General features: G+C 39.8%; 1 protein-coding gene and 1 long non-coding RNA gene across 2 annotated transcripts; both read left to right on the top strand.

Annotated features, from left to right (window-relative positions):
- The first annotated feature begins 16,277 nt into the window (after positions 1-16,277).
- On the top strand, positions 16,278-19,065 carry LOC130682966 (uncharacterized). The gene is made up of 2 exons (XR_008996464.1): positions 16,278-16,479; positions 18,142-19,065. It is a non-coding gene; the product is annotated as an uncharacterized LOC130682966 (long non-coding RNA).
- A 15,335-nt stretch (positions 19,066-34,400) lies between these two features.
- Positions 34,401-138,233, top strand: ZNF782 (zinc finger protein 782). The gene is given in 8 exon segments (XM_057498475.1): positions 34,401-34,671; positions 43,923-44,103; positions 47,267-47,393; positions 89,254-89,349; positions 93,653-95,522; positions 132,193-132,273; positions 132,712-133,472; positions 133,475-138,233. Coding segments are annotated over 7 exon segments (3,183 nt in total). The 5' UTR covers positions 34,401-34,671; positions 43,923-43,950; the 3' UTR covers positions 133,570-138,233.
- The last annotated feature ends 5,946 nt before the right edge of the window (positions 138,234-144,179 follow it).

Below are 144,179 nucleotides of genomic sequence, written 5' to 3'. Positions count from 1 at the left end.
AAACATCAAAGTACAGATCGGGGAACCATGACTTAGGGTGTCCTTCTTGTTCTGTAAAGTTGATAATGTCTCCAGTCCCAGACTTGATGATGATCCACTCAAGTCTCCTTGGGAAGTGGGGACTTCCGGCCACTGCTGCCACCGTTTGTTCCAGGGTTAAAGCCTGGAGAACTAGAAGCGGCCACATGTCGGGTAATTTTTACTCTCAGAGGGTCAGTCGGATGGGCTCGAATTGTCCATGTAGACTCTTGATCTCTAGGAGCAGCCTTGACCTGAGTGTGATGGATCCACGCTGCTATCCTGTCAACTTTGATCGCCATGGGAGTTGCTAGAATGACTGTGTGAGGTCCTTTCCAACGTGGCTCTAAGGTTTCTTTTTGATGCCTTTTGATAAATACCAAGTTTCCAGATTGGAAATTGTGGGGCTCCGGGGGAGGCTTGTAGTACACCGCCTGTAAGTTCTGACGTAAGGCTTCTTGGACCTGAAACAAAGCTTGTAGGGAGGAAAGAAAGTTTTTATCATTTTGCTCAGCTAACAGATCAGCTCGCAAATTGGGAAGGATTGGGGGAGGCCTGCCAAACAGGATTTCAAACGGGGTCATACTCAATCTATAGGGAGTGTTCCTGACCCTGAACAGAACAAAGGGGAGGAGAGTCACCCAGTCACCACCAGTTTCTAGGGTTAATTTGGTTAAAGTCTCCTTAATGGTCTGATTCATCCTTTCTACTTGACCTGAGCTTTGGGGATGATATGCACAGTGCAGCTACCAATTTGTCCCCAGTATATGACTCAGCCCTTGTATTACCTGAGAAACGAAAGCTGGTCCATTGTCTGACCCAATAAAAGTGGGAAGGCCATACCTTGGAATAACGTCTTCCAGGAATTTCTTGGCAACTATTACAGCAGTTTCTCTTTTGGTTGGAAAGGCTTATACCCATCTGGAAAAGGTATCTACAAATACTAGCAAATACTTGTAACCATATTTTCCTGGTTTGACCTTGATAAAGTCTACTTCCCAGTAGGCATCAGGCCTTGTACCTCTTTCTCAGACTCCCATTTCAGTTGTTCCTCCCTTCACAATGACCAACTGGCAAACTTTACACCAAGAGACTACTTGATTGACTAATAATCGGAGGCCGTGGACTTGGAGATGGGAGCTCTGGAGCAGTTCTGTCATTTTACGCTCTCCCAGGTGTGTGGCCTGGTGAATGTGTGAGACTAGTTGGGCAGCTAGGAGGGAGGGTAGAATGTAGTCCTCTCTTGGGTCTCGATGCCATTGTCCGTCTTTATGGGCATATGTGGTCCCCGCTTCTGGATCTCAGACAAATCTTTCTGATTGTACTCTGGTACTTCCAGTAAGGCAGGAGTAATAGCAGTTGGGGGGGGGGGGTTGGCTGCTACCAGGGCCTTGGGTGCCTCTGCTAGGGTGGCTTCCTTGGCTGCCAAGTCTGCTTTATTTCCTTGGGCCACTTGCCCTTCACCTTTTTGGTGCCCAGGACAATGTATGATAGCAATCGCCTGGGGAAGCCAAATGGCCTGTAGCAAGTCTAGGATCTCTTGCTTGTTTTTGATCGTTTTTCCCTCAGCTGTTAATAGCCCTCTTTCTTTGTAAATGGCCCCATGTGTGTGGGCAGTGGCAAAGGCATACCTGCTATCAGTATATATGTTTAGCCGCTTACCTTTAGCCAATTGAAGAGCCTTGATGAGGGCTATCAGTTCTGCTTTCTGAGCTGATGCTCCTGAGGGTAGGGGGGAAGCCCATACCACTTCTGTCTCTGTAGTCACTGCTGCCCCTGCATATCTTACCCCATCTTTGATGAAGCTGCTTCCATCCATGAACCAGGTAGTATCGGGATCCAACAAGGGAACATCTCCCAGGTCGCAGCATGTTCCCTGTAGGTGACTGAGGATCTCCTCACACTCATGCAAGGGTGAATCTACATTTGGATCCGGTAACAGGGTGGCTGGATTCAATGCTTTGCTAGCAGTAAAGCGGATACGAGGCAGATTAAGAAGCAGAGCTTGATAGTGGGTGACACACGAATTTGACAGCCATTGGTCGGGAGGGCACTTTAGGACTCCCTCGATGGCGTGGGGTGTCATGACCACAAGAGTCTGGCCCAGCGTCAACTTGTCTGCATCTTTAACAAGAAGTGCAGTGGCAGCTATGATGCAGAGACATGGTGGCCATCCGCGGGTCACTGGGTCTAATTTCTTTGATAGATAAGCCATTGGTCTCACCCAGGGGCCCAGCTTCTGGGTGAGAACTCCTTTTGCCACTCCCCTCCATTCGTCTCCATACAGGTGGAAGGGCTTGGAGACATCTGGGAGGGCTGGGGCTGGGTTCTGCAGGAGAGCCTCTCTGATTTTGACAAAAGCTTCTTCCATCTCAGGCGTCCACGCAAAGGAGGGTTCCTGCCCCCAGGTGGCTTCATATAAGGGCTTCGCTACTTCAGCAAAGCCAGGAATCCAGAGGCAGCAGAACCCTGCTGTCCCCAAGAACTCCCTGACAGCCTGTCTGCAGTCTGGCCTTGGTAGCTGGAAAATAGTCTCTTTTCTGGCCTGGGATAGCCATCGGCGTCCCCCCTTGAGTTTATATCACAAGTAGGTGATATAACTCTTTTAAACAGAGTTGAGCTCTTTTAGCAGACGCTCAGTACCCTTGTTTTCCCAGTGTCATAAGTAAATCTTTAGTGGCTGCCTGACATTCTATTTCTGTCTGGGCAGCTATTAGTAAATCATCTACATATTGAAGCAGGCTCACCTCTGGGTGGAAACGCCAGTACTCACTCAGATCTTCATGGAGGGCCTTGTCGACGATGGTCAGTGAGTTTTCTTGAATCCCTGAGGCAACCTGGTCCATGTCAGTTGACCATTCAATCTGTCCTCTGGGTCTCTCCATTCAAAAGCAAACAGTGGTTGACTCAAGGCGGCTAGTGATAAGCTGAAGAAAGCATCCTTTAGGTCTAGTACGGTGTATATGACCCTGTCAGGTGGCAGAGAGCTCAAAAGGGTGTAAGGGTTGGGGACTGTGGGGTGGATGCCCTCCACCCATTTATTAATTTCTCACAAGTCCTGTACTGGACAGAAGTCATTTGTCCCTGGTTTCTTAACAGGCAGTAGAGGGGTGTTCCAAGGTGACTGGCATGGGACTAGAATTCCCGCCTGTCACAGGCATCAGATATGAAGGGCAATGCCCACCTTTGCTTCTTGGGGGATCGGGTACTGCCACACATGGACAGGAGTGGCAGTGGCCTCTAGTTGGACCACTATCAGTGCCCAATGCTTTGCCCATCCAATGCCTCCAGTCTCGGCCCATACTTCTGGGATCTCTTTTAGCCACTTATGGAGGAGCTCATAGTTGTCTTTTTCTCTTCTTGGGTTAGGGTAAAGTCTATGTTCATCATTAAGCAATAAGGTAAGAATGCTGACAGGGGCTCCGTTCTGGTCATTTACGGAAACCAAGTCACCCTCAAAGTGGATGTGGGCTCCCACCTTGGACAGAAACTCTCTCCCCAGAAGTGGGTAGGGGCACTCATGGATAACCATGAATGAGTGGGATAGCCATCCCAATTTTAGGTCTATGGATCTTTGGGTAGTCCATGAATATTGGTTAGATCCTCTGGCTCCTTGTACGCAGGACTGTTTGGGAGAAAGGGGCCCCATGGGGTTCTTAAGAATTGAATTTTCTGCTCCAGTGTCGACCATAAAAGTCACTGGCTTCCCCTCCACATTCAGGGTTACCCAAGGCTCAGGGAGGGGGACCAAACCTCATCCCCCTCAGTTGTCTAAGCCTCCCATCTGGAGGACCTTGGGTTGTTCCCTGGCTTCTCTCTTGGGGCATTATTTTTCCAGTGGCCTCTCTCTTTGCAGTAGGCACATGTCTTTTTGCAGTGGGTTCCAGACCTTGCAGGAGGTTTTGGAATCTCGAGGGCCCCATTGCTCAGTCAGCCTTTTTAATTCTTGGTTCCAGGCAGGAACTTCTAATGAATTAGCTAACAAAATATTAGCCAACCCGCGGGTCTGTTGCTCTTCCGGAGTGTCTCAGTTATTGAACACTTTCTCAGCTACTGCCAAAAGTTCAGCTAGCCTTTTTCCCTCAAAACCTTCTAATCTTTGTAACTTCCATCTGCTGTCTGGGGCTGATTGACTGACAAAGGCCAAACTTACCGCAGACTGGTTTTCAGCAGCTTCTGGGCCCAGGGGAGTATAGGTCCTGTAGGCTTCCAGCAGTCTCTCAAGGAAAGCTCCAGGAGATTCTGTGGGCTCCTGTTTCACCTGACTTACTTTAGACAAATTGGTGGGATGGTGTGCTGCCACCCGGAGACCCCCCATCAGAATCTGGCAGTAGACAGTGAGGCTCTCCTTACCTCCATCTGCATTGAAGTCCCAGTTGGGCTGACTCAAAGGGAATCTGATGTTTATAATATCTAAATCTGTGGTTGGTCTCCCATCAACCCCTAGGACTAGTTTCCGGGCTTCAGTCAGGGCTCTCTTTCTTCAGTAGTGCAGAGAACCTGTAAAAGCTGATGGCAGACATCCCAGGTGGGCTGGTGGGTAAAAAGGACTAAATCTAACAAGTCTATAAGTTTACTGGGTTTCTCAGAGAAAGCGGGGTTCTGCATTTTCCAATTATACAAGTCACTGGTAGAGAAAGGCCAATGAACTAAGAACTGTTGGCCATTGGGGCCCGGTGGGCCCGGCGCCCGCAAAGGTAGAGCCACTGTGCCTGGGGTGTTCTTGGGAGCTCGTCGGTCTCGAGAGTGAGTATGGGGAGGACTAATCAACATGGATGGGTCCTCTGGGTCAGGTTCCTCTTCCATAGGTGAAGGTTCAGGAGGATTGGGAAGAGGAGTGGATTCATATGACGGCGGATGGCGAAAGGATGGATCTTCTGAAGGGGGGGTCTGATGGGGGGAGGACAGGATAAAGACATGGGGCTGAAGGAACCGAGGGATTGGGATTCGACTTGCGGGGTGCCTTAGAGGAGCGTGGAGCTTTTGAGGAAGCAGTGGCCACGAGGGTCACCTTTAAAGGAGGAAGAAGGGGAGCCAGCCATTTAGGTTGACTTTCCACAAGAGTCTGCCAAGTGGTGATGTAAGGAACCTGGTCGGGGTGCCCAGGATGACTATATACAAGGTCCTTGACCCTGAAAATGGTGGGGAGGTCAAACGTGCCCTTCTCAGGCCACCCGACCCCGAACTTAGGCCATTCCGTCCTGCAAAAGATAGAAAGTTTACCCTTTTTGACAGCAAAACCAAGATTTTTAGCCTGGGTTCAAAAGTCACTGAAGTGAGATTTGAAGATAAACAGAGGAGTAGGGGGAGTAGAGTGTGACTGGCCCATGCTGAAGAGAAACAAGAAAACAAGACAGTCAAATATGAGTATACAAACAGAGAACACAATGTAAGGGCGCGTCTTTCCAAAAAGAAACGAGACGAAAGAGGAACGGCCTCTCCCGTAAAAGGACTATGTCACGCTCTCCAAAAAGAAACAAAAACCAGATGTGGGAGGACGGCCTCACCTGTAAAAGGGCTCCATCAGGGAGTTACTTCCCTTCTCCTGCCAGACTGAAAAATAAAGTCCGAAAAACAGAAGTGAGCAAGGGATGTCTCTGTGCTCACCAAGGTGCGGGGAAAAATAGTGTGTCCACCTAGTCCCCAGACTGCCAGATCAGGTTTCCACTGATAAACGGCACAAATACAAGGACACATGGTACATAAACAGGCAGTCAAACACTACAGTCACACTCACACTAACCCGCATGCCCTGCATGGTTGCCAGTTATAGGAGCATGATCCCAGACCAGCCCCTAAATGTTGGGTCCATGCAAACAACATCCAAATAACCGGGAGATGCATGGATGCAAAAGCAAGAGCATTTATTGGGTAACCAGCATGCTGGGGTCTCACACTTGCAGGTGAAGACCCCAAAGTACAAGTTCATTCTTCTTTTATACACAGGAATGAGGCCCTGCACAGAGCAGGCCGTATGCAAAGCGGGTCATGCGCAGAGCGGGCTGTGCACAAGACAGGCTGTGTGCAAAGCGGGCCATGCACAGAGTGAGCTGTGAGCAGAGTAGGCCATGCACAGAGCAGGCCGTGTGCAAAGTGGGCGTGATCTGTTTCCTACAAAATGAAGTTATTAAAAAATGGAGTAGCTTATGCCCAGACTCTTTAGTCAGGACTCTTCAGACCCTAGACCTCTCCCCAGAGCTTCATAGAAGAGGCAGAAGTGCCCAGACAGTGGCAGGGGTGCAGAGCTGGAAGAAGTTCTTGATCCCCAGCCAAGTATGAGCCCGACTTGGTGGTACCACCACCACTTTCAGAAGCATCCATACTGTGACTGGGGAGTTAGGGCCAGAGATGAGGTGGGGTGGCCCTGGGCAGCGTGCTCAGGAAAGGCCACTTTGGGGAAGAGCTGGGGAGGGTGAGGTCTGAGGATTGGTCAGCAGAGGGAAGTGAGGTGAGACCTTGGGTCTGAGGGGTGGTCTGCAGAGGGGAGTGAGGCAAAGACCTGGGGCCAAGGGGTGGTGTGGGTAAAACTGTAACATTTCCAGAATATCTCTGGTGCATCTGCATATCTGCAGGGTGGAGAGAAGTTCATCTGCATGTCAATGGGTAATTACCTGGGCAACCAAGGGTGTGTCTGAACCTGAGAGGTTAAGGGGAGGGGCCTGCTGGCTTGCTTCCTTCTTCCTGAGCAGGGGAGAGAGACACGCTGGACTGCAGTTTTAAGCAATAAACAGGTTTTAAACTTTATTTCTCCCTTTGACAGATTTCGGTTTTTAGAGGTATTCTGCCCTTCGATTTCATGTCCTCAGACTTACAGGTGGTCAGCCGAGGGAAGAAATCCCCTCCCAGCTCTGCAAATGCTGCCATCACACACGTCCATCACCTGTGGCACTTGTATGGTTATCCTGACCTCAAAGAATCCCACAGGGATGGGTCATGAAGAGTTTCTGTGGTCATCTACTTCTGACTCACTTAAAACTACAAGACTTGGGCCTGAGAATGTCAGTGAATTGACCAGGGCCACCTGTTCAGGACATATCTGAGTCAAAGACAGTGCCATTCATTTTGTCTCAGGTCTGCTTTTCAGTAGTCCTTCATTTATACAGGTTCCTCTGTGGAGACATAGACCTTCATTCTCCTGCGTGAGTGGGCTTGCTGGATCTCATTATATGCATGTTTGACCTCATAAGGAAACTCAGTGATTTTGAAAGTGGCTGTACCACTTTGCATTCCCATCAGCTCTGGTTCTAGTTGCTCTGCAGCTTCACCAGCATTTAATGTCAGTTTTTTAATTTAAGCCTTTATATTAGGTTTATAATGGTATTTCATTTTAGTTTGAATTTGAATTTTCCAAATGTCTAATAATGAGCATGTTTTTGTTTGTTATCTGATCCTTGTTGGCGAAGTGCCTGTTTCTTTTTCCCACTATAAAAAGTGGTTTCTTACTAACTTGGAGTTACATATATTCCATAAAAATCCTTCCTCAGATAAATAATTTGTATGCATTTTATCTCAGCTTATGTTTTTTCATATTCTTCACAGTATTTTTCAAAGAGCAGAGGATTTAAATTTGTCAATTTTTTCATAGTTTTTTTCAGTGTTTTCTTTTATAGGTGTATTAATCTGCTTGGGTTGCCATAACAAAATATCACAGACCAGGAGGCTGAAACAACAAAAATGTTGCATGTCATGGTGCTGGAGTTTGGAATTCCAAGATCAAGATGTCAGTGTGGGTTTCTGGTGAGACCTCTTTTCCTGACTTGCAGAGGGCCCCCTTCTCAATGTGTCCTCACATGGCCTTTGCTCTGTGTACACAGAGATCTACAGGGTCTCCCCCTCTTTTCATAAGGGCACCAGTCCTGTCAGGTGAGGGCCCCACACTATGGCATCATTTAACCTTGAATACCTCCTTAAAGGCCTTGTGTCCAAACACAGAAACACTGGGGGTTTGGGCTCCAACATAGGAATTTTGGGGGCCACATTCAGTCCCTAACAGTGAGTTGTGCTTTCTCTGTGTGTGTGTCTTAAGAAAGATTTGCCTAATATTTCACCTTTTTCCCCTTATATTTTGAAAAGTTATAGCACTTATATAGTTGAAAACTTTGTTGAGAGTTATATACTATCTCCATTAAATTACCTTGGTATCTCTGTTGGAAATCAATGAAATATAAACATGTCTGAAATATAAGACTTGTTCTGAGTATTATCTCCAGGGTTACATGGATCTCTTCACTGAGTTCCCATTACCCCAGCAGAGGACTCAGAGCAAGGGTGTGCACACTAAACATAAGATAATGCTCAGGATAAGCCACAGATGTATAAGGGATGATGATGGGAAGCCTGTTTATATTGACTTGATATTTATGAAGGCACTAAGCTTTATCATAGTATATTAAGTGACAGTATATGTACATATTTTAAAAATACGGACAAATGAATTAGAGCATGAGAATAATATTTGTATTAATTGTGTGATGCTCCCAAAGTCTAAGAGTTAGGTCTGTGATAATATTTTATAATTTTATTATTAATAATATGCTTTGAACTCTCAACAGTACACCTTGTAAGGGTTTTCAAAAGAATTTTCATGTCAGTTTCTAAACCCTTCAGTTTGATCAGAAATGCACTGTTACAGGGGCCAGTGTCATTGAAGGATGTGACTGTGGAGCTCACCCAGGAGGAGTGGCTGCCCCGGGCCCTGCGCAGAGGACCCTGTACAGAGATGTCATGCTGGAGGACTGCAGCCACCTCATCTCAGTGGGTGAGCCGACCTTACTGTGTGGCGCCCTCTAGACTGCAATTCTCTTTGTTCTCTTGCTCTTGAATGCTGCTTTATCACGTGTCACACCCTGTTGTGCTTCTACAGTTGGCTCTCTGGGGGCCCATGTGCCTTTTTTGCATAGTTTGTAATTTTTCATTGGGTGCTAGTTGTGAATTTTTCATTGTTGGTGATATATTTGGGGCACTTGAAAATATTTTGGGGCTTTCTCTGGAATAAAGTTATTTGGAATTAGTTGGGTTCTCTCCAAGTCTGCTTTTAAGCTTTGTTCTGTTGGATTCAAAGCACTTTTTAATTCTCGAACTAGTTTTGCTCTTGTGGTAAGGCCGACTCCTTCAGGCTATCCTGCTGAGTTGTCCAGGAATAAGAGATCTGACTGCTCTGGCTGGTGGGATAACAGACTTCCCATGCCTCCCAGTGGTTCTTCCCCAGCCTCGGCTAGTTTCCTTCCATGCGTGCACAAGTCTGTACTCAGCCCAAAACCCGACGAGACCTTTCTCCTGATCTCTGCAGCTCTCACGTACTGCAGCTCTTTCCTCCCAGTGTTTTCTCCTGCAAAGTCTAGTTGCCATGGCACTTCTAAGCTCCTAACTCTGTCCCCAGTTTACTGGGCCTGTCAGGCTCACTTTGTTTCCCCTTGTGTGCTGTGGCTGTGAGGTTTTCCAGACTGGCAGTAACAGGGCTCACCAACTTCCTTTCATGAAGAGTTCCTGCACTGCCTGTGTTCCAATTTTGTGTAGTTTTTGCTTGTTTGACAGAAGGAGGTAAACTGGAAGTCTCCATGCAGTACTTTTAAAAAAACCCAGCATACCTGGACCATTTTTAGAATTTAATATGTTTAGTCCTGAGCTTTAGAAATTTAAGGAGATTCTTTCCTTTTGTCCCCACCTCAAAAATGAGCACCTCAAACAGGCACCTTCAGTGTGCGGCTCCTGAAGCTATACCTTTCTTTACATTCAGAAGTGTTTAGGCCCTTGCAGAAAATCCAAATCCTGAACTTTTCTCCACTTTCAAAGTATTGCTTTAAGAAACTAGATGTGACCTTTAAGCTGGAGGAAGAAGATCTGTGGTTCTTGGAGGAAGACTTTCTAAACAGGAGCCCCCCAGGTAAGTTACTGAGTACTAGCAGAGGTATCCAATGGGAATTGAATCCAAACCGATCAGTTAGTGGTGGGAATTTTTAGAGGCCTTTATCTTTGGAAGCCTACAAAGAATAGATCAGTATAATGTGAAAGATGAAAGTGTACCATCATCAATGCAGTGTAAGCACGTTGATTTTCTGATCTTCAAAAGCTGGGAAACCAAGTATGTCATTTACAACTGACAAATCAACTTATAGATTTTTATTTAATGATCATAAACTAAGAAACATTGAAAAGGCACTAAAATTGGGGACTAAAGGATAGTTAGGGAGTGAGATAGAAACAGTAATTGCATCACTGGTTCTGTAATTCATAATGTCTAGATTCTGTCCAAGTAAATAGAAGATTAACAAAATACTTAAGTTTGTAGTTACAAAAGTATGTAGTAGAGCAAAACCATAACATTCCCAATCATTAGAAGGAAAATTAACAGAACAGTGAAAATAGAATTATTACTGATGAAGCTTTTCTACTTACAAATGCATAATCCAACATAAAGTAAAACAAATATATATGCAAATCACATAATGTAAAGGAGTTAAAGTTACTTATTGAAAGAAATGTCAGGTTGTACCAAAGAGGTATACCTACAAAGTACAGAATGTTTGAAATATAAAATAGTAAATTAGTAAGCCTATAATATACAACTAATTCAGGGTTCATTTACTTAGATGCTAAAGTTTGAAGTCAGGAAAAAAAAAAAATAAATCAGCAAAAGGGCACTTGAGTGATGTTTTAAAGGACCATTTTAAAAGGACAGTAAAAATTTTGAGTATCTGTGCATCAAATAATTGTCAGGATCTGTAAAACAATAATTAAAAGGGATATAAGGAAAATAAAAGTGAATAGCTGTAGCAGATCTTAATGTAACGCTCTGGGTTTATACCAGATATAGTAGATGAAACTGAAGTTCTAGAAGAAAGGTTGGCAAACTACAGCCCTTGAGCCAAATCCAACCTGACAGCTGTTTCTAAAATTTTTAGGTTTTTTGGAACATTCAATCCAGTTCTTTTCTATATTGTTAGCCACTGCCTTCATACTACAAGGTGTTGACTAATGACAGGAACTGTATGATCTGTAAAGCCTAAAATATTATCTAGTTTTTACAAAAAAGTGTTTGCCGGTCCATACTCTACAGCAAGGTTTTTCCACAGAGGGTGATTTTGCCCACTGTGGAATATTGAACAATGTCTGGGGATGTTTTTGATTGTCCCAGCTGAGGGGCAGATACTACTAGTAACTCATGTAGAAGCTACAGATGCTATGAAACATTTTCTAATGCATAGGACAACCCCCCAACACCACTCTCTGCCACACAACCAGAATTATCTGGCCTAAAACATCAATAGTAACAAATTTCAGAAAGGCTTTGCTCTAGAATATATACAGAGCATATTTTAAAAGTGAATCTAATAAATATCTAAATATATCTTTCATACTGTGTACTCTGGAAATAAAGAGTAAACCAATGGCAATGGTATTTAGGTAACTATATTCCTATTATGTTAATGTGTGTGCACAATTTAATTAGTAGTTTAAAACCTATCCATGCTGAAGTTACTCTACAAGAAGATATGTCAAAGAAATAATCAATCTTCCCAGGTTTTCTTCTTCCTGCTACTTCTATAGCTTTTCTTCTTCCTACCTAATCACAGCCTTTAAATAGAACTCGTGCCACATGTCGAATTTACCGAGTATCATAATTCTTCCAAGTGGTAAAGACACCTCAAGACAAATGCTGGGCATAGAAGCCACAGGGCATAAATATGCAAAGAAGTAAAAAGCTATCCTTTTCAAACAATAAGGCTTCTCTCTCACTTACCAACTTAACATTTCCCTGTATGGCCCCGGAAGATGACTGGTTAGCTAGAGACAGGTAAGATTCCTCAAGGGAGGAACAACCTAAGACAGGCACAGTCGCAGGGGGCCATCTGGTGAGAAAATGGGGAGCAGCAGAGGTGAGGCTTAGAACCTCCCCCCTCATGTTCTGAGAGAAATCTTCTGCATACGTGGATGTTTATTGCCCTCGTCTAGCTCGGATTAACACATAGTCTACAGGCACACACCTGATCATCTACATTTGCTCTCTTACAACACTAAACTCTGTTTTCTACCTTTATCTCGTATCTACCTACCACTTCAGCATTTTATTAAAAATAATAATAATAGAGAAATGTGGTATCCACATATAAATCAAGTTTAAAAATCAAATGAATATTCATATTTGAACTGTTTATAGTTCATAATGCATGAGCAAAACCGAAAGTTTCTGTGATGACTGCCCTTGCACTGTTCACCATGTAACTTATTCACTATGTAAGAATTTGTACTCCATGTAAGAATTTGTTCGTTATGCATCAGAAGATTGGAGACTGACGAAAATTAGGCTTGGGGTGGATTAATGATTGTGCATTGAGTATTGACCCCCCTATACAGAAATTTATTGTTGTTAACAACTATTTGATCAATAAATATGAGAGATGCCCTCACAAAAAAAAATATATATATATATATATATATAAACACACTTCCAATTGTAAAATAAATAAGTAACCGGGATGTAATGTATAGCATAAGGAATATAGTCAAAATATTGTAACAACTTGGTATGGTGATAGCTGGTACCTAGAATTATCATGTATATAAATGTTGAATCACTGTGTTGTACACCTGAAACTAATGTAATGTAATACTGTTGTCAACTACCCTTCAATAAAAAAATTTAAAAAAAAAAGATTCCAAAAAAAAAAAAAAAGTACATTAGAACCAAAAGAAAAAGACTTCAGTAAATTCCATAGAGTAGAAATATCACAGTTCAATAAAACTAAAAATGGTGAATAATATGAACAAAACTAAAATCCAATAATTAAAAACCTATGAAGATCTATTTAACCAGGTATTGGAACCAAGTTATGGAGTTGGAAGCTCCCAGCTCTTGTTTACCCACATAAATCCTGAAGGAAGAAACTATCAGAAACTGTCCAAACTAACTCTGTCATAAGCTGTGATAAACAGAAGTTTATAGCTATGAAGCAAACAGCAAGAAAAAACCTCTTCAAACTAATAGGAAGGTGGTGTGGTATTTTTACTTACTCCTTCTCCAACCCCTCTAAACATGGCGGATTTTGTGTTGAAGCAGCAGCTTGGTTACCAGTTCCCTCCCTTGAACCAGGGAGCAGAGCAAAGCTTATTTGCAAGTTATTGTGTACTTCTGTTGTAACCTGGGGTCTACAAGGCCCTTGTCTGTTTCATAGAACTCAGGCAGAAGAATGGCAGGCACTAGGAATAGCTACAAGACCCACAGATGCCTAGAGCAAGGGATTACAGGTGGAAACATAACAGGCCATTTAAGCAGGGGTGAGATTATTTGAGAAATTAAGACATTCAAAAGCAGCCATGTATACAAGGAATTTAGAAAGTCACGTGCATGCCTATGCTTAGACTTAAGAAGGCCTTCAGCTTTCACCTTGGGTTGATCCCTAGGCTTGTTGATGTACTGCTCTAGGCACACAGCCAATGCGCAAAGCCGAGGAGCGCTCTGGGCATTTTAGGAAATTTCTGTTAGACCATTAGCTGAACAGAGACTTCAGTGATCATACATAGCAAAGAACAGTTTTTGCAAAAATAGTTGGAAAAGTCTAAAAAATGGAGTACTACAGTCTTCAACAATCAAAACTAAACATCAAACCTTAAGAAATGGAGAGAATCTGAACTCCAGAGCTACCATGTTATATTAGTCAAATGAACAATATTAAACAACAAAATTACAGGCCATACAAAGAAATGGAAATAGGCCCCTTCAAAGGAACAAAATTAATTGACCAAAACTGTCCCTGAAGAAACCCAGACTGGACTTACTAGGTAAGGACTTTAAAATAACTGTCTTAAATATGCTCAAATAGCTAAAATAAAGCATGACAAATAACTAAAGGAAACTGGGAAAACTATGTAAAAATAAACAAGAATCACCAGAGAGAATTTATAAAAAGAAAACAAATTCTGGAGCTGTATTGTGTATAGTACACTCAGTACCATAACCGAAATGGAAAATACGTTAGAGGGATTCAGCAGCACATTTGACCAGAAAAGAAAGAATCCGTGAGTCTAAAGAATAGTATAATGAACCTTCATATACCCATAGCCAGTTTCAATAATAATAAAAAATTTCAGTCTTATTTCATTTATATTCTTAACTATATTCATTTTTATTATTATTTTCTTGGGTAGTATTTTAAAGTAAGTATCAATTGTTATGTTATTTCATCCATAAGCCCCAGTAAACCTATCTAACAAAGGATTTAAAAAATATAACTGTAAGAATAGAAATAGGTTAAATATAAGAATAGAAATAGGTTAGCATAAGAGTAGCCAACTTAAGAGCCTAAAAGCCATTTCCTGAGTGTGTGTGAACTGGAACTGGGTAAGGCCGAGAAAAACAGGATAATCAATCATGAACACTGGAATAAGGCAGCGGAGACCCTTGGTCAGCTAACCTTGGTCAGTAAATCCTACATACCAAGCTTATCATGCGGAACCGCCCTGACAATTGAGGAATGGTCTTATCCTGCTCTTGCCTAACCCCAGGATGTATGTCTTGCAAGAATAATGTATAGCTGTGGGAAATTACTATGAGTTAAGTGCTTTGAAAATGCTATATAAACCCTTGGTTCTGAGTGCTCGGGGTCCTTGTTGAAACCCGCTGTGTCGGGCAGACACTTGGACCCCAGCTAGCTGGAATAATAAACCTTTTGCTTGTTGCATCGATCTGCCGTGGCCTTCATCTCCTCATTGGGGGGGGACGCGCAGACCAGAATAAGGCCATTGGGTCTTACATTTGGGGGCTTGTCCGGGATCTCGTGCCACCCCCCCCCCCCGGAGGAACGACAAGCCAAGGATCAGAGGCTTGCCCTGGCCAGGTATTACTGTGTTTGTATCTGTGTGTCTCTTGTCAAACCTGTAAGAATGTTCTGTTTAATCAGAAAGTGCCTTGCCGACTGGTGAGCACATTCAGTGTTTTTGTTCGCGAACAAACCTGAAGCCTGTATAAGCCTGTAGGAGCTCCAATCTGTATCTGGGTCAGCATTGACTTAGGCGGACGCGCTGGCAGGTCACCGGCCAAGGGTCTTGAGAGACGTCCCTTGCCCCCGTCTGGAGGACGAGGTCCTCATCTGTGAGGAAAGTCGGCTGCCGCTGCAGTCTGACAGGCCCTCAACTCAGTTTCAGTTTTGCCTCTGCAGCCGCGGCAGATTCTTCTCTGTAGGCGCCTGTTTGTTGTTTGTCGTGTTTGTCTTAGTCTTGTTGACATAAGAAATGGGACAGACTCAGACGACCCCCTAAGTGTGTAAATGAATAGATCTTTCTACCTCCGGATGGTATTAATGAAATTGATTTAAAGACAAGCGCTTGTGAAAATTGGGCATTCTAAAACTTCCAGAAAATCTGATTAAAAAATGTTAAGCATTAATGCTCATTTAGGTTTGGCTGAGGCGTGCATGTCCTTATAGTTATCAGCTGCCAAAGTTTACTTAAAGTCATTTAAGTTGATGTTACCTGTTAAACATTTCAAGAAGATGCTTAAAGGAAAGCTTGACTTTATCTAATGTTTAGTAAAAGTTTTCTAAGTAATCTAGCATAGTTGTTATGAATGAGTGAACTAAATGAGTGTGGCAAGTGAACACCTTTTTAATTGTGTGTTACAGTGTGTATACCTACCTACAGCCTGAGAATATTTGTAGTAACCTAAAACCTTAAAGTTTTGTTAAGAAGATATACTCTATGTTTAGTGAGAGATTGTGCTGTAAAGCTCATGGTTACAGAAATTATAAAATGTGTTCATAAATTTGTCAATCTTAAGAATGTTAGTTTAACAGTTTACAATAGCCTACTTCTCAGTGTTCACTGGAAATTAAAGTTTCTAATGGTTTTAAGTTCTAATTAAAACTACTTAAAGTAATAAAGAAAACATTTCTTTATGCTAAAAGATGTATGTTTTAATAAGAGAAAGTATAAAGAATGAAAACTCGTCTGCATGCTAAAGAATGTGTTTTTAGATAAAAGAAAGTAACTTTGTTCTAAAGTACAGCTATTTATTTAAAGAGAGACAAAGAGAGAGAGCAGTGTGGTGCAGCAGCGTGGTGCCTTTTGTTGTGGCGGATCCCCTCAGCCTGTTGCTTTCGGGGAGGGTCAGGATGTTTAGAGATAAGGCGGGATAAACCCAGGCAAGCCCAGGCTTAATTCTCACCAGTTTATGTGCTTGAGACCATGGGGCAAATGAAGAATAAATTACTATATTCTTACAGATATAGTCGTGCTATGTGAAATTAAAGCAAGTGAATCTTGATATGAAGTACACAGCAAAATTAGAATCTTGTTTCCAGTTAAAAAAAGGTTTTCTTTAACTGTCAGTCTGCTCTTAATGTTGAAAGATTGCAAAAAGTTCTCTAATTGTTTTATCAAAGCAGTTTCTCATGCTTAAAGTCTCAGTGAGTTGCCAGAATATTTTTAAAAAATGAAATCTTAATATTAAAAAGACTAAAAGCTAAAGTTTGTTAACAACTGTGTAAACTTTATTTGCCTTTGAAATATTTGTTATTGAAAACGATTGCATGGCATGAGAAATTGAATTATTTATTCCTTATATTTTTATAAGTAGAAAAATCTCTCTAACCAACAAATGATTAAAGTTGTTACAGATTATTTGTTTTCTTAATTTACCCTCCTAAGCAGAATGGTAACAAAGCTTTTCTTTTTAGCTGATTAAATGCACTTAGTTAACAAACCAAAATTTATTCTTAAAAATTAAACTCTGTAGAATCTGGACAAGATTATGTTTCTCCCAGAAAAACAGGTTTCACTGTAAAGGTTTAGATGGACAAACATGTGACCACTTTTGAGAAAGGTTGTAATAGATTTTTTTGAGAACCACCAGATCTTCTTGTTTAATTTATATGCTGTGGATATGTTTGTATGTTTTAAAAAAAACATGGAAGACTCTCCATATTTTTTACATTCTTGAAGCTTTTAGGGAAGAACTGTAGACTTAAGCACTTTCTCTGCTTTTTTGTATCTGGTCTTGGACACTTATGCTGAGTTATGTTCTTATTATTTTCACTGTTTGTAAGCTATTGATTGTATATAATCTTTAAACCATCCAAATATCCAGCATACATTTCCATGTCACCACAACCCACTATTGATGCCATGAATGAAATGGCTGGTTAGAAAGCCAAAGGTCATCATTTCTCAATCCCTAAATGAAGAGGTAAAATGCCTGATCTCTTTCATCTCAAAGCATATTTCTGGTCAGATCTGAATATCTGTGTGAAGGAAAGAGACATTTAAATTTGAGATTCTGCTTAAACTTTTAAGAATTTGACTATAGTCATATTCATTCTTTGTATGTATCTCTAACAGGTCTTTTGTATGCCTGGTGATATTATACTCTGCCTTGAGTTTGGGCAGTTCTTTCAGCTAAATGTGAATTCTTATTGTAGCTTTTTTTCCCTTCCTGAAGATGAAAGCAGAGGAATCTACCATGTGCTACCATTCTCTCAAGAATGCTTGGTAACCTAGAATTATTTTGACTTTCTATATATTGTCTTTAAAAACTGACAGCAGCAGTCTCCCCTGCTGCCCCACCTTTTTAAGATATCTCATTTACTGTGCTGGGTATATAGACAATAAATGTGTAATGATAGACAGTTCTAAAAAAATTAAATGCAAAAAGGTGCTTTTACCTCTAGTTAACTCTGATATTTTCCAGAGGGCCCCTGGAACATGTCAGAAGAATTTTTTCTCATTAGAGAAAGTATTTGACTAATTTGGCTTATTTATCTGATATATATATATATATATATATATATATATATATATATATATATATATATATATACCTAGAAAGCACTGTCAAAGAGAATGATGCTAAACTTTGTTACTGAATGTTTTGTATTACAGAAATATCAGAATTTCCTTATGTCAACTGTCTTACAGTAAGCTCTCATCAGATCTTTAACCATTGTCATTTGTAAGTCTTTTGTCATTTATAGTCACTGTTTTATTATTCCTAAACTAGTAAAGAACTGGATTTCAGCAGAACAGGTATTAGTTACATAAGATTACATAAACTAAAGAAAATGATTTTGTGTCTTTTTGTTTCAAAGGTTGCTAATAAAGTGTTTTAAGCTTGTTCTCTTAAGCTGACAACAGTTTGGTAAATGACTATCTTTATAAGCAGAATTGAAACATCCTTCTCTCTACCTGATCCCTACAGAGTTTAAAAACTTTCAGTGACTATTTTTGTATTCCATGGCAGTATGTTTATTTGCATGAGTTCAATAAGAATCTGCTTTCCTTGTGAAAAGACTAATTAAGAACACTGGTTATACTGCCAGGGCTTTGACTGGAATGTCATACCTGAAAGACATGTGCATGGACTCAGATGTGAACAACTTTAAGGAACTAAGATTGACTTTATAAAGCCAACAAAGCCCCTTGGAAGAACTGGCCTGGTACCTTGCTTACAGAGTTCCCAGCAGCCTTACCAGGTGAGTAAGGAAGGTCACTTCCTGGCAGGTGCAGAGACCTCGAGAAGAGAGGAATTCATCCAAATCTACAGGTACTGCAGGCAAAGCCTGATGGCAAGTCTGGCTTGGCTGTCTGGCCTCAAGAGGCCTTTAAAAGTTCAATCTGAAATTCCTTACAAAAAGTTCCAGCAAAGCATATTTAAAAGAGCCTGTGTAATCAATTGCTCTTCTTGCTGCACTTGTGCAAATAATCAAGCCAGCTGTTAATTATTTTCTTAACCTGGTTACTTCTAATAAAAATGAGGGTGATTTTAGAGAAAAGTATTGTTTCAATAACGCAGCCTCCTTCCAGAATAGAAAATCCAACTCCAGATGTTGCTACATAACCTAATAACACAATTTGTTTTATCTTGCCTAGAAGCCACAAAACTGCAAATAGTAATAGAAATGAAACCCAGAATAGAAGCGCCAGCCTTCTGAAGCCCTCTCAACTGACCAGTGATGGTGACCTAGCTGCACCCTTTACTGCGCCCCCTTCTCAGCACGAAGCAGCCAGAGCGGTCATTGCCCCTTTTCCCTAGCAGCAGCTAGGGTCTCTATCTATAGAGGGGAGAATGAAACAGGGACCATAGGCTTAGACAGAATAAAGTGAGAGCCTCTGAAGAAAGCAAGGCAGGATATTTGCAATCAGAGCAACGTAACTACATGCTGGAAACCCCCCTCCTACTAAAACTATGTTGAACATTAAGCTCTAGAATCATTCTTCAGTGAGATCAGTTAATGTTCCCCAGATAAAGGAGAGAAGCACATGCTTTATTATGCTAATCATTTGTAATCGTGTATAAGATTCACTTTAGCATACTAAAAAGCCCAGGCCTATGTGCTGTCTTTCCTCCTGATCTAAATAATTTTGCAAGCTGAGAAACTGACTTAGCATGCATACCCAGCTGTAGATGGCATAGTAAAAGGCAGGATTCTTTAGCAAATATACAATACCTCAGCCCACCTTAGAGGCTGGGCATGCAGTCTTTTAATGTGTGCCTGGGCCAAAGCACCAGTGTCCCAGAGAGAAATCAATGCAGGAGATTATCTTTAATCAAGGACCCCTTGCCATCCGTCCCGAGCTAACTCGCTCCTACTGGTTATGCTATGATGTTGCTCCCCCTTACTACAAAGGTATAGCATTTGTTAATGCTCTCAACCGGTCTTCTGACCCCTCCCAGTGTAGGTGGCAGCAGAAAAGACCAAGACTCACTTTATCCTCTGTAAGTGGGCAAGGAACCTGCATTGGGAAAGTTCCTAAAACTTACACCTCCCTCTGCAACAGGACAGAAGTAATAAACACCACCCCAACTTATTATATTCCCCCATCTAACAGGTGGTGGGCCTGCCAAACCAGAGTCACTCCATGTGTTCATTCCCGGAAGTTAAGTAGTCCTACAAAATAGAAGAAGTTTAGACATGTTATTCCTCCAACAAGGTGGACTGTGTGCTGCCCTTAAAGAAGAATGTTGCTTCTATGTAGATCATTCAGGAGTAGTAAAAGACTCCATGGCCAAAGTTAGAGAAGGGTTAGCTAAAAGAAAAAAGAAAGAGAACAAAACCAAGAGTAGTTTGAGTCCTGGTTCAACTCCTCACCATGGTTCACTACCCTCATCTCTACTCTAGTAGGGCCTCTAATAATCTTAATATTAATTTTAACCTTTGACCCCTGCATCCTAAACCGCCTAGTATCAAAGAACGCATTAGCACCGTGCAAATCATAGTGTTGAGACAACTATCAGAGTGTTGACCAAACAGATAACCCCTAGTTTCATGATTGAAATAGATACAAGAAGAAGAGGGGAATGTAAGAATAGAAATAGGTTAAATGTAAGAATAGAAATAGGTTAACGTAAGAGTAGCCATCTTAAGGGCCTAAAAGCCATTACCTGAGTGTGTGTGAACTGGAACTGGGTAAGGCCGAGAAAAACAAGATAATCAATCATGAACACCGGAATAAGGCAGCGGAGACCCTTGGTCAGCTAACCTTGGTCAGTAAATCCTACATACCAAGCTTATCATGCGGAACCGCCCTGACAATTGAGGAATGGTCTTATCCTGCTCTTGCCTAACCCCAGGATGTATGTCTTGCAAGAATAATGTATAGCTGTGGGAAATTGCTATGAGTTAAGTGCTTTGAAATGCTATATAAACCCTTGGTTCTGAGTGCTCGAGGTCCTTGTTGAAACCCGCTGTGTCGGGCAGACACTTGGACCCCAGCTAGCTGGAATAATAAACCTCTTGCTTGTTGCATCGATCTGCCGTGGCCTTCCTCTCCTCACTGGGGGGGAAGCGCAGACCAGAATAAGGCTGTTGGGTCTTACAATAACTATGTCATTTTAATACCTAATGAAGTTCAGGGTAATTTTTTAATGTCATCTATACCTAATTCATATTCACATTTCTCTGATTGTGTAAAGATCTCTTGATATAGGTGATTTGCTTGATTTGGACAACCCTGGGTCCAGATATTCATCTGTAGAGAGTGGAGCCACAGAAGATTCAAGGGCAAAGACCAGTCAAAGCTATGGTTTAAGAATGGGTAGCAAAACTGTTCATAAAAGTTCACTTATACTTTTATAAAAACAATAAGACATTGTATAAAAAAAGAATGGGTAACAAGTGTGATGAACTGAAGCTATTGACCATTACATCACTCTTCATATATTCAAATTTTTGTCTGTTCTTTCTTACCTTTTATCTAAAGAGCCTCCATTATTATTTCTTATAGGGCAGTTGTGTTAGCAATTGGGAGGAAAGCGGGGTCTCTCAGTTTCTTTTCATTTAATCTTTATTTATTTATTTATTTATTTACTGATTTAAAAAATCAATTTGAAATACAAATAATCCTTGAAATACAGTTAGTCCTTGAACTACACAGATTTGAACTATGTTAGTCCACATATACTGAAAAAAAATGAATTTTTTTTCAGTAAAAATATTGGAAATATTTTTGAGATTTGCAAAAATTTGAAAAGACATTTTCTTTTCTGTAGCTTTATTATAAGAATACAGTATATAACACATATAACATACAAAATACGTGTTAGTTAACTGTTTATGTTGTAAGGCTTTGGGTCAACAGTAGGCTATTAGTAGTTAAGTTTTTTGGGAGTCAAAAGTTATATACAGGCTTTTTCTTTTTCCCAACTTTTTTCCCCCAGTTTTTGCATGATTCCAGTATGCATCAGTTTGAGTTACCAAGATTTAATTTAAAAACACTAGTTCTCCAACATGGTTCCAACTTTACTTACCCCAGTATTTTAACTGGGAATAATTGCTTGGAGTACCAACTTAGGCTGCTTGCTCATCAGTCCACAAATCACTATGTAAGTAACAGATAAACATATTGATCAGTTATCTTCTGTGACTTCTTTGAAAGTCTGACTGATTTGTCACAATGCATCTGTCACTCACAGACAATGAAGTGTGTAGTTGTGACCTACTTTTCCAGGATAAACCCACATAACAGTTTATGAAAAAAGTAAAATGACCAAAAAATATGAAAATGCAGCAAAGAAATGAAAAGTGAGCATGCTGGAAGTGAGTTTTGAATCCATTGTAAATGGATTTATAGAGGAATTAGCTGACAATGGGGATATGACCACTGCCATCATTCTAGATGCTAGATGTGGAACTTAGTGAACTTATTGACATAAATGAGAAAAGTAATTACAACAAAACACATGACAGTGTCCTGGAGGAAGTAATGTCTGCAAAAAACACACTAAAGAAACTCTTGGAGATATTTCACAACACTGCAAGTGCAAAGGACAGTATGTTGAAAGTTGATCCAAACTTAGAAAATATGGCAATTTGCCAAGGTAGAAAAGATGCTGCCTCTGTGTTCTAAGGTACATGACAAGGAGAAAAGAGCACTCAAACTATTCATGAGATTCTTAAAGATTTTTAAGTAAACAATATTTCATTTTTCTATGTTGTAAACTACAACGTATTATGTATTTGTTTTACTATATTTTCATTTCCCCATGTGTTTGAAACTGATAGGAATAGTTTTAGTGTTTTGAAAAGAAATTTAAAAAATCACAGAACAACTTAATTCTCCCCATTAAGATAGTTTTGGAGTTTCAGTTTGCTAAGTAATTTTTACAATCCTGCACTTCTTGCAAAGCAAGAACTGCCTGTGATTATAGACTCACAAGAATTTTCAAAAATGGTACAGAAGGCCCTGTGAACCCATCTCACAGCTTCCTTCAGTGATAACACCTTACATAACATTATATTATCAGACCTTGAAATAGACATTGGTCAATAAAATTAATTATAGTCCTCACTAGTTTTTTAATGTACTCATTTTTTAAAATGTTTTTGTGTATAGGTTTATGCTGTTTTCATCACAAGTGTAGATTGTATGACCACCACCATAATCAGGATGCAGAGCTGTTACCCTCACTAAAGAACTCTCGCTCACCACCCCATTTATAGTAGCACCCTTTGTTGCCTGCCCAACGTCCTGGCAAGCATTGATCTCTTCACCTCCCTGATTTTGTCTTTTGGAGAATAGCTTCCTAGTAAGTTTAGAAGTTGGAAAGTTATCAAATTTTGTTCTCCTACAAAGGTGTTCTCTCTAAGCTGTTTGCATTTCAATATATATATTTAAATCAGCTTGTCAATTTCTATAAAAATTTCCTGGTGTTTTGATAGGAATTGTTTTGCATTTGTAGATCAATAAAGCTGGAAAAAACCTTTCAATCTCTGTAAATACAGAGAATATAAAATTTGAAAATTAATTTATAAAGTATAAAATGCTCACAGCTTTTCTGTAAGTTTAAAATTATATTGAAATAAAACAACCCCCAAACATAATTAATTAATTAATTAATATATTAATAAAATGAATCCAGCAACCTATGAAAATGATTATATACTATAGCCAACTGAGAATTAGCCTCAAAAGGCAATTTTAATTTATTATTAGGAAATAAATTTGCCTAATACTTAAATTTATAGAAGAAAGCACAAATACCATAAAATCATCTGAATAGGTGCAGGGAAAAGCATTTGATAAAATGTACTACCCATACATGATTAAAAACTCTTAACAACTTCCAGGTGGAAAAGATGGCAGAGTAGGAATGCAAGGGCAGAAACCTCCCACATACATCCAAGGAAGCAACTGTTAACACATACCACTAACCCTGAAAAAGGCCTAGAGACTGAAGAACAGGTCATCTACGCCTGATGAAAAGAAGCCCGCACTGAGTAGGATAAAGAGGCAGAGCTGCAGTCAATTGGAACCCAAGCCCCTCCCCCTTCCCAGCCCACAAGTGGGAGGTACAAGAAGGGAGCAGGGAGTATGTGGCTTTCAACAGTTTGACTATGATCTGTCTAGGTATAAATCTTTGTATTTATCTTATTTATAGTTCATTAAATGTTTAAATTAATATTTTTGGTTAAATTTGAGAAGTCTGGGCCATTATTTCTTCAAAAAACTAATAACTAGTGGACCCACATTTAGATGAATTGGGGACATTTATTGGGAAAGTCTAGAAACCTGAAAATTGGAATGAGTACATCTTTGGACTCAGGTATAACCTGAATGCACTGGACACAATGAATACCCCTTGATCTCATAAGCAGTGGTTTCTCCTGTGTGAGGCTGTTCCTCCATTGCTGTACTCAAATACAGAATGAATCTCAAAATCATTATTCCAAGTGGTGAAAAAAGCCATACACAAAAGTACAAACAAAAGTGTATGATTCCTTTAACATGAAAATCTATATAGAAAACTGATCTATAGTGACAGATATCAAGAGGGACAGTTTCCAGATGGAGGTGTCTGAACATTTAAAAAGTGATCCAATATATTTTGGTTCTCAGTAGATGGAGATTACTTCGTTACTCATTCAGGTAAGTTTAGAATATAAGAATATCTTCAGGAGGAATGTTATACTCCTGAATCTTTTATAAAATAATCACTACCCATATGAGAATGGATGCCAGGTAAGTACACTTTCTCCCCCAATCCCTGCTAGGATGAACTCAGTGTGAGTTTAAGACCAAGATGAATAAATTGCACTCTTTCACTTAGGTGGATTTACCAAGAATCCAGTAAGCTCAAAGTTATCAGACTAGAAGGATACAGTCAAACTCTTTGGGGCACGTTGTTTATTTTTCTTGGTTCTTGTCCCTGCCACAACAAAGAATTGAAGGGCAGAGACACAGTAGTGAAGCAGAGTAAAAGTTTTATTTAAAGTTACACACTTAGAGAGAAACTGTGGGTGACCTCAGGGAGATGTTGGGGGAGAAGTTGGTTTGGAGATGCAGGGAAGTCAGAGTACAAGGTGAGGAAGGAATCACTAAAGTGAGTGCCAGGGAATGACAGATCAGAATAATAAAGGAAGTTCATTGAACTGCTACTCAGCATGGGGCACATCCCCTGCTAACTATTTAAGCTAGTGTCACCTGGCATCCAGTGTCCACTTGGATTTGCACTGTGTGGGAACAGAGTCCCTACCACCCCAGGATTTGGGGGAGCTGCGGAGCACTGGATGGAGTGAGATTATGTATTGCGAACTTCCTAGAGACAAAGAAAGGACACTTTCAGGTGGGCTCCTAAAGAGCATGACCACAAGCTGCAATTCCATCTGGGTCACGCAGGCAACGGTAATTTGCAAGCTCAGATCTGAACTCTCAGCAGCCCCTCCTTACTTATCTGAAATAGGACAGAGGAACTGAAGGTTTGGGCTAAAATCAGGAGAATTAGAATGACAAAGCAAAGTAATAAAGACACTTACCACCAGAAAAGCGCAGACAAAATGTTGTAGGTTGAGCAGTGAGAAGTCTATTTAAGGCAAAAGGTGTACACTTGGAGAAAGAGTGTGGGCTATCTCAAAGAGGTGTGCTAAAAGATTGGGAAACAGTTATGAAAGGAAAGGAGCGACACACAGTAGCAATTCACCAGAGAATTCTGCTTTATTAGGGAAAGCTGCTGGGTTATATAGGAAGGGGCATGGGGTGATTGTGGTGTTACTTCTACAGGGCTGATGGCTATTGGCTAGGTGCTGGGATTGGGAGTGGGGAGAGAGGTGATTGGGCTTCAGGTGGCGCCAGCGGGAACCGAGGACTCGGAAGAGAAGCAGGAGGTTTGCCATCTTATGGGTGGGGGCCCTTCATTCCCCCCTTTCTTCTCCATGGGGTTGTGGATGTTGCTTTCTCTCTGACTGCTTCCTGCTGAATGGGGGTGGAGAAGGGAGTGAGGGCTTGAGGACTGGGAGGAAAGGGTTGATAGGACTCCCCACAGTAAGGACGAGTAGATGTGGACTTCTTCAGGTTGGAAATCAATGAAGGTTCCCTGTAACCATAGATTGATGACTTGTTGATTCTAATGGTGCCAAGAGGATATGGGTGCCAGAAGCCAGGCGTCTGTGGCCATTGTTTCCAGGAACAGTTTCCAGCAGAGAGAGGGGTCCATCTCAGCGTGTGGTGAGGAGGTTACGTGAGGGTGAGGGATCTTCTGTGGCTAAAAGCTGGTAGTTCCTGAGTAAAAGCTGGTTGAAAGTTTGATTAGAGATTTTACCAACTTGGGATTTGATAAACTTTACTATACAAGGTAAGAAAAGACAGGCAAGAAGAATGATTATTATAGGGCCTGCAATGGGCCACAGCCAGGTGAGGAAGGGGTTTGTTAGTATTGAAGAGAATGGGTTGGAGGAGTAATACTGTGGGTACCGGGAGTTACCCATGTAGTGAATGGCGCAGGACCAGTAGGGACATCTCCGTAGGTGTCTGGCCATCACCTGCAACAGGCTTGTTTTTGGTCATAGAGGAAGCAGAGGTAGGGAGAATAAAGGTAACACTTCGGTGGAGGGAGGAAAGTGGAGGTATAAAGGCTCGGAGCAGCCTTTCAGAGGGCAGTCTGATGTGGCAATGAGGGCAGTAATTTTTGTTTGATGCTGTGTGTAAGTCTGTCTGACTTTGAATCGCCATACAAAGGAGGCTGGGGTGGCGGGGAAGACAATAGGAATGAGGGGAAAAAGTGAGAGAGAGCGAAGGAGCAGTAAAGGAGGAAAAAGTCATGATTCGGGTATGGATGGCAAAGGGGGTGAATGGGATTTTGGAGGAAAGAGGACAGTAAGGTCAGGAGTCTGGAGGGAGGGAGAGTCTGTAAACTTTTGTAGGTTAAGAGATCCTTTAGGTGATGTGGGGACAGAATGGTAAGGGGCATCCCGAATGTCAGTTTATGAGCTTCCTTCTGCAAGAGCTGTCCAGCGGCTAATGCCCGTAGGCAGGGGGCCCATCCCCGAACTGTGGGGTCTAATTGCTTGGGAAGATAAGCTACTGGGGCAAAGGATGGGCCATAATATTGGCCTAGGACTCCTAGAGCTTGACTGGACCTCTCATGAATGTATAATGAGAAGGGCTTCAACAAATCAGGAAGATGGAGAGCTGGGGCTTCCATAAGGGCTTGACGGAGCTTAATGAAGGAGTGTCAGGGTGAGGAGGATAATGGTTCTTCAGGGGAGTCCTTGCTGAGGTCGTATAGGGGTCTTGCCAACAGGGAGAAGTTAGGGATCCACGCTCTAAAATACCTAGCCAGGCCTAGAAAGGAAAGGATTTCTGTCTTGGTTTTGGGAACGGGCAGGTCAGAGAGGAGCCGTTTTCTGTCTAAGGTAATGGACTTTCTTTGTTGAGATAGAAGAAATCCGAGGTAAGTGACAGAAGGGGAAGAGATTTGAGTTTTGACAGGGGATACTCGGTAACCTCTGGAAGCTAGAAGGTTAAGTAGGGAGGCAGTGTCAAGTTGAGACTGTTCCCACGAGGGACTGCAGAGTAGAAGATCGTCCACGTATTGTAATAAGGTGGACTCGGAAACTTTGTGGCAAAACTGTCTAAGTGAGTTCAGAATGTCTTGTGTATGGGTCTGTCCAGGTGAAGGCGAAAAAATCTTGGGAGGAGGGGTCTCGGGAGGCCAAGGCAGGGCAGCGATAAAAGGGTGTATGGATTTGGGACTAGGGGATGGATAGGGACGATGGCCATGTTGATGAGGCGAAGGTCTTGGACGAGGCGGAAAGATCTGTTGGTTATTTTAACAGCTAATATGGGGGTATTAAACAGGGAGTGAGTGGGTCTGAGGTAATTTTTGTTTAAAAGATCTTGAATGATGGGTTGGAGGCCTATGAGGGCTGAAGTGGTTAGGGGGTATTGGGCCTGACAGATATATTGAGAGGGGTCACGTAATTTGATAGAGGCAGGAGGACATAGAGCCACGGAGGGGCTTGTAATGTCCCAAACTCTGGGATTTACAGGGTGTATGAGGGCGGAACTGGAGCTTTCATTGGGTAGAGGGGGGTCGTCGGCTATGAGGGCCATTAGAAAGGGAGTACTGGGGGCTGTGGGAGTGGATATAGTTATGGAAACATGGAGGAGAGAAAGGATGTCCCGTCCTAGTAAGGGGATGGGACACTGGGGCATAACCAGGAAGGAGTGGGAGAAAGGTATGGGATTGTCTTGGATTGTGCATAAGAGGGGGGGTGGTTTAATGGGAAAATCTGTTTACCTCCTACCCCGACTATAGGAGTAATGGCAGGCATGGTAGGGCCCCGGTATTCCCGCAAGACTGAGAAGGTGGCTCCTGTATCTAGGAGGAAGGAGATGGGGCAACCGTCTACTATTAAAGTAACCCTGGGCTCCTGTTTGGTGATGGAAATGGTCGGGCGAGAAGCCCCCGGGCCCATCAATCTTCTTCTGCCAGCCCCACTACGGCGGGCTTAGGATGGGGGTTGTTCGTCCAGCCTCCTCTTAGGGTGGTTGGGCAATCAGACCTCCAGTGGCCCTTTTTGTGGCATCTGGGGCATGGGGTGGTAGCCCTTGACTAATGTCCTTCTTGTCCTCACTTGAAACAATCTCCTGTGGCGGGCTTGTTTGTAGAGGAGTGCCCAGGTTGTGGTTTTATCAGCTGGGCCAACATTTGGAAATTGGCCTGATCAGCCTTTTGTTTACAGCGTTCTTTCTCCTCCTCCCGGTTATGGAAGACTTTAAAGGCCACTGTTAGGATCTCAGTCTGTGGGGTAGCGGGGCCCTGTTCTAACTTTTTGAGTTTAGCTTTAATGTCGGGGTAGCTTTGAGCTAGGAAGTATGTCATAAGGACATGTCTCCCGTCAGGCGTTTCTGGGTCCAGGCTGGTATACTGTAATAGGGCTTGAGTGAGTCTGTCTAAGAACTTGGAGGGAGCTTTTGAAAACTGACTACTTTACGAGCTGCCTTTTTCAGACCTGCTATTAAGCAGGAGGCAAAAATATCTCGAGAGCAGAGACCCACGGCAGTGTTATAATCCCAGTGTGGGTCTTGTTCGGGGACAGCGGTGGGGCCAAGGGGATAGGTGGGGTCAGTCCTGTGGGTTTTGGTGGCATGCCTTTGGGCGAAGTCCCAAACTCATCTACACTCTTCAGGAAGGAGGGTATTGGTCAGGAGCATGAAAATGTCATGATGTGTGAGGCTGTATGACTGGAGGGTCCATTGAAACTCCTTGATATATGTCGTGGGATCAGTGGTAAAGGAACCTAGGCGTTTCTCCAGTTGGGCTAAATCTCCTAAGGAGAAAGGGATGTGAACGCGCACGATGCCTTCGGATCCTGCTACTTCTCGAAGGGGGGCAATAATTTTGGGAGGCCCTTGGGACTGAGTCTGAGGAGGACTGAAGGGTTCAGGCTCAGTCTGTGGGGGAGAAACAGGTGATGGGGGCAAAGACAGAGGAGGCTCCTGGAAATTAGTTGGAGGGGGGCTGAAAGTCTCAGGCTTGAACTGCAATGGGGGTGAGGTGGGGGAGGAGATGGTGGTGGAGGAAGGGGGAAGGGCTGTTGTAGGAGAGGAGGGGGAGGCGGCGGCCGCGGCTGAAGAGGGCGGAGGGGTTGTAGGAGGGGGAAGGGAGTGAAAGGGAGGCTTTTGCGGGGGAGATGGCCTGCAGGCTAGGAGAACTTGGGGGGAGGCAGGGGGAGGAGGAGGAAAGCTTCGGTATAGGGAATCTCCTTCCAGTTTTTCAGGCGCTGGCAGTAGTTAAAGAGATCGCGAGTGATGTTAGGATCAAGAGTTCCCCCTGCGGGCCATTGGTTGTTATTGTCTAGGGGGTATGTCAGCCAATCTTGGGAGCAGTATTTATGGAGAAGTTTTGGTTTTATATCAGGTGTCAGGGAGAGGGTAGTTAGATGCTTGAGCAGGCATTCAAGAGGTGAACTTTCAGGGAGGGATGAGGAGGCTCCCATGGCTAAAGGACAGAGAAGGAGACAAACAGGGGAAGACGAACAGAGATCTTTGGACTTGGAGCAGACCGCAAGGAGACAAAGGGCGTCCCCGATGATCCTTGGTGGTCTACGGAAACTCGTATACGAGTCGGTTTCTTAGGAAGTGTGGGTCGTCACCTGGACTTCTCTAAGAAGGCAGAGTGCTGGAGTCATGAGGCACCTAGTACTAGGAATTTTCGGCATAAGGAACGGAAAGAGGAGGTGGGGGGAAGGGAGCGTTCTCATCCGCAAAGGAGTCACCTCGTTTATGGCTGTTGGAGGAGGGGCCTGAGGGTCTGCCGCAGCCGTGAAGGCCTAAGGCAGGGAGAGTTCCCTCCTTGTCCCCGAGTGTCAGGGCCTTGCCGGACGATCATGGTCAATGGCGCTGTGATAGCTCAGGGACGAGTGGCCCGCTCCAGGGGAAAACTTACCCAAATGCCAAAGAGGAGTGGTGAGTGTGAGGAGCCAGCGCCAGAAAAAGAGGATGAGGGCAAGCTGCTGCTGGTGTCGGGGGAAAGACGGGGCCCAGTTGGGGTGTCCCGTCTCCGGGGTTTCGGCACCAATGAAAGGAAAGGAGCGACACACAGCAGCAATTCACCGGAGAATTCCGCTTTATTAGGGAAAGGTGCTGGGTTATATAGGAAGGGGCATGGGGTGATTGTGGTGTTACTTCTACAGGGCTGGTGGCTATTGGCTAGGTGCTGGGATTGGGAGGGGGGAGAGAGGTGATTGGGCTTCAGGTGGCGCCAGCGGGAACCGAGGACTCGGAAGAGAAGCAGGAGGTTTGCCATCTTATGGGTGGGAGCCCTTCAAGTTACACACTTAGAAACTGCTGGTGACCTCGGACAGAGGTGCATGCCTAAGGGTTTAGGGTCTGGGGTTTTTAGGTGGTTAAGGATTTTCAGGAATGTGACAAAGGACTCGGGATGTAGACTTGTTTAGTGCTCCTGGAATGTTCATATTTGATAAGACATTAAGTTTCTTCTTTTAACACAAGAAATTTATTGGTTGATTCCTTCCCAGGATAGCAATTTCTGTCTGGGAGCATATCAGTTAAGACCCTCTGCCCTGCCTCCAAGGTGGGCTGAGTTATTGCCTGTTTGATTAAAATGCAATCTTATCTTCAAGATGGAATTCTTCCTGAATAAGCTGGGCCTTTTATCAGGCTAAAGTAAATCTTAAAATGCTATGAGCTTATTGACACAATAAAACCAGGCTATGCCGAGATACCTTTCTCTATCTGGGGAGTATTCAAATATTCCAGGCCAAGTTGCTCCTGGCCTTCTGAGCTTTAATTTGGGGGTTGGAGGGTATTGTTAATACACAATTACATGAGCAACATTGTGGTTACTAGATTTCCCCCATTATCAAGTCCACCACCTAGCTTTAATTGATAAGCTCATTAACTCTGAGTATTTCCTGGCTTTCTAGTTTTAACTGGTTAACTCTTTGAGTCCCTTCTAGTGACTTTACTGGCCTTATTCTCTTTCTGCCCTACTCATATCTATTTTCCAGCCTAACAAAACTACTGCTGGTTGGTTAGAACAGATATTCTCTGTTTTGTACACCTTGCCTGGCAAGTTAGGCCTCTGAGGCTTATGAAGCAGTTCAGGTTTATTATACTGTGCACTGCAATTTTGAGGCCTTTAAATTTTACTAAGAATATCACTACTTGTGAGGAGCTGAAGATAAAGTGAAGATTAATGACTTCTGACAGTGGCTCTCTCACTTCTCTCTCTCTCTCCAAATCCTAAGGGGTGATCCTAATATAACTTGCCCCTGAAAGAGGATGCATGCTTTCCTCAGGGCCTGCCTGTACATCCTCCCTTACTGACTCTAGGCCCATAACGGGAATAAAAACGCATCTATGCTCACAAGGCAAATTACAAGGTCTAATCCAGAAATAGAAAAGCAAAACATAATGAAAACACAAAAACTTCTCAATAGTACAAGCAGAAACTAGGTCGCATATAGGAAGGGGGATGCTTAGGATATTAGACCAGGAAGGATGGATTATATTTAGCTAGAGCCACACTTATCTTTACAAGTATACTCACTGTAGGCTCAGGAGCAGCCCATGTTGCATTTCATATCAATGAAATACGGGCACACCTTGACTTATTGCACTTTGCTTTGTTGCACTTCATGGATATCGCATTCTTTACAAATTGAAGGTTTGAGCCAACTCTCCATCAAGCAAGTCTGTTGGTACCATATTCCCAACAGCATTTGCTTACTTGGTGGCTATCACGTCTTGGTAATTCTTGCAATATTTCAAAGTTTTTCATTATTATTTTTGTTATGGTGTTTGGGATCAGTGATTACAACTTGCTGAAAGCTCAGATGGTTAGCATCTTTTAGCAATAAAGTCTTTTTTAATTAAGGGACATATATATTTTTTTATACATAATGCTATACACACTTAGTAGACTACAGTGTAGTGTAAACATAACTTTTATACATCCTGGGAAACCAAAAAATTCATTTGACTCACTTTACTGTGGTATTCATTTTATTGTGGTGAGCTGAAACCAAACCCACAATATCTCTGAGCTATCCCTGCATTTCTCTAATGGGATGCTGACAAATATTTTTAAAAACTGAGTATTTTGATGTACAACCATCTTTTATGGTGACCTGAAGGGATCTGTGGTGGTGGCTCTTTGATCATGAAGTCCATGGAAATGAAATAGATGAGTACCCTACTAAGATATTTCTTGAGAAATATATCTATATATGCAATTCTGGGTCTCATGAGTGGCAAGCTAACACAAGTCATCCTAACAGGGATTCATATCTACTTTTTCAGTCCTTGATTTATTTCTACTTCATAGACAGGAGGGTTCAACTGAAAAGGTTGGGTCCCTTTGACAAAACTCCTCAAAGCTCAGTCACAAGTACACACAATAATTACCCTGAAGTACCCCAGGGAGACCTGTGGCCATATACCAGTAGAATCTCCTTTGAATCAGGTATACAATGTTTGTGGCATCATGGGAAGTTACAGCTGCTACAATTACAGTGTCACTTTGAGGTGGTTCTGCAATGTGTATTGCAAAGAAATCTTCCCAATGGGCAGAGTTTAATGAGGTATATTTAGTTGTTCACTTATGAGGAAGAGACGTGTCCTGAGTTTAGAGTTATAGTGATTCATGTCCTGTAGCCCAACAAGTTGACCAGTAGTAGGGGGCTAGACAAGAGTAAGATTGGAAACTTGGTGACAAGAGGTATGGAGGAGATATGTATGGATTGTCTTCTAGGAACAGGTGTTGAATGGGGTTTACAAATGCTTAGCAGAGAATTGGATATTAGAAGGAAGAGAACACATGCAGTTTGGGTATTTATTCCTTTGGCTCTCTGTGCTGAGCCATGTAATGGCCATTACAGTGTTTCTCTTCCTAAGGCCACAGCTCTCCCAAGGGGTGGGGATGGGGGGCACTTCTGCCAGTTTCTGGTAATATTAGTTACCCTCACTATAGGCCTGGTGGCAATGATGGCTCCCTACCATTACTAGTTACAGGGTGTTTTGCCAACTCTACCCATGTTTTTAGAACCCATTTGTTAGACTATACTCAAGTGTCTCTCTCATTGTTTCTTGTCAATTGACACACATTTCTTGAAGGGACCCTAACTAATAAGTCCCCACAACCCTGATCATAAAGTCCATGGGGGAAGGGAATTGAATCTTTTATTTGATGTTATCCCAGCATCTAAAATGTCTATTGCACAGCAGGTTTTCATTAAATGTTAAATGAACATATGTAATGACCTTTATGTCCATCAGTGATCTTTAAAGTCTATTATGATTTAATATAGTTTGATCAGCATTTTTGTGCCTTTATTTGTAATTCATTAAAGAATGACTAAGCATTATAAATGTCAGCAAAAAGCAAGCAAACTTGTGTGCATGAAAATCCAAGGTAATAAACAAAAACTTGTTGAAACAGTAAGAGAATTAGGCAAGAAACAATGTTAATGTATAAACCCAACAGCTTTCCTATATCTACACCTGCAGCTCCCTGTAGAACCTCCTGTAGAACCTCCACGCTGGGATGGAGGGGCGTCAGGACAGGCTCAGGGGTTGTGGATCTGGTGGCCGTAAAGGAACAGGGTGGAGGTCCCAGGTAAAACTGTAACTTTACTGCTATATAATTTCAATCCTAAATACTTGAGTAGTCATGCCTTTTCTTTTACAAAATCGATTTCCTATATAACTCCAGAATTTTTTCACCCTTCACCCAAGTAACGTAATTTTAATATTTTCAATATCCAATCCATATTCAAGTTTCCCTAATTGTCTCAAATTACTTACAAAAAAAATTCTGTTTGAATCGGAAGCCAGTAGAAGGCCCCGCTTTGAGGTTGGCTGTAGAGTTCAAGTTTAACCCTTAACCTCTTCACTGGGACGGAACCTGGGCGGGAGACTTTTTTCTAAAACGGAAACGCAACGTGACGTCGAACGTGACACGGAGGTCCACGGGAAATGTAGTCTAGAATCGCTCGGTTGGCCGCTCGGCACTCTGGGAAGGAACCGCTCGGCGTCTTTTGCGCGTGTGCAGCCGTAGCCCCGCTTCCTCATTGGTCCTTTCTGGTGCCTATCAAGGGGTCTGGGAGCTCCGGATCGGCTGAGAGAGTGAAGGGTGCGCGCCTGGGGTGAGTGAGGGGGTTCAAGCGGGAGGGGTGCGCTGGTGCCTCAGACGGGAGCGGGAGTCTCTAGGACCCTTGCCCCAGCGCTGGTCTGTGCTCCTGGACGGGTTCTCGGCCTGGGGAAGGCGGCTGGAGGTCCCCGGCCCTCGGCCTCCCGGGCGCAGGTGGGGCTGAGTCCCCGTCCGGAGCAGGCGCTCGCCGCGGGCCGGGCTATACGGGGACCGTGTGCCCGGCGCCGCCTTCAGCCTGGCCGGGAAAAGCCCGTGTGGGCGGCGGGGTGAAGGTACGTTTGTACCGCGGGCAGTGAGCGTGGGTCTGCGGTGGAGCCCGAGCTCAGAGGGAGCCAGAAATACCGGGTAAATTGCAGCTCTGTCACCTGTAAGGGGCTATAGAAGGAACCTGGTAAGAGGTTTCTCATCTGAAAATGGTATTAATAATGACTGTTCCAGGCCGTTGTTTTGAAAACTTAGATTTAAATCATCACTTGTATTTAGCAAGCGCCAGGTACTAAGGACTAAGTGACGATTGCATTTATAACTAGAAGACACTGTTCTTTTCATCGGATGGTTTTTTTTGTGACCTCACAACCACTTTAATAAAACCGAGGTGTAGGTTGGTGGAACGATGTGCTCAATTAATGAGGGGTTTGGATGCAAGGGCAGGCGTACTTTACTTCCAGCCTCAGGCTTTGTCTAAATGTCACACCATTGCAGGGCACTTACTAAAGTGTCCTGTCCCCAAATTCCCAGGAATATAAGAGAAGGTGAATGTAGATGGGATCCTACCTGTCAAACGTATTCTGGTATTTCTAGTGTCTCTCTCGGTCCTTTGGGTCAGACAGGTTCCTGGCCCCTTGGGCATTGACAGGCTTTCTGTCTTTGAAGTCTAATAAATTGAATTTCAACAGTCAGGATTTTAACCGTAAAATGATTTGGTTGCTCAGGCCCACGTCCCAGTTGCCTTTAAACGAAGCAGCCCTTGTGCGGCAAGAAGCATGTACCTCTGTGAACAGGAATCATCCCGGGAAGAGAGCAACCCTCTGATCCTAGACCTCTTCCCAGAGATTCAGACATGAGACAAAAGCCCAGATAGCAGTTCTTGATCCCTCTGCCCAGAATGGGCCAGACTTAGTGATGATGTCACCTTTAGGAGCTCTTAAACTGTGTGACAGCTCGTGAGGGTGAGGTCTGGGGGTAAGAGGTAACTAGGCAGAGGGAGGAAATTCCATCTCCCCTTAAGTGGCTTCCACTCCCCAGATCCTGCACTGCTGTCACATGTGCCCATCATGCCACTGGGTCCCAGAATGATGATGTATTTTTCCAAGGGCATTTACTTCTCATTCTTTTGAAAGCTTTCATTGGGCCTGAAAGGGTCAGTGACTTGTCCAGGGAAATCCAGTTTGTGACAGAGTCAGGAGGAAACAATGTAGTTCACTTACAGTAAGTGACTAAAAGCGTCTCATGATAAGGGCCTTCCTAGAAATACATCAGGGCAGAAATAAGCAATGACAACTTCCTGCTTTAAAGCATCCATCTCTCCTACTAGGCTTTCAGGGGATTGTCTGTACTGGCAGTAAATAAACTAATGAGAAAAATAGATAAGTGATGTATACTGAGTATTTTTTTATTAAGGAATCATTGATATACACTCTTATGAAGGTTTCACAAGAAAAACTGTGGTTATTACATACACCTTTATTATCGAGTCCCCCCAGCATACCCCACTGCAGTCACTGTCCACCAGTGTAGTAAGAAGCCACAGGGTCCCTATTTGTCTTCTCTGAGCTGCACTGTCTTCCCCATGACCCCACACACACCATGTGCACTAATCATGATATCCCACAATCCCCTTCTCCCTCCCTCCCCACCCACCCTCCCCCAACCCTCCCCATTGGTAACCACTAGTCCCTTCTTGGAGTCTGTGAGTCTGCTGCTATTTTGTTCCTTCAGTTTTCCTTTTTGTTATACTCCACAAATGAGGGAAATCATTTGGTATTTGTCTTTCTCTGCCTGACTTATTTCACTGAGCATAATACCCTCTAGCTCCATCCATGTTGTTGCAAATGGTACGATTTATTTGTTTCTCACGGCTGAATAGTATTCCATTGTGTATATGTACCACATCTTTGTCCATTCATCTGCTGATGGACACTTAGGTTGCTTCTGTATCTTGTCTATTATAAAGAGTGCTGCGATAAACATAGGGGTGCATATGTCTTTTTGAATCTGAGTTGCTTTCTTTGGGTAAGTTCCTAGGAGTGGAGTTTCTGGGACAAATGGTATTTCTATTTTTAGTTTCTTAAGGAACCTCCATATTGCTTTCCACAATGGTTGATCTAGTTTACATTCCCACCAGCAGTGTAAGAGGGTTCCCCTTTCTACACATCTTCACCAGCATTTGTTGTTCCTATTCTTTTCTATGTTGGCCATCCTAACTGATGTGAGGTGATATCTCATTGTGGTTTTCATTTGCATTTCCCTGATATTTAGCAATGTGGAGCATCTTTTCATGTGCCTGTTGGCCACCTGAATTTCTTGGAGAAATGTCTGTTCCTATCCTCCACGCATTTTTAATTTTTTTAGTTTTTTAAAATATTTTAATTTTGGTATCATTAATGTACAATTACATGAGCGACATTATAGTTACTAGACTCCCCCCATTATCAAGTCCTGACCACATACCCCATTACAGTCACAGTCCATCAGCATAGTAAGATGATATAAAATCACTACTTCTCTTCTCTGTGTTGTACAGCCCTCCCGGTGCCCACTCCCCCTACACCATGTGTGCTAATCATAAAGCCCCTTTATCTCCCTTATCCCTCCCTTCCCACCCATCCTCCCCAGTCTCTCTCCCTTTGGTAACTTTTAGTCCATTCTTGGGTTCTGTGAGTCAGCTGCTGTTTTGTTCCTTCAGTTTATTCTTTGTTCTTATATTCCACAAATGAGTGAAATCATTTGATGCTCGTCTTTCTCCACCTGGCTTATTTCACTGAACATAATACCCTCTAGCTCCATCCATGTTGTTGCAAATGGTAGGATTTTTTTCTTCTTATGGCTGAATAATATTCCATTGTGTATATGTACCACCTCTTCTTTATCCATTCATCTGCTGATGGACACTTAGGTTGCTTCCATTTCTTGGCTATTGTAAATAGTGCTGCAATAAACATAGGGGTGCATATGTCTTTTTGAAATTGGGCTGCTGCATTCATAGGGTAAATTCCTAGAAGTGGAATTCCCGGGTCAAATGGTATTTCTATTTTTAGTTTTTTGAGAAACAGCCATACTGCTTTCCACAGTGGTTGAACTAATTTACATTCCCACTAGCAGTGTAGGAGGGTACCCCTTTCTCCACATCCTTGCCAACATTTGTTGTTGTTTGTCTTTTGGATGTTGGCCATCCTAACTGGTGTGAGGTGATATCTTATTGTGGTTTTAATTTGCATTTCTCTGATGACTAGCGATGTGGAGCATCTTTTCATGTGCCTGTTGGCCATTTGAATTTCTTGTTTGGAGAAGTGTCTGTTCTGATCCTCTGCCCATTTTTAAATTGGATTAAGTTGAGGTGTATGAGCTCTTTATATATTTTGGATGTCAACCCTTTATCGGATATGTCATTTATGAATATATTCTCCCATACTGTAGGATGCTTTTTTGTTCTATTGATGGTGTCCTTTGCTGTACAGATGTTTTTGGTTTGATATAGTCCCACTTGTTCATTTTTCCTTTTGTTTCCTTGCCCCGGGGAGATATGTTCATGAAGAAGTCACTCATGTTTATGTCCAAGAGATTTTTGCCTATATTTTTTTCTAAGAGTTTTATGGTTTCATAACTTATATTCAGGACTTTGATCCATTTTGAGTTTACTTTTGTGTGTGGGGTTAGACAATGATCCAGTTTCATTCTCTTACATGTAGCTGTCCAGTTTTGCCAGCACCATCTGTTGAAGAGGCTGTCATTTCCCCATTGTATGTCCATGGCTCCTTTATTGTATATTAATTGACCATATATGTTTGGCTTAATATCTGGACTCTTCTGTTCCACTGTTTATGGGTCTGTTCTTGTGTCAGTACCAAACTGTCTTGATTACTGTGGCTTTGTAGTAGAGCTTGAAGTTTGGATGTGAGATCCCCCCTGCTTTATTCTTCTCAGGATTTCTTTGACTATTTGGGGTGTTTTCTGATTCCATATGAATTTTAGAACTGTATGTTTGTGTTCATTGAAGAATGCTGTTGGTATTTTCATACGGATTGCATTGAATCTGTAGATTAATTTAGGTAGGATGGCCATTTTGACAATGCCAATTTTTCCTAGCCAAGAGCATCGGATGAATTTCCATTTGTTAGTGTCCTCTTTAATTTCTCTTAAGAGTGTTTTGTAGTTTTCAGGGTATAGACCTTTCACGTCCTTGGTTACATTTATTCCTAGGTATTTTGTTCTTTTTGATGCAATTGTGAATGGCATTGTTTTCCTGATTTCTCTTTCTGCTAGTTCATCATTAGTGTATTGGAATGCAACAGATTTGTGTGTATTAATTTTGTATCCTGCAACTTTGCTGAATTCATATATTAGATCTAGTAATTTTGAAGTGGATTCTTTAGGTTTTTTTATGTACAATATATGTCATCTGCTAATAATGACTGTTTGAATTCTTCCTTACCAATCTGTATGCCTTTTATTTCTTTGTTTTGTCTGATTGCCATGGCTAGGACCTCCAGCACTATGTTGAATAAGAGTGGGAGAGTGGACATCCCTATCTTGTTCCCGATCTTAGGTGAAAAGCTTTCAGCTTCTCGCTGTTAAGTATGATATTGGCTGTGGGTTTGTTATATATGGCTTTTATTATGTTGAGGTACTTGCCCTCTATGCCCATTTTGTTGAGAGTTTTTATCATGAATGGATGTTGAATTTTGTCAAATGCTTTTTCAGCATCTCTGGAGATGATCATGTGGTTTTTGTGCTTCTTTTTGTTGATGTGGTTGATGTTGATAGATTTTCGAATGTTGTACCATCCTTGCATCCCTGAGATGAATCCCACTTGATCATGGTGTATGATCCTCTTGATGTATTTTTGAATTCGGTTTGCTAATATTTTGTTCAGTGTTTTTGCATCTATGTTCATCAGGGATATTGGTCTGTAATTTTCTTTTTTGTGGTGTCTTTTCCTGGTTTTGGTATTAGAGTGAGGCTGGCTTCGTACAATGAGTTTGGAAGTATTCCCTCTTCTTCGATTTTTTGGAAAACTTTAAGGAGAATGGGTGTTATGTCTTCACTAAATGTCTGATAAAATTCAGTGCTGAATCCATCTGGACCAGGCATTTTGTTCTTGGATAATTTTTTGATTACCGATTCAATTTTGTTGCTGGTAATTGGTCTGTTTAGATTTTCTGTTTCTTTCTTGGTCAGTCCTGGAAGGTTGTATTTTTCTAGAAAGTTGTCCATTTCTTCTAGGTTATCCAGCTTGTTAGCATATAGATTTTCATAGTATTCTCTAATAATTCTTTGTATTTCTGTGGTGTCCGTCATGATTTTTCCTTTCTCATTACTCATTCTGTTTATGTGTATAGATTCTCATTTTCTCTTAATAAGTCTGGCTAGAGGTTTATCTATTTTGTTTATTTTCTCAGAGAACCAGCTCTTCGTTTCATTGATTTTTGCTATTGTTTTATTCTTCTCAATTTTATTTATTTCTTCTCTGATCTTTATTATGTCCCTCCTTCTGCTGACCTTAGGCCTCATTTGTTCTTCTTTTTCCAATTTTGATAATTGTGACATTAGACCATTCATTTGGGATTGTTCTTCCTTTTTTAAATATGCCTGGATTGCTATATACTTTCCTCTTAAGACTGCTTTTGCTGCGTCCCACAGAAGTTGGGGCTTTGTGCTGTTGTTGAAATTTGTCTCCATATATTGCTTGATCTCTGTTTTAATTTGGTTATTGATCCATTGATTATTTAGGAGCATGTTGTTAAGTCTCCATGTGTTTGTGAGCCTTCTTGTTTTCTTTGTACAATTTACTTCTAGTCTTATTCCTTTGTGATCTGAGAAATTTGTTGGTAGAATTTCAATCTTTTTGAATTTACTGAGGCTCTTTTTGTGGCCTAGTATGTGGTCTATTCTGGAGAATGTTCCATGTGCACTTGAGAAGAATGTGTATCCTGTTGCTTTTGGGTGTAGAGTTCTATAGATGTGTATTAAGTCCATCTGTTCCATTGTGTTATTCAATGCCTCTGTGTCCTTTCTTATTTTCTGTCTGGTGGATCTGTCCTTTGGATTGAGTGGTGTGTTGAAGTCTCCTAAAATGAATGCATTGCATTCTATTTCCTCCTTTAATTCTGTTAGTATTTGTTTCACATATGTCTGTGCTCCTGTATTGGGTGCATATATATTTATAATGGTTACATCCTCTTCTTGGACTGAGCCCTTTATCATTATGTAATGTCCTTCTTTATCTCTTGTTACTTTCTTTGTTTTGAAGTCTATTTTGTCTGATACTAGTACTGCAACACCTGCTTTTTTCTCCCTATTGTTTGCATGAAATATCTTTTTCCATCCCTTCACTTTTCGTCTGTGTATGTCTTTGGGTTTGAGGTGGGTCTCTTGTAAATAACATATAGATGGATCTTGCTCTTTTATCCTTTCTGTTACTCTGTGTCTTTTGATTGGTGCATTCAGTCCATTTACATTTATGGTTATTATCAATAGATATGTAGTTATTGCCATTGCAGGCTTTGTATTCATGGTTACCAAAGGTTCAAGGGTAGCTTCTATACTATCTAACCATCTAACTTTAACTCACTTATTATGCTATTATAAACACAGTCTGATGATTTTTTATTTCTCTCCCTTATTCTTCCTCCTCCACTCTTTATAAGTTAGGTGTTTTATTCTGTTCCCTAATGTGTTTCACTGAACTGTTTTTGTGGATAGCTGATTTTATTTTTTGCCTTTAGTTAGTATTTGGTTGACCTGCTTTCTTTGCTGTAATTTTATTTTCTCTGGTGACATCTATTTAGCCTTAGGAGTACTTCCATCTAGAGCAGTTCCTTTAACATACCCTGCAAAGGTGGTTTGTGGGTGGCAAATTCCCTCAACTTTTGCTTGTCTGGAAATTGTTTAATCCATCCCTCAAATTTAAATGATAATTGTGCTGGATACAGTGTTCTTGATTCAAGGCCCTTCTGTTTCATTGCATTAAATATATCATGCCATTCTCTTCTGGCCTGTAAGGTTTCTGTTGAGAAGTCTGATGATAGCCTGGTGGGTTTGCCTTTGTAGGTGATCTGTTTCTCTCTCTGGCTGTCCTTGTCTTTGATCTTTGCCATTTTACTTATTATATGTCTTGGCATTGTCCTCCTTGGGTCTCTTGTGTTGGAAGATCTGTGGGCTTCCATGGTCTGAAAGACTATTTACTTCCCCAGCTAGGAAAAGTTTTCAGCAATTATGTCACACAGTTCTCTTAATATTCTTTCATTCCTAAAGATCCTTTTATCTCCTTCTGCCTCAGCTTCTCTGTATTCCTGTTCTCTGATTTCTATTCCATTAACAGTCTCTTGCACCTCATCCAGGCTGCTCTTCAGTCCTTCTATTGATTGTTTCATTTCTATTATCTCCCTCCAGACTTCATCCCTTAGCTCTTGCATACTTCTCTGCAGCTCCATCAGCATGGTTATAACTTTTATTTTGAATTCTTTTTCAGGAAGATTGTTTATATCTATCTTGCCAGGCCCTCTCTCTGGCATTGTTTGACTGATTTTGGATTGGTCCAGTTTCTTCTGCCGTTTCATGGCGATAGAAGTGATTGCTGGCAAGTGGTGCATGTGTCAGCTTGAAGAACAAAGTCCCTTCCTGCTTGCTGGTAGCCTTGCTGTTCTCCACTGCTTGTGCCAGTTACCCGCACACTGGGAGCAGTCTTGGTTAATTCCCTGAGCTGCCGTGGATGGGGTTGCCCTCAGGGTGGCCTAAGGCACTGCCAGGGGTCACAGACACACCAGGTGTGTTCTCCTGCAAGAACAGTGCCCCTTTTTGCCTTATGGACTTTGCCCCAGTTTCCTGTGCCTATGCTGGGTAGCTGCGCACTGGTGGTAGGCTCTGGGTCTGGCCTGGTTAGCAGCGTGCTGGGGGAAGACTGTGTGGTTGCTGTGGGCGGGGGTTGCTCCCCAGCTGATCCTCATTAATGGCGAGTCAGCTGATTTGCTTGCAGTGTCGGCAGCGGGGAATGAATGGTAGGCTGCTCATAGCGGTGAGGAGAGCTTTGGAGCTGGGTTACCTCCCAGGGGGTTGGGGCACCTGAAGTTCCTTAGGATTCCCAACCTGCTGAGCTGAGTATGCCAGGACAGTTTTGTCCACCTGTTAAACCCTTGTCCCTTTAAGACTTTTAAAAAGCGCCCGCTTTTCTTTAGTCCCAAGGGAGCCGGCTGTGGGGACCGCTCGCAGTCTCAGTCTCGAATTTTACTTTTCTGTTTCTCTAATATCCAGTACACCATGCAGTGTGTGTCTGCAGAGTACTAGGGCTGGTTATTTAGCAGTCCTGTGCTTCCACTCCCTCCCCAGTCTGATTCTTTTCTTCCCGCTGGTGGGCTGGGGTCAGGGGAGTGCCCAGGTCCCACCAGGTTACGGCTTTGTATCTTACCCTTTGCGTGAGATGCTGAGTTCTTGCAGATGTACATGTAGCCTGGCTCTTATACTGTATCTTCTGGTCTCTCTTTTAGGAATAGTTGTATTTGCTGTATTTTCAAAATATATATGGTTTTGGGAGTAGATTTCCACTGCCCTACTCACACCGCCATCTTGAGCCCTCCTCCCTCTGCCCATTTTTTAATTGGGTTATTTGCTTTTTGGGTGTTAAGGCATGTGTGTTCTTTATATATTTTGGATGTTAACCCCTTGTTGAATATGTCATTTACAAATATATTCCCCCCATACCATAGGATGCCTTTTTGTTCTCCTGATAGTGTCCTTGCTGTACAGAAGCTTTTTAGCATGATGTAGTCCCATTTGTTCATTTTTTATTTTGTTTCCCTTGCCTGAGGAGATGTGTTCAGGAAAAAGTTTCTCATGTTTATATTCAAGAGATTTTTGCCTATGTTGTCTTCTAAGAGTTTTATGGTTTCATGCCTTACATTAAAGTGTTTGTTGCATCTTGAGTTTACTTTTGTGTATGGGGTTAGAGAATAATTCAGTTTCATTCTTTTGCACGTAGCTGTCCAGTTTTGCCAACACCAGTTGTTGAAGAGGCTGTCATTTCCCCATTGTATTTCCATGGCTCCTTTATATACTGAGTATTTTTAGTATTAAGTTAATTTTATTGAAAGAATAGTGACTCAGCCTTTGGTGTACTTTAATTCAGTTTATCTTCTATCGTTTTTATTCCTTTGTTTTAGTCTGAAGGACACATGCATAACTGTTAAATCAACCAAGAAAAGTTTATGCTCACTCAGTAAAAAACTGTAGATTGAAACCCATGATCACTTCAGAGTCCCCCAAAGACAAGTGGTACTGCCTGTACCTGATCCTTGTCATCCTTCTCAAGGCCCAGAGGCTCCGTGCCTACAGGGAGGATGATCCCCAACTGGAGTGCTGAGCTTTTCGGAGGTGAATCAAGGAGCTGCAAGGCAGCCGGGTCTCGTGAGCCCTGTTCCCTTTCTGTCCCCTCAGCTGAGTCACAGCTTTCTACACTCTTCCCAGAGCTGCAGAAAATGAACATACCTCAGGTGAGCTCTTTATGCATCCTCCCTCTATATTGTCATGGATTTATAGGATTAGAAGGATTCAGGCATTAAATGGAAAAGGAGAAAAATAGGCCAAGTCCGTCTTTAGGGAATATGTATACTGTCTTACTATTAACTGATATTTGCTGTCAGCTTTTGGTAAAGCTTTTGTCAACCTTTGTCAGTGTGAGTATGTTTCTTCCAAGCACAAGTTTTCATGAATATGCATTGAATTATGTTCATTGGTTACCTTTTGTATATCCATTGGAGTAAAGCTTTAGCTTATTTCCTTTAATCTACAAATATCCTAAGCAGTGTCATGAATTTTCTTACATTAACTTGAATCTTGTATAGACCCAACTTGTTAACAAGTGTGGTCAGTCACTTCTTACATATTTTCCTATGGCTTTTCACTAATAGTGTATTTAGGATTTTTATTTCTGTATCCACAGTTGGATTACACTATACTTTCTTGTCTCTGTCCAATTACAGTATTATGGTCATAGTCTCATAAAAGGAAATGGGGAACTTCTCTGCTTTTCTTTACTAATAATTTAGAATTTAGAATTTAGAATAATTGAGAATTTTGTAATTGTTAAATCACTGTGTTATACACTGAAACTAATTAATATTCTGTATCAAGTATACTTCAATAAAAATAATAATTTAAATAAAATTGTGTTACATGTAGATCTTATGAAACTTACCTATGCATTTGGGCTTTATGAAGACTTTTTGCATAAAGAGTTTGATTATTAAATTAATTTATTAGTCATAAGCCTATACTTGATTTGTATTTTTTTCTTAGTATAACTTTTGTCATATTTTCATAGTAAATTGTTCATTTTTAATTTACATTTTTACATGCTTTTCATTAGCTTGTTGACAGTATTCTCTTAGGATTTCAAAGTCTGTCTTTTATATGAATAATTTCCTTTTTTTGATTACCTTTAAATTTTATTTTAGCCTAGAGTCTGCTAACCAGAAAAGGACAAAATATGTTCCAATTGGCCCCATCTGAAACCTAGAATTTCAGGGCCTCAGGGTCTTAATATACTGTGCTGGCAGCAGACTCTCAATATTGGGAATGGAGGAACATACACTTGCAGATCTGTGCTCTCTCCCTTTGCATGCCCACCTGACAGCACCGTTTGTTGACAAGAATATACTTATACTTTCTCCATTGAATTGCGTTGGCACCCCTGTGGGAAACCAGTTAGCAGTGTATGTGTGGGTCTGTTTCTGGACTCTTCACTTCTGAGGTCTGTGTCAATCCTTTTGCTAATCTGACACTGTCTTGAGTGTCTCTTTACAGTAACTCTTGAAATCAGATAATGTGGGTCTTCCAACTTTGTTTTTCTTAAAAATTGTTTTGGATATTCTAGATCCTTTGCTTCTTTATAGAAAGTTTTAAAAATCAGCTTGTTTATCTCCAAAAAGCCTGCTGAGATTTTGATTTTGATTGCGCGGAAATTGGTGTGAGTTACAGATCTCTGTTTTCCCAGATGGCCATCGAGTTATTCTGAGGAGGTTTTCACATCCAGCCTTTCCTCACTCATTTGAATGAAGTCACCTGTATTTGATAGGAAGTTTACTCTTCATCTTTCTTCCCACCACTCACTTTGTTCTAGGTCTCCTTCAGTTTAAGCTTCAGTGTTTTTCTAGGCACTCATCAGTTCATTGACCCTTCCACCCACTTCTGTGTTTGTATTAGATAAGGCAACATTGTCCTATTTTTCTTATCTATACTGTCTTACTCTCTATCATCCAGAATTTGTTCACATTTCCAGGCCTTCTGCTGGGATATTTCTCTTTTCAAGCTCCTATAGTATATTTTATATTTTACCTCAGTGTGATTTTGGGGGCTGGGATGTAAATGTGTGTGCTCCGTCTGCCTCCTTGAACTAGAGGAATCATTTACGCTTATAATTCTCTCATCTCTTAATTTCCTGTAGTCTAATCTTTATAATTTCTTGTTCCGTGATTTAGAAATCCTTTCTCAGCCTTCAATGCCTATTCTTTTGCTGCCTGCCTCTTAAATGTTGCTCTTCCTTTGAACTCCATACTTGGTCCTTTTCTCTCCTTGGTTTCTGTGCCCTTTTTGAGCCAGACCATTTTCTCTGATGACTTCGGTGACCATCTCAATGACTAATGTCTCCTAAATCCTTATTTTCATCTTAGAGCTCCCTCTCTGTTCCAAAAACATGAAATAGATGATCCCATGTGTATGTCCACAGGTATTTGAGTGCAGATGGAGAACATCTGCCTCACTGTGACCCAGCCTCTGGCTCATTGATCTCCCCGTCTCCGTGTTTGGCATCAGCATCACCCAGTTGCTTGTGCAGCATCTCTGTAATAGCTGCACAAGAAAATAGTGACCGGATTTTGTTTTCTATAGGGATTAGTTTCCCATTCTTAATCTTTCTTGCTTTGCCTTAACATAGGTCATCTGTTAAATCAGGTTTTTTGTTTTGCTGCTTAAGACATTGTCCACTATTCATGCAGAGCAATGGTTCTTAAGCAGGGTCAGTTTTGCTCCACAGGAGACTTTTGGCAATATTTGGAGATACTTTTGATTGTCACAACTGGGGGTACTGCTGGCATCTAATGAGACCAAGGCAGAGAAACTGACTGATAAATATCATAAAATACACAGGACAGCATTATCTCATCCACAGTGTTGGTAGGGCCAGCTGAAGAAACCCTGTTCTAGAGCATTGCTCCTGAAATACAAATGTGGTGTGTAGTACCTCCCTGGGCTTACATGTATCTCTTCATTGGTTCTGCATTTACCCAGCCCAGATCTCCAGTGAGGGGTGTGAATACTCTACATAGAGTGCTCCCCATAATCCAGATGTTTACAGGAATCCTGTTTATAATAACTGTACCTAAAAAAAATAAGGCACTAAGCTTTTTCATTAAGTGACAACATATTTGTATAAATTAAAAATAAATATAAATAAATCAGAGCATGAGAATAATTTTTTTTTTTTACTAATTGTGTGCATATCCCCAAAGTGTAAGACAGAGTTATGGCCATGACAGTCATCCTTCACAGCATTTTGTTTTAAACTCTGAACAATAAATGTAGTAAGATTTAATTTCCAAAAATATTTTCCATGTTTTTGATCTGCACCCTCAGATTGATAGAAATGTGCTGTTACAGGGGTCAGTGTCATTCAAGGACGTGACTGTGGAGTTCACCCAGGAGGAGTGGTGGGCCCTGGGCCCTGCGCAGAGGACCCTGTACAGAGATGTCATGCTGGAGAACTACAGCCACCTCGTCTCAGTGGGTGAGCAGACTTAACTGTGACTCTCTCTAGACTGCAATTCTGTTTGTTCTTTTTTAAATGTTAATCACTTTTGTTGAGGTGTATTTAACAGAAAAAAAAACTCTTTTTTACACTTTTTTAATGCTCTCTTTATGTGGCATATAGAGTCAAAGAAATTGGCACAAAAAGGAAAAGTCATAGAGTTTTAAAAAATCATACAGTAGATTTCCATCATCAGAATCATGATTTGGACTATTTTCATCACCCCAAAAGATCCTTGTACCCCTTTGCAGTGAATCCCCTCCCTCCAGCCCTGCCTTTCAGACTCCTTGCCATCACTGATGTGCTTTCTATTGCCATCGTTTTGCCTTTTCTCGAAATTTATATAATGGAATCACAAAGTACGGTACCCTCTTCTGCCAGGCTTCTTTCACTTAGCATAATGCTTTTGAGACTTGTGCATGTGTGTGTATCACTAGTTTATTCTTTTTATCCTGACTAGTATTCCTTTATGTGACTGTACCACAGCTTGTTAATCCTTTTGTTGTTAGATGCTTGGGCTCTTACGAATAAAGCTGCTGTGAAGATTCACAAACAAGTCTTTGTGCCACCATGTTTTCATTTCTCCTGTGTAAATACCTGAGAGTGGGCTTGCTGAGTCTTCTGCTAAGTTTATATGTAACTTTATGAGAAACTGTCCAATGTTTCCAATCTGGCTCTAAGCAATGCCTGAGTTCTCATTGCTCTGTGGTTACCAGCTTTGGTTTGGTAAGTTGTACTTACTGTTTCTAACCGTCTAGTTGGAGTCTAGTTGTATCATACTGGTTTTAATTTGCATTTCCCAGTGACTAACAGTGTTTAACTTCTTTTCCTGTGCTTTTTAACCATTCATAATCTCCTTTAATGAAGTGTTTGATCACACCTTTAGCCCCTTTTTTGTTTAGTTTTTTGGCTTTTTGGTCTTATTCATTGAGGAAGTTCAGACCTTTATCAATACTTGTATGTTTTGTAACCTTTTTTCTCATCTTTGGCTTTTTAAAAACAAAATGTTCAGATTATTCTTGGTTTCTACAAATACTTTTTAAAAACTCTTTTTATGTGGCATATAGAGTCAAAGGAATTGGCACAATTGTATCTTCATACATTTCTCCCAGTGGCTGTGTCTTACATACCTGTAATACGGTCTCAGCACCAGGGAACAGACATTGGTACAGTGTGTGCCATTTTGTCACATGCGGAGCTTCATGTACCCACCACCGTAATCACAATACGGAAGTGCTTTGTCACCGCAAGGATTTCCTTCTTGCTCCCCTCTTTGTAAGCATACCCACGCCCTCTTCCACTACATCTCTGACCTCCCAGCTACTAATCTCTTCATCTCTGTAGTTTTGCCATTTCAAGAATGTTACAGAAATAGAAACATACAGTATTTGATAATGTCGACATTAAGTTGTAGTGTATATTATTAGGTTTTTTCTCTGATTGGCACATAGTATCCCACTCTATGTCATAGTTTGTTTAGCCAGTCTCCTATTGGAGGACATTCTGAGTTTCTGATTTTTGGCTATTTTAAATAAAGCTGCTGTGAGCACAGACATTCAGATTTTTGTGTGAACATAAATTACTTTTTCTGTGGGATAAATGCCCAGGAGTGTGATTGAGGTTTAATGGTAGGTATATGTTGTGTTCTTTAAGAAACTGCCAGACTGCTTTCCAGACTAGCTGTACCGTTTGGCACTTCCGCCAGCAGTGCCAGAGAAACGCAGTTACTTCCTGACCTCCCTGGTACTTGGTACTGTCACTCTTGTTTGGATTAGTGGTTGTAACGGGTGTAGTGATACCTCTTCATGGTCTTAATTTGCATCTCCTTAATGGCTAGTGATGTTAACTGTCTTTTAATGTGTTTATATTCCATTTACATATCTTAGATAGTAAAATGTCTGTTTATGGCTGTGCATTTACCCATCTTTAATAATGTATCAAGTAAAATTTGTATATATTTAAGGCTAACATGTTTTGGTATACATACACAGTGTGAGTTAACTGCCACAATAAAGCAATTAACATATCCATCACCTGACTCAGTTACCTTTGTTTTCTTTGTGGTGAGAACACTTAAGATCTAATGCATTGGCAAATTTCAAGTATACAACACAGTAGTGTTAACTGTAGTCACATTGTACACTAGGTCTGCAGAGCTTATTTATCTTGAATAGCTGACCTTGACCAAACCCCATTCCCCATTTCCTCAGCCCCTGGAAACCACCATTCTGCTCTCTGTTTCTATGAGTTTGAGTGTTTTAGAGTCCACGGAGATCAGGCAATATTTATCTTTCTGTGTCTGGTTTATTTCACTTAGTGGAATGCCCTCAAGTTTTATCCATGTTAGGGCAAATGTCAGGATTTCCTTCCCTTTTTTGGTTTAATGTTGCATTGTATGTATATATACATATGCACACACCACCTTTAATCATGCATTCATCAGTGGACATTTTAGGTTGTTTCCAATCTTGTCTTTTGAGAATGATGGTTCAGTGAACATGGACATAGGAATGCAGTTCTCTTTGAGATCCTGCTATCATTTCCTTTAGATACATACCCAGAAATGGGATTCTGAATCAAGGTATTTCTATTTTTTGATTTTGATGAACCTCCATGCTGTTTTCCATAATAACTACACCCATTTACATTCCCACCAACAGTGTACAAAGGTTTCTCCACATCCTCACCAGCACTTGTTAACTTTGTCTTTTTCATAACAGCCATTCTAACAGGTGTGAGGTGGTTTTGATTTGCATTTCCCTGATGATTAATGATGTTGAGCATATTTTCATATACTTGTTGACTATTTGTATGGCTTTTGAGAAATGTCGAGGTCCTTTGTCCATTTTTAGAATCTGTTATTTGCTTTTCTGCTGTTGAGTTGTATGACTTCCATATTGTAAGTCCAGGGAGAGGAAATCCCAGGACAAAATACCTCTAAAAACCGAAATTAGTCAAAGAGAGAAGTAAAGTTTAAAATCCGTTTATTGCTAACAAACTGCAGTTTGGGGCTGTTTCTCTCTTTCCTGCTCCAGCAATTGTTTACTCATTCTTAACAACCATGCTAGATTGCTCACAAAACCTTTACCCAACATTAGACAAAGTCAGGCCTCTCTTTAAGTACTTTTTTCTTGACCACAGCAACACAATCATGATAATTCTCAAGCCAGAGGATTCAGCTAGGTTCAAAGTCCCATGCAGATTAAGTCCAAAACTCATCTATTCCAGCCATCACGCGGCAGCTGCAGCCAGGGGGGGATTGTAGAAGCAAATAACCGTGATTGTGGGAGTCCACTTTGCTGTTATTCCAGGAATACACAGGAGGCCAGCTTCCAGGCCTTTTCCCCAAGGTGCCAGAAGAGCCAGCCATTGCTGGTCCATGTGTCAAAATGTCCAGGGCCACGTCCATTTTACTCCTAATTGCTGCACCCATCCTTGCAATGCATGTCCAATAAAGTGGGTGCCTTGATCGCTCTCAATCACCAGCCATAAGCTGCAAAGAGACACTGTAGGCTCCTCTTGGTGGTTTGCTGATCTGCAGAACATGCAGGCACTCCTTCTGGGCTCAGCTGACTTCTTCAAAGGTCAATGGCAAGCCCCACTGACGGGCTACAGCCCACACTGTCTTTTGCCCCATGTGCAACAAATGCTGATGTAGCCTTTGGGCCACATCAGAAGCAGGCTTTCCTTCTAGCCAGTGCACCTGGGTGAATGCGTCTGCTTCACCATTCCCTGGGGATGCCAAAGGCAAGTGGCCAGTCACATGATATACGGTAGGTGTCTGTGCCACACTGCTCTGTGGACTTCGGGTAGTCTTGCACCCACCCCGTGATGGGATAGGAGGTTATTGGTCAGAGCTTTTCCGGTGATGGGCTCCGTAGCCAACAAGGCGTGGTACACAGCAGCCAGTTGCTTGTCTATCAAGATGTGCTGGACCTCTGCTCCTTTCCATAGTTGTGACCAGGCTCCAGCCGGCAGCAGGAGCAGCAGCAGTGGCAGAAGCAGTAGCCTTAGGCTCCAGTCATGGGCTGCGGTCAGCATGGCCAGCAGCGGTAGTGGAACCTCCATGACCACATGAGTGTAGACACATGTCCCTTGGCACGAGCGCCACTTCTTCCCCATCATTTCTAGGGGCATCCCTCCCAAAGGCTGTACCCATTATGACAGATTTTGGGTTCAGAGGAATTCTGCCACCTGCGCCAGACTTAAGTCCAGGGAGAGGAAATCCCGGGACAAAATACCTCTAAAAAACAAAATCAGTCAAAGGGAGAAATAAAGTTTAAAATCCATTTATTGCTTACAAACTGCAGTCTGGGGCTGTTTCTCTCTTTCCTGCTCCAGCAAAAGCAAAATCGGCCCTCCTCTCCTCTCTGGTACAGATAAACCCTCCTTGCCCGGGTAATTACCCATGGATATGGAGATGAACTTCTCTCCACCCCTGAGGAATGATGCAAATGCACTGAAGTCATACTTCTTTCCACCTCTAAATGCCTGTTGATATGCAGATGTACTAAAGCCAGGCTAGATATTCTGGAAATATTATAATTTTACCCACACATGTTTTAGATACTTATCCCTTATAATTATCACTACAATTTGCAAGTGTTTTCTTCTATTCCATGGGTTGCATTTTCACTCTGTTGATTGTTTCTTTTGCTGTCCAGAAACTTTTACTTTGATTCAATCTCACTTGTCTATTTTTGCTTTTTTGTTGACTGTTCGTTTGGTGTCATACCCAGAAAACCATTGTCAAGACTGATGTCAAGGACCTTTCTCCCAATGTTTTCTTCCAGTTTTATGATTTCAAGTCTTAAATTGAAGTTTTAATGCATTTTGAGATCATTTTTCTATGCAGTTTGGGTTGATGAGTCCAGTTTCATTCTTCTGCTTATGGATGTCCAGCTTCCCCAGCATTATTTGTTGAAGAGATGATCCTTTCCCCACTGTGTGCCCAGTAGTTTAGTTAAAGAGCAGTTAACTGGATATATTTCTGGGCTCTGTATTCTGTTCCCCACTCGTCTTATATGCCTTTCTTCTTGTTGGGGAAGGTTGAAAGGGTATCTCGCCACGACCCTCCTTACCCCAGAATGACTCAGGAGACACAGGCCCACGCAAGATATTTTATTATCTGAAAGAGAAAATGGCTGCCCCCAGGGAGAGGGAGCAGCAGCTCGAGGGTGAGAAAGCACGTTTTTAAGGAGTAGGGGTAGGGTGTGTTCTGAGTTGGTGATTGGATCTTAAGGGGTGGGTGACCATCTGGTCAGTGGTGATTGGATCTTAAGGGGTGGGGGGGGGTCTTAGCGCACCAGAATTTGCCTTCATAGGTCAGTTTGGAGACCCAGGGAAGTCAGAGTACAAGGTGATGAGAATGAAAAAGCAAAGTAATAAAGACACTTACACTGAAAAAGCGCAGAGACAAAACTTTGTTAGTTGAGCAGTGAGAGGTTTATTTAAAGCAGAAAAGTGCTCACTCAGAGAAGGGGGAGTGTGGACTACCTCAGAGAAGAGGTGCTCCTAAGGTTTTAGGGTCTGGGGTTTTATAGGTGGTTGAGGACTTTCAAAGGGCTAGGAGTGTGGATTTGCTAAGTGGTCCCAGAGTGTTTATCCTGGGTCATTACATCTTTCTTTTTGTTAGTTCTTCAGGTAATTCTGCAAAATTAACATAAGAAATTTACTGCTGATTTCTCCCCAGAATAGCAGCCTTTTGGTCTGGGGGCATATCAATTAAGAGCACCTGCCCAGCCCAGGGTGGGCCAAGTTACTGTTTGTTTGCTAAACAGTATGTTAAGAATCTTACTTCTTAACTTTCTGGATTTTTAAAAATACAATTTTGGATTTAAGGTGGGATCTTACTGTGTTTATTATGCTGCTTATAGCTGGGCCTTTTAGCTGGCTAAAGTAAATTTTACAATGGCATGATCTAATTGACTCAATGAAGACATGGGTTATGCTGAGCTACTTTTCTTTATCTGGGAAATATTCAAACATTCAAGGCCAAGTTGCTCCTGACCTTTTGAGCTTTAACTGATTAACTCTGAGTCTTTTCTGGTTTTCTAGTTTTACCTTGTTAACTGAGTCCTTTCTAGTGGGCTTTACTGACCTTATTCTCTTTCCATCCCTCTCATATCTATTTTCCCGCCTAACATTTATACCAGTACATACTGTTTTCATTACTATAATATTTCGAAGTCTGGAAGTGTGGTGCTTCCAGCATTACTCTTTTTTCTCAAGATTGCTGTGGCTGTTCAGGGTCTTTTGTGGTTCCATATGAATTTTAGGACCCCGTTTTCTATGTCTGTAAAGAATGCCATTGGGATTTTGATAGGGATTGCACTGAATCTGTGGATCACTGGGTAGTATGGACATTTTATTTTAACAGTACTAGTTCTTCAATTCATCAACACATGATGTCTTTCTGTTCATCTGTATCTTCTTTAATTTCTTATATCAGTGTTTTATAATACGAGTGTACAAGTCTTTCACCTCTGGTGAAAGTTTATTCCTAAGTATTTTTAAGTTTTCTTTTCCCTTAATTTGTTGTTAGTATATAGAAACACAACTGATTTTTCTATATTGATTTTGTGTCCTCCACTTGACTAAAATTGCTTATTCATTCTAATGTTGTTTTTTTGTTTTGAGTTTTTAGGGTTTTCTACATATAGGATCTTGTCATCTGCAAACAGAACTTTAACTTCTTCCTTTTGGATTTAAATGCCTTTTATTTCTTTTCTTGTCTAATTCTCTAGATAGGACTCCTTTACTATGTTGAATAGAAGTGAGGAGAGTGGGTATCCTTCTTCTACTGGATCTTAAAGGACAAGCTTTCAGTATTCCCCCATTGATTGTGATGTCAGCCGTGGGCTTTTCATATATTGAGGAAATGTCCTTCTATCCCTGTTTTGTTGACATTTTTAATCATGAGTGGATGTTGGAACTTTGTCAAATGTTTTTTCTCTGTCTTTTGAGTTTGTGGGGGGTTTTTTCTTTCATTTCTTTATGTGGTGTATCATACAGATTGATTTGCATATAGTTAAATATCCTTGTGTCCCACTTTGTCATGATATGTGCTGTTAAATTCAGTTTGCTAGTCTTCTGTTGAGGATTTTTGAATCTGTGTTCATCAGGGATGTTGGCTTACAGTTTTCCTTGTAGTGTCTTTCCCTGGTTTTAGAATCAGTGATGTTGACCTCATAAAATGAATTTGGAAGTGTTCCCTGTTCCATTTTTTTTTAAAGAGTTCAAGAAGTATTAGTATTAGTTGTTTGAATATTTGGTAGAATTCTACAGCAAAGCTGTCTGTCCCAGGATTTTTCTTTGTCAGGATATTTTTGATTGCTGATTCGATATTCTTATGATAGAACTATTAAAGCTTTCTATTTCTTCTTGATTCAATTTTGATAGGTTGTATATTTTTAGTGTTTATCCATTTCTTCTAGGTTATCCAATTTGTTTGCCTTCTAGATTATCTGGTTTGTTCATAATAATCTCATGTGATCCTTTTTATTTCTGAGACATTTGTAATATCTTCACTTTTTAGTCTTTTATTTGCATCTTACCTCTTTTTTCTTAGTCTAAGGATTTGTTAATTCTCTTTATCTTTTCAGAAAACCAGCTCTTAGTTTTGTTGATTTTTCTGTCCTCCATTTGATTTATTTTTGTGCTAATGTTTATTAATAAATATTATAACACAATATATGTAAAGTGGAATACATAAATATAATTTATCCCTTCCTTTCATATCTAACTTTGGGCTCATTTTGTTGTTCTTTTTCTGCTAGTTCCTTGAGATGTAAAGTTAGTTATTTATTTGATATTTATTTGATATTCATTTTTTATATTCATTTTTGATGTAGGCATTATTACGATAAACTTCCCTCTTAGTACTGCCTTTGCTGAATCTCATAAGTTTTAGTATGTTGTATTTTTGTTTTCACTTGGATCAAGATACTTTTTAAATTCCCTTTTGGTTTCCTTTTGACATGTTTGTTCAAATGTATTCAGTTTCCATGTATTTGTTCATTTTCCTATTTTCTTGCTGCTGATTTCTCATTCAGAAAAGATACTTGAAATGATTTCTGTCTTAAATTTGTTAAGATTTTGGTGACATAATGTGATCTATCCTGTGTGTACTTGAGAAGAATATGTTTTCTTCTGTTGGGTGGAAAGTTCTGTATAGGTCTGTTAGATCTCTTTGGTCTATAGTGTTCTTCAGGTAAGCTGTTTCTTTATTGGTTTTGTTAGGGGAGAGGCATTGTGTATTTCCCTCCATTCTTGTCCCCACTGCAAGAAAGAATTGAAGGGCAGAGACACAGTAGTGAAGGAGAGTAAAAGTTTTATTTAAAGTTACTTAGAGAGAAAGTGCAGGCGACCTCAGAGAGGAGCACCCTGAAAGGTTGGGGGTTCCCCCTTTTAAGGATTTTTCAGGAATGTGACAAAGGGCTAGGGGTGTGGACTGTAAGACTGGAGGTACTGGAGGGAGGAAAGCGAGGACAGTGCAAATGGAACAAAGACAGCACCAAATAGCTCTGTGCCATATAAGGAAGGAATGGACAACTCTTCTGGGGTTCCAGTCCCGTGATGTGCCAACAAACCCCAGTTGCAGACACCCTCCATCCAGAAGGAGGAGACCTCTGGCTGTCCATCACCCGACCCTGAGCCAATAAAAAATTCCCCACATACCCCTGGTGCAGCCCTCTTCCCCCTCCCCTCCCTGTGCTAATAAAAAACCCCGCCTATCTGGTTAGGGGCGACTTCTCCAGCCTCTATTTACATAGACTGGTGAGCCTCGCCCAGGAATTGCACTCAAATAAACTGCCTGGCCCTTTGTTGCCTCTCGTTGCCTGCTTATTTCGGCTAGAATTTATCTTACATTTGGTGCCGTAAAAACCCAGGAAGGAGCATGAGTGCGGGACAGACTGGCCATCGGCGGCCCTGCCCCCTCCTTCCCCAACCCGGGACCTCAGCCTGCTCTCCACTGTGTGGACTATTTTCCGGTGAGTCCCTCAGTTTTCCCCGGTCTGTTTCCCTTCCTAACTCCATTTCACCTGGTCCATCCAAAATCGTAGCCACGTCCAGGTTGGGGCATCCTGCCCCTGGGCACCCAGCCCATCCGCTGTGGGCATCCGGAATACGTGCCCCTGGCCCTGCGGTGTGGGAGACGTCCCTCACCCAGGCTCCAGGACGTCTCCCCTGACTTGGCACGCTTGGGATGCAGGGCGCTCCTCTCAGCAGGATTAGTTGGGGAGTGGCGCAGACATGGGGAACCAGCCCTTGAAAGCAGACGCTCAGACCCCACTGCAGTGTCTCATTTCTAATTTGGGCCACTCTATATTTGTCCCGGGAAGTTCGCAAACGGAAGCTAGTCTTTCTTTGCTCCGAAGCCGGGCCTCAGTATCCCTTGGGCAATCAATCTCGCTGGCCCCCTGAGGGAACTTTCGATTTTGGCCTCCTCACTGACTTGACTAATTATTGCCACCGGAGTGGAAAGTAGGGTGAAATCCCATATGTGCAGGCTTTTTGGACTTTGTTCTCCCGCCCAGACCTTTATGTTAAGTGTTCAACCACTCAGGTTCTCCTGGCCCGATATCCAGTTAAAGATTGTCAGCCTCTTATTCTGCCCAGTCCTTCTTCCTTTTCAGATTCGCCAGAGAACCTTGGCCTCCCACCTCTCAGCTTGCTACCCCCACTCCTCTCCACCACTATCTTTAAGTTCTTGGTCCTCCCCCATGTTGCTGCCATCTTAAAGTCCTGCATTCTCAACCATGCCATCTTCCTGCTCCTCTCCTCTTCCGGTGGCTGCACCACCCCCTCCCCCTCTCCTTCCGCCTCCACCTCCCTCTTCCCCCACTGGAACATGCTCCTCTGGCCCTCCGGTTCCGGAAGCCATGGACAAGACTCCTCCCAGCACAGACCTGCCTCCTTTCTCTCCCGACCCTACACCCCTCCCCACACCCGCTGTTTTGTGAGTGGTCTGGTGTGGTTGTTGGGAGTGGGTGAACTGGGCATAGCAAGTGAATATCCTAGTGATTGTGTATTGCAGTGTGTGTGCCTGCCTGCAGCCTGAAAATTTTTGTGGTAACCTAGAATCTTAAAGTTTTGTTAGTTAAGTAGACATATTTTGTGCTTAGAGATTATGCTGTAAAGCACATGGTGTCAGGAATTATAAAGTGTGTTCATGAATTTGTTAATCTAAAGAATGCTAGTGCAATGGTTTACAATAGCCCACTTCTCAGTGTTCACTGAAAATTTAAGCTCCTAATAGTTTTGAGGTCTAATTAGAGCTATTTAAGAAGAAAATATCTCTACTTGCTAAAAAGATGTGTGTTTTAATAAGAGAAAGTATAAAGAATAGAAATTCGTTTTGGTGAAAGTAAAAGAAGGTAATTGTTCTAAAGTACAGCTATTTATTTAAAGAGGAAGAACACTGAATGTAAAAAGAAAGTTGTAGAAAGCTTGTGGAAGAATTTAATATGGTCATGCTACATAAAATTAAAGCAAATGAGTCTCAGTATCAAGTACACAGCAAAATTAAAATTTTCTTTTCAGTTAAAAAGACAAAGTTTTCTTAACTGTTAGTCTGCTCTCAATGTTGAAAGATTGTAAAGAGTTCTCTAATTGTTTTATCAAAACAGTTTCTCATGCTTAAAGTCTCAGTGAGTTGTCTGAATATTTAAGATAATAAGATCTTAATATGAAAAAACTAAAAGCTAAGCTTTGCTAATAACTGTGTAACCTTCTGTATTTGCCTTTAAAATCTTTTATTTTCATTCTAGTTAAATAAATATTGTTTCATAGTAACTTATGATTCTATTTAAACAAATGCCTTAAAAAAACTTTAACAGCTTCCCAAAATCAAATTCAAAAAGGTGCTTTTACCTCTAGTTAACTCTGATATTTCCCAGAGGGCCCCTGGAACATGTCAGAAGAATTTTTTCTCATTAGAGAAAGTATTTGTCCAATTTGGCTTTTTTTTCTCATTAGAGAAAGTATTTAGCCAATTTAGCTTATTTATCTGATATAAACTTACCTGCCAAATTGCCTAGAAGGCACTGTCAAGGGGAATGATGCTAAATTTTGGTACTGAATGTTTTGTGTTAGAAAAATACCCTAATTTCCTTATGTCAACTGTCTTACAGTAAGCTCTCATCAGATCTTTAACCATTGTCATTTGTAAGTCTTTTGTCATTTATAGTCACTGTTTTGTTACTCCTAAACTAGTAAAAAACTAGATTTCACCAGAACAAGTATTAGTTACATAAGAAGTAAGTAAAAAAGGCAGAAGAGGCACCCCAAACTCCACTCCATGACCTGGTAACCATGGCCTTTAAAGTCTTTAAAGCCATGATGAAGAACATGAGAGGACGACAGTGTCCCAAACCCAAGCCTTCATGGCAGCCCTGCGGCCAGCAGGACAGGGGTCTCATCACACCAAAGACCAGTCCGGAGCTCGTGAGCCTCCAGGACCCTGCTTCCGGTGTGGCCAAGAAGACCACTGGGCAAAGAGGTGCCCCAACCTGACCAACAAACCGACTAAACCCTGCCCAGTTTGCAGTAAAAGAAGTCATTGGAAAGTAGAGTGCCCAGTTGGGGAAGGTCATCCGCCCATGACAGAGTCTCGTGAGAGGCAGGCTCCCCTGAGGGACTCCTCTCTGGACCTACTGAACCTACTCGAAGACTGAAGATGCCTAAACTTGAACACCCCTGTCACCCTTGCCGAGCCCAGGGCCACACTGTGAGTAGCGGGTAAGTCCATCTCCTTTTTGGTGGACACGGAGGCTGCCTAATCTGTTTTACCTTCCTTTCACGGGCATTTACATCCTTCCCAGGTCTCGGTCGTGAGTGTCATAGGAACCCCCTCTAAGCCTCTAGAGACAGATCTGGTAGCCTACACGTTTGAGAGCCATCTTCTTACCCACTCATTTCTAGTCATCCTGTCCTGTCCCTTCCCTTTGTTAGGGAGAGATCTCCTCTCCAAGCTTAGTGCCTCCATCTCCCTGCCTCTTATTCATCCCCAACTGAGCTCACTCATCGTCTTAGCCAATATAAGTTGTAGCCCTGAGCCCTCCACAGACCCTCCTGTACCGTCGACCAGCATAAACCCGATAGTCTGAGACACCTCTACTCCTGTAGTATCGAGCCATCATGCTCCAGTCCTCATCTGCCTCAAAGACCCATCCTCCTCTCCTTCTAGACCCCAATTTCCTATTTCCCAAGCCCATCACAAAGGCATCCAACCTGTCATTAACCATCTTTCCCAAAAGCTTCTAATTCTCCCTGTAACACTCCAATCCTTCCAGTCAATAAGCCATCGGGGGCCTACCAACTTCTTCAAGACCAGCAGATAATCAACGAAGCTGTAGTCCCTCTTCACTGGTCATCCCTAACCCTTATACTCTCTTATCTCAAGTTCCCTCGAACACCTCTCCTACCTACCTTACTTCCACTCCTAAGAAAAATACCCCCTTGTCTCGCCCAATGCTCGTCTTTCCATTCTTTCATCCAGTCTGCCTGCTACAAACAAGCCTCAGTCTGTCTCTCATAATCCGGACTACAGTACTAGACAGGGCAAAGCCTGAGTGATCATGCTAGATATATCTTTCCTGACAGACAAAGACAACATACCTGCTAGAACCTCCAGCCGTCAACCAGCCTTAAACCACCCCCCCACGGCGCCCCTTGTCAGCCAGAAGTAGCCAGATCGGGTTGTCACCCATTATGACCGAAAGGCTGGAATGTAAGGCTGGAGGCACTGCAGGGAGGAAAGTGAGGACAGTGCAAACAGAACAAAGACAGCACCAAATAGCTCTGTGCCATATAAGGAAGGAACGGACAGCTCTTCCGGGATTCCAGTCCCATGACATGCCGACAAACCCCGGATGCAGACCCCCTCCATCCAGAAGGAGGAGACCTCTGGCTGTCCATCACCGAACCCTGAGCCAATAAAAAATTTCCCACATACCCCTGCCCTCCCTGTGCTTATAAAAACTCTCCGCCTATCTGGTTAGGGGCGACTTCTCCAGCCTCTATTTATGTAGACTGGTGAACTTCAACCACGAATTGCGCTCAAATAAACTGCCTGGCCGTTTGTTGCCTCTCGTTACCTGCTTATTTCAGCTAGAATTTATCTTACATGGACTTGTTAAGTGGTCTCAAGTATCTTTGATGAGACATTAAGTTTATCAGTCCTCTAGGTAATTCTGTAAAATTAGCTTAACACAAGAAATTTACTGCTTTGGTCCCCTCCCAGGATAGCAGCTTCCTGGTTTGGGAGCATATCAATAAAGACTGTCTGCCTTTCCTCCAAGGTGGGCAGAGTTATTAGTTTGCCTGGGTTTTTTTTTCAAAATACAACTTTGACTTTAAGGTGGGATCTCCCTGTCTTTATTATTGCTGTTTATAGGTGAGCCTTTTGGTAAGCTAGAGTAAATCTTACGATGATCTAATTGACACAATTAAGACATGGGATGTGCTCAGATACTTTTCCTTCTCTGGGAAATATTCAAACATTCAAGGCCAAGTTGCTCTTGACCTTTTGAGCTTTAACTAATTAACTCATTAACTCTGAGTCTTTTTTTTTTCATTTTATTATCATTAATCTACAATTACATGAAGAACATTATGGTTACTGGACTCCCCCCTTCACCAAGTCCCCCCCTACAAACCCCATTACAGTCACTGTCCATCAGTGTAGTAAGATGCTGTAGACTCATTACTTGTCTTCTCTGTGTTGCACAGCCTTCCCTATGCCCCCCCACATTATACATGCTAATCGTAAGGCCCCCTTTCTTTTTCCCTGCCCTTATCCCTCCCTTGCCACCCCCCCTGCCCAGTTCCTTTCCCTTTGATAACTGTTAGCCCATTCTTGGGTTCTGTGATTCTTCTGCTGTTTTGTTTCTTCAGTTTTTATTTGTTCTTATACTCCACATATGAGTGAAATCATTTGGTACTTGTCTTTCTCTGCCTGGCTTATTTCACTGAACATAATACCCTCTAGCTCCATCCATGTTGTTGCAAATGGTAGGATCTGTTTTTTTTCTTATGGCTGAGTAATATTCCATTGTGTATATGTAACACATCTTCTTTATCCATTCATCTACTGATGGGCATTTAGGTTGCTTCCATTTCTTGGCTATTGTAAATAGTGCTGCGATAAACATAGGGGTGCACCTGTCTTTTTCAAACTGGAGTGCTGCATTCTTAGGGTAAATTCCTAGAAGTGGAATTCCTGGGTCAAATGGTATTTCTATTTTGAGCTTTCTGAGGAACCTGCATACTGCTTTCCACAGTGGTTGAACTAATTTGCATTCCCACCAGCAGTGTAGGAGGGTTCCCCTTTCTCCACAACCTCACCAACATTTGTTGTTGTTTGTCTTTTGGATGGTGGTGATCCTTACTGGTGTGAGGTGATATCTTATTGTGGTTTTAATTTGCATTTCCCTGATGAAAAGCGATGTGGAGCATCTTTTCATGTGTCTGTTGGCCATCTGAAATTCTTCATTGGAGAACTGTCTGTTCAGCTCCTCTGCCCATTTTTTAATTGGATTATTTGCTTTTTGTTTGTTGAGGTGCATGAGCTCTTTATATATTTTGGATGTCAACCCTTTATTGGATATGTCATTTATGAATATATTCTCCCATACTGTAGGGTACCTTTTTGTTCTATTGATGGTGTCCTTTCTGTACAGAAGCTTTTCAGCTTGATATAGTCCCACTTGTTCATTTTTGCTTTTGTTTCCCTTGCCCAGGAAGATACGTTCATGAAGAAGTCGCTCATATTTATGTCCAAGAGATTTTTGCCTATGTTTTTTTCTAAGAGTTTTATGATTTCATAACTTACATTCAGGTCTTTGATCCATTTCGAATTTACTTTTGTGTATGGGGTTAGACAGTGATCCAGTTTCATTCTGTTACATGTAGCTGTCCAGTTTTGCCAACACCGCCTGTCGAAGAGGCTGTCATTTCCCCATTGTATTTCCGTAGCTCCTTTATCATATATTAATTGACCTTAAATGTTTGGGTTAATAGCTGGGGTCTCTGTTCTGTTCCACTGGTCTGTGGCTCTGTTCTTGTGCCACTACCAAACTATCTTGATTACTGTGGCTCTGTAGTAGAGCTTGAAGTTGGGGAGCAAGATCCCCCCAACTTTCTTTTTCCTTCTCAGAATTGCTTTGGCTATTCGGGGTCTTTGGTGTTTCCATATGAATTTTTGAACTATTTTTTCTAGTTCACTGAAGAATGTTGTTGGTAATTTGATAGGGATTGCATCAAATCTGTATATTGCTTTGGGCAAGATGGCCATTTTGACGATCTTAATTCTTCCTAGCCAAGAGCATGGGATGAGTTTCCATTTGTTAGTGTCCTCTTTAATTTCTCTTAAGAGTGTCTTATACTTTTCAGGGTATAGGTGTTTCACTTCCTTGGTAAGGTTTATTCCTAAGTATTTTATTCTTTTTGATGCAGTTGTGAATGGAATTGTTTTCCTGATTTCTCTTTCTATTAGTTCATTGTTAGTGGATAGGAAAGCCACAGATTTCTGTGTGTTAATTTTGCATCCTGCAACTTTGCTGTATTCCGGTATCAGTTCTAGTAGTTTTGGAGTGGAGTCTTTAGGGTTTTTTATGTACAATATCATGTCATCTACAAATAGTGACAGTTTGACTTCTTCTTTACCAATCTGGATTCCTTGTATTTCTTTGTTTTGTCTAATTGCTGTGGCTAGGACCTCCAGTACTATGTTAAATAACAGTGGAGAGAGTGGGCATCCCTGTCTTGTTCCTGATCTCAGAGGAAAAGATTTCAGCTTTTCACTGTTCAGTATGATGTTGGCTGTGGGTTTATCATATATGGCCTTTATTATGTTGAGGTACTTGCCCTCTATACCCATTTTGTTGAGAGTTTTTATCATGAATGGATGTTGAATTTTGTCAAATGCTTTTTCAGCATCTATGGAGATGATCATGTGGTTTTTGTCCTTCTTTTTGTTGATGTGGTGGATGATGTTGATGGATTTTCAGATGTTGTACCTTCCTTGCATTCCTGGGATGAATCCCACTTGGTCATGATGGATGATCCTTTTGATGTATTTTTGAATTCGGTTTGCTAATATTTTGTTGAGTATTTTTGCATCTACGTTCATCTGGGATATTGGTCTGTAATTTTCTTTTTTGGTGGGGTCTTTACCTGGTTTTGGTATTAGGGTGATGTTGGCTTCATAGAATGAGTTTGGGAGTATTCCCTCCTCTTCTATTTTTTGGAAAATTTTAAGGAGAATGGGAATTATATCTTCTCTGTATGTCTGTTAATATTTGTTTCAGGTATGTTGGTGCTCCTGTATTGGGTGCATATATATTTATAATGGTTATATCCTCTTGATGGACTGAGCCCTTTATCATTATGTAATGTCCTTCTTTGTCTTTTGTTACTTTCTTTATTTTGAAGTCTGTTTTGTCTGATACCAGAATTGCAACACCTGCTTTCTTCTCTCTGTTGTTTGCTTGAAATATCTTTTTCCATCCCTTGACTTTAAGTCTGTGCGCGTCTTTGGGTTTGAGGTGAGTCTCTTGTAAGCAGCATATGGATGGATCTTGCTTTTTTATCCATTCTATTACTCTGTGTCTTTTGATTGGTGCATTCAGTCCATTTACATTTAGGGTGATTATTGAAAGGTATGAATTTATTGCCATTGCAGGCTTTAAGTTTGTGGTTACCAAAGGTTTAGGGTTAGCTTCTTTACTGTCTTACTGTCTAACTTAACTCGCTTGTTGAGCTATTATAAACACAATCTGATGATTCTTTATTTCTCTCCCTTCTTATTCCTCCTCCTCCCTTCTTCATATGTTGGGTGTTTTGTTGTGTGCTCTTTTTAGGAGTGCTCCCATCTAGAGCAGTCCCTGTAGGATGCCCTGTAGAGGTGGTTTGTGGGAGGCAAATTCCCTCAACTTTTGCTTGTCTGGGAATTGTTTAATCCCTCCTTCATATTTAAATGATATTCGTGCTGGATACAGTAGTCTTGGTTCGAGGCCCTTCTGTTTCATTGCATTAAGTATATCATGCCATTCTCTTCTGGCCTGTAGGGTTTCTGTTGAGAAGTCTGATGATAGCCTGATGGGTTTTCCTTTGTAGGTAACCTTTTTTTTCTCTCTGGCTGCTTGTAATACTTTGTCCTTGTCTTTGATCTTTGCCATTTTAATTATTATGTGTCTTGGTGTTGCCCTCCTTGGATCCCTTGTCATGGGAGTTCTGTGTACCTCTGTGGTCTGAGAGGCCATTTCTTCCCCTAGTTTGGGGAAATTTTCAGCAATTATTTCTTCAAAGACATTTTCTATCGCCTTTTCTCTCTCTACTTCTTCTGGAATGCCTATGATTCTTATATTATTCCTTTTATATTGATCACTCAGCTCTCTTAAAATTCTTTCATTCCTGGAGATCCTTTTATCTCTCTCTGCATCAGCTTCTCTGCGTTCCTGTTCTCTGTTTTCTAGTCCATTAATGGTCTCTTGCATCTCGTCCATTCTGTTTTGAAGTCCTTCCAGAGCTTGTTTTATTTCTGAATTCTCCTTCCTTAGTTCTTGCATATTTCTCTGCAAGTCCATCAGCATGGTTATGACTTTTGTTTTGAATTCTTTTTCAGGTAGACTGGCTAAATCTATCTCCCCAGATTCCTTCTCAGGGGAAGATGTAGCAGATGCTGAAGCTGTCTGGGTTAGTCTTGTCTGGATCATATTTTTTTGCCTTTTCATGTTGACAGGTGCTATTGACTGTCAGCTGGGAGGGCCAAAATTTTCACTTACTACTGGCCTTTCTTTACTGGGGCAACTGCGACCCCTAGTGGCTTGTGTTGGGTAATTGCGTGTAGAGTGGGTCTTTGTGTCTTGCCTGGCCGGGAGGGAGAAATTTCCCTTTCTGTGGGCGGAATTTGTCTCAGGCTGCTTCTCTGCTTTCGCAGCGCCCGGTGGGGTGATGGATGGGGGGGCTGCTTGACTGTTTGCCTCCGTGAGGGGTCTCAGAGCTGTTGCCCAGGGGGTTAGTGCACCCGGTTTTCCCTGTAATTTCCAGCTGCTGTACTGTGACCTGGGTTGTTTCCGTCAAGCTGTTAAGTCCCTGTCCCTTTAAGACTTTCAAAAAGCCCCCGCTTTTCTTTGTCACAGGGGCATCAGCTTCGGCACCCGCTCAGAGGTCTTACTCCCTGTTCCCCCAGTATCCAGGGCCCCCTGGGCATGTACTGTGTCTGCGCTCTGGCCCGGATGGCTGGGGCTGGGTGTTCGGCAGTCCTGGGCTCCGTCTCCCTCCCGCTCTGCCTATTGTTCTCCCGCCGGGAGCTGGGGGGAGGGGCGCTCGGGTCCCGCCGGGCCGGGGCTTGTATCTTACCCCTTTCACCAGTCGCTGGGTTCTCGCTGGTGTAGCTGCAGTCTGGCCACTGTCCTGCGTCTTCTGGTCTCTCTTTTAGGGCTAGTTGTGTTTGTTGTATTTTCAAAAGTATATATGTTTTTGGGAGGAGATTCCCACTGTCCTACTCACGCCGCCATGTTGGCTCCGCCTCTGCATCTCTCTGTATGTCTGATAAAATTCCAAGGTAAATCCATCTGGCCCTGGGGGTTTTGTTCTTGGGTAGTTTTTTGATTACCACTTCAATTTCTTTGCTGGTAATTGGTTTGTTCAGATTTTGTGTTTCTTCCTTGATAAGTCTTGGAAGGTTGTTTTTTTCTAGGAAGTTGTCCATTTCTCCTAGGTTTTCCATCTTCTTATCATGTAGGTTTTCATAGTAATCTCTAATAATTCTTTATATTTCTGTTGGTTCCATCGTGATGTTTCCTTTCTCGTTTCTGATTCTGTTGATGTGTGTTGATTCTCTTTTTCTCTTAATAAGTCTGGCTAGAGGCTTATCTATTTTGTTTATTTTCTCAAGGAACCAGCTCTTGGTTTCATTGATTTTTTTCTATTGTTTTATTCTTCTCAGTTTTGTTTATTTCTTCTCTGATCTTTATTATGTCCCTCCTTCTGCTGACTTTAGGCCTCACTTGTTCTTCTTTTTCCAGTTTTGATAATTGTGATGTTAGACTATTCATTTGGGTTTGTTCTTCTTTCTTTCAATATGCCTGCCTTGCTATTTATACTTTCCTCTTAAGACTGCTTTCGCTGCATCCCACAGAAGTTGGGGCTTTGTGTTGTTACTGTCATTTATTTCCATATATTGCTGTATCTCCATTTTAATTTGGTCATTGATCCATTGACTATTTAGGAGAGTGTTGTTAAGCCTCCATGTGTTTGTAAGCCTATTTGTTTTCTTTGTACAATTTATTTCTAGTTTTATACCTTTGTGATCTGAGAAGTTGGTTGGTAGAATTTCAATGTTTTTGAATTTACTGAGGCTCTTTTTGTGGCCTAGTATATGGTCTGTTCTGGAGAATGTTTCACGTGCACTTAAGAAGAATCTGTATCCTATTGCTTTTGGGTGTAGAGTTCTATAGATGTGTTTTAAGTCCATCTGTTCCATAGTGTTATTCAGTCCCTCTGTGTCCTTACTTACTTTCTGTCTGGTGGAACTGTCCTTTGGAGTGAATGGTGCTTTGAAGTCTCCTAAAATAAATGCATTGCATTCTATTTCCTCCTTTAGTTCTGTTAGTATTTGTTTCACATATGCTGGTGCTCCTTTGTTGGGTACATATATATTTATCACGGTCATATCCGCTTCTTGGACTGAGCCCTTTGTCATTATGTAATGTCCTTCTTTATCTTTTGTTACTTTCTTTGTTTTGAAGTCTATTTTGTCTGGTACTAGTACTGCAACACCTGCTTTTTTCTCCCTGTTGTTTGCATGAAATATCTTTTTCCATCCCTGTGCTTTTAGTCTGTGCATGTCTTTGGGTTTAAAGTGAGTCTCTTGTAAGCAGCATATAGATGGGGCTTGTGTTTTTATCCACTCAGTGACTCTATGTCTTTTGATTGGTGCATTCAGTCCATTTACATTTAGGGTGATTATAGATAGGTATGTACTTATTGCCATTTCAGGCTTTAGATTCGTGGTTACCAAAGGTTCCAGGTTATTTTTCTTACTATCTAAGAGTCTAACTTAACTCACTTTTTATGCTGTTACAAACACAATCTAAAGGTAATAGAAAAGAACCTTTAGATTGGATGGACTGCAGTCCCTCCAAAATAGACTGTAGAGATGGTTTGTGGGAGGTAAATTCTCTCATCTTTTGCTTATCTGGAAATTGTTTAATCCCTCCTTCATATTTAAATGATAATCTTGCCAGATAAAGTAATCTTGGTTCCAGGCCCTTCTGCTTCATGGCATTAAATACATCATGCCTCTCCCTTCTGGCCTGTAAGGTTTCTGCTGAGAAGTCTGATGTTAGCCTGATGGGCTTTCCTTTGTATGTGATCTTATTTCTCTCTCTGGCTGCTTTTAGCAGTCTGTCCTTATCCTTGATCTTTCCCATTTTAATTCCTATGTGTCTTGGTGTTGTCTTCCTTGGGTCCCTTGTGTTGGGAGATCTGTGGATCTCCATGGCCTGAGAGACTGTATCCTTCCCCAGATTGGGGAAGTTTTCAGCAACTACCTCCTCAAAGACACTTTCTATCCCTTTCTCTCTCTTTTCTTCAAATGTGAATATTGTTCTGCTTGGATTGGTCACACAGTTCTCTCAATATCCTTTCATTTTTCGAGATCCTTTTTTCTCTCTGTGCCTCTGCTTCTTTGTATTCCTCTTCTCTAGTTTCTATTTCATTTATTGTCTCCTCCACCATATCCAACCTGCTTTTAATACCCTCCATCATACTGTTCAATGATTGGATCTCCAACCTGAATTCATTCCTGAGTTCTTGGATGTCTTTCCGTACCTCCATTAGAATGTTGACGATTTTTATTTTGAACTCCCTTTCAGGAAGAGTCACGAGGTCCATATCATTTAAATCTTTCTCAGGAGTTGTATTAATAATTTTACTCTGGACAAGGTTCCTTTGGCATTTCATGTTTGTATATTGCGCCCTCTAGTGTCCAGAAGCTGTAGTCTTTGGAGCTGCTCAGCCCCTGACGCAATGTTGGGTGTCGCAGGGGAGCGGTATTGGTGCCTCAGGGGAGGAAAGAGCTTTTCCCTGCTTCCCGGCTGCTGTGCCTGTCTCCACTGCCTGAACCAGTGGGTGGAGCACACAGGTGTAAGTTTTTGTCCCAGAGCAGCCGGATATGGATCCCTGCTTTCCACAAGCGGCTGGAATCCCAGTCTCCCCAGGAACTCTGCCTGTATTAACTTTCCAACCCAATAGTCATGCGTGTCTCGTGAAAGCACCATGAAATGTAGGTTTGTGCTCGCAGAGCAGATCTGCGGAGCTAGGTATTCAGCAGTCCCAAGCCTTCCACTCTCTCCCTGCTCCGTTTCTCTTCCTCCCGCCGGTGAGCTGGGGTGGGGGAAGGGCTCGGGTCTCGCGGAGCCACAGCTCCGGTACGTTACCCCATTCAGTGAGGTCTGCTCTTTTCTCCAGGTGTGTGCAGTCTGACACCGTCCTCTTTCCTGTTGCTCTCTCAGGATTAGTTGCGCCAACTATATTTTCTAATAGTATCCAGTTTTAGGAGGAAGCCTCTGTCTCTCCTCTCACGCTGCCATCTTTAATCCCAACTCTGAGTCTTTTCTGGATTTCTAGTTTTAAGTGGTTAATTGAATACTTTCTAGAGGGCTTTACTGACCTTGTTCTCTTTCCACCCTGCTCATATGTATTCTCTTGCCTAACAGTTTTATTTCTGGGTTTTGTGTCCATTATTGTAAGTGGAATATTGAAGTCACCTACTCTTTATTGCTATCAGCTTTTCTCTTAAAATCTGTGTATACCCCATAGATAATGCAGGTTCAATTCCAGACCTGTGCAATAAAGTGAGTTAAATGAATTTTTTGTTGTCCCAATGTATATAAAAGTTCTGTTTACACTATACTGTAGTTTCTTATGCATACAATATCATTGTCTCAAAAAACAATGTACATACCTTAATTTTAAAATATTGCTAAAAAATGCTAACCTTCATTGAGTTTTCAGCAAATTATGATCACCAATCACAGATCACCATAATAAATATAATAGTAATGAAAAAGTTTGATATATTGTACAAATTACCAAAATGTGATGCAGGGACACAAAGTGAGCAAACACTATTGGCAACATAGTTCCAATAGGACTTGCTTGAGTAGTAACTATACTTGTCATGATGAGCATTCTATAATTAATAAAAATGTTGAATCACTGTGTTGTACATTGGAAGCTAATAAAACATTATGTTAGCTATATTTCAATTAAAAAGTTAAGTAAAATTTTAAAAATCAACTTATTCCACAGAGGTTGCCACAAACCTTCTAATTTGTAAAACACAATGTCTGCAATGTTCTTGAAAGTGATGTACAGTAAAGTGAGGTATGCCTGTATATATGTGTGTGTATATATGTGTGTGTGTATATATATGTACATGTGTATGTATACACACACACTGGTGTTGGGTGTCTATATATTTTTAATTGTTATATTTTCCTGTGGAATTGAGGTTTTTATAATATAATGACTTTTGCCTCTAAAGACAGTTTTTGACTTGATGTCTATTTTGTTTTAACATCTATATAAATATAGCCACCCTTGCTTCCTTTAGGTTATATGTCTGTGAAATATCTTTTTCCATCCCTTCTCTTTCAGCCTGTGTGTGTCCTTAAGTCTAAAAGAGTCTCTTGTAGACAGCAATTCTTGGGTTCTGTTTTTTTATCCAGTCAGGTAATCTGTGCCTTTTGATTTGTAGTTTAATCAATTTACATTTAAAGTAATTGTTGATAGGTGGGCTTACTATTGCCATGTTGTTTTCTGGTTTTCAGTTATTTTGTCCCTCTCTTCCTGTCTTGTCTTCTAATTATTTATTGATTTTTTTGTAGTGATTTGCTTTGAATCTTTTAATCTTTTGTCTATCTTTTGTAGGCTTTTTGTTTGTAGTGAGCTTTTTGCATAAAATGTCATGTATTTATAGCCATCTGTTTTAAGTTGATAACAATTTAACCTCAGTTGCACACAAAAAGTCTACACTTTTATTCTTCTCCCCACACTTTATGTTCTTATAGTCCAAGTTTATTACTTTTTATGTATCTATTAAAAATTGTTAATCTTCTAAATTTTAAATTAGGGTTAAAAGTAACTTACATATCACCATTACAGTGTTAGATTATTCTGTATTTGTCTATTTACCTTTATTAGTGCTATTTATACTTTCGTACACTTCCATCTTTTCATTTTGATTTGAAGAACACCCCTTTCTTGTAAAAGACAGGTCTAGTGGAAACATACTCCCTTGGTTTTTGTGTGTCTGGGAAAGACTTTATCTCTTCTTCATTTGAGAAGGATAATTTTGCCAGATATAGTATTCTTTAGTGGCAAGTTTTTTCTTTTAGTATTTTGAGTATATCATACCATTCTGTCCTAGCCTGAAAGGTTTCTGCTGAGAAATCTAATAATCTTACTGGGATTTTCTTCTCTGTGATGAGTCACTTTTCTCTTGCTGCTTTCAAAATTCTCTTTGTTCTTGACTTTAGAAAATTTGATAGTGTGTCTCAGTTTACTCTTATTTAACTTTATCTTATTTAGGGTCCTTTGAGCTTCATGAATTTGGATGTCCATTTCCCTCCCAAGTTTTGAGAACTTTTTAGCCACAATTTCTATAAATAAATGTTCTGCCCTTCGCTCTCTCTCTCTCTCCTGAGACTCCTAGAAAGTACATACTGGTTTTTTTGTTGCAGTCCCATCAAATCTCAAGGGGATTCCTCAACTCTTTTTCATTCTTTTTTCTCTAACTATAGAATTTCAAATGACCTGTCTTCAAATTTACACATTGTTTCTCCTTTATTGAGTTTACTATTGATACTCTTTATTACATTCATTGTATTCTTAAGCTCCAAAATTTGAGTCTTATTTATGATTTCTGTCTCTTTGTTGAACTTCTCGTTTTGTTCATGAAATATTTTCCTGTTTTCTGAGTTTTCTGTTCTCTTGTAACTCACTGATCCTCCTTAAAACAATTACTTGTAATTCTGTGTTAAGCAGCTCTTAGATCTCTGATCTCTGGGTTCGTTACTAGAAATTTATTGCTTTCCTTTGGGAGTGTTATATTTGCTTGGTTTTTCATGTTCCTTATAGCTTTGTGTTGATGTCTCTGCATTTGAAAGAGCACTCACCTCTCCCAGAATTTACAGACTGAATTCAGTAGGGAAAGAGCTTCACCTAAGGGTGGCCATACGGAGGCTGGTGGATTGGGTGTGGTGTCTCCAGCTCTGTTGTGGCAGAGGGGAACCAACATTGTGGACTCCAGCCAGCTCCATCAGCTGAAACCAGCATTGATGAAGACTGGGGGCGTCCATGGTGGAAAAAGCTACTGGTACCTACAGGAGAGGCAAGAGCTACTAGGACCATTGATAGCAAAGGCTCTCAACTCCTGCTCTTCTTTTCCCCCACAAGTGGATATCATGGTGAAGAGGTCCCCTTTGGTGGCAGGATGCAGGCACATAAAGTTGCAGCACCAGAGTCCAGATCTTAAGCATATACAAGGTGGGATGGGAGAGGGTGCAGTGGCTCTAGCCTCAAAGGGAGCGCAGTAGTGTCTCCTGATCCACAAGACTCCAGGCACCTCCATCAGCTGGGATAACTGTAGGCAAACAGTGGGTGTCCTCAGTGGGAAAAGCTGCACATGTCTGTTGTGACAGCAAACGCTGCAGGGGTACTTCTCTTTTCTCTCAGAGGGAGCTCACAGCTGAGGAAATCCCTCTTGGCACTGAACTGTGCCGGGCTAGGGTAGGGTGACATGTAAAATGCTTTTTATAAAGCTTTTCTGTGCCACTGTCCTCAGTTTTGGTACTCCACTAGGTTGCAGCAATGCCTTAACTGTATCTAGTACTGCCCCAGATCTGTTTTCATCAGTGGATAGTTGTTATTATTGGAGAACAATGGCTGGGAATACCTATTCTGCCATCTTATGCTAGACTATTCTACACTTTTTTTTTACATCCCCATGCCTTGCTTATTTTCTAGCTGGAAGATTGTACCTTTTGACCCCCTTCACTCAATTTTGCCACATATCCCCCACTTTAACCCCCACCTCCAGCAGCCACCAATTTGTTCTCTGTGTCTATGAGCTTGTTTTTTTTAAACTACGCATAAGTGAAATCAATACGGTATTAGTCTTTCTCTGTCTGACTTACTTCACTTAGCATAATACCCTCAAAGTTCATCCATGTACTTCTATTTTTAATGTTTTGAGGACCCTCCATACTGTTTTCCCTACTGGTGGTAACAATTTGCATTCTACCAACAGTGCACAAGGTTTCCCTTTTCTACACATTCCCCCAATACCTGCAATTTCTTGTCTTTTTGGTAATAAGCATGCTAACAGGTATGAGGTGATATCTTGTGGTTTTGATTTGCATTTCCCTGATAATTAATGATATTGAACATCTTTCCATGTACCTGTTGGTCATCTGTCTTTGGAAAAATGTCCATTCAGACTGTCTGCCCATATTTTAAACAGTTGGATTTTTTTTTTAACAGTTGAATTGTATGAGTTCTTTATATACTTTTGATATTAATGCCTTATCAGATACATGGTTTGCAAATACCTTCTTCCATTTCATAGGTTACCTTTTCACTCTGTTGATGGTTCCAAGTACAAAAAGTTTTTAGCTTGATGTCATCTCACTTGTTGAGTTTTTGCTTTTGTTACCTTTGCTTTTGGCATCAAATCCAAAAAATCATTTCCAAGACCAGTGTCAGGGAGATTACTGCCTCTGTTTTCTTCTGGGACTTTTTTGGTTTCAAGTCTTATGTTCAAGTCTTTAACACATTATGAGTTGATTTTGCATCTGGTGTAGGATAGTAATCCAGTTTTATTCTTTTATCTGTGGCTGTCTAGTTTTCCAAACACCAGTTATTGAACAGACTGATCATTTCCCATCATATATTCATTGATCCTTTATCCTAAGTTAATTAACTGTGTATGTATGGATTTATTTTGGGGCTGTTACATTTCGTTGTCTCTTTTTTTATGCCAATACCATACTGTTTTGGTTACTATAGCTTTGTTTGAAATCATGGGATGTGATGCCTCCAGCTTCATTCTTTCTCAGGATTGTGTAGGCTATTCAGGGTCTTTTGTGATTCCACACAAATTTTAGAATTGTTTTTTGTAGTTCTGTGAAAAATGCCATTGGAATTTTCATAAGGGTTGTATTGAATCTGCAGATTGCTGTGGGTAATATGGACATTGTAACACTATTTTTCCATCTAAGAGTATGGAATTTCTTTCCATTTATTGTGACTTCTTCAGTTTCTTTCATCAATGTCTGACAGTTTTCAGTATGCAGGTTTTTTACCTCCTTGGTTAAATTTATTCCTAGATATTTTATTCTTTGTGATTGTAACAACTGTCTTAATTCTCTTTCTGGTAGTATATATAATCTTTTGAAGATTTCACATGAGCAACATTGTGGTTACTACAACAACCTATTATCAAGACCCCACCACATACCCCATTATAGTCACTGTCCATCGACATAGTAAGATGCTATAGACTCACTACTTGTCTTCTCTATTCTGTACTCCTATGTTATGTGTGCTAATCATAATGTCCCTTAATCCCCTTATCTTTCCCTTCCCACCCACCCTCCCCAGTTCCTTTCCCTTTGATAACTATTAGTCCATTCTTGGGTTCTGTGAGTCTGCTCCTGTCATGTTCCTTCAATTTTTGCTTTGTTGTTATACTCCACAGATGAAGGAAATTATTTGATACTTGTCTTTCTCCGCTTGGCTTATTTCACTGAGCATAATACCCTCTAGCTCCATGCATGTTTGTTGCAAATGGTAGGATTTGTTTTATTCTTACAGCTGAATAGTATTTCATTGTGTATATGTACCACATCTTCTTTATCCATTCATCTATTGATGGACACTTAGGTTGCTTCCATATCTTGGCTATTGTAAATAGTGCTGTGATAAATATAGGGGTGCATATATCTTTTTGAATCTGTGATCCTGTTTTCTTTTGGTAAATTCCTAGGAGTGGAATTCCTGGATCAAATGGTATTTCTATTTTAGTTTTTTTGGGGAACCTCCATACTGCTTTCACACAATGGTTGAACTAATTTACATTCTCACCAACAGTGTAGGAGCATTCCCCTTTCTCTACATCCTCACCAGCAATTGTTGTTCTTTGTCTTTTGGATGTTGGCCATCCTAACTGGTGTGAGGTGATATCTCACTGTGGTTTTAATTTGCATTTCTCTAATGATTAGCAGTCTGGAGCATCTTTTCATGTGCCTGTTGGCCATCTCAATTTCTTCTTTGGAGAAGTGTCTATTCAGATCATCTGCCCATTTTTTAATTGGGTTATTTGCTTTGTGGTTGTTGAGGTGCGTGAGCTCTTTATATATTTTAGATGTCAACCCCTTATCATATATGTCATTTATGAATATATTCTCACACACTGTGGGGTGCCTTTTTATTCTAATGATGGTGTCTTTGCTGTACAGAAGCTTTTTGGTTTGATATAGTCCCATGTGTTCATTTTTACTTTTGTTTCCCTTGCCCGAGGATGTATGTTCATGAAAAAGTTGCTCATGTCTATATTGGAGAGAGTTTTGCCTATGTTTTCTTCTAAGAGTTTTATGGTTTCATGATTTACATTCAGGCATTTGATCCATTTCAAGTTTACTTTCATGTATGGAGTTAGACAGTAATCCATTGTCATTCCGTTTATGTAGCTATCCAGTTTTGCCAGCACTAGCTATGTATGTCCATGGGTATCCTGCTGCTTTTTGGTGGAATGTTCTGTTGATGTCTGTTAGGTTCATCTGTTCTAATGTGTTGTTCAGTGCCTCTGTCTCCTTATTTTCTGTCTGATTGATCTGTCCTTTGGAATGAGTGGTGTGTTGAAGTTTCCTAAAATGAATGCACTGCATTCTATTTCCCCCTTTAATTCCGTTAGTATTTGTTTCACATATTTGGGTGCTCCTCTATGTTGGGTGCATAGATATGTATAATGGTTAAATCCTCTTATTGGACTGACCCTTTTATCATTATAAAATGTCCTTCTTTGTCTCTTGTTACTTTCTTTGTTTTGAGGTCTATTTTATGTGATACAGGTACTGCATCTCCTGCTTTTTTCTCCCTGTGGTTTGCATGAACTAACTTTTTCCATCCCTTCACATTAGTCTGTGTATGTCTTAGGGTTTGAAGTGAGTCTCTTGTAGGCAGTCTATAGATGGGTCTTGCTTTTTTATTCATTCTGTAAATCTGTGTGTTTTGATTGGTGTAGTCAGTCCATTTACATTTAGGGTGATAATTAATAGATATGTACTTATTGCCACTGCAGGCTTTGGATTTGTGTTTACCAAAGGTTCAAGGGCAGCTTCTTTACTATCTAACAGTCTAACTTAACTCACTTATCTATTACAAATACAATCTGAAGATTCTTTTTTTCCTCCCTTCTTTTTCTTCCTCCTCCAGTCTTTTTATGTTAGGTGTCATATTCTTTACTCTTTGTATATCTCTTGACTGACTTTGTGGGTAGCTAATTTAATTTTTTATTTGCTTAGTTATTAATTGGTGTGCTTCCTTTACCGTGGTTTTATTTTCTCTGGTGACAGCTATTTAGCCTTCAGAGCACTTCTATCTAGAGCAGTCCCTTTAAAATACACTGTACATAGTCTGTGGGAGCTAAATTCGCTCAACTTTTGCTTTCTGGAAATTGTTTAATCTGTCCTTCAAATTTAAATGAAAATCTTTCTGGGCAGAGTATTCTTGGTTCGAGGCCCTACTGTTTCATTGCATTAAAAATATCATGCCACTCCGTTCTGGTATGTAAGGTTTATGTTGAGAAGTCTGATGGTAGCCTGATGGGTTTTCCTTTGTAGGTGGTCTTTTTACCTTGTCTTGTTGCTTTTAATACTCTATCCTTGTCCTTGATCTTTGCCATTTTAATTATTGTAAGTCTTGGTGTTGTCTTCCTTGGGTCCCTTGTGTTGGGAGGCCTGTGCACTTCCATAACCTGAGAGACTATTTCCTTCTGCAGTTGGGAAAGTTCTCAGCAATTATTTCTTCAGACACTTTTTATCCCTTTTTTCTCTCTTCTTCTGATTCACCTATAATACAAATATTGTTCCATTTAGCGTGGTCACAAAGTTCTCTTTTAAATTCTTTAATTCCTAGAGGTCTTTTTCTGTCTGTGCCTCAGCTTCTTTGTATTCCTGTTCTCAATTTTCTATACCATTTACTGTCTCCTCTACCTCATCTTATCTGCTTTTAAATCCCTCCATTGTATGTTTCATTTCAGCTACTGTATTTTTCAATTCATCTATCTGTCTTGAGTTCATTTCTTAGATATTGAATATTTTTCTTTAAGTCCGTTAGCATGCTTATGACTTTTAGTTGGAATTCTTTTTCAGGAAGATTGGTGATTTCAGTTTCACTGAGCCCTTTCTGGTGTTTGAGGGATTTTTGAATTGAACAAGATTCTTCTGCCTTTTAATAATTCTTGAGCAATGGTGGGTGTCGCAGGCAAGTGGTGCCAGTGCCTGCTAGTAGGACAGACCACTTTTCTGCTTCTCAGTTGCAGTGCCTGCCTTCGCTGTCAGGGCCAGTCAGCCACATGTGCAGGGAGCAGCCTCTGCGTTAAGCCAGTTTAGTTGCCATAGGTGGGGCTGCTGTCCAGTTGGCCTGCAGCAATGGTGGAGGCAGGATGTTTTTGCACAGGTGCTGGAGGGGAGGAAGGAGCAGCAGTCTACTTATTGTGGTGGGGGCCCATGGGGCTGTGTTACCAGCCAGTCAGAGGCTGTGCCTGAAGCTTCTGAAAGTTCCCAACCTGATGGGCTGAGTGTGCCAGACAAATTTGTCCATCTGTTCCTTCTCCTCAGCAGCAAGCTCTGTGTAATCCTTACCCCTTTAGAGTTCCTCTCACTGTTGGGAAATCTCTCCAAGCGCCCACCTTTCCTTTGTCCCAGAGCAGCCGATTGTGGGGATCCATTCTCCACAACTGGCTGGAATCTCAGTCTCTCCCTGTCTTCGGCCTAACTTTGCTTTCCAACCCCTATAATCTCCCAAGCACCATGCAGTGTGGGTTTGTGTTCCCTGAGTAGATCTCCAGGGCTGGGTATTTATCAGTGCTGTGCTACTACTCCCTTCCCACCTTGTTTCTCTTCCTCCCACAGGTGAGCTGGGGTGGGGAGAGTGCTCCTGTCCCACCAGGTTGTGGCTTTGTTACTTTACCCTTTTCCGTGAGATGTTCTCTTCCCAGATCTATGTTGGCTGATGCAATCCTATTTCTAGTCACTCATTTAGGATTAGTTGTGTTTGCTGTATTTTTGTATTATATGTGGTTTTGGGAGGAGATTTCTGAGAAATCTTTTTTTTCCAGAGTTCCTTCACATTTTTTAATTGCAGTTTTTTTAAACCATTGTTTTGTTAGATACGAGTTCTCTGTACAATAATGTTGTTTGCACATTTTTATACCTGTGCAGTTCTCAAGATATTTAATAGCACAGCCTTTACTTTTCCTAGGGTGGTTTGAACACTCAGTCCAAGTACTGGAAAAGTAGTTATGAACAAAATACAAAACCCAAGAAAGGACACTCAGTTTCTTGGTTTTATTTTTGCTTAACATATCTGAGCCTGGCTGCTGGATAAAACCAACAACCCAAACATCCCACCCTGTGCCAGTGTGCTCAAACAATTCTTGGTAAGATCTCTTTTCTAGACAAATACAAGTAAAGAGGTAGCCTGGGAAGATAGGAAATCTTAGACGGCTACCCTACTTCACCTAAACACCATGGAAAAAAAATCAAAGCCTACCTCCATTAGTAAAGACTGACTTCTACCATTGTTGTGCAGTATCAAGGTACCTGTCCTTGTGATCTCAGAGGACACCTATATGAGAGCTAAGATTTTCACTGTTGACTAACATTAAAAAAATGGCCCCAATCCCTCCTATGTGGTGTTAGTAGAGGTCAAATGGAGAACTTGCATGTCGGACCTCACCCAACACTAAGAAACAATATCTTCCTTTCCAGCTGCCATGGTGTCAGAGGAAGCCTACCAAAATAGAATAGAATATAAAGAAGACCCAGAATCTCGTAACATAATGCCTGCAATGTCCAGAATGTGATTGATAATAACAACAACAGTGTATGAGGTGATTATAGTATATGGATAAGTTAGTGATTGTAGTACAAAAGGATGACAAGGGCCACAGGAATAATACTCTGTTATAAGGTGCCTGGATTATATGTGAAGTGGCAAAAAGGAATTGGTGGGGAAAATAAAGAACAAATGCAATGAATAGAGAAGATACAAAACTTTAATCCAGTTAGATCAGTACATCACTATAAATGTGAATGGTCTAAGGACATCAAGTAAAAAAGATTGCCAGATGGAATAAGAAAGACAGGACTCTATGCTGTCCTCGATAAACACTATAAATAAAAAGTCTCAGGTTAAAAGTAAAGAGAGATAGAAAAATATACCATGTTAGCACTAATGAAAAGAAAATTGAAGTAATTATATTAATTTCAGACAAATTATACTTCAAACATGCAAGATTACCAAACATTATACACATTACTAGAATATTATGTACTGATAAAGGGTTTCTCAGAAGACATAAAAATCCTAAATATTTATGTAACTAAAACAAGAACTTCAAAATGCATGATGCAAAAAAAAAAAAAAATAGAACTGAAAAAAGAAGTAGACAAATCCACTATTAGGGTTAGAGCCTTAAAGTGTGCTCACAGTTTTGATGTGTCAAGAAATTCAGTAGAGATATAGAAGGCCTGAAGAGCACTGTCCAACTTGGGTGTACTGCCTTATACCGCCTGTTCCAAAAACAGAACAATACACATTCTTCTGAAGGATACATGAAACATTCACCAAAGTAAAACACATTCTAGGCTAGAAAGTACACTTTAATATTAAAAGTGTTGAAATTAATGTTTTCAGTACACCCAGAAGTAGGGAAGTACAGAAACATAGCTGTAGTATTTCCAAATATTCAGAAATTAACCAGCAAACTTCTAAATAATGCATGAGTTAAAAGGTCACGAGAAATTTTTGAAAAAGAATTTTAAATGAAAATAAATTTGTGAGACAAGCTAAGCACTGAGAGGTTAGTTTTAATAGCATTAAGTGCACATAATAGAAAAGATGACCTAAAATCAGTAACCTATGTTTTCACATTAGAGTACTAGAAAACGGAGAGAAATTACGTGTAAAGCAAATAGGAAAATTAAATAATAGAAACTGGAAATCAGTAAATTGATGATAGCAAAACAATAGAGAAAAATTAACAAAATGAGTTGAGAAGGTCAGTATATTAACTCTAGCCAGGCTAACAAAGAGAAAAGAAGCATACAAACTTCTAAGTGTACTCTTAATGAAATACATAGCACAAGTAATCTTCACCTATAAAAGAAACTAAGTTTAACATTTAAATTTTTCTTAAAAAAGAAACTGTCAGACACAGATGATTTCACCAGTGAATTCCACCAACCTTTTAAGAAATAATACCAACTTATATACAAAACTCCCAAAAAGTAAAGAGGGAATAACTCCAAAAAATTTCATGAGCTCAGTATTATTCTAATAGTAAATGAGAAATGTATTCATGGCTGATATGACTCAAATTGTTGAGATGTCATTTTTTTCAAATGATCTACAGATTCAAGACAATAATGATCTCAGGAATTTTTTATCAACATTCTAAAATTTATATGGAAAATCAAGGGCCTGCAGTAGCCAAATAAATCTGAAAAAGAAAAAGAAGACTAGTATTTCCCAATTTCGAGGCTTAGTATAGACTTGTTATAATTAAGACAATGTGGTACTGGTAAAAGAATACTTCCGTTATTCAGTGGAACAGAATGGAGAGTGCAGATAGATCCACACAAATATAATCAAAATGAATTTTGACAGAACTGCAAAGACAATTCAATGGAGAAAGGATAGCCTTTAACAGAAATCACTGAAACAATTGGATGTCAATGTTTTTTAAAAATCAACTTAAAAATAGTCTTCATGTCATACAAAAATTAGCTCAAAATAGATCACAGGCCTAACTGTAAAGTGCAAAACAAAAACCTCTAGAAGCTGAAAACAGGAGAAAATCCATGAGATTGGATTCTTGATGAGTTTTTACATACAATACAGCAGACGACCCGTGAAAGAAAAAAGGGATATGTTGGACTTGGTTAAAATTAAAACCTTTTTTTCTAACAAGTGGGAAAACATCAAATTAAAAGGCTTCTGCACAGTGAAGGAAACCATCAACAAAACAGAACAGTAACTTACTGAATGGGCGATTATATTAGCAATTGATTCCTCTGACAAGTGGTTAATATCCAAAATCTAAGAAGAACCTCAGCTCAACACCAAAAAAAAAAAAATTTTAAAGGGGCACAGAACCTGAATAGACATTTTTTCAAAGAAGACATAAAGGTGGCCACTAGACACATGTAAGGAGTTTCAATGTCACTAATTATCAGGAAAATGCACAATGAGACACCACCTCACACCAGTCAGAATGGCTATACAGAAATACAAGAAATAACAAATGTTGGCAAGGATGTGAAGAAAAGGGACCCTTATGCAATGTTGGGAAAAAAAACTCTGCAGTGGTTCCACAAAAAATTAGAAATGAAAATACTGTACCATCCAGTAATTCCACTACTGGGTATTTACCTGAAGAAAACAGCACTAATTCAAAAAGACATATGAACTCCTAGGTTCAGTAGAACATTATTCACAGTGGCTAAGATATGAAAGCAACCTAAGTGCTCATTGGTAGGTGAATGGGTAAAGAAGATGTAATATAGACACACACACACATTGGAATATTACTCAGCCATTAGAAATGCCTGTTGTGAGAACATGGATGGACCTAGAAGGTATGATCAGTGAGATAACACATAGAGTAATACCATATGATTCGTCTATATGTGGAATCTTAAAAATGAACAAAAAAGACAGAAGTAGATTCATAAATACAGAGAAAAAATTGGTGGTTACCATAAGGGAGGGTATGGGGGGTGGGTGAAATAAGTGAAAGGGATAAAGAGGTACAAGCTTTTAATTATAAAATAAGTCATAGGGATGGAAAATACAGCATAGGGAATATAGTCAATAATATTGTGATAACTGTATGGTGCCTGATATTAACTACATATATGGTGAGCTTTTCATAATGTATTGTCAGCTTACTATGTTGCACACCGGAAACTAATGTAAAATCATATATCAAATATACTTCAATAAAATTTTTAAAATTTAAGGATTTGTTGTAAAACAATGTTATTAAAAGTATGAAAATACAGGCCATAGACTGGGCAAAAATAATTTGCTAATCAAATACCTTATAAAGTACTGGTACTCAGAATATACAAAGAACTCTTAAGACTCAACAATAATAGAGAGTGATGTCAGCCAAATGGTAGGGTAGGAACTCCAAGCTCTCATTCCCCTATAGAAACTACATCAAAACAACAAAAAACTGGTTGAACCAGCTTTTCCAGAAGTTCAGACATTGGAAAATGAAGTTTTACGGCAGCCAAGCGAACACAATTGAGAAAAAGCTATCTTCAAGATGTAGGAAAGTTTTGTAGTGTGTATTCACCCCTTCCTACCCTTCCCAGCACAGTGGTGATCTTGTTCTTGAGCAGGCAGCAGCCCCATTCCCAGGTCCTTGAACCAGAAGCAGCAGAACATACCTTACTTGCAAATTGTGGTGTTTGCCTGTTCTCACCCGTTGGAAATACCTTGTGAACTGACTCAAAGTGCTTCTCTGTTTAACAAAGTAAGGCAGGCAGGAAAAGTGTCTGGGGTAACAGATTGTAACTGGGGGTATACAGTAGAGTATCTAAACCCCAGAGTAGAAGCTGGGGTAAGAATCTTGAAAGTTAGGATATTCAAAGGCAGCTGAGCAGGTGGGGAACTTTAGAAAGCACACATATGCCTAGGCAAAACATATGCTCAAAAAACCCGAGAAGACTTTAAGCTTTCTCCTTGGGCTAATTCCTTGGCTCAGAGCAAACCCAGATAAGGGTGTGTGCCCAAGAATAGAGTCAATTTGCAAAGTCTAAAGATGTAGTTCTTTTTCTTGTTTTTTTTTTTTTTCGGTTGGGGGTGTTTGTTTTACCTCCTAACATTCAAGGTAATCTGTGTCAAAACATTAGCTGGCTATGATCTAAAGGACCAGAGACTTCAGTGATTACACACTACAAACAGTTGACTTTGTAAAAATAGTTTGGAAAAGCCTCAAAACAGACTTCTGTAACCACAAACAATTTTTTTAAAAGAAAGCTAGAAATGATCATTTGATTTCCAGAATTGTTACATTATATTGCCCTATTTTCAACAAAAAGGCCTACAGAGAAATAGGAAAAAATGGCTCATTGAAAGGAACAGAATACATTAATAGAAGCTGTCCCTAAGGAAGCCTAGACATCAGACTTATTGAACCTTTTTAAATATCTGACCATAGAACTAAGAGAAAACATGCAAAAAGAACTAAAGGACATCAGGAAAACAATATGGATAAACTTAGAATACCAGCAGAGAGAGAAATAATTTTAAAAAGCCAATTCTGCAGCTGTACAGTAGCTAAAATAAATATTCACAGAGAGGGCTTTCACAGCAGATGTCACCAGGCAGGAAAAAAGAAAATCAGTCACCCTGAACATAGAACTTGAAATTACCAAGTCTGAGGAGAAGAAAAAGAATGAAGAAAGGTGAAGAGAGAATAAGGACTTGTGGGATACCATCAGAAGGAACAACAAACACATACTGGGATTCCCAAAAGGAGAAAAGACAGGAGCAGAAAATTATTTGAGGAAATATTGCCTGAAAACTCCCAAGTTTTATGACAGACATGAATCTACAAATCCAGCAAGCTCAACAGACTCCAAATAGGCTAAGCCTAAAGAGACCCAATCATGGCACATCATTTGTCAAAAGGCAAAATCTTTAAAGTAATGAAATGACTCTCACATAAAAGCAATCCTCAATACAATTATTATCCAATTTCTCCCCAGAAACTGGAGACCAGAGGCATTTGGATAATATATGTTAAGTGCAAAAATAAACCATCAAGTGGGAATTCTACAGCCATAAAACTGTCCCTCCATTTGAGGGAGAAATTAACATTCCCAAATAAAATCTGAGGGTATTCATTACTACTGGAGCTGCCCTATGAGAAATGTTAAAGGTAGTCTTTCAAGTTGAAATGAAAAGCTGCTCACTAGTAACTTAAAGGCATATGAAGATAAAAAGATCTCCAGTGGAGAAAATACATGGACAAATAGATAAGCTAGTATTTTAATTTTGGTTTATAGCTCCATTTTTTACTTCCTTCAAAATTCAATAGACTGAAGCATTAAAATAATCCATGTTATTGAACTCACAGTGTACACAGATATGACCAGTAACATAAAGGTAGAGGATGGAGCTTTAGAGTTTTTAATGTTGAGATTGAGGTTAAGTTATATTTTTATAATGTTATGATGTTATATGCAACCTTTATGATAACCACAAGGAAAATACAGGATATACACAAGCAGAAATGAGAAGGAAATCAAAATGTACTAGAACAAAAATAGCTGATAATGGCAGTAATGGATGAAATGAAAGCAAAGAAACCATATATTTATGGAAAACCAATAGCAAAATGGCAGAATTAAATCATTCCTTGTCAGTTATTACTGTAAATGCAAATGGATTAAATTCTGTAAAAAGGCAAAGACTGACAGTGATTTTTTTTTTTCTTGGTTGTAAGAAGATGAACTTTATTCCACTCCTGACAAATAATTACATATTCTGAATTAGTGTTGCTCAAATGACAACATATATTAATGGGTTTAATCTTTAGCTATTAGAAAAAACTAAATCCATGTTATCTAAGAATACATTTATATTCATTAACAAATACAATTTTGGTCTAAGACATTAAATCTGAACACCTGAATGATTTTTAAACTTAAGAATGAATTTTGAAAAGATGACACAACACTACTGTCTACAAGACACAGTTTAGATCTAAAGACACAAATAGGTTGAAAATGAAAGATGGGAAAATTCTGTGCAAATGAGTAGGCATGGCTATATTAATATCAGACTAAATAGTCTTTAAGTCAGACAGTGTTAAGGAGACAAAAAATGACATCATATATTGATTGATAAAAGGATCATTCACCAAGAAGATAAAACTATTGTAAACATATATTCTCAAAAACAAGAGTCCCAAATTATATGAGGGAACCATTAACAATTGAAAGAAATAAACAGTTCTATAATATTTCAGTATCCCACTTCAGTAACATATTGAACAACCAAAATAAAGGATTTGAATGACACCATAAACAAGTTGAATGTTACAGACACATAGAAGATGACACCAAACTACAGCAGAATACACATTTCTCTCATGTGCAAATGGATCATTCTCCAGGATGACCAAGAACAAGTCTTAGTACATTGTAAAAGATTGAAATAATATGTATTATCTGTTCTGATCATGATTAATCAAAGTAAGAATTAACAACAGAAGGAAAAATGAAATATCACAAATATATGGAAAATAAACCTTGTTTCTAACCAATGAGTCAAAGAAGAAATCATGAGGGAAATTAGAAAATGCCTTAAGAGGGTGAAAATGAAAACATAACATACCAAGATTCATGGGATGTGATGAAAGTAACACTAAAATGGAAATTTATACATTAAACCAGAAAAAATATCTCAAATCGGTAACCTAATTTTACACCTTAAGGAACGGGAGAAAGCAAATTAAACCTAAAGCTAACAGAAGGAAGGAGATAATAGAGACTAGAAGAGAGAAAGAAATGTTGTAGAGAAAATCAGTGAAAGCAGAAGTTGGTTTTTTGAAAAAATCAGCAAAATTCACAAACTTCAGCTAGATACTATAAGAAAAAAAGGACTCAAGTTACTAAAATTAGAAATGAAAGTAGAGACAAAATAGCTTCTACAGAAATAAAAATAATTAGAATACCTTGAGCAATTGTATGCCAACAAATTGGACACGGATAAATTCCTAGAAATACATAATCTTCCAAAACTAAATGATAAAGAAACAGGAAATCTAAGTAGATGTATAAGCCATTTCTAGTACTAGTCTCCAGTAAAAGGAAACAAAGTTCCTTGGAGAAATGGCTGATTCTAGGGCTGGGACGTGGAACATACAAGGTGAGTGTGGGGGATTGTGAAGAGATGCTCAAAACAGAACGGTGGTATGTCATAGGAGAGAGGAGCCAGGCCGAGAGAGCTCTCGGCAGCCAAATCTGAAATGATTTGAGCAATAAAGTAAGGTAGTGTTGGTTTATAACCCAAAGTATAAAATATCCATATGTCCATATTGATATAAGTGGTTGATTAAATAAATGGAGAGAATAGACAAATCTAATGCAGAATTCCTAATAATGCATGTTTATTCCACATGGAGTTGGATCATAGTTCCCCACCCCTGTAGAGGGCTGCGCCTAGTAGCTCCCTCCTAAAGAGTACAGTACGCACAGTGGAGTGGGGAGAAAGTGACTTTACAGTGGAGAATCCTGGCGAGCACTACCTTAACGAGGTGATCCAGTTTATCATCAGTGATGCATCGTGTTGGTAGTGTGAGTGTGTACCCTTGATGAGATGGGAGAAAAACAGGAGTCCCTTTACCTCTGTGGTCTTCCTCCCAAAAATACAAACCCTATTTTTAACTATGAGAAAAACATTGGACAAGCCTACACTGAAGGTCCTTTTACATTGTCCTCTAAACTGTCGAGGTTCAAAAACCAGTCATATCACCTACAGTCTAGAAAAGCCTAGGGCAAGATTGCAACTAAATGTAATGTGGTATCCTGGATGGAACTGTGGAACAGAAAAGAGATCAAGGAAGAAAAAAAATCTGAATAAAGTAAGGATTTTACTTAATAATTGTCAATAGTCATGACAAATTTGCTAGTAATATAAGATGTTAACAGTAGGGCAAATTAGGTGCAGGTACAGAGTAATTTTCCTTTTCTATCTTTGCAATTTTTCTGTGACTTTAAAGCTACCTTAAAATTAAAAGTTCACTTAAATATCCTTAATGCATGCACATAGCAGCAGAATGGAGAAGAAAGATGAAAAAAAAGTCACTGAGCTTTATGATAGAACAACAGAAATGGCTCAATCATTACAGACAAGAGACTGAATAAAATGAACAGGTCCTTGGGGGGACTATGGATCTACAAGAAAATCGCTTAACATTTGTATCCTTAGAGTCCCAAAAGGAATGATGAAAAAAAATTCTAAGAAATAATGGGTGAACATTTACCAAATTTGGCAAAAGACATTATACCTACACATTGAAGCTAGGCGAGCACCATACTGTATGAAACCATGTGAAAGGAATCCATGCCAAGAACTCCATGACATTCAAGCTTCTGAAAACTATAGGCAATAAAGTCTTAAAGGCAGCTGGAGAAAAATAATACCTTATAAGGGAAAAACAATTTGAATGTATTTGTGAGTTTATTGTAAACAGCATACAGTTGGGTCTTTTTTTTTTAATATGGATGTGTTCTATAGATGAGGGTAGGTCTTGTTAGTTAATATTGTTCAAGTCTTCTATGTTCTTACTTATTCTGCATCTACTTGTTCTATCAATTATTGAAAAAGTACTGTCACAGTGCAGCCATAATTGTGGATTTGGTTATTTTAGTTTTATCACTATTTGCTTCATTTATTTTGAAGTAGTATATAAGATGGAACAACATTTAGGATTATTTTGTCCTCTTGAGGAATTACTCCCTTTATCATTGTGCAGTATTTCTCTTTATCCCAGATAATTTTTCCTTTCTTTTGAGTTTTACCTTGATACTAATATAGGCATTCAGAGTTTCTTTTTCTTATATTTGCATGGTTATTTTTTTGTTCCTTTTACTTATAACTTATCTGTGTTTTTATATTTAAGGTGGATTTCTTGTAGACATATATTTAGGTCTGCCTTTTAGCATTTGATAAACTGATAGCATTTTTCTTCTGCATGAAGAATTTCTTTTAACTTTTCCTATGATACATATCAGTTGGTAATAAATTATTTCAGCCTTTATTTGTCTGAAACATCTCATTTTTGCTAAGTATAGACTTTTGGGTTGACCTTCAAGTACTTTAAAATTATTACTTCACTGTCTTCTGCCTTGTATAATTTGTGATAAGAAGTAGGCAGTCATTCTTATCTTTGTTTTTATGTACATGTTACGTCTTTCTCTGTCTAAGATTTTCTCTCTTTATCAGAGATTTTCAACTTTTTTATTATAATGTACCTTAGTTCAGTTTCTTCATGTTTCTTGAAATTCATTGAGTTCTTGGATCTGAGGGTTTATATGTTTGAACATTTGCCCATTATATCTTCAAATGTTTTCTTAGTTCTTCTGAAATGGTAATTACTCATGTTTTAGACTACTTGATATTATTGCATAGATCACAGATAACTCTGCTGATTTTTTACCAGTCTTCATTCACTGTGAGCTTCTTTCATATTTTTCATTACATGCCTTAAGGTCATCAATTGTCTTGTCATTTATCGTCCCTTTAGTTTTGTCTGTACTCTTATTATTAAGCCTACTCCATGTTTTCTTATTTGTTTGGTTTTCTCATTTCATTTATTTTTTCATATTTGGAATTTCAGTTTAGAACTTTTAAATAAATTCCCTTTTCTTATCATGTTCGTGTTTTTCATTGACTTGAACATATGGTGTATATTTGCTGTTATAATGGCCTTGATTATTATTTGTTTTATCATATGTTATTTCTGTTACCACAGATTGTTTTTTTTTCCTTGAAAAGAGTTATATATCCTTACTAGTTTATAACTAGTAGATTTTTGGATGTTACAAATTTTGTTAACTGCTAGTTTTGCTGAATTATTTTTAATCTCTTGGAGCCTTTTCTAAGATGTAGTTAAGTTACTTGGAATTAATTTTAATCCTTTTAAGGATTGCTTTAAGCTTTGTTGTGCTGTATTCTGAGCTCAGTTTAGGATTAATTTGGCTCCTCTGCCAAACAATAAATACTCTTCTGGTTATTCTACCCAATTTTTCTACCCTCACTGGTGGAAACAGAACTTCTTACCTCTGTGTTTGCTTTGGTAATTTTTCAGCATACTTTTTTTCACTGGTCATTCCCCCACCTTGACTGTTTTTCTCACATGCTTGCACAAGTTAAAATCTCCAGTTTTACCAGTATAGTTCTTTCATCTCTGTTATTTTATCCTACAAATTCTAGTTGCAGTGGTTTCCTTAAAATCCAGTACTGTCACATAAACCTCAACTGAGTCAGCTGCACTTTGTTTTGCTGCTCTGTTTTTGTGCTATGGGTTGAAAACTCAGTAAAAAGTTCACGTCATTTGTTTTCATATTCTCACATATCCCTGTCTGCACTGCCTATTGTCTAAAGTTTGTAAAGACCATTTTATATAGTTTGTATACTTTTATAGATATTTGATATGGAGGGTAAATCAGTTTCTTTATTCCATTATAACCAGATTTGGAAGTCTACATGAAACCTCTTCTTTGAAACACAGATATTGACTATTTTAGGATTTAATGTTATTTAGGCTTGTGATTCAAGGGTCTTAAGTAGACTGATCCTTTATGAGTGCAAGAAAATGTTTTTTGTCATCACTTCCCCACAGAAAAGTTCCAGTGAGCACCTTCAATGAGGTGCTTCTAAAACTGTACCTTCCCTCTCATTTAGAAACAGTGAGACCTATGCAGTTAACTCAAGTGCTATTATTTCCGGTTCATAGGGTGCTGCTTTACAAAACCAGAACTGATCTTCACATTGGAACACGGAGAAGATCCATGGTTATTAAAAAAAGAATTTCCAGGCAGAAGTTCTCCAGGTGAGTTACTGAATACTGGCAGAGGTATCCAAGAAAGTAAAATCCAAAGTGATCAGCTAGAAATGAGCAGTTTGAAATGTTTTTCAGCACTCTCCTTTCAGAGGCCTTTATTTTGAAACTGTAGAAATAATAGATCTAATAAAATGTGGAATGGGGACAACTAACAAAAGGAATGGATTGTACGCATGATGATATTCTCATCTTTAAAAGACATGCACTAAGTATACATTTGAAACTGAGAAATTAAGAATTGGATTTGTACCTAACAGTAAAAAGATGAAACACTAAGAAAGGTTAGTAAAGCAACTAAAAGTGGGAGTGAACAGATCAGAAGAGAGAAAGGAACCACTAATTTTATCACTGTATAATAATGAATTACTAGGTATCATCTAAATAAATAGGTGATTAAGGAATGATAAAATGTAATTAGAAAGGATAGCCTCTGGAGCAAAGTGCAATCTTCCTAATTGTTAAAAGTGAGTTTGATAGAGCAAAGAAAACAGACCTGTTACTGGAAAAGTTTCCTATAAAGCTGTATCAAGAGTCCCCAGGACCACCACCAGGTTCATGAATTCTCTAGTACTCTGCATGTAGTCATGCTCATATGTAAGTTTTATACAGTGAAATGAGGAATACAAAGCAAAATCAGCAAAGAGAAAAGGGGCAAAGTCCGGAGGAAACCAGGTGCAAGCTTCCAGAGATGCATAGCAGTGAGTGCGACAACACATGTGAAATGTTCTCTACCTGGAAAGCTCATTAGAGACTAGATTCTTTGAAACTGTTTTGACATCTAAGTTCCCAGACGCCAACCAAGAGCTAATCTTGCAAGCAAGCCTTTCTAAGGGTAGCACTCTCAGGACTGCTGTGTTAACTCTTTTCTGGACAAAAAGAATTTCTGTGCAAACACACTACATAACAGAGTAAGAGAAATATATCTGCCATATCAACTAATGTAAATGGATTAAATTCACCTAGTATGAGAAAATGCTGTCAGATTGTATCAAAGAGATATGCCCAAAAAATAATTTAGAAAGTTTGAAATACAGTCATGTATTGTTAAGCCAAAAGCATAGATATAACTCAATATTTATTTCTCTAATACTTAACGTTCAGTTTAGAACAAAAACAGGTGAGTGACATTTTGATTAAGCTAAAGACAGTTTTTAAAGGCTATATAATAAAGTTTTGGGTATTAGTGCACCAAATAAATTGTCAAGATACACAAAACAAAAAACCCTCAAGAATTGCAAGGAGAAATAGGAATATATCAGATATAGTAGACCTTAATATGCCTCTCTAATCTCATACGAGAGCCAGTAGACTCTAGAATAGTGCTCAGCAAACTGTGGTCCATAGGTCAAATCCTGCCTGCTGTCCCTTTTGTAAAAACACCATTTAGGGGAAAACAGCCATATCCATTCACACTACAAAGCAGAATTGAGTAAATTGCAACAGAGATTATGTGACCATCAAAGCCTAAAACATTTATTCTCTTGCCTTTTATAGAAAAATGTTACCAACCTTTGGTCTAGAAATTATAAAAACCTTATTTCATATACTGAATCTATTAAATGTCTTTCAAAACTCTATCCTGAAAAAAATATTCCTTTTTAAATGACCTTAGAACATTGATGAAATAAAAAATTATTTTAGGCAGACATCGAAAAATGCCACGAAGTAGAAATGTTATTGTTCAGTAACACTATAAATTACAAATAATCTGAGAAAAATTGAAATCCCTCTAAAAATCAGTAATGGACACTTTTTTTAATTAATTATTTTTTTAATTAAAGTATCATTGACTACAATCTTATGGTGGTTTCACCTAAACAACACAGTGGTTTCAACATTCACCCATATTGTCTTCACCCCCTCTATTGCAGTCACTATCAGCGTAGTAAGATGTTATAGAGTCATTGTCTTCTCCATGTTATACTGCCCTTCTCTATGACCTCCCTCTATTGGAATACATACATTTTAAAAGCCTGGTTTATCAAAAAAGTAAGTCAGAATTACACAATATACAGAAAAAATTTTAAATGAAATGTTTTTTTAGAAACTTCTTGGTTACAGATAAAGCAGTACTTAGAGGAAAATTTTTAGTCTCATACTTATTTTAGAAAGCAAGAAAGTTGTAAAAAAAGTGGAATACATAATAAAGATAAAACTATAATAGTATAAAATATAAAGCAAAAGGTGATTCTTGTAATAAAAATAAATAAAATAGCTAACCTCCACTAGGAAATGGAAAGAAAGCACTATTACTCATTTTATGTTTTGAATTAGATTCCCACTTCTATAATGTAATCTTGGAATACTTAAGGCAATACTCTATCTCTTCGTTTTGTAAACTCATAACCCACTTGATGGATGTGTCAAAGAAAATGAGACTGTGCCAGATAACATTTAGTTATGACTGAGCTCCCTTCGTCACCTGGATTATAATCTCCCAAAAGAATGGTCTCCTTACTCTTCTGTACTCTGGTATGTATCATATATGAGTATTTTTAAAAAATGATTGGTTAATTCACTCAGAAAGGACTTTTTGAATCATCAGGTTGGCATTGATCACAGTTTTTTTATAGACTGCAGACTTAATTTATATTACAGAGGGTGCAAACAATTTCACAATGAGGGTTTTATTTGGAAAGGTGAGCAAAGCTGCATTAAATATATTTTATACCATACAAGGTGCTGTTGATTGAAAAGTGAACCATTATTTTGGGTACAAAAAAGAAAAGATGCTGCCCTCTTAAGTATGGACTTAATTTAAGTATGGACATCAATTTTAAGATGCCTCCTGAATTTTAAGTTTACCTTAAAAATCATTAGTCACAAATGAGTGGTCTCTGTCCTTGTTAAAATGAATGATACAAGCAGAAACTTCTTTCACATTTTAAAATAAATGTTGCTTTCTGTTGTTGCTGTTATTGTTAAATCTGGGGAAAATAGCTTTACCCTGCCTGAAGGGCATCTAGATTCTAATAGTTCTAAGACTAGAATGGAGGGTAACTTAGGGAAAGAATGTGAGTGTAAAGTTATGTATAAATAAATCATTTAATGGGGACTGGTATCCTGTCAAGTTTAGAGAAGACAATATTGTGGACTAGTGGGATGGTAGCTAGAACATGTAACAAGCATGCAATTAGTGTAAACCTTTCTTTCCTCGAATCACATCACATAAACCATCTATTTGTATTGAAGGCAGTGTATTCAAGGCCTTTGAACATGTAACAAGCATGCAATTAGTGTAAACCTTTCTTTCCTCGAATCACATCACATAAACCATCTATTTGTATTGAAGGCAGTGTATTCAAGGCCTTTGAACACTTTTAGCATAGGCCTGACATTTTGGTAGAAGTGTGGGTAGGAACAGGGCAATAATGGTTAAATATGCACAAGAAATTTATGGTGAGTAAATATAAAGGGTACTTGTAAAGTATCTAGGGAACAGTGGAAACATGATCCTTAAGGCTCTTAGAGTCAATAAATGCTAGATATTTTGAAAAACAAATGGTAAATAGCATTAAGGATTGGTCAGGGCCAAAACTTGTTTTGGGGAAATGAGTGAGTAAATTGGAAAGACTTGGTGACTAACAGATAGTTACCACTGAAAAGTCACCAGAACCAGGTTAGAGTGATGACTCCAGTATGAGTGGAAAAATTATTTTAATTCCCATGTTTTCTCACTTCCACTGGAAATGAGAGAATTAAATTATAGTACATAAGATGACTTCTTTCAACATGAGGAAGTTGGTGCCGTTATAAGTTAATTTTAGTGTTGATAAGTGGAATGGAACAAATGGAACTCCAACTAGAATCACATAGACTAATGGTTATTCTATATTGTAATCTATAGTTCTCTAAGACCCTAGACTCCAGCCTAGCCTAGATGTTCTTCCCTAATACAAACTCAGATAAGCCCACTAAAAGCCATTCTCTATTGGTTTTTGTTAATCTCTTTAGTGCCATAATCTTTGTTGCATTCTCTATTTTTCTGTCCCCAAGATACAACACTCAAATATATCCTTCATTCTCAGTTGTTCCTTTACTTTACATTTTCTTTAACAGTTTTGAAAATTATGCTTGAAAATGCTGAATAGACTTATATTTCTAGTTTCCTCTTTTTCTACTACAAAAAGTTTCTTTTTTTAACAATAATACCCTTGAAATTACTTTATTGTTTGAAAACTGAGTAAGAAACCAAGAAGTCAAATACATAATAGGGCATGTTTATATGATTCCCATTCCATAGGAAATATGTTAACTATCATAAAGTATTTTTAATTTTCTCCTGTTTTAGAAGAATCCCAACCTGATCAATTCTCAGAGAAGAACCTAGAAAACCAAGGAAAACATTTGTGGCAAGTTTTATTCACCAACAAAGCATTGACTACAGAGCAAGAAATTTTGGGAAAACCATGTAACCTGGCCATAAACATTTTTCCTGCAAGATCAGTGCCATCTAAATTTAACACTACAAGACCTTACTTGTGTCTCAGCTCACTGACCTCACACTGTCAGTGTTCAAGAGAGAAGGCTCGTGAACTTAATGTATGTGAAAAATGGCTCCTCAGTATTAAGGAAAGCAGAAGTAAAACTGGAGAGAAACCCTTTATTTATAGAAAAAATGTGAAAGCCTTTATTCATAAAGCGGAAGATGTTCCACATCAGACAATTCAGACTTTGCAGCAAGCATTTGAATATAATGAATGTGGAAAAGCTTTCCTTAAAGAGACCTCCCTCAGTTCATCTAAGAGTACCCACCGAAAAGTGAAATTACATAAATTCAGTAAGTCTGGGGAAAAACAATGTGATAAATTAACACTGATAGTCTCTCATGGCAGTAATCCAGAGAAGAGTTACTGTGAGTTTAATGAATATGAGTATACTGAAAACAAAAATAATTTGAGTAGGATCACTCAAAGAACTGACCCAAAAGGGAAATCTTTAAGCCAAACATCACACATTAGAGAACATCAGAAAATTCATACAGAGGTGAAACCTTTTGAACATGGAAATAGTTTCCACCATAATTCAGCCCTCCCAGTGCATCAGAGAACTCACATGAGAAACAAATTCTCTGATTATGACACATGTACCAAGACATTGGGTTACCAGTCAACTTTAAATGTACATCACAGAACCCACATAGCAGTAAAAAGCTATGAGTGTAATGAATGTGGAAAATCCTGCTCTATGAATTCACACTTAATTCAGCCTCAGGAAAGCCACACAGGGGAGAAACCCTATGAATGTCATGAATGTGGGAAAGCTTTCAGTGAGAAGTCACGTCTAAGAAAACATCAGAGAACTCACATAGGAGAAAAGCCCTATAAATGTGATGAATGTGAGAAAGCTTTCAGTGCAAAGTCAGGCCTTAGAATACATCACAGAACTCATACAGGGGAGAAACCCTTTGAATGTAATGAATGTGGGAAATCTTTCAACTACAAGTCAATCCTCATAGTACATCAGAGAACTCACACAGGGGAGAAACCTTTTGAATGTCATGAATGTGGGAAATCTTTCAGCCACATGTCAGGCCTAAGGAATCATCAGAGAACTCACACCGGAGAAAGACCATATAAATGTGATGTATGTGGGAAGGCTTTTAAACTGAAGTCAGGTCTAAGAAAACATCATAGAACTCACACAGGGGAGAAGCCCTATAAATGTAATCAATGTGGGAAAGCTTTTGGTCAGAAATCACAACTCAGAGGACATGATAGAATTCACACAGGGGAGAAACCCTACAAATGTAATCATTGTGGGGAAGCTTTTAGCCAGAAATCAAACCTAAGAGTACATCACAGAACTCACACTGGGGAGAAACCCTATAAATGTGATGAGTGTGGGAAAACTTTCAGGCAGAAATCAAACCTCAGAGGACATCAAAGAACTCACACTGGGGAGAAACCCTATAAATGTAATGAGTGTGGAAAAGCTTTCAGTGAGAAGTCAGTTCTAAGAAAACATCAGAGAACTCACACAGGAGAGAAACCCTATAATTGTAATCACTGTGGAGAAGCTTTCAGCCAGAAATCAAACCTCAGGGTACATCAGAGAACTCACACAGGGGAGAAACCCTATAAATGTGATAAATGTGGGAAAACTTTCAGTCAGAAATCAAGCCTTAGAGAACATCAGAAAGCCCATAGGGAATTAAACGTATAAAGAATATGGAAAAACTCTGAGCTGGAAATCAAATCTCACAATACAAAAGAGAACACATAGGAAGAAACCCCTATGAATATAATAAACACTTGAAGTTTCCTCTGCAAGATGCCAAACTTCAAGCATCAGAGAACTTATACAGGAGAGAATTCTTGGAATGTATTTTTCAGGGGCAATCTTTTATCCAGAATGCAGTCTTTGGGGATCAGAAAACTCACTCAGCAAAGAAACTCTGTAAAGATAGTGGATATGAGCTCTACTCCATGCACTCAGTCCTCAGAAAACTCACACTGCAGAAAAGCTCTGGGAGTGTAATGAAAATGTGAAAAATTTGTACCAGCAATCAACACTTATGCATCAAAGAAACCACAAGTGAGAAAACTGAGTATTATAAGGTGTGTGGTAATGTTTCATGAAAAACATACAACAGAAAATACTTAGAGGCTAGAGACCTCGTAGTATGTCAACACAAACAAAAAATGAGGTAATGGATGTGAGGAATCCTTTTACTACAAATCTTCAATTTGACTTACACAGGGATAATCCAGTATGTCATATGACTATTAATTTTTCACCAATAACCATTTCCTCTTCTCCCTCATGGCACACTAGTCTAAACTTATTAGCCACTCTGTATCCAAATGAGTCATACTAGTAACCTTTGGCTAGTGGAATTGGGGGCCAATGACAAGTCTCACTGAATATGTCCTTCAAATTCTCTGTGTTCTCTCCTGTCCTTTATCAGAATGGAGTGTAGATTACCCTAGCAAAACCATGGGGCTCATGCACAGACAATGGGAAAGTACATTATGTAATGAAACAGGGTCATAGCATGACTGGAATGGAGTTGTTTCCTCTGTATAGACAATTAGAGTTTTTGCAGCAAAGAAATAAACTTGTTCTCTGCTGAGCTTTTATAGCTTTGGGTATAGTTAATGCTGATATATACTTAACGAACCCTCAGTTAACAAAGTCTATTAATATGATTTCTGTAGACATCTGACTTCAACCTTTGTCAGAACCATACAGGAGAACATCCTGAATTACAATAGTTCTTATCCACAACTCTTCCTCATCAGTTAGGTAAATATTAGAGGAAGAAATCCAGAATTTCATTGTAGGAAATCCTTTAGCAAAACATGATATCTTGTTAAATATCTGACAATTGAGTTGTAAATGTATGAAAGTTTTCAACATGTCATCAAACTTTAATCCCAGAATATGTCATAAGGGGAAAATCTCAATTTGAAAAAGGTAAGTAATAGCTTTTACTCAAATTGCCATATTAAAATTATTTCATATATTATTAAAATATTTAAGGAAATATACAATATTAATAGACATCCACTAGAATAAGCTTTAAAAGAACCAGAAAGAAATTGCATAAACTGAATAGCATTGAATGTATATGAATACCTTCTGAGTTCTCGATATGACTTTGTATATGTGCATGCCATTTAACAGGTACTTGTTTTATATGTGTATTGGAACTCAACTTCATTATAATAGTATTATGTTCCCCTTGCTTAGAACTATTCTGACAGTACATTTTTCGCCATGTATAACAACAAATAACCTTTTATAGGAATCATCTACAAATTTAGAATCCCACACTACATTCCCTTTCTTCTGCTGCTTTCTGACATGTGATTATAGGGAAGGACATTGTCACTAAATTGTCTCTTTTCAAAGAAGGCAAACAATGGTTTCTCTATGTTTTCATCATCTTAGGGTCACCAGTACATTAAAAGTGTATACATTAAAGCATATACACACAGATAGACACACACACAAAGATAGATAATAGATAATCTGCAGTTTCACTTATTATTTCCTCAGAGGTATCGAGCATACTGATGAGCCCTTTGAAGGCATTTCTCATGTTACTGTTTTTATTTCTAGCATTTAAAGTTTATTATAATTTATATATCTCTGCTGAAATAACCTGTCTAATCTTCCATATTGTCTAGCTTTTCCATTTAGGTCATTCTATATGGTGTTTGGCATTCTCTTTCTCAATTAAGCAACTTCTTGGGCTCTTGTTTCTCCCTGGAGCCACCTAGATGTCCAGACTTTGTGCCCTGCATTCTCAGATGAATTCAAGAAGGGTTCATTTAAAGGCTGCCCAACTGTTTTCTTCTTTTACAGATAAGAGCAAAGCTCTTTCCTGCTCTCTGCTTATCTGACCTATAACTGAAGGTTGTCAGTTGGTTTTGGCCAAATGTTCCAGGGTAATATGATGGGAAAAGGATGACTTTTTTCAGAAAAGGTGATAAAATAAATGCACATTGATTTTTTTCAGTGCACCTTGATGTTTACACCATAATTAAATATTTATTCAAAATAAATTATAGACTTAAACAGGAGAGCTAATAGTACAAATTTTGATAGAAACCAGAAAAAACTATAGTGGTACATTGAGACAGATTTTTAAATGCATGAAACATTAAAGCAATAGAGAGGTTGAATTTATTAAAATTTAAAGTGTCGGCTTTTCAGGATTTCAGTATGAAAAGGAAAATCATAGATTGAAGAAAAATGTATCTGACAAAGGACTTATATCCATAATATGTAAAGAATGTTCATAATGCAATAATCCAACCCAGTTAAGAAGAAAGGAAGACTGTGGAATAGGAGGTCACTGGGATAACTTCTAACAGAATGCATACTGAGGATGCAATTACATCTAGTGCAACTCTGACAATAACCTGAGGATTGGAAAAACAAACCTTCTACACCTGGTGAAAAAGACTGCATTGAGAAGGGTAAAGGAAGAGATCCATGATCAATTGGGATGCAAGCCCTTCCTCTGTCCTGGCATGGGGGGAAGGCAGGAATGGAGCACAAAGGAGATAAACACCCAGGAACTGGCACATCTTGCCCTGGGGATCTGCTCCAGGAAGATGAGTCCCCATAGCACTAGGTTTAGAAAATTAACAGAGCTGGATGCCTGGGAGAGCTGGAGGGCTGTGGAGTGCCAGTCTTTCACTTGTGGAGGACCAGCATGCTGTTGATTACTGAGACACAACACAAAAGCAGCAGTTTGGAAAGAGACTTACTAACTTAGGGAAGTATGCTAGAGGCAGGGATCTGAGGGAGCTCTCTCCAGAGAAGAGCTGCTGGATGCTGTTTGCCAGCTCTTCTTTAGATGAGCTAGCTAGATGCCTGCAGGAGCCAGTTCTGAAATTCTGATCTACTACACTAGCTCTGCCTCAGCATTCCCCTGCGCACTTGCCCCAGCCAACATGCAAAGGCCAGTGATAGTTGATCAGCCATTGCTGGCAGCCAGGCAGAGTGTTGGCCTAACCCAGAAATCACCAACAGTGCTTGTGCCTCAGCCATGACAGGAGGGTGCACACAGCCCACACGGGGGATAGCCCTGGAGCATCTAGATCTAGTGAGTACATAAATCCACTACTTTCAAGACCAGGAGATATAACTGATCTAATACATAGAAACAAACAGAGAACCAGACAAAATGAGGCACAGGAATATGTTCCAAAGAAAAGAACAAGAAAAAGTGCTAAATGAAATGGAAATAAGCAATCTACCTGATAATTCAAAGTAATGGTTATAAAGATGCTTACAACCAGGGAAAAGAATTGATACTGTCAATGAGAATTTCAACAAAAGGATAGAAAATTTTAAAAAGTCAGAAGAAAACAATAGCCAAAGTGAAATATACAATAGAGGGAATGAATAGGAGGCTAGAGGAGGCAGAGGAATGGATCAGTGAGCTGGAAGACAGAGTAGTGGAGAGTAACCAAGCTGAGGAACAGAAAACTTCTAAAAATGAGATGCTGCTAAGAGCTCTGCAACAACTGCAAATAGAACAGTGTTCACATAATACGGTTCCCAGAAGGAGAAGAGAGAAACAAAGGGGTAGAAAGTCTATTAGAAGGAGTAACAGCTGAAGACTTCCCTAGTGTGGGAAAGGAAACACATCTGGGTACTGGCAGCACATATTGTCCCTAACAAGATGAACACAAGGAAGTCCACTGATAGCTATAAGGCTATCAGCAGATTTTTCAGAAAAAACTTCACAGGCCAGAAGGGAGTGGGTATATTCAAAGGTAATCATTCAGAATTGAAGGAGAAATTAGAAGCTTTCCAGATAAACACAGGTCAAAAGAATTCATCTAAATCAGCCTTCAAATATGTTAAAGGGACTTCTTCAGATGGAAATGTTTTTCATCAGGAAACAAACCCATACTAAAGGTAGACCAATCTCTAAAGTGTATATGGACTTCAAAAGACAAAATAGTGAAATTATACACAAAAATTAGTCAAGGTATACAGAAACGTTTAAAGATGTAAATTATGACATATGCAAAATGAGGGAGGAATGATAAAACTTATAGAATGTGTTTGAATTAAGCAACCATCAACCTAATATAGGCTTTAAGAGAGAATGCTGTATGTGAACCTTATGGTAACCACAAACCAAAAGGCTTCAATACACAAAAAATAAAGGAATCCAAGTATAACATTAAAGAAAGCACATTAGAAGGGAAGAGCTGAAGAAAGGAACAGAAAACCAACCAGAAGACAACAAAATGGCAGTAAGTATCTACCTACCAATAATTACTTCAAATGTAAATGGATGAAATACTCCAATCAAAGGGCATAGATTGCCTGAATGGCCAAAGAAATAAGACCCATCTATATGCTGGCTACAAGAGACTCAGACCTAAAGACATATAGGCTGAAAATGAAGGGATGGAAAAGGATATTCCATGCAAATAGAAGAGAATAAAAGACAGAGTAGCAATACTTAGACAAAATAAACTTTGAAACAAAGAAAGTAACAAGACAAGGGCATTACATAATGATAAACAGATCAGTCCAGCAAGAGGATATTAAAATTATAACTATCTATGCATCCAGCATAGATGCACCTTAATATATAAAGCAAACACTAATTGACATGAAGGGAGAGAGAAATTGACAGTAATACAATAATAGGAGACTGAAACACCCTACTTATTTTAATGGATCAGACAGACATCAGTAAGGAACAGTGGAGTTGAAACATTGGACTAAATGAACTTAACATACAGAACATTCCACCAGATACCAGCAGAGCACACATTCTTAAGCACACATGGAATGTTCTCCTACATAGCATGTTAGGTCACAAGAAAGTATCAGTAAGTTTTAAGAAGTTTTAAATATCAAGCATCTTTTCTGACCACACTGGTATGAAACTAGTAATTACAAGAAAAGAAACTGGAAAAAGTAAAGTATGTGGAGGCTAAACAATATGCTTCTAAGTAATCAGTGGATCAGTGGATGAATCAAAGAGGAAACTTTAAAAATACATGGAGACAAATGAAAACAAACTGATACAAAATCTATGGGATACAGCAAAAGTGCTTCTAAGAGGGAAGTTCATAGCAAAACAGGCCAACCTCTAGAAACAGGCTCAATCTCGAATAAACAATCGCACCTTACAAATGAAGGAACTGGAAAAAAGGACAAAGCCCCAAGTCAGTAGAAAGAGGATCATAATAAAGATCACAGCAGAAATAAATGAAATAGGGACTAAGAGAACAATAGAAAAAACAATGAAACCAAGAGCTGATTCTTTGAAAACATAACTAACAAAACTTTAGCAAGACTCACTGAAGAATAAAAGTGAGAAATGAAAGAGAAGTTAAAACCAACACAGAAATTCAAAGGATTATAAGAGAATTCTATGAAAATTGCAAGCCAATAAATTGAATAACATAGAAGAAATGGACAAGTTCCTAGAAACATACAATCTTCCAAGGCTGACCCAGGAAGAAACAGAAAATCTGACGAAGTAATGACTGGTAACTAGATTGAATTGTTAAACAAAAGAATTCCCAACAAAAAAGTCTGGGACTTGATGGTTTCACAGATGAATGCTACCAAAGAAGAGGTGATATCTGTCGTTTGTATTCCAAAAAATACAAGAGGAGGAAGTATTTCCAAACTCATTCTGTGAGGCCAGCATTACTTTAATACCAAAACCAAAGACACTACAAAAAAAAAAAAAGTTTTACAGACCAATATTCCTTATGAACATAGATTTAAAAATTCTCAACAATGTCTTAGTATGTTGAACTCAAAAATATATAAAAAGAATCATTCATCATGCATCATGACCATGTAGGATTTATTCCAGGGATGCAGGGATGATTGAATATCCACAAATTAATGTGATACACCACATTACAAGAAGGATAAAAGCCATATGATTATCTCAAAGATGCTGAAAACGCATCTGATAAAACATCTATTCATGAGAAAAACTCAACAGATGGATATAGAGGGAAATATCTCAAGGCCATATATGGCAAACCCACACCTCTAACATCATACTCAATGGCAAAAAGTTGAAAGCTTTTTTCCTAGAATAAGGAACAGGAAGTGATACTGTTACTATTTGCAGATGATATGATACTATATATAGAAAATCTTTCAGACTGGTGTGTCAGGACCTGAAAATATGCCATTTCAAGTAGTAGAGAGTCTCCTGCCAGTGTATAGAGTTCATGGTGCCATGTCTTGGGCAAGAGATAAGAATTTGTCTTCTAGGTCAGTGGAGAATTTTGACAAATGTGGGTAAAATTGTAATATTTCCAGAATATCTTGCCTGGCTTTAGTGCATCTGCATATCAACAGGTGTTCCTAGGGGTTTGAGAGAAGTAGTTCATCTCTATATCAGTGGGTAAACCTCTGCAACCCAGGGCTTATCTGAACCTGAGAGGTCTGGGGGAGGTCTTGCTTGCTTCTGCCACAGCAGGAAAGAGGGCCCTGGACTGCAGTTTGTAAGCAATAACCGGGTTTTAAACTTCATTTCTGCTTTTGACTGATTTCAGTTTTAGAGGTATTTTGCTCCGGGATTTCCTCTTCCCAGAATTACAGACTAGAACCTTGAAGAAAAATTGAGCTCAATTCTCAGAGGTCCTTCCATATTCCTAAGGGAAACAACTGAACTGAACTATCATCAGTGGTGTGGACATAACTATACATATAATGCTTCAGGGCAGGTGAGGTAAAGTCAGATGGACTGATAACATAAAAGTATTTTATTTGGTAATTATCAATCAGAATTGTTGAGACAGGGCAGAACAAAGGCAGTAGTCACAAAAGAGGAAAACTAGATTATAGTGAAAGGATGGAGTCTGGAGTCTCCTGTATGTAAATACACAAACCATTAAGTTGCCATCAATGTAATTGCTAATCCTTATTCTCTGCATTAATTCTTTATATCCACATATATTTTAAATGGATGTGAGGGTTTCAGTACTTTATTTTTACATTTGTATCAAGTTTCAGTAACATCCTTGGAAAAAGCAAAATTCATCATCTATATCTCCATAAGAGGATGGATAACTTCTTATCTTGGGCCCAGAGGCCAAGTGCTTGTCTATAGAAGTCCCACAACAGCTTCTATGGTTCTGACAGGATGGGGACCCTCAGGGCATTGATAACCCAGAGCTTGGTATCTTCAAATGGGCCAACCTTAGGGTTCTCCTGTAAAGTCCCAGCGGCCCTGTGCTGGAAGCAGAGTTCAGGCTGCAAGGTTTGAGCAACTTCCTGGTCCAGTACTTGTAAAAGGCTGTTAAGGATCAGAAGCTCCTGTGATTTCTGGTGCTGCCATTTCACAGAGAAGTCTGGGGAAGGTACCAGTGCATTGCCAGCAGGTGTGCTCTCTCGCTGGCTGCTATGATGCAAGGCAATTTCAGGGTCCTAGGGGTCACGACATGTTCTTGATGGTAGGCTTGGTGTACCACTAAGGCTGCTGAGCAACACTTCTACACACTTGCCTTCTTTATTGCGTGGTCTTTGGGAGCAAGAGTGGCCTTTGGGCCTGAAGGAAGGCCAGGAAGGTATAAATACTAAGTGTAGCTTTAGTTCCAGACCACATGTTAGTGTGCACTTTGCTAAGCTTGGGCATAGCATACCTTTTTTTTTTGATATCGTTAATGTACAGTTACTTGAACATTATGGTTACTAGACTCCCCCCACGCACCCCATTACAGTCACTGTCCATCAGCGTAATAAAATGCTATAGAATCATTACTTGTCTTCTCTGTGTATACTGCCTTTCCCGTGTCCCCTCTCGCTACATTATGTGTGCTAATCATAATGCCCCGTTTTCCCCCTTATCGCTCCCTTCCCACCCATTCTCCCCAGTCCCTTTCCCTTTGGTAACTGTTAGCCCATTCTTGGGTTGTGAATCTGCTGCTGTTTTGTTCCTTCAGTTTTTTATTTGTTCTTATACTCCACAGATGAGTGAAATCATTTGATACTTGTCTTTCTCCACCTCCCTTATTTCACTGAGCATAATACCCTCTAGCTCCACCCATGTTGTTGCAAATGGTAGGATTTGTTTTCTTCTTATGGCTGAATAGTATTCCATTGTGTATATGTACCACCTCTTCTTTATCCATTCATCTACTGATGGACACTTAGGTTGCTTCCATTTCTTGGCTATTGTAAATAGTGCTGCAATAAACATAGGGGTGCATATGTCCTGCTGCATTCTTAGGGTAAATTCCTAAGAGTGGAATTCCTGGGTCAAATGGTATTTCTATTTTTAGTTTTTTGAGGAACCTCCATACTGCTTTCCACAATGGTTGAACTAGTTTACATTCCCACCAGCAGTGTAGGAGGGTTCCCCTTTCTCCACATCCTCACCAACATTTGTTGTTGTTTGTCTTTTGGATGTTGGCCATCCTAACTGGTGTGAGGCGATATCTCATTGTGGTTTTAATTGGAATTTCTCTGATGATTAGCGATGTGGAGCATCTTTTCATGTGCCTATTGGCCACCTGAATTTCTTTGGAGAAGTGTCTGTTCAGCTCCTCTGCCCACATCATATCTTCTTAATAGAGGTTTATCAAAGAAGTGCTTAAGTGATGTTTCTAATTATCAAACACACTGGTAATTTGTTTTAATATGATTCTCTTTGTGTGGAAAAATACAATTTTTAAACTTCTAGCTTAGCCTGACTCTGGCATATTTCTCCAATTTTTTCATATCACTTAGTCATACACTCCCCTCTTGGAACTGCAGCTCATGATTTTGGTACATAATGTTTCCCTTTTCATTTTAAGTATATTATAATTTCCCTTGTGATTCTTTTTTGATCTATTTTTTAAGAATGTGTTGCTTAATTACCCCACATTTGTGAATTTTCCTTCTGTTGATTTCTGACTTCATTCTGGTGTAGGCATAGAAGAGACTATATGATATTTACTTTTTAAATCTATTGAGACTTAGTTTGTGTCCTAACATTTGGTCTCTCCTGGAGAATGTCTCATGTGTGTTTTGTTCTTGGGTACAGTATTATCAATGTTAGGTCTAGTTGGTTTATTTTGTTGTTCAAGTCCTCTATTTCCTCATTTATCTTCTGTCTGGTTTTAATACCCATTATTCACACTGAGATATTGAAGTCTCCCTATTATTTTAGAAATAGGGAGTTCTGTCTCATCCTCAGTTCTGTCAGTTTTGTTTCATGTATATTGATGTTTTCTTATGTAAATGTTTATAATCATTATCTTCTTGCTGTATTGATATATAATGTCCTTTGTCTCTTATAACATTTTTTCCATTTAAAGTCTGTATTGTCTGATAGCTTAGCTACCCTTGCTATCTTTTCGTTACTATTTGCATGGAATATCTTTTCTATCCTTTACTATCAACCAATTAGTGCCTTTGGATCTAAAGTAAGTTTCATATAGATAGCAGAATTGGATTATGTTTTCTTTTATAAACCCATTCTAAGAATCTTTTGATTGAAGTTTAATCTATTTACATTTAAAGTAACTGAGGACTTACTTCTATTCTACTTCTATTCATTTTGCTATGTTGTCTATATACCTTATAGCTTAGCTTTTTTGTCCTTCATTTCCTCTTCATGTTTTGTTCATTTTTTTAATAGTGAATCATTTAAATTACCATCTCATTTCCTTTTGGGTATATTCAAGAGCAATTTTCTTTGTGGTTACTATGAGGATTACATTTACTTTCCTAAAGGTATAACACTTTATTACAGTTTGCCTTTAATAATGTACAAAAACTCTGCTCCTGTACTGCTCCATCCCCAACCCCTTTCAGTTACAGATGTCACAATTATAGCTTCATATGCTGTGTCCAAAAAACAAACTCATAACCAGATTTTTATGCATTAGTCTCTTAAGTCATGTAGAAACAAAAAGTACAACTACCAACTAAAGTTATATTTGATTTTATGTTTGTCTATATACTTACCTTTACCAGAGATCTTTATTTCTTCATATGACTTTGGGTTACTATCAAGCATCCTTTCATTTAAACCTTAAGGACTCCCTTTAGCATTTCTTGCAGAAAGAACTAGCTGTTAATGAATTCCATCATGCTTGGTTTATCTGGGAATGCTTTAATTTCTGCCTCATTTTTGAAGGACACTTTTGCCAGATATAGAATTGTTGATTGACAGATCTTTTTCCTTTAGTACCTTGAAATTTTCAATTCATTGCCTTCTGGCATCCAAAGTTTCTGATGAAAAATCTGCAGTCTTATTGGGATACCTTGTATATGATGATTTGCTTCTGTCTTACTGTTTTCAGAATTCTTTGTCTTTCAAAAGTTTGATTGTAATATGCCTTGGTTTAAGGTTTTGGTTTTATCCTGATTGGGGTTTTGAGCTTGGATATTTATATTCATGTCTTTAATGGAATTTGGGGAGTTTTTAAGCCATTATTTCTTCAGATAATCTCTCTGCCCCTTTCTTCTCAGACTCCCACAATGGGTATGTCAGTCTACCTGATGGTGCCCTACAGGTCCCTTAGGCCCTAATAATTTTTCTCAAGTCTCCCATTTCTCAGACTCTGTAAAATTTCCATTCTATTTCAAATTTGTTGATTCTTCTGCCTACTCAAATTTGCTTTTGAATCCCTCTATTGAATTTTTCATTTCAACTATACTTTTCAGTTCCAAAATTTCTTTTTGGTTTCTTTTTGTTTTCTCCCTTTGTATTGATAGTTCCCCTCCACTCATATGTCATTTTCCTGATTGTATGCATGTTTTCTTTTAGCTCCGAGAGCATCTTTAAGACAGTTGTTTTGCATCTTTGTCTAGTAAGTCTACCATCTAGGCTTTTTTAGGGACAGTTTCTCTTGATTTATTTTTTCCTTTCAAAGGACAATATTTTCTTGTTTCTTTGCATACCTTTGAATTTTTGGGGTAAAGAGTAGATTTTTGTCTTATAATGCACTAACTCTAGAAACCAGATTATTTCCCTTCCCCTGGGTTCACTGTTTTGTTTTGTTTCTTTTTCAGATGGTCAGATGTGCCAGGGATTAGCCTGAGGTATATTCCTTAAGGTCTTCTCAGGCTTTTTCTGAGCCTACTCCTCTCCTTGGGCATTACATATGTGGTTTCTTTTGAAAGGCCTATTCCTTAAATGTCTGACTCCAAAATTTATTTTAAAAGAGAGAGAAATAAAAGAGGGAAGACATTGGCCCTATAAATTTCATAGAAGTTGCTTTAGCTAGAGGAGGAGGGACTTACAAGAGACCTGTAGTACTCCATCAAGTGAATGTGGGGTTTGCAGCAATGGCTGCCCACATCCATGTCTGCAGTTCTATGATCAGAATTAGCAGTCAAAACAGAGTCCCAATATTTGGAGGACAGGGTGCTTATTGCCCAACCTGAAACCACAAGTTGCATGTAGACTGCTCCAGGAGCATATTCATGGTTGCCTGCAGTGGGGTTGGAAGTATCAGAGATGGATAACTACTATGATTCTAAGAACTGAAATCAACTGCAGTTGACAGACCCAAGCCTTCCTCTGGAAGTTGCAAGCCTTCAGTAGACTCCAGAGTTCCAAAATGGTTACCTCAGATTCTGCCAGCAGAATTTGTTCTCTAGGTATGGAGATAGATTCCTGGTCCTTCATAGTCCCACCATCTTTCCTCTAGCTCCACCTCTTTTTCATATTGTTTAAATTTAGTATGTTAACAATTTACTTGGAAGACAGTGGTTTGTCCTGTTTCCATTTTTAAGCAAATTCAGTTCCATTGCTTTTTTCTGAATATTCTCCAGTTTGTGTCTTGAGAATTTTCAGAGCTGAAGTCAGTGTCCTCAATCACTGGAAAGACATATTGTTACTGAGCAGCTAAATGGTTTGGTCAGGCATTTGATGTATGATTTATGTCTTAAATACCTTATTTTATCTACAGCATTTTACTTTAAGCCCATGGAAAAGATTTGTAATTGCATTGGGTAGTTTCCTGAGAGTTTAGTCTTCCTAACCCATTATCTGGCAATCTTGCTGTCAATTAATATTTATTTTACTCTACCTAGTGAGTTCAATTGAGACTATTTGTAAAACTTAACTATGGGAGCCTTCTCATCTTTTATTTTTCTAATCCATCATGAGGACTTTCAGCTGCCCCTCCTTTCTGTAGAAGGTCTATTTTCCAATAGTAAACCACAAACCCCAAGAATGGTTGCAAGCCCACTGGGAAGGCCAACTCTTCATGAAAATTTAGTCTCTTATTTCACAGATCACAATAGCTCATTATCATTGGTTCCTTCAAGTGTGTTATTAGCTTATTGTATTAAAGCTAATCCACTGTATGAAGTATTATATTTTAAATCAAAATGGGGAATGTGAAGAGCAACGTTCCTGAGTGATGTAACTCAAAATTAACATGGTTATTGCAATGTCATGCAGATCTTTGTGTCTGTTTTCTGAATGTATTTTTCTGCAGTAGACAACTTTGTCAGTTTGGTGAGGACAACAGTCCTTCTCAGTAAAGTTTTTAAATGCATAAAGTATAATAGGATTACAATAAAAGCCAAATGTACTAAAAGAAAGTAATTAAAAGTATTTAATATAAAGGCATGGCATAGCAATAAACGTGAACTTCATTAATACACCAGAAACCAAAAATCTACTGTCAGATATACTATCATAATTTCAAAGTAGACATGAGCAAAGTAATATTTTTAAATACTTGAAATAACTAGTATGTGATCTATGAGAATATTTGTGGTTTCTGTTGGTGAGAGAGTCATGGGTCCTCCCATATTACTTAGATTTGTTTCATAATTGAATGAATAGATAAGATTTAGGAAGGGACCAGTTATTAAGGATGTGATTTTGAATGACATCAAGATAAAAGGATAGGGGGGTCTCCAAATTCAGTCCCTCTCACAAAGAGACTGACTAGCATCAGTCCATAGACATGACACTTTTGTTAAAATCCCAGAGCTCAGGGGTGAGACTGAAGCACCCCCTGGCCCACAGAGAAAGAAAAGAACCCATTAGAACGCCAGGAGAAGCAGCATCACTTGGGCCACATCACCTCTTCCCCAGGCTGTCACAGACCATGCTAAGATATTCCCCCAGGCCTACAGTTTCTTCAGTGAGAAAAAGCCCAAAGTGGACTTGCAGCATCCCCAACATTACAAGACACTTCCCATGAGGTCTGCTTAGGTCTCACTTCACAAGAATCCCTGGGAGAATCAGTGGGGCTGAACCACTGGGAGTCAGAGGTGGATCCAAGGGGTAGAGCTTGCAGCAACAAGCAAGGTCTTGGCAAGCCACATTCCTGCCAGCAGGTGCATTAGCTGAGACCCCAGCCAGCAGCTCTGAGCATTTGCAGAGTCAGCCCAGACCCCATCTGCCCAGGGAGCTCAGTTAGCAGTTCTACCTGTGTTGGGTCCCCACCCATTGAGCCACACTGCCTATAGAGCCTGTTCTATGCCCCCTCACCCCCAACTCAGGCAGGAGGGTAAGACAACAGCCCCACCCAACTGCTGAGCATACCTGCAGCCCCTCCTGGCCACAGAGCCCAGGGCAGTGACCCCAGGCAGGCTGATAGTCCAGCACCAAGCCCTGCCCAGCAGTGGATCCCAGTCTATGGCCTTACCCAATTGCTGAGTACAGTCTACAGCCTTGCCCAGTTAGGTATCCCAGTCAATGACCCCACCCAGCTATAAAGCATAGTCTGCAATCCGCTTCTAACCAGGAAGCCCTAACTGACCTTGCCTGACTGTAAAGTACAGCCTCCAGCTCCATCAGCTGTCAGATACAGCTGCAGGTCCCCCCAGACCAGGAAGTTCACCAGTGAACTCACCCAACAGTGAGTGGCACACAGCCTGCAGCCCCACCTGACCACAGAGTCCCACTTGAAGTCCTATTTAGTCACGGAACTCTGCCTGTGGCCCTGCCTGAATGTAGAGTCCAGCCAGCACCATCTGGCCAGCAGCATAACCTGAGGACCCACCTACCCAAGAACAATTGCAGAGTCCATGCTCCCCGCCCAAGAAATAGCAATGCATCACCAAGCAACATCTCACCCCGCCTTATGGGGTCCTAATTTACTGACTGCCTCCTGGCACACTAACTGACCATCCCCTCACTTTACGGTCATTGCATTTTAAAGGCTGTTAGTTATTCTTGATCATAAGCTACAATCACCAATCCCGATTCCCCCAATACTGCAGCCACGGACAAATGGGAGCCCCTGAAGAATGCTTCCCATGAACCCCATACCTCTGATCTTCAAAACCAGTTTCTAACCACTCACCTGTATCTCTTACCTTCAAATATCTCATGCAAACACCATCAAATACCTCTATAATGAACCATATTGTTCACGTATAACAACCTGATGGCATACTGTAGTGGTTCTAGCACTGATATTAACAAGTCACTGATTATTATTCAGCAGATTCTATTTTTCTCCAAACACAGAAAGGTAGAAAATAATAAAATAGTATATCCGTACCCTAAAGTTAGAAATTAACATTTTGTTATATTTTTCCTTTCCGATTTTAAATTATAAATAGTACAATGCTAAGTATTTTAATATGCATCTGTAAAAATAAACTTACCTGTATAATCCCAATGTTATCAAAAAATTAAAAGTAACAATTACTTGACAGAATATTTATGTCTATATACAAATTTCCCCAATTGTTATCAAATATGTTCTAGTGCTCTCAACCAGGATCAGATCAAAGACCACACACTGTATTTGCTGTTACGTTAAAGTTTAACCCACAACCTCTGGGGCTTCGGTAGCGTGTGGGCTCCAGGTACCACGTGTGGATCTGAGTTACGCCCGAGTAGCAGCGGCTCCATTTAAAGCTCCGTTTTCCCTTCCAACGAACTCTCAGCTTTGGAGGGTGGTGGTTTTACAAGTAGTTGCTCATAAAATCCAACAGAACTGGCAGTCAGGCCATAAAACTACTAGTATGAACTTTTGCGATGACAGAATAGTTAGCTAATGCATACCAAGAAGAGTTTTGTTTGAGCGCACCAAATTAAAAGCGTTTTCCTCTCTTCTCTTATTTAAATTATGTAATTACTCCCCTTCCCCCTCACGAAAACGCCGTTTCCCCACACCGGGACGCCTTCTCTGGATGCTCCCAGACTGCAGCCCTGAGGCCCACTCCAGGCCTTTGCTCACCTTCCCACGCGCCGCCTCCTCCGCGCTGCCCGCGAGGGCAGCTTACATCTTATTTTTGGAGAACGCCGCTGGTCCGTCCCTCCCACAAGACGGAGAGGTGTCGCGGTGTCTTATGGGAAGTGTAGTCTCGACCATTATGCCCGCCCCCTCCCACGACCGGATATCCTGTCTTCTCTCTGTGCGCGCTGTCGGCTACGCTCTCTTCTGCGCTTGCGGGCTTGCGGAGGCCTTCCGGCCCTGGTGAGACTTTGCAGAGCTGGTCTCCCGCGGGCGGCGGCCGGTGAGGGGTGGACTTGTTCCCCGGGAAGGCAACGAGAGCCCCAGGGCGGGACCCGCACGGTGACCAGGGAAAGGCGGGTGGGGCGGATGCCGGGCGGAGATGCTCCGTGTGGGCTCGGGCGCGTCGCGGCCGCTCCCGAGAGTCGTTGCCGGCAGCGGGAGGGGAAATGCGCGTTCATGGTGCTGACCGTGAACTTGCCTCAAGTGCTGCGGCCGTGCGTCTCCGGCAAGAGCCGGAGCTTAGGCACCAAAAGGAGCCGGAGAATTCTGCCTCTCTCACTGGGCGTAAGTTAAGTTCTCTGAAAATAAGGATATGAGTAAAAACCGTTGCGTGGCGTTGTTCAAAGAGCGGTAAGTCATCACCTGCACTGCATTTAGCCTGGCGTAGTTAATAAGCCAACATGTAAAGTTGACTTCCGTAATACTTGAAAACACTTTGTTCTTTTCATGTTGTGTTTCGTTGAACCCTCACAGCCACCCCATTCATGAGTAACCGTATCATTAAGCAATAAGAAAACGGGCTCGAGAGTGAAATTTCAGACCAACCCATAAAGACGAGGAACCCGGGTGCAGCTGCAGATACGCTTACTTCCACATTCAGGCTGTCCTGGTGCCCTGGCCACCCAAACCCCAGCGTTGCAGCCGTCACATAGCAGAGTGACCTGCCCCCTGATTCCCTGCACTGCGACTGTAAAGACAGTGTGAACCGAATCTCACTTTGTAAGAAGTGTATTTATCCAAGATTTCTGGCGTGTCTCTAGAGCCTCTGGGCAAGACCGAGGCTGCTGCCTCCTCAGTCCAGGCTGTCCAGGCTGTCCTGTCATTAGAAGGCACAGTCTGCTGTTCTAGGACAGTGCTGTCCCATAGGAAGGTAAGGCGAACCACATGTAGTTTTCAGTATTCAAATAGTCACATTAGAAACTGATGAAATTAGAAACACATGAAATTAATTTAGGAACATACTGTGTTTATCTCAGTATATCTGTAATGTTCTTTCAGTATGTGGCACTAGCAACATTTCAAGTGCTCAGTAGGGGGATGTGGCTAGTGGCTACAATAATGGAGAGAACATTCTGGAGAACTGTTTAAGGCCCTATATCAATGGTTCCTGACTAGGGTGATTTTACACCCCAGAGGACTTGGGACTGTCTGGAGATGTTTTTGGCTGTGACAGCTTGGAAGAGGAGTGCTACTAGCCTCTGATGTGTAGGGGCCAGAAATGCTGCTAGGCACCCTGAAGGGTGCAGGCCATTCCCCACAAAATGAACACCATGTCCCTCCTGAGGCTTCCTTTAGCCTGAACTTAAGTAGAATCAACATTACAGTATAAGAGGGTATTTCTGTTCCTCACTCCTGAAACCTTAAAAAAAATACCAAGCCTGAGATGGAGCACAGCAATGTCCATTCTGTCACAGCTGAGTCCCTGATGTGTCTTACAAAAGTCCTTTTGACAAGTTGGAGCAAATTACAACAGATTTTTAAGTGTTTTGTTAAGCATCTTCTGGGTTTTCTGTTTATTTTCTAACTCAAAGTGTAAATATTAATATGGTGTTAACACTATCCTCCACTTTAGTTTTTTGTTAATTAGAGGAACATACATTTCTAAATCAATAGGGAAGTAGTGTAAAATCACCCAGTGAAAAACAGCAAGGTTGTATCTACATGATCACATCAGAGATACACATGTCCAGAGCATGCTGTCTGTAAGGGTCAGCAGAACATTTTCCTTAGGAGCCCCTTACCCTAGTTGGTGAAGAGATTGTTTTAGGCTATTAATACAGAAGCTCACCACACCTCTTACAGCTCCTCCTTTTTCCTTATCCCCAGCTTATTCTCAATTCTCTACACCCTCCCAAGAGCAGCAGAAAATGAACATATCTCAGGTGAGTTATTTATATACACCTTTGGTTTTAATGGATTTAGGCAGTTCATCAACATGGAAAAGTAGAAATAGAAATGGATGAGAATAGTTCAAAGAAGATCTAGAAAAGCAGATGAACAGCACAGCAGAGTTGACCTATGGATAGATGCAGGTCCTCTGATGTCTCAGGTTTTCTAAAATGCACCTGCAAATTTTTTCCTGACCTTCCGATAGCCATGGCAGTTTTGTCAGACAGACAGTGTTTAAAGATTTGTGTTAATGAGAAGCTTAAACAACATTCCTCATGGAATGAGAAGTCATCAAAGTCAGGAAAAATGTCTTTGTTGGTCTTTATGTAGGTGGTAGTGCAAATCTTCCCATAAGAACCCTAAAATAAATGCAGGAAGCTGTTCCCACTTTTTCCTCAGTGGAAATAGTGGGTGTATTGCCAAAGCGAGGCTTTTCTGTTAGTATAGTTGCTCAGGTCACCGATGTAGAATTTGAGGTAAACATTTTCTGGTCATCCCGCTGGCTCCAGGGACAGTACTTAGACTTCCTGGAAGTCGGCATGGATGGCCTGTACATTTGTGTCCTTAAAGTCTCTCTCCATAACTATTTCAAGTACCTGTCATCAGCAGGTTGTTCAGTAGACAGTTTAATTAATTCTCTGGCAGGTGCTAGCACACTTCATCCCCCCTACGTGAAGCCTTGGTGTCTCACACCTGTAACCTACACTCCCCAGGAACCAGGTCAGGGTCAAGCCTGGGGGTCCTGCTGGGCCTCACCTCACCGGTCACTGCAGCTCCATCCCTCGGGGGGGGGGGGGCCCTGTGCTAGTGTCTGCGATTGACAGAGATGGGTGATGCCCAGGCCACACAGGGGAGGCCACAGCCACAGCCAAGTTTCTTCTGAAATAGGCTTTATCCCCCGCCAGCACTTCTTGGCCTCTTCCTTTTATGGTGGCATCTGCCATCTCTTGCCCTTTCATGTCTCCACAGGTTTCCTTTCCTTCTGGCTTTTTCTAGGGGGTTTTTACGGACAGATTTGCACTGTCGCCTACATAGGGTCTTCTCGACCCATCCCATGCCCTCTGCTTTTCACAGGAGTGTTTGATAGTCCTCCAAAATGTGGCCCACAGCCCACCCTGACCAGCAGCACTTGCTGTGATGATGGAAATCGTTCATGTCTGCACTGTCCAAATGGTGGACACCGGCACTTGAAAAGTGACCGCTGTGGCAGGAGTTAGATTTTAATTCAAGTTTTAAACAGTCGCATGTGGCTAGTGGCTACCATACTGGACACTGATGACTGAACATCTATAGGTGTCTAAAGGGCATCTCCAGCTCAACTGATTCAAAGTAAAAGTTAGTATGTACAGCCCTCTGAAATTCTCCTCCTCACCTCTGCATATTAGGTGACACAGCCCCAAAAGCAGGAGCCTCCTTGGCGCTCCTTGCTCTCCCTCTGGCTCTCAAGTCCTGCTCCATCTGCTCGGTAATCATTGCCACTTTTCCTGTTTGTGTAGGTTAGAGATCACAGCAGTTTCATGCTGTTCAACCTAACGTATTAAATGCATTCCTCTCCTTTATTCCTCCTGCTGCTCTTCCATGGTCTCTCAAGTGAACTGCTGGAAAGCATCCTTACTGCTCCACCCACCTCTTCCCTCCCCCACTCAAGCACACCCTCCATGCGTCTGGCTCATCTCAGTGCTGATGAGGTCGTGACCGGGCGGTATGTAGGTCACCACAGTGTTTCCTCACCCTGTACAGCAAAATTCCCCATTTCTCAGGATAACATCCAGGCTTTGGAGGCATTATCTCTTCTCATTTCTTTTTATTCTCTTGCTACTCTGAATTTTTTGACAGCCATGTATTGAGCTGCCAAGATATTGCAGGAAAGTGACATGCTGTAATTACAGCTCTAACAGTACAGATACTTTTCTTTCTTAATAGGATTCACAGTCTGGTAGGAAATACGACATCCAAGAATTCAGTGTGTAACTTTCTCCTAAAGCAAAACCAAACTTCACTTAGTTTCCTAAGCACATCATGCTGTCTGACTCTGCCTCCTGTCATGCTCTCACCATCCTCTGGACTGGCCTATAGAACCATCCCTCATTCTGTTCACCTGGTTCCATAGACTGGATCGAGACCCCCAAAATTCATATGTTGAAGCCTTAAACCCTAATGTGACTGTGTTTGGAGATAGGGCTTTTAGGAGGTAATGAAGATTAAATGAGGTCCTAAAGATAGGCCCCTAATCCAATAGGATTGATGGCCTTGTCAGAAGAGGAAGAGATAGAGGGAAATCTCTCATAATCAAGGAAGGGCTCTGTGAGCACACAGCAAGAAGGAGGCTGTCTATAAGCCAGAAAGAGCTTCACCAGACCCCTGCCTTGCTGATACCCTGATCTTGGACTTCCAGCCTCTAGGACTGGGAGAAAATGCATTTCTGTTCTTTCAGCCACCCAGTCTATAGTACTGTGTTATGACAGCCCATACAATTAAGACACCAGACTCTTTACTTTCTTTTTCTTTTTAATGTGGTAAAATAAGACATCAAATTTATCAGCCATTTTTTAAATGTACAGTTGAATAGTGTTCAGTATGTTTCATATTTTTGTGTAACCAATCTCCAGGACTCTCTTCATCTTGCAAAACTAAAGCTCAGTATCCATAACCCCTCCCCATTCCTCCCCACATTCAACCCCTCACGACCGCCACTCTGCTTTCTGTCTGGAGGCCACTGCTCATGAGTGCACCCCTACGTATTTGTCTTTTTGTCACTGGCTTGTTTCACTTAGCATGATGTTCTGTAAGTTCATCCACATTGTAGCAGGTATTGGAATGTCCTTCATTTTTAAGGCTGAATAATATCTCATGGTATGTACATACCACATTTTATTTATCCACTCATCCAGAGTGATAGACACTAAGATTGCTTCCACCTTTGGGCTGTGGAGAATAATGCTGCTGTGAACATGGGTGGACAATGTCTGTTTGAGTCCCTTCTTTCAATAACTTTGGTTATATATCTTAAAGTGCCATTGCTGGATCATGTAATTCTTTTGTTGAATTTTTTGACGAACCACCATACTGTTTTCAGCAGTGGCTGCACCATTTTTTATTCCCACTGGCAATAAGCAAGGGTTCCAGACTCCAGATCCAGGCCAGTACTTGCGTTTTCTGAGAGTAGCCATTCTAATGAATGTGAGGTCTGGCTCTTTACTTTGATGTGTCATGAGACAGCTTTGGTTACTGCCTCCAGGAAACCGTGCTCTTTTCTTTCCCCTTGTCCACCTCCGAACTCATTTCCCTTCCTCTTCTGAATCCACATAGCTCCATCTTACCCCATTTGCACTTAATGTTGGTAGAAATGACCTGATACATGTTTGTCTCTCCAATTAGACCATCAAGCTTCAGTCACAATCTGTAACCATCATTTTCATAGGCTTCATTCCAAGCCCTCAGCTCCTCTAGTTGAGACCACTCATTGAATTCTGTTCTTAGTAATAGATTATTCCCTCTACATGGAGAATTGGGCCACCAAAAGCGTTTGGCCTCCTGTTCTTCTGGGAACACCACCTCCTTTCTCACAATGCAGAGCCCATGCCCTTGCTACTGGCCTCTCCTAGAAACCTGTGTGCCCTTGTTTTACTGGTGGCAGATAGGCCTGTTCTTCTGAATGACAGGCTCTCCAAGAGGAGGATTTCCTGACTTCCCCTCTGTCTCACGCTTCCTCTTAATACATTGTCATTTAGCTCCTAACCTTTAAGACCACATCATCCCCAGACTGTGTGTGCTTGTAAGAACTATGAAACTTCCTAAGGGCAAGTACAGTCCCCTTGAAGGAGATGATACACAGGAGATAGGAATATGTAAAGAATTCTTCCTGATACAGAGGAACCAAATTAGGATTAAAAGAATTAGCTTATTAATTGGTCATTTGATTTCAATCAGCATCAGGGTTTGCAATTTATCAAAGGACAGACTGGTGGTGTGGGCCCAGTTGATCCAAGGTGGCTAGTTGCAAAATGTTGTGTCAGTCCTGAGAACTGGTGGGATTTTATTGATGCAGAGGATGGGGAGATTACTCCATTTTGACAGAAAAACATGAAGTGAACTAAACAAGGAATGCAAAGTCCAGGAAGAATCTTTGTTATACTTTGGGCATCCCCTTGGGGAATAAGAGAGAGGGAGAGAACTCTTGGGACCCAACCAGGTGTGTGAGTTTGTTAGGACTGCCATGATAAAGTATAGACCAGGTGGCTTAAACAAAGAAATACACATGCTAATGGTCTGGAGGCTTGAAGTCCAAGCTGAGGGTGTGGACAGGGCTGCTTCCTTCTGAGGGCTGTGAGGAAAGTCTCTGTACCAGGCCTCTCTCCTTGGCTTGTAAGATGGCTGTCCTCTCCCTGTGCTTTCACAACTTCCCTGTGTCCAGATTAACTCTGAATGTCAGTGATGATAATGCATATCCTCTTCTTAGACCTCACCTGAGGGGGAAAGTATCAGTATTTCACACTGAGTCTCGTTTTAACTACAGGGTTTTTGTACATGACATTTGTTAGAATAAGGAAGTTCTTGTTTTGCTTTTAGCTTCCTGAAAGTTTTTAATCACACATAGGTATTCTGTCAAATATTTTTTCTGTATCTAGTGAGATAATTTTACTCCTTTTTTCTGTTAAGGGGTGAGTTATGTTGACTGGCTTATCAATGTTTAACTGGTCTTGCTTTCCTGGGATAATTCCCAGCTGGTCAGGAAGTACTATCTCTTTAATATGTCTCTGGATTGAATTGATTATTTATTTCAACTACTATTTTTGAGTATACATTAATGGAGAGAGAATTGGCTGAGCTTTTCCTTTCAAATAATGTGCTGGTCAGGTTTTGGCACCAATATTCTCTCTCAAAATGAGTTGGGAAATGTTCCCTCCTTTTCTACTCTCTGGAAGAGTTTTTTAAGATTGCTATTATTTCATCCTTAAATATTTGGAAAATAATACCAGTAAAGCAGTCTGTCTTTTGGGTTTCTTTGTGGCTGATTTTAATGTATGAACTCAATTTCTTTAATAGATACAGAAAGTTTGAGTAACCCTTATATTTTGGTTTTCTGTTTTTTTAAACAGCTGTGTGGAGATAGAACTCACATGCCATACAATTTACAACTTTGAAGGGCACAGTTCAGTAGTGGTTAGTGTACTCGCTGTTGTGCGTCATCACCATTCAATTTTAGAACATCACCTCAAAAAACCTCCTTACCACTAGCTCCCCTCCCCCCATCACATTGTGCCTTACTCCCCACCCCTAAGCAACCACTGATCTGCATTTTGTCTCTATAATTTGCATAGTCGAGACATTTCAAACATGAAATTGTCTGTGGTTTTTGTTACTGTTTCTTTCACTTAGCCTAATGTTTTCAAGGTTGAATGGTATGGATATACCACATTCTGCTGAACCATTCACTGACACACATTTGGGTTATTTATACCTTTTGGCTGTTATGAATACTGCTGTGTTAACATTCAGGATACACAAATTTGTGTGAACAAGTTTTCTGTAGGGAATAAATCTAGGAGTGGAATTGCTCGGTTATATGTTAACACTATGTTTATCTTGTTCAGAAACTGCCAAACTGTTCTCCACAACTATACCCTTTTTTTTTTTTTTTTTTGGTAACAGGGACTTTATTTTGTAGGAAGAAGCTAGTTTTCACAAAAAGTACTGTTAGCAGTTTATAAGACATCAAGAAAATGGATTTCATAGTGGAAATAGCTAAGAACACAATCATTGTGTTAAGGATGCTTTAAGATGGAAGTAAATGTTCAGTATTGTTAACATGTATTGACATGTATCTGGATGAGCTCTTTTTTTCTTATTAAGGTATTATTGATACACAATCTTTTTTAATTAACATATCATTGATATACACTCTTATGAAGGTTTCACATGAAAAACACTGTGGTTACTACATTCACCTATATTATCAAGTCCCCCCCATACCCCATTGAAGTCACTGTCAATCAGTGTAGTAAGATGGCACAGTCACTACTTATGTTCTCTGTGAGACACTGTCTTCCCCATGACCCCCACACACACCACGTGTACTAACGATAATACCCCTCAGTCCCCTTCTCCCTCCCTCCCCACTCACCCTCCCCCCCACTTTGGTAACTGCTAGTTCCTTCACAGATGAGGGAAATCATTTGATACTTGTCTTTCTCCACCTGGCTCATTTCACTGAGCATAATATCCTCCAGCTCCATCCATGTTGTTGCAAATGGTAGGATTTGTTTCTTTCTTATGGCTGAATAGTATTCCATAGTGTATATATACATCTTCTTTATCCATTCATCTACTGGTGGACACTTAGGTTGCTTCCATTTCTTGGCTGTTGTAAATAGTGCTGCACTAAACATAGGGGTGCATATGTCTTTTTGAATCTGAGAACTTGTTTTCTTTGGGTAAATTCCTAGGAGTGGAATTCCCTGGTCTAATGGTATTTCTATTTTTAGTCTTGAGGAATCTCCATATGGCTTTCCGCAATGGTTGAACTAATTTACATTCCCACCAGCAGTGTAGGAGGGTTCCCCTTTCTCCACATCCTCACCAGCATTTGTTGTTCTTACTCTTTTTGATGCTGGCCATCCTAACTGGTGTGAGGTGATATCTTATTTGTGGTTTTAATTTGCATTTCCCTTACGATTAGTGATGTGGAGCATCTTTTCATGTGCCTGAATTTTCATGTGTTGGCCATCTGAATTTCTTCTTTGGAGAATTGTCTCTTCATATCCTCCGCCCATTTTTAATCGGGTTATTTGCTTTTTAGGTGCTGAGGCCTGTGAGTTCTTTATATATTTTGGATGTTAACCCCTTGTTGGATGTGTCATTTATGAATATATTCTCCCATACTGTAGGATGCCTTTTTGTTCTACTGATGGTGTCCTTTGCTGTACAGAAGCATTTTAGCTTGATGTAGTCCCATTTGTTTATTTTTGCTTTTATTTCCCTTGCCCAAGAAGATGTGTTCAGAAAAAGTTGCTCATGTTTATATTCAAGAGATTTTTGCCTATGTTTTCTTCTAAGAGTTTTATGATTTCATGACTTACATTCAGGTCATTGATCCATTCTGAGTTTACTTTTGTGTATGGATTTAGACAATAATCCAGTTTCACTCTCTTACATGTAGCTGTCCAATTTTGCCAACACCAGTTCTTGAAGAGGCTGTTATTTCTCCATTATATATCCATGGCTCATTTATTGTATATTAATTGACTATATATGCTTGGGTTTATGTCTAGGCTCTCTGTTCTATTCCATTGATCTATGCATCTGTTCTTGTGTCAGTACCAAATTAATTGTCTTGATTACTGTGGCTTTGTAGTAGAGCTTGAAGTTGGGGAGCGTAATATCTCCAGATTTATAATTCTTTCTCAGAATTGCTTTGGTTATTCAGGGTCTTTTGTGGTTCCATATGAATTTGGGAACTATTTACTCTAGTTCATTGAAGAATGCCGTTGGTATTTTGATTGGGATTGCATTGAATCTGTAGATTGCTTTAGGCAAGATGGCCATTTTGACAATTTTAATTCTTCTTATCCATGAGCACGGGATGTAGTCCCATTTATTGGTATCTTTAATTTTTCTCATGCATGTCTTGTAGTTTTCATGGTTTAGATCTTTCCATTGGTTAGGTTTATTCCTAGGTATTTTATTCTTTCTGATGCAATTGTGAATGAAATTGTTCTCTTGATTTCTCTTTCTGCTAGTTCATCGTTAGTGTATAGGAATGCAACAGATTTCTGTGTATTTTGTATCCTGCACCTTTGCTGAGTTCAGTTATTAGTTCTACCAGTTTTGGGGTGGATTATTTGGGGTTTTCTATGTACAATATCACGTCACCTGCAAACAGTGACAGTTTAACTTGTTCCTTAACAATCTAGATGCCTTTTATTACTTTGTGTTCTCATTGCAGTGACTAGGACCTCCAGTACTATGGTGAATAAAAGTGGGGAGAGTGGGCATCCTTGTCTTGTTTCCAATCTTAGAGGAAAAGCTTTCAACTTCTGTCTCTTAAGTATGATGTTGGCTGTGGGTTTGTCATATACGGCCATTTTATGTTGAGGTCCTTACCCTCTATAATCATTTTGTTGAGAGTTTTTATCATGAATGAATGTTAAATATTGTTGAATGCTTTTTCAGCATCTATGGAGATGATTGTGTGATTTTTGTCCTTTTTGTTGATGTGGTGGATGATGTTAATGGATTTTTTAATGTTATACCATCCTTGCATCCCTGAGATGTATCCCACTTGATCATGGTGTATGATCCTCTTGATGTATTTTTTAATTCAGTTTGCTAATATTTTGTTGAGCATTTTTGCATCTATGTTCATCAGGGATATTGGTCTGTAATTTTCTTTTTTTGTGGTGTCTTTGCCTGGTTTTGGTATTAGAGTGATGCTGGCTTCATAGAATGAGTTTTGGAGTATTCCCCTCCTCTTCTAATTTTTGGAAAACTTTAAGGAGAATGGGTATTATGTGTTCTCCGAATGTCTGATACAAATTCAGCGGTGTATCCACCTGGACCAGGAGTTTCGTTCTTGAGTAGTTTTTTGATTACCAATTCAATTTCGTTGCTGGTAATTGGTCTGTTTAGATTTTCTGTTTCTTCCGTGGTCAGTCTCTGAAGGTTGTATTTTTCTAGAAAGTTTTCCATTTCTTCTAGGTTATCCAGTTTGTTAGCATGTAGATTTTCATAGTATTCTCTAATAATACTTTGTATTTCTGTGGTGTCCGTCTTGATTTTTCCTTTCTCATTTCTGATTCTGTTCATGTGTAGATTCTCTTTTTCTCTCATTAATAAGTCTGGTTAGGGGTTTATCTATTTTGTTTATTTTCTCAAATAACCAGCTCTTGGTTCCACTGATTTTTTTCTATTGGTTTATTCTTATCAATTTTATTTATTTCTTCTCTGATCTTTATTATGTCCCTCCTCTTGCTGACTTTGGGCCTCAATTTGTTCTTTTTTTCCAATTTCAGTAATTATGACTTTAGACTATTCATTTGGGATTGTTCTTCCTTCTTTAAATAGGCCTGGATTGCTATATACTTTCCTCTCAGAACTGCGTTCACTGCGTCCCACAGAAGTTGGGGCATTGTGCTGCTGTTGTCATTTGTCTCCATATATACTTGATCTCTGTTTTAATTTGGTCATTGATCCATTGATTAGGAGCATGTTGTTAAGCCTCCGTGTGTTTGTGAGCCTATTTGTTTTCTTTGTACAATTTATTTCTAGTTTTATACCTTTGTGATCTGAGAAGTTGGTTGGTAGAATTTCAGTCTTTTTGAATTTACTGAGACTCTTTTTGTGGCCTGGTATGTGGTCTATTCTGGAAAATGTTCCATGTGCACTTAAGAAGAATGTGTATCCTGCTGCTTATGGGGGTAGAGTTCTGTAGGTATCTGTTAGGTCCGTCTGTTCTAATGTGTTGTTCAGTGCCTCTGTGTCCTTACTTATTTTCTGTCTGGTAGATCTGTTCTTTGGAGTGAGTGGTTTGTTGAAGTCTAAAATGAATGCATTGCATTCTATTTCTTCCTTTAATTCTGTTAGTATTTGTTTCATATATGTTGGTGCTCCTGTGTTGGGTGCATAGATATTTATAATAGTTATATCTTCTTGTTGAACTTACCCCTTTATCATTATGTAATGTCCTTCTTTATCTCTTGTTGCTTTATTTGTTTTGAAGTCTGTTTTGTCTTATACAAGTACTGCAACACCTGCTTTTTTCTGCCTATTTGCATAAAATATCTTTTTCCTTCCCTTCACTTTTAGTCTGTGTATGTCTTTGGGTTTGAGGTGAGTCTCTTGTAAGCAGCTTATAGATGGGTCTTGCTCTTTTATCCATTCTATTACTCTGTATCTTTTGATCGGTGCATTCAGTCCATTTATATTTTGGATGATTATTGAAAGATATGTACTTATTGCCATTGCAGGCTTTGGATTCGTGGTTACCAAAGGTTCAAGGGTAGCTTCTTTACTATCGAACCGTCTAACTTTAACTCACTTACTACACTGTTATAAACACAGTCTGATGATTCTTTATTTCTCTCCCTTGTTATTTTTCCCCCTCCACTCTTTATATGTTAGGTGTTTTATTCTATACTCTTTTGTATTTCCCTTGACTGCTTTTGTGGATAGCTGATTTTATTTTTTGCCTTTAATTAGTATTTGGCTGGTCTGGTTTCTTTGCTGTGATTTTTATTTCCTGTGGTAACATCTATTTAGCCTTAGGAGTACTCCCATCTAGAGCAGTTCCTTTAATATACCCTGTACCGGTGGTTTGTGGGAGGCAAATTTCCTCAGCTTTTGCTTATCTGGAAATTGTTTAATCCCTCCTTCAAATTTAAATGATAATCTTGCTGGATACAGTATTCTTGGTTCAAGTCCCTTCTATTTCATTGCATTAAATATATCATGCCATTCTCTTCTGGCCTGTAAGGTTTCTGTTGAGAAGTCTGATGATAGCCTGATGGGTTTTCGTTTGTAGGTGATATTTTTTCTCTCTCTGGCTGCTTTTCATACCCTGTCCTTGTCTTTGACCTTTGCCATTTTAATTATTATATGTCTTGGTTTTGTTCTCCTTGGGTCCCTTGTGTTGGGAGATCTGTGTGCTTCCATGGTCTGAGAGACTATTTCCTTTCCCAGCTTGGGGAAGTTTTCAGCAATTATTTCTTTAAAGACACTTTCTATCCCTTTTCTCTCTCTTCCTCTTCTGGTACCCCTATAATGCCAATATTGTTCCATTTGGATTGGTCACACAGTTCTCTTAATATTCTTTCATTCCTGGAGATCCTTTCACCTCTCTCTACCTCAGCTTCTCTGTATTCCTGTTCTCTGATTTCTGTTCCATTAGCAATCTATTGCACCTCATCCAGTCTGCTCTTAAAGCCTTCCATTGTTTCATTTCTCTTATCTCCCTCTGGAATTCATCCTTTAGCTCTTGTATATTTCTCTGCAGCTCCATCAGCATAGTTATGACTTTTACTTTGAATTGTTTTTTTCAGGAAGATTGGTTATATCGGATTCACCAGGCCCTGTCTCTGGCATTTTGAGTGATTTTGATCTGGACCAGGTTCTTCTGCCTTTTCATGGCAATAGAAGTGATCGCTGGCGAGTGGCACGCGTGTCAGCTGGGAGAACAAAGTCCCTTCCTGCTTGCCGGTCACCTTGCCCTTCTCTGTTGCCTGTGCTGGTTACCACACACAGGGAGCCGCCTCTGGGTTAATCCCCTGAGCTGCTGTGGGTGGGGCAGCCCTCGGGATAGCCTAGGGCACTGGCAGAGTCACAGACAAGAGGCGTGTGTTCTCCTGCAAGAACGGCACCCCTTCGTGCCTTCCAGACTTTGCCCTGGCTTCCTCTGCCTGTGCTGGGCAGCTGTGTGGAGGCAGCAGCCTCTGGGTCTTGCCCAGTTAGCTGCGTGCTGGGAGAAGACTCTGTATGGTTGCTTTAGGTGGCGCTGCTCCCCTGCTGGTCCACAGCAATGGTGGGTTAGCTGGTTTGCTTACAGTGCCGGTGTGGGGTAATGAACAGCAGGGTGCCTATCACTGTGAGGGGCTTCAGAGCTGCGTTGCCACCTGGGGGATTAGGGCACCTGAAGTTCCTTAAAATTCCCAGCCTACTGTGCTGTGTGCCCGGACAATTTTGTCCACATGTTAAGCCCTTGTCCCTTTAAGACTTTTAAAGTGCCCGCTTTTCTTTTGTCTCAGGGGAGCTGGCTGTGGGGACCTCCTTGCAGTCTCAGTCTCGGATTTTACTTTTCCATTTCTCTAATATCCAGTACACTATGCAGTGTGTGTCTGTGCTCCTGGTGCAGATTACTAGGGCTGGTTATTTAGTAGTCCTGTGCTTCCACTTCCTCCCCACACTGATTCTTTTCCTCCCGCTGATGAGCTGGGGTGGGAGAGTGCTCAGGTCCAGCTAGGTCACGGCTTTGTATCTTACCCTTTTTGTGAGTTGCTGAGTTCTTGCAGATGTAGATGTAGCCTCGCTGTTGTACTGTATCTTCTGGTCTCTCTTTTAGGAATAGTTGTATTTGCTGTATTTTCAAAGTATATATGGTTTTGGAAGTAGATTTCTGCTGCCCTACTCAAGCCGCCATCTTGAGAAATCCCCCTTTCTGGTCACTCTTTCAGGATTCTTTGCATTTGCTATAATTTCATATTATATATGGTTTTGGAAGGAGGTTTCTGTCTCACTTCTCACGCCACCATACTTAAGCCAATCTGTTACGTATTTGTTAAGTGACTCTTTTGAATTAATTCTGTAGAATCTACATTCTTTGTCACATGTGACCACTGAAGTTTCTGCTCCGTTAGCTAAATAGTCAGTTACTAGACAATGGCTTCCTTAAATACCTGTAACCAGTAAGGCTCCAGTCTTTGCCAAGGTGCTGTGAATATTGGACATGCTTTCAACAGTCTAGCATTTTGCCTTCATTTATCTTGCACAGAACCTTAAGGTTAACAAGAGGCAAGGATTGAGAGCTTTCTCAGGTATTTTCCTAAATATGCACATAGCCCAGGGCATGTTTGTCACCTAGATTCCCAGGGATGTGTCTGAGCTTTTCAGAGCTCCTTCCAGCTATGTCATCCTCTAGCTTTTCCTTTTAGTTGTATTTTTTTTCCTAATTTAACTGATTGCTTCCAGTATATATATTTTTTTATTACAGTATCATTGATATACAATCTTATGAAGGTTTCACAAGAAAAACAATGTGGTTACTACATTCACCCTTATTATCAAGTCCCCCCCACCACACCCCATTCTGAGTTCTTGCAGATGTAGATGTAGCATCACTGTTGTACTGTATCTTCTGGTCTCTCTTTCAGGAATAGTTGTATTTGCTGTATTTTCAAAATATATATGGTTTTGGAAGTAGACTGTCCATCAGTATAGTAAGATGCTGCAGAGTCCCTGCTTGTCTTCTCTGTTACACTGTCTTCCCTGTGACCCCACATACACCATGTGCACCAATCATGATACCCCTCAATCTCCTCCCTCCCTCCCCACTCACCCTCCCCCATCCCTCCCCTTTCGTAACCGCTAGTCCCTTCTTGGAGTCTGTGAGTCTGCTGCTATTTTCTTCCATCAGTTTTGCTTCATTGTTATATTCCATAAATGAGGGAAATCATTTGGTATTTGTCTTTCTCTGACTTATTTCACTGAGCATAATATCCTCTAGTTCCATCGGTGTTGTTGCAAGTGGTAGGATTTCTTTCTTTCTTATGGCTGAATACTATTCAATTGTGTATTAGTTATATTATGCTTTATCAACTGTAATAAACTGCCTTAAGTTGCCATGATGGTAAACAATATCCCATGACTTTTTTTTAACTAATGCAATTCTCCCAGGGTAAATGCTGTTAAATGAAGACAACCTTATAAGTGGGGTGTTCCTGTTCTTTGGGAGTGTGGCTTATCTTCTAATTGAAGCTCTGTCCTCGGCACTGAGAATGCGGATCTTCGCATTTTATTAGGAGGGATGGGGCAGATGATCTGGCCAGCACTTTGGTAGTATCTTCTGCCTACTGCAGTGGGATTCTACCAGTGGCCTAAAGTTACATGTTTTGACTAGTTTCACTTTACAGATTAAGTATTCTGTGTAGTGAAGATACACAGTATGGGCATAAGCAGATTTAAGCAGTGATTGTTCTTCCCCTACACTAGCCAGCACCACATGAGGCAGAGAGGGACTTACTCTGAATTCTCTCAATCCTATGATAGGTTGGGGCCCAGGAGAAAATCCCACAAGAAGTAAGATGCCACAGAGTCTCTGCTTGTCTGTGACACTATGTCTGTGACACACACCATCTCCTTAGGAACTTCACATTCTCACATTTGCATATAACATGGTCTTTAGCAGGTTAAAATTTTCTAGCTTTACCTTCCTGTCATTCATATGTGAGTTTGGTGATAGTCCAATAAGCAAACAAGTGAGTCCTGATTCTGCCTGTAGGTACCTGTCTTTCTTCTGATTTCAGATTAGTTGTTAACCATACAATTTCATTACTCTAATGAATTTTTTAAAAAACATTAGTCTTCCATTTCCCAGCTTTGTCCTTGGTGTAAAGATGTTAGTATTGCTCTTTTCAGCCCTCTACATTTCTGTGCTACAATCCAAAGCTATACTGTATGATTGCAATTGTTTCTAAATTATGACTTACTTTTTGCTTTTTAATATGCAAAATACATTTAACATGCAAAGATGAGAAAATAGTTTATGATCATGTTTTCCTATATGCTAGTAAAGTTGGTTATGTCATTTAAATTTTCTACATCACTGGTCAGCAAATTTTATTTGTAAATGTCAGATAATAGACTTTGTGAGATACATTCTCTGTTAGAACTACTGAACTCTACTGCTGTGGTGCCATAGCAGCCATAGATAATACATAAGCAAGTAAATGTGACTGTGCTCCAGTAAAATTTTATTTACAAAAAACAGGTAGTAGGCCAGATATGGCCTTTAGGCTGTAGTTTGCTGACCCCTTTTCTAAATCCATATTGGTTTTCTTCAATCTGTTTGTCCTGTGAGCTACTGAGAGGGTTCTGTTAAAGTTACTAATTGTAACTGTTGGTCTGTCTCATTTCTGTCAACTTTTGTTTACATAACAGTTGACTGTCATTATTCTCAGTGGTTATGTTCTATAAAGTCTCCACAAACACTGAATTAGCAAATACTGAATCATTGCTTCTAAGGGAAATACAGTGTTAGGTTCCTGAGAGATTCTGGTCACAACATTTTGGTCAACCAGTCAATATATAAGCTTGCTTTATTCATATTTCTGTTTTAAAACATGTTATTTAAGATTATTGACTCATGAAAATGAACTAATGGCCAGTGGCAACATAATTAATGCCTGAACACAGCTCATCTAACACCTTTCATTTGTCCATAAGGCACATCACAACCTTCTTGCACAGAGGAACACTAAACAGCACCTCTGCACCACGAGGGGGGCTATTTTTAAAAGTGAAATCACCAAGAAAAAGCACATACAGAAAACTGCTAAATAGACCATGGAGAAGAGACAAGAAGGAAAATATGTTCAACCTTAGCTGGGTGGATACTCAACTTTTTTACATTCTGTGAGTGCCCACAAACCATTTCAAAATCATAACTATTGATTTTGACCATTGCAAATACATTTTAGTGAGTAGGTGAATTTGCAAATACAAAATCAGTGAATAAGGAAGAGTGACTGTATTAATATTTTCTATGACCATAAATTCATTATATTTTATCATATCTTACCTTTGAATGTTTTCATGTTAATATAACATCAACATTTCTTTGGTAAAACTATGTATATATCTTTTGCCATCCTTTTACTTTTAATCTACATATATCCCTTTATGTATAGTTTTCTTTATTATTTTTTTGTTGTCAGTTTTTCCTTTAATTTGGTTAGTTCAAAGGTTGGCAGATATTTTCTTTAATGGGTCAGGTAATCAATATTTTTAGTTTTGATGGTCATAAAGTCTCTAATAGAGCTACTATGCTCTACTATTTCAGAGTAAAAGTGACAAGAGAAATACAAGATGATTAGAGGTGTATGGCTATGATCAATAGATCTTAACTTATTTAAAAAGTGGGAAGCAGGATTTGGTCATTTGCTGACCCCAGCCCTAGAGTATGCCTAGGGGTGTGGGGTATAAATGTAGGAAATTTATTATTATTTTTTGCTAAAAAGCTTTAAAAAACAAAAGTTTTACTAATACATTTGTTGATAGTACATGTATACAACTTGTAAATATATGCAGATTGTCATCAACATTTTACTAATATAACACCTCCAATGTATAATAAAACTAGATCCAAAGTAGACATCCTTTATTTTCATTTAAGCTCTTTACAGTAAACATAAAAATTGTGTTCATAGGTATTTTCTGTCACCTAATTCTGAACCCTTCAGATTGAACAGAAATGTACTGTTGCAGGCATCAGTGTCATTCAAGGATGTGACTGTGGAGCTCACCCAGGAGGAGTGGCAGCAAATGGGTCCTGTTCAGAGGACCCTGTACAGAGATGTCATGCTGGAGAACTACAACAACTTAGTCTCAGTGGGTGAGCAGATAAGCCTAACTTACCTTTGTAATGCCATATAAAAGGCATTTCCTTTTTACACCCCAATGTGCCTGAATACTTTAGATTTTAATGTTATTAAGGCTTTTCATTCAGAAATATTAAGTGGTTAAGTCCTTTTGAAGAATAGAAAGAGTATGTTGTCAACTCCCAATGATGAATTCAAATGAGGACCTTGAGGATGCTCTTCCTGAGGTGTATCTCTTTCCACATTCAGAGACTAAAAAGCTCATTATTTAGCCTAAGTTCTCTATTTTCCCTGTTTACAGGTAACTGCATTTTCAAGCCAGCAGTGATCTTCAAGTTGGAGCAAGGAGAAGAACCTTGGTTCTTAGAGGAAGAATTCTCAAACCAAAGCCACCGAGGTGAGTTACTGAGCAGTAGCAGGCAGAATTCTCTGAGAATTCTGATTGAAGAAGATCAGTTTAGCAATGAACACCTTTGTATTTTTTTTTTTCTTTAACAAGTTTTTAATATTTTTTTTTGCCTAGAAACACTCCTTTGCAAAAGTACCTAAGCATTACAGAAATTTGCAATATACAAGTGAAAATCTTCCCTAATTCCGCCTTCCATAAATCATCAGTCCCAGTTCACTGTATATTCCTCCAGACTTTTTTTTTACATGCATTTATTAATATACACAAGTTATTTTCATGCAGAAATGGCATCACAGCCTACTTACAAGTTTTGCACCTTGCCTTTTATTTTTCTCAGCTAAATGTTTTGGGGTAACATGCCTGAGTAATTGATCTGTCTTATCATTTTAGTGGTTCTGTAGTATTCTTTTGAATGTATGCAACATATCTTCCTTTGAATATATGTAACAGGCAGGTAGGATTCATCTTTTAATCCCTCCACAAATAGTTGCTTTAATTAGGCCTTGGCTAGGCCTAATTAATGTGTGAGATCTAGGATCTATCAGATCTCCCAGTCTCACTCTAACTACCCTCTATTCTTTTTTTTTTTTTTAACACCTTTGTATTTTAAGACTCTTCTTAGGTCCAAAGGCACAGAAATCACCAATCAAAATGATTAATAAATTTGACTACATTATAATTGCAAACTTTGTTTATAAAAGATATAATCAAAAGGATGAAAAAATAAGCCACAGAGAAGCAGAATATCTATACAGTACAAGTAACCTAGAAAGGATAAACATCCTGAAAATGTCAGAACCTTCACAAGTCAGTGTAGAAAAGGTAGCATTGAAAAATAGGCCAAAGTCCTTGTACAGGAATTTTCAGATGGCCATTAAAATCTGAAAATATGTTCAACCTTGTTACTTTTCAGAGTACAAAATAAAATATATGGTGAGATAAGAGAGATGTATAATATGAAGTAGGATTAACAAATCCAGCAAAGCCAAGCCCTGATGAGAATGTAAAACATTAAAGATCCGTATTCACTGAGTAAAAATCTAAATTGGCAAAACCACTGTGAAATCAGGAGGATGTCATATATTAGTGGTAAAATTACAAAGAAAATCAAGGAAATTATTACATAAATATCAGGGGAGTCGTGAACTCTTAAGCATGAAGAAGTTGTAACTAGGCAGGGATAAATAGGGATTTTTTGCAGAACCATTGTTGTTCCCTTTCTTGACATGGTTTCTGATTCTGTTAGTGTTCACTCTATACAGTTAAATTGCACATATGTTTTATGGAGATATAAATTGTTTCTTGCTTAATAATTATAAGTTGAGGTGATAGATATTTGTAACTCATAACTCAACAAAAGATGGGCATCTAGAATGCATAAAGAATTTGGATCTTTCTTAAGTGTCATCTTTGCAGTGAGACCTTCCATGATACCCATTTAAAACTGCACTCCTCGTATCAAATTGAAATGTGAAAATTTAGGATGAGCTGATCAGGTTCACTCAGTTTTGATAGAATTAATTAAAGTTACCACAGCTAAAATTGAGCAATCTAATTTAGTTGCAAGAATGGATTTTCCTTTCATCCGTTCTATATTTGTTTGTATTTCTGTGACTCACAGCTATAAGGTGGGTTAGATCCTGGGCTATAGACTTCACTTAATCATGAAAACGTTGGTGCTCTATATTTAATTTGATTTTTAAGGATTGAAATGGACATAAGGGATGATCCCAAGTTGAAGTATGTAGACTCTTGATAGTCTACCAGTGTAGCCTAGGTAACATAGGACCTATACTGTAATTTAATTCAACGCAAACCTTTCCCTTGTTGGGCCTAGTCTGTCAGTGTTCATTATTGCCTTTTTAATTTTGTTTTAACTCACATTTATAGTATTTTTATTAATCCCATTATCTTGTTTTCTTACTAAAATAACCATTCCTATAGAAATCTAATTTCTTTCCACCCAAGTCATAAAATTTGGTTTATCGTAGTTCAAATGTATTTTAAGTTTCCTCTCATTTTTACTGTATCAATACTGTCTTTTAAAGGAGGGTGATGGTGTATATTCACATATATGCATATGAGTAATTTATTCTTGAAAAACCAAGAAATGAAATGTAACATAGGCTCTGTTTCCACCCATAGGAAATGTAAAAATCACATGTTTCCAGTGTCCCTGTTTGGAGGACTGTAGAGATACTGACCTAATGAAGAGGGACACACAAGTCAAAGACAAACACTTGCAGCACATAGTCATCAGCAAGCTGCTGCCGGGAGAGGAACACTTGTGGAAACTAGTCATTAGCAAACCTCTGCTGGGGGAGGAACACTTGCAGCAAGTAGTCAGCAGTAAGCCACTGCTGGGGGAGGAAGCATTGCGGAAGCCGTTCACTCTGCACACATCTCCTTTATCTGCAACAGAGATGTCCTGGAGATACAACTTACGGGGAGTGCATCTGCAAAATACTGCTCAATTTGGCAACAATAGGACCTATTCAACAAGAAAGACACATTGTTACGTATGTGAAAATTTGTCTTTCAAAATTAAGTTTGCAAGAACTCATACTGGAGAGAAATTTTATGAACATAATAGAAATGGGAAAGCCATCAGTTACAAGAAAAAGCTTCCTGACCATCAAAAGTGTCAAACCGTGGAGCAAGCTTGTAATGAAATTAGAAAAGACTTCTACAATGAGGCTGCCTGTATTACATGTAAGAACACTCACACAGGAGGAAAATCGTATGATGATAAATTTAAGGAAAACTCTGATAAGACAACTCTCTTTAACCACAAAAGGACTGGTAGAGGGGAGAAGCTCCCTCATAGCCAATGTGGGAGATCCTTCTGTGAGAAGTCACCTGTCAAAGAATACAGTAAATTTAACATGGCTGTGAAACATGATGAATGCAGTACAAGTGAGAGTAACTTCAGGAAGTCACACCTCTCTCAACCTCAGAGAATTCTCACATTAGAGAACCCAGTGATATGTAACAACAGAACACAAACTCAGGATAAATCCTTTGAATATGATGAAAACAACAAGCCCTACCAGACTTCAGACAAAAAAGTATGCCAGAGAACTCACTCTGAGGTAAAACGCTATAAATGTAATGAATGTGGAAAATCCTTCTGTCAAAAAGGACATCTCATTCAACATCTGAGAACTCACACTGGAGAGAAGCCATTTGAATGTAATGAATGTGGAAAAACTTTCTCCCAGAAGTCACACCTCAGTACACATCAGAGAATTCACACAGCAGAGAAACCCTATAAATGTAATGAATGTGGGAAAACATTTGTCCAGAAATCAACCCTCAGGGGACATCAGAGAATTCATACAGGAGAGAAACCCTATGAATGTAGCGAATGTAGGAAAACTTTTGTTCAAAAGTCAACCCTCAGAGATCATCATAGAATTCACACAGGGGAGAAATCTTTTCAGTGTCATGAGTGTGGGAAAACTTTTGGCCAGAAGTCAAACCTCAGAATACATCAGAGAACTCACAGTGGTGAGAAAACTTACCAATGTAATGAATGTGAAAAATCCTTCTGGCGAAAAGACCATCTCATTCAACATCAGAAAACACACACAGGTGAGAAACCATTTAAATGTAATGAATGTGGGAAAACTTTTGCCCGGACATCAACCCTCAGAGTGCATCAGAGAATTCACACTGGGGAGAAACCATTTAAATGTAATGAATGTGGGAAGAAATTTGTCCGGAAGGCAATCCTTAGTGATCATCAGAGAATTCATACAGGGGAGAAACCCTTTCAGTGTAATAAATGTGGAAAAACTTTTGGACAGAAATCAAATCTCAGAATACATCAGAGAACTCATGGGAGAAATCTTACAACTGCAGTGAATACAGAAAATTGTATAAGTCAACTCTAAATGTATGCCAGGGAATTCATGGAGGGGGAAAATCTTATTGATATAATAACTGTGGAAAATCTTTCTGGCTAAAGGATCAGCCCATATGACATCAGAAAATTCACACAGAAAAGAAACCATATAAATATGAATACAGAAAGAATTTTGTCCAAAAGGCAATCCTGAGGGTGTATCAGAGAATTCACAATGGCTTCTAATTTTTTGAAAGTACTATGGAAAGCCCTTTTTGAATGAAGTCATGCCCTTTTCAATAACTATCACACATCACATGGATAGGTAATCTCACTAATAAGAATTTAATTTTTTTTGTCTAAGTAGATAACTAACCTAATTTCCCAGTCTCCCTTTCATCTGAGTGGGGCTTTTTGACTAGCAAGTGCACTCTGGATGCCCATGATGTATGCCACAAGCAGTTCTGATAAATAAAACATCCCTGGCAGGCTAGCAGGCTCCTCAGAATAAAATGGAAATAGCTTCCAGGACAACCTTGGGCACCATGCTTTAACATAGCATAGCACAAGATAAAAGCCTTAAGTTTATGGAACAAAATTCTCTTCCATATCTTTGTCATTTGAACATTTTGTGAGCCATAAGCAAGCATATATTCTGTTGAGTTTGGACATGTTTGGGTCTGTTTTTGCAATTATATCTGCTAGGAAGCAGAAAACTAAGCGAAGCTAATATCACCCAGAGAATGCAAACCTTATTACAGGGTTGCTGTGTCAAGGAGTTCCTCAAAAATCACCAGGAAGTATGTACAAAAGACAGCCTTTCAATGTAGTGAAATATACGGCATCACCTTATACAGGTGAATCTAAGAAGTTGTAAGGTTTGTTTTTTGGCTGGGTGGTGAAGAGCTATTAATGCAACTAAAGTAAATGTGATTTGCTTCATAACATGCCACTTTCCCTTCACATCTGGTACCTTCATATACCCCAGCTGCTTTAAGGGGAAAGGGGTTTTTTTGGACTCCAAAGGGAGCCCAAGGCCATTGGCACCCACCTAAGTATTCTGGGAAATTTTGAGGAAGTGGGAGACTTAAAACTTTTATGGCTCTTTGGTTACAGGTGCCCAAGTGAACATCTTCCCGTGGAGGCAGGAGTATTTAGATTTAGATAATCATTAGAGCAGGGTTTACAGTAAGGAAGGGAAATGAATGTGACCTTATGAATAAGTGGGGCCAGTGCAGTGTACTGTGTTTACTTCTAAATATGAATGTATGGTAGGAATGTTATGTGTGTACTTTTCCTTCCCATCATAACTTATCAGGGAATTCCTTGAGATCCCACAATCCTCAATGACCAACTGGGGCTTGAGTGTAGTGATTTTGTTGATTGGAACATCTGGAAAAATTAGATGCCCATACAGATGAGGGAAAGGCTTGATACCCTGATGACTACTACGTATACTCCTTGTATAAAGCAGCTGTTAGTTTACTTGTGAGCTCTTTTACACTAAACACCTGACTCAGAGGCCTCTGACTTGATATTCCAACTTTCAGGTGTATCATCTTGGACTTAACTACCAAGATATAAAGGACTCAACAAGTTTCATGTGTGAAATGTACATGGTATATTCAAGAATACAGCTGTCCTGCCCTAGCAGTTAACTCAGCTGTAGATGAAACTAGCAGCTATCCCTTAGGGAAGAAATTTACCCCCGGTTGACTATCTGAAGCAAAGCTGTTAGCTCAGTAGGGTCCTCACAGAGGTTACTCTGGGCCTGGTTCACTGATTGTTGGGTGAGTTGAAACCACTCAGACACTGACTAATCTCAGGGTCATTATGCAGACCCCAAAACTGATGTGGCTGCCCCTGTCAGTCGGCAAGCCACAAGGTTGTTCTCAACTCTGGTCAGTATTCCCTTTGATGAAACGGTGCCTTTTTAATGACTCAGGTTCTTGCTGTCTCATATTTGACACGCCAGTTGTAAAACTAGAGACAAAAGCACTCCTGGTGCTCCATGCTGTGGGGGGAAAGTCACAGCTGCTAAATGAGCACAACATCTGGGTTGTTAAACCAGGTGCTCATCATAAGAGACTGTTCTCTGATGAGACCAGAATCAAGATGCTGATCAAGTCTTCACTACCCTGACTGCCAGCATTGCTATTGGATCCATGTCATACTGATAAAGCATTCATCATCTCACACTCGAAACAAAGTAAGGTCTCCGTGTATCCAATGCTTCCTTTAAGGTCATTTGATGTAAGAATCTACAAGTCTCTTTCTTTTGCATTAATGAATAGCTAATGCTCCATATGCCACTTGGTAATTCACCCTTTCCTACTGATTTTAAATATCTTCATATGGCAAATTGTCATTTGTAAAGTTATTGCATAGGGCTGCTCATGACCCATACATTCTACTAGTAATGTACTTTACTTTTGTGAACAGGGCTAGCACATACCTCATCTGAGCCAAAATACTCTTATCTGGCCTGATGGTGAGTATTTCACTGAAGAATATTTGAATCAGTTTAGGAGAGAATACCTTCTAGAAATTTGGAAATGGAATCTCTCTGAAGCTGCCAGCAGCATTACCAAGATGCATCTGCAATAAAAAAAAAATGTCCACTTAGTGCTATATTCCCAGAAACAAAATTGGGAGATTACTGTTTATGCTGTTTCTGTAATAGTTGGTAATATAAAGTTTTCTATTTTTAACATATTTCTGTTTCTTGATATTTAGAATCATCTCACACCCCCTGTTATATATAATCTTTTAGGACTATGATTAGATTTGCTATTACATTAATGATCATCTGTCCATCAGGATGAGACCAATTCACCCAAGTGACCTGAGTCATTCAGGGAAAGGCCTGGTGACAAAGTCTTGTGATCACTCCGGTTTTACCTGCTATCCCTTTGTTGGGGTAGGCCCACAGGATTTATCTATACTAATTATCAACTGAAACTGCAGTCTATGTCATATTCATAAATTCTCCTTTATCCGTGCCTGGAGGATCTCCTTTTCAGGTTGTGGACCTTTATTCCAACAGATGGCTGCCTCATCTAGACACACTGGAGAAGCCAATTTTCTGTCCACCTGCCTACTCAGGGTCTTCAAGCTAATTAAAAAAAAAAACCTTGATGAGGGCATCTGTTCATAATGCAACACAAGCATATGAAACAGTCCCTCTGCATGTTGGGCACTCAGAAATACTTGTTGAAGATAGAGTTTTCAAAGTGAAGTCTGGACATTTTTCCTCTTGATGCTGCAAATAGTCTTTTGAAGTTCTTTATTATAAATAGTTAAAGTTATTGCTGTAAGCTCCACTCAAAGACTTGTGTTTTGGATATTTTCAAAAATTGCTAAAAGAAACAACTTGTTCTTAAGAATATGAATAAGAATAAATATTTAGAAGTGTAGAGTACTATTCCACAGATCTTTGTCAGTGAAAACAATTTATTTTCAATTAACTAAAATTGCCAAATTCAAAATTGTCTACATAGCATCAGTTCTTTATTAGCATTCTAAAGTGTAGACATTTGGGTTTTTTGCAGTGGTGGTGGTGGTGTCTTTTACATTGCTTCCACACAAATACACTAAGTACCAGTCCAAGCAATTTTGCAAAACAAAAGTAATGATAAATCAGATTTTCAGCACCACATGGGAAAGCAAAGGAATTCGTTCTTGGGATCATATCTTTAAGCCACTGTACCAGTACTTCCATTCACTTTTACTTCTAAGTCATAGCTCCAAGGAGAAACTTTTTGTTTACTTAGGCTCAAGAATCTCTGAGAGATCCAACCTGAAAACAAGGCACACAAGACCTGTTCTGACCTGCCTCTATATTTATCTTTCCTTGCCAGATAAATAATACTTGTTTTCTTATATTAAAGGTCTCCCTGGAAACCCAGCAAAAATAATATATTCTATACTTCTACCAGGGTAGTTTGACACTATAATGGGGCAAAAACAAACTTGTTTTCTTATTGGAGATTGCAATTCCCAAGCACCATTAGCCTGCCTGGCCCATTGGCTATTTTAGTGATCTTCCAGTATTCTAAAGAACTGACTGGCAACCCACAGAACAGTATGTTAGTTTATCAGCTGATTGACCCTTGATATATAATTAATAAACTAAGAAACTACTTGGCATGTCTTTGTAGCAATTTAATCCTGTATATATGCTGCCAAAATATTCTAATTTCAAAACAAAAATGTGTACATGAATGTCACACTAGCACTGTTCACCATAACCAGATGAAAATCCAAATGTCTCTCAATAGATGAATGGCTAAAATGTACAATTGTAAAAAATCTATTTAGCCATAAAAAATACTTGTACATACTATAAAACAGATGACTTCCAAACATGCTAAACTGAAAGAAGTTAAACACTAAAGGTAGACCTCATGGCAAAGAATGTTTCCAGGGCAAAAAATGACATGATAAAAGGCACTATTCAACAAGGCTACAAAAATCCTGTGTGCATAAAACAACAGAATGTCAGCATACATGAACCAAACCTGAGAGAACTAAAAACAAATTATAGTTATCAAATTAAACATCCCTCTCAGAAAGTGATGGAACCAGTAAATGGGAAATCAGCAAGAATATAAAAGAACAGCACCTCAACCAGCCAAATATAATCTGCATTTAGAGAGCACTCCACTTAGCAACAGCAGAATATATATTTCAAGAACAAATGGAGGAAGGACAGGAAGATGGCGGTGTGAGTAGTTCAGAGGAAATCTCCTCCCCAAAACATATATATTTATGAAAATACAATAAACACAACTATTCCTAAAAGAGACACCAGTGGATGCAGTACAACACCCAGGATACATCTACATCTGCGAGAACTCAGCATCACATGAAAGGGGGTAAGATACAAGCCGCGGCCAGGTGGAACCTGAACGCTCCCCCACCCCAAAATCCAGCAGGAAGAAAGGAGTTGTAACGAGGAGGGAGTGAAAGCCCAGGACTGCTAAACAACCAGCTCTAGAAATCTGCACCCGGAACACAGACACAAGGTGCACGGGGTGCTGGATATTAGAGAAACGGAAAAGCAAAACCTGTGGGCCGGTCCCCGCAACCGACGCCCCTGAGACAAAAGAAAAGCGAGTGCTTTCTGCAAGTCTTAAAGAGACAGAGACCCCATAGCTGGACAAAGTTGTCCTGGCAGCTGGGAATACTGGGGAAATGTAGGCGCCCTAAACCCCGGGGAGGCAGTGCAGCTCTTAAGCCCCTCATGGCAATAAGCATCCTGCCAGTTCCTCCAACTGGCGCGGACCCCGACACATGGGCCCAATAGCGTGAGAGTGGCAGCACGTGCCGGGGCATGCCAGAAGGAACCAAGAACAGATCCGTGTGCCACAGGAGAGGTTTGTGCTAGCCCGAAGCGGCGCGACCAAACAGCCTGGGCGCAGCTCATGCACACCAGCGGCACTGAAGCCAGAGTGGAACAGCCCCGCGTGCACCCGGAGCGGAGCCAGAGGGAACAGGCGCGCTCCCAGCAGCCGACCGGGATCCCAGCCCAACTCACAGCCGCCCGGGCCATACCCAAAGGCTGCTGCTGCCACACAGCTGCTCGGCAGGGTTGCCACTAGCATGGAGGAGCGTACCTGGCGTGCCTGCCATTCCCTGCAGGGCTCCATGCTGCTCTGACGGACAACCCACCCACAGCAGTTTAGGGGACTAACCTGGTGGCTGCTCCAGGAGTGCGGGTAACCGTCACAGACAGTGGAGAAGGGCAAGGCATTCAGCAAGCACGAAAGGACCTTCTCTCAGCTGACACACCCATAACCTGCCTACAGCCATTGCTATCACCATGAAAACGCAAAACAATCTGGTCCAGTCCAAGATAGTTACACCTGAGAAAGGATCTGCACAGGCAGACCTAACCAGTCTCCCTGAAAAAGAATCCAAAATAAAAATCATAAACATGCTGACAGAGCTGCAGAGAAATATGCAAGAGCTAAGGGATGAAGTCTGGAGGGAGATTACAGACGTCCGGAGGGAGATTACAGAAGTGAAACAAACTCTGGAAGGATTTATAAGTAGAATGGATAAGATGCAAGAGGCTATTGATGGAATAGAAACCAAAGAACAGGAACGCATAGAAGCTGATGCAGAGAGAGATAAAAGGCTCTCCAGGAATGAAAGAATATTAAGAGAACTGTGTGACCAATCCAAAAGGAACAATATCCACATTATAGGGGGTACCAGAAGAAGAAGAGAGAGAAAAAGGGATAGAAAGTGTCTTTCAAGAAATAATTGCTGAGAACTTCCCCAAACTGGGGGAGGAAATAGTTGCTCAGCCTACGGAGGCACACAGAACTCCCGAGAGATGGGATTCAAAGAGGACAACACCAAGACACATAATAATTAAAATGGCAAAGATCAAGGACAAAGAGTATTAAAGGCAGCCAGAGAGAGGAAAAAGGTCACCTACAAAGGAAAACCCATCAGGCTATCATCAGACTTCTCAACAGAAACCTTACAGGCCAGAAGAGAATGGCATGGTATCTTTAGTGGACTGAAACAGAAGGGCCTTGAACCAAGGATACTGTATCCAGCACGATTATCATTTAAATATGAAGGAGAGATTAAACAATTCCCAGACAAGCAAAAGTTGAGGGAATTTGCCTCCCACAAACCACCTCTACAGGGTATCTTAAAGGGACTGCTCTAGATGGAAGCACTCCTAAAAAGAGCACAGAACAAAGCACCCAACATATGAAGAATGGAGGAGGGGGAAAAAGAAGGGAAAGAAATAATCATCAGACTGTGTTTATAACAGCTCAATAAGCGAGATCAGACAGTAAGGTAGTAAACAAGCTAACCTTGAACCTTTGGTAACCACAAATTTAAAGCCTGCAATGGCAATAAGTACATATCTTTCAATAATCACCCTAAATGTAAAAGGACTGAATGCACCAATCAAAAGACACAGAGTAAGAGAATGGATAAAAAAGCAAGACCCATCTATATGCTAGAGACTCACCTCAAACCCAAAGACATGCACAGATTAAAAGTCATGGGATGGAAAAAGATATTTCATGCAAACAACAGAGAGAAAAAAGCAGGTGTTGCAATACTAGTATCAGACAAAATAGACTTCAAAATAAAGGCAGTAACAAGAGATAAAGAAGGACATTACATAATGATAAAGGGCTCAGTCCAACAAGAGGATATAACCTTTATAAACATATATGCACCCAATACAGGAGCACCAATATATGTGAAACAAATACTAACAGAATTAAAGGAAGAAACAGAATGCAATGCATTCATGTTGGGAGACTTTAACACACCACTCACTCCAAAGGACAGATCCACCAGACAGAAAATAAGTAAGGACACAGAGGCACTGAACAACATGCTAGAACAGATGGACCTAATAGACATTTATAGAACTGTACATCCAAAAGCAACAGGATACACATTCTTCTCAAGTGCACATGGAACATTCTCCAGAATAGACCACATACTAGGCCACAGAAAGAACCTCAGTAAATTCCAAAAGATTGAAATCCTACCAGCCAACTTTTCAGACCACAAAGGTATAAAACTAGAAATAAATTGTACAAAGAAAGCAAAAAGGCTCACAAACACATGGAAGCTTAACAACATGCTCCTAAATAATCAATGGATCAATGACCAAATTAAAATGGAGATCCAGCAATATATGGAAACAAATAACAACACAAAGCCCCAACTTCTGTGGGACGTAGCAAAAGCAGTTTTAAGAGGAAAGTATATAGCAATCCAGGTATATTTAAAGAAGGAAGAACAATCCCAAATGAATAGTCTAACATCACAATTATCGAAATTGGAAAAAGAACAAATGAGGCCTAAGGTCAGCAGATGGAGGGACATAATAAAAATGAGAGAAGAAACAAACAAAATTGAGAATAAAACAATAGAAAAAAATCAATGAAATCAAGAGCTGGTTCTTCGAGAAAATAAACAAAATAGATAAGCCTCTAGCCAGACTTATTAAGAGAAAAAGAGTCAACACACATCAACAGAATCAGAAACGAGAAAAGAAAAATCACAACGGACCCCACAGAAATACAAAGAATTATTAGAGAATACTAAGAAAACCCATATGCTAACAAGCTGGAAAACCTAGGAGAAATGGACAACTTCCTAGAAAAATACAACCTTCCAAGACCCAGAAAGAAACAGAAAATCTAAACAGACCAATTACCAGCAACGAAATTGAATCAGTAATCAAAAAACTACCCAAGAACAAAACCCCCGGGCCAGATGGATTTACCTCGGAATTTTATCAGACATACAGAGAAGACATAATACCCATTCTCCTTAAAGTTTTCCAAAAAATAGAAGAGGAGGGAATACTCCCAAACTCATTCTATGAAGCCAACATCACCCTAATACCAAAACCAGGCAAAGACCCCACCAAAAAAGAAAACTACAGACCAATATCCCTGATGAACGTAGACCCAAAAATACTCAAAAAAATATTAGCAAACCGAATTCAAAACTACATCAAGAGGATCATACACCATGACCAAGTGGGATTCATCCCAGGAATGCAGGGATGGTACAACATTTGAAAATCCATCAACATCATCCACCACATCAACAAAAAGAAGGACAAAAACCACATGATCTCCGTAGATGCTGAAAAAGCATTCAACAATATTTAACATTCATTCATGATAAAAACTCTCAACAAAATGGGCATAGAGGGCAAGTACCTCAACATAATAAAGGCCATATATGATCAACCCACAGCTAACATCATACTGAACAGCGAGAGGCTGAAACCTTTTCCTCTGAGATCGGGAACAAGACAGGGATGCCCACTCTCCCCACTGTTATTCAACGTGGTACTGGAGGTCCTAGCCATGGCAATCAGACAAAACAAAGAAATACAAGGAATCTAGATTGGTAAAGAACAAGTCAAACTGTCATTATTTGCAGATGACATGATATTGTACATAAAAAAACCCTAAGACTCCACTCCAAAACTACTAGAACTGATATCGGAATACAGGAAAGTTGCAGGATACAAAATGAACACACAGAAATCTGTGGCTTTCCTATACAATGAACTAATAGAGGAATCAGGAAAACAATTCCATTCACAATAGCATCAAAAAGAATAAAATACCTAGGAAGGAATAAACCTAACCAAGGAAGTGAAAGACCTATACCCTGAAAACTACAAGACACTCTTAAGAGAAATTAAAGTGGTCACTAACAAATGGAAACTCATCCCATGCTCCTGGCTAGGAAGAATTAATATCATCAAAATGGCCATCCTGCCCAAAGCAATATTCAGATGCGATGCAATCCCTGTCAAATTACCAACAGCATTCTTCAATGAACTGGAACAAATAGTTCAAAAATTCACGTGGAGCCATCAAAGACCCCGAATAGCCAAAGCAATCATGAGAAGGAAGAATAAAGTGGGGGGGGGATCTCGCTCCCCAACTTTGAGCTCTACTACAAAGCCACAGTAATCAAGACAATTTGGTACTGGCACAAGAACAGAGCCACAGACCGGTGGAACAGAATAGAGACTCCAGACATTAACCCAAACATATATGGCCAATTAATATACTATAAAGGAGCCATGGACATACAATGGGGAAATGACAGTCTCTTCAACAGATGGTGCTGACAAAATTGGGCAGCTACATGTAAGAGAATGAAACTGGATCACTGTCTAACCCCATACACAAAAGTAAACTCCAAATGGATCAAAGACCTGAATGTAAGTCATGAAACCATAAAACTCTTAGAAAAAAACATAAGCAAAAATTTCATGGACATAAACATGAGTGACTTCTTCATGAACGTATCTCCCCAGGCAAGGGAAACAAAGGCAAAAATGAACAAGTGGGACTGTATCAAGCCTAAAAGCTTCTGTACAGCAAAGGACACCATCAATAGAACAAAAAGGTATCCTACAGTATGGAAGAACATATTCATAAATGACAGATCCGATAAAGGATTGACATCCAAAATATATAAAGAGCTCACATGTCTCAACAAACAAAAAGCAAATAATCCAATTAAAAAATGGGCAGAGGAGCTGAATAGACAGTTCTCTAAAGAAGAAATCCAGATGGCCAACAGGCACATGAAAAGATGGTCCACATTGCTAATCATCGGAGAAATGCAAATTAAAACCACAACGAGATATCACGTCACACCAGTAAGGATCACCATCATCGAAAAGACAAACAACAACAAATGTTGGCAAGGTTGTGGAGAAAGGGGAACCCTCCTACACTGCTGGTGGGAATGTAAACTAGTTCAACCATTGTGGAAAGCAGTACGGAGGTTCCTCAGAATGCTCAAAATAGAAATACCATTTGACCCAGGAATTCCACTTCTAGGAATTTACCCTAAGAAAGCAGCACTCCAGTTTGAAAAAGACAGATGCACCCCTATGTTTATCGTTGCACTGTTTACAATAGCCAAAATATGGAAGCAACCTAAATGTCCATCAGTAGATGAATGGATAAAGAAGATGTGGTACATATACACAATGGAATATTACACAGCCATAAGAAAAAAACAGATCCTACCATTCGCAACAACATGGATGGAGCTAGAGGGTGTTATGCTCAGTGAAATAAGCCAGGCGGAGAAGGACAAGTACCAAATGATTTCACTCATATGTGGAGTATAAGAACAAAGGAAAACTGAAGAAACAAAACAGC

Source organism: Manis pentadactyla, chromosome 3, assembly GCF_030020395.1.
Source record: "Manis pentadactyla isolate mManPen7 chromosome 3, mManPen7.hap1, whole genome shotgun sequence".
Taxonomy (NCBI): Eukaryota; Metazoa; Chordata; class Mammalia; order Pholidota; family Manidae; genus Manis; species Manis pentadactyla.
This window is presented reverse-complemented; position numbering and strand designations above follow the sequence as displayed.